A 144179-nucleotide genomic window follows, 5' to 3' on the forward strand; every position below is an offset into this window, starting at 1 on the left:
CTTGAGGAATAAGTTATATTTATATGATGTAGAGCTGTTGGAAAGAGTATCTGTTATTAGTGGGTATCCTTGATAGAACATAGTTTAAGACAATGAGGGTAAAGCCATTGTGTGATGTCCACCCACAAAAATTCATTCTGTTTCAGTCTCTTCTGTTAGCATCATCCCTTTTACCCTTATGATCATCTTTCTGTACAGAAAGTGCTCAAACAGTAAAGGTCTCAATACTAAAGGTGAGATCAAAGACTTCTTCTTTTCTTTGCCTGGCTATGAAATTAAGAGCAGTGAAAAAAATAATTAACCTTTCCTTCATAAAAGTTTATCGAAGTTTTTCACTCTGTTATTGGTAAGAAATGTAGAAAGGCACTAAGAGTCATATGGACACAGCTTAAACCTTTACAGACTTTGAAAGCGTTAGGTCATGTTCAGCCTAACTGATTTTTCTTTAAGCATCCAGCATGGTGAAATTCTTGTGATCATTGTGTTTCAGAGAATTCTTAGATATTTGTTCATTTGGTAATTTGTTTGTTTGTTTGTGTGGGCTTTTGTTTGATTTTGGTAGCTGCTTTATACAAAATATTTTTTTCCATATTTACTGGAGTTTGACTATTTCAATTCATTTGAATTGGAGCCACAAACCCTAAAAAGCACAAACTGGTATTCAAAGTTTCAAGTCAGACTGCATTTGTGATACAGATGATCAGCATGAACATTGCTCCTGTGAGTCACTCCTTGCCCTAGTTTGTTATTTAATGCAAAACTGAAGTTCAAGGGAAGTTAAGATCTGAACTGTGGTGACTTCTTAGTTATGCTCTATGAACTGTGGAATATCTTTGAGGCCATAACAAAGCTGTGGCTGGTGTGGAGAAACTGCTGGAAGAGTGAAAGCTCCACCATTTCCAGTTACAACCGTGCTGCAAAATTCCAAAGGATTTCAAAAGGTTTTGGCAGCACTAGTGTCCTTGGGATGGCTGAGATTGCCCAGCACAGCAGCACCTCCTCTAATCCAGCCTTCAGTCCAGCCCAGAGTGGGTGATCATATGTATCTCAGAGTGGCAAAGGCAGTTGAGTGGCATCTCAGTAGCTGGTTTTAAGCAGCCTTGTGCAGCTGTAAAGAGAAAATAAGAAAATGAGAGGAAGGGCAGCTGAGAAAGACTTTGAAAGACAAAGAGGAAGAGATGTTAAGAAGGCTGGCAGAAGAAAAAAAGGCATGAGGGAGGAAGAAGAGATTATCTTCAGAGAATATGAGGAAAAGAAGATGAAATTAGAGAATAAAATGGGGAAGGGAGAGACTATGGTATAGACACTGCCTCATCCCTTGAAATCATGGAGCAGACATCTTTAGATTATTTGTCCCTAGCCTCTGTTTTTATCTCTTGGTGTTGTGGTCCCTGTCTCTCCCTTCTGTGTGCATCTCAAGATTTTTCTGTACTTTAGTGTGCTAAAATTTATTTAATAGTGAACAATTAAAACCTTATGCTTTTTACATGCAGATGATTTTCTCCTTTCCCGTGCCACATTAAGCTACTAAATATGCATCTGGGACATACATTAACTTTTGTGTCCAATTAAGTGCACTCCAAACAGTCATAAGTAACATATATTAGTTACCCCTTCATTCCTAGGCTAAGCATAGGCCATTTCTTTGACTGTAGAAGATGCTTGGTTTTGTCTGCTGTGGGCTCTCCCTTCTCCAATGCAGCAGCTTGGTGCTTCACTTTTTTTTTTTTTTTTTTAATTAGACCTTAGTTTTATATTTTCTGCCACTTTAACATTACTCTCAGTTGTTTCATCTGCCAAGGCAATTTACATATTGTTTACCTTTTCTTAGAGCTTATTAATGAAGCTATTAAAATAAGAGACAACTTCATACCTTGCTGTAGACCCACTGCCTATTTCCCCACAGCTTAGTGCAATCTGCTGCCATTTCTCATCAGCCAGTGTTTGTGATCCTTCAACCTGTTTTCAATTTACATGACAGTGCTTACATCCAAAGCAATTTGGATTCATTTTGGGAGATTTAGTAAGACACTGTATTAAACCCTATATTAAAATCACGCTGTGTATCTCTCATCCAGGATTTTTGCAGTTCTATCAAAAAAGCAATCACGTTTCCTTGGCACAACATGTTCCTTATGAACCCATGCTGCTTATTGCTCATTGTACCATTATCCTTTGAATGTTTAGAGGAGTGTTTTGGAGTCATGAGTTTTGTTTCTTTTTTCTGTTTATTTTCTCTTTCCCCTCAGCAAATGTTCTGTTCTTTCTCATTACAGAATATGCTTGAAATTAAACTCGTTGTTTAATAAACCACACTTCTTCCTTTTATTGGCATTTGAGGCTATATTTGCTATGCTATATGACTTTTCAGAAATAGTTTTTGAGGGCTTCCTCTTTTCAGTGTGCACTCAGGGATGCCTTTAACCTGGGCTAATTGACTGGATCCAACTGTTTTTCTTACTTTTGTGCTATCCATAGCAATGTTTTGTTTCTTGTCATGATTTTGGCTAGGATAGAGTTAATTTTCTTCCTAGTAGCTGGTGCAGTGCTGTGTTTTGGATTCAGTATGCAAAGAATGTTTTTAACACGTTGATGTTTTAATTGTTTTTTTAATTACTGCTTACCCTAAGTCAAGGACTTTTCAGTGTCCCATGCTCTGCTAGTGAGGAGCTGCACAGGAAGCTGGGAGGGAGCATGGCCAGGACAGGTGACCTGAACTGGCCAAAAGGATGTTCCATACCATAGAACACAGTATATAAGCTGGGAGAAGTTGCCTGGGAGCTGCTCAAGGATGGGCTGGGCATCAGTCAGTGGAGGATGAGCAGCTGTCTTGTGCATCACTTGTTTCTCTTGGGTTTTATTTGTCTCTTGGTTTTATATAATTATTATTACTGTTGTTAGTATTATTATATTTTACTTTATTTTAATTAATAAAATTCTGTTATCTCAACCCACAGGCTGTACCTTTTTGTGATCCTTTTTCCCATCCCGCCAGGGAAGGAGTGTTGGGGAGTGAATGAGGGGCTGTGTGGTACTAAGTTGCCAGCTGTGATTAAACCATGATACTTGTTTTCAGTCAAACCTGTTCAATAGGAACAAATAATAAATACATGTATGTGGGAATTGTGAGTTTTGCCCACCTCTCCTCCACCAAAGTAACCCTTTATTTGAACCATGTTTGCATTTGTTTTTTATCTTTCAGTAATTCCCTTTGATATCATTAACTTGTTCTTGGCTTTATACTGAAGGCCATTGAACACTTTGACGGAGGTCTGTTGAAATGGTAAGAATATATTTCCTTTTCGTTGCTGAAGTCACCATGGAGTGTTTTTGGGAATATTCATCCATTCAGGTTAAGCATAAGATTTTATGCTTTGCTGTTGCTCATACAAGCTTTCTTCTAGAGTTCATCTTTTCCATGAAAAGTAGCCCACTGTATGTAGTGTCTTCATAAGTAAGCACAACACTTTAGGGAGAAGAGTTATTTAAAACTATGATAAATACTATGCACATTCTCCCTTTCAAGACTTCTCAGTTCTGTTTGGTTTGGGTTTTTTGGTTGTTTTTGTGTTTTTTTTTTTTTGGTTGGTTGGTTGTTTTTCCTTTTTTTTTTTTTCTTTTTCCTCTCTCCCACTTCTGTATCCCATGATGAATTGATAGCTTCTGAAGGATGACAGGGAATAAGGAGATCAGCTAACTGCATCTTAGCAGCTGGTGGGTTACAGCATCTATTAATGAGGACATAGTATAAAGTCACTGGCAATGTCAACAGGTCATTGAGGAGAAGAAGCAGTCAGGGATGCCAGCTCTTCTGTCACTGGTCTTATGAATCACAGATGTCCTGGACCACAGAAGGTGTCTGAGGGTGTTGGTAAAAGATGCCTGTTGTGATGTTAAATTAGGCTGTGCTTTTTCTACCTAAATAGCATCAGCACTTATCTCTGTATAGGTGGAAACTTCAGTTTGCTGCATGAGTTAGTATATTCTTCTCTTAAAATCATCAGTGAATACCCTGATTTAAGCAATGACCATTGGTACCAGAACATATCGGTTAAATAAAATATCATCAGGAGGAACTTGTTATCTATGCCCAGTAATAAATTCCAGGATACTTTTTACAAGACTGAAAATATCTTGACACTGAGAGCATGGTTATTTCCCGGAGCAGAAATGTCTTCACTTGAGTGGTAAATAAATAACTTGTACAGTGGGACACATTTTTGGCTGTGGCTGTTCTTTGCTAACCAGGCCAGCAGAGACAGAGTTAAAGTAAATTTCCTTTTAGCTACTTTGACTTTAAAACTTCTAAAAGCTGCCTTGAGGTTCAGGGATGCTCACAGAAACAGTGCTCTGGACTGTTATCTGCAGCCCTCTTTCCTCCTGAGGGATGTCACAGAGCCATGCTAGATGATGTTTGGCAGTCAGAAACTTTCTTAAATCAGGGAAAACTCACTTGCCTTGCTTTAGCTGCTTTTTAATATGTGTAGTTCATAGCACAAGGAGACCAGAAAAAAAAAGGTCAAGGATCCACTTTGATCACTGTAAAGAGCTTTAGAAATGTGTTACTGACCTCCCAAAGAACTTAATTCCATGGAAGCCTGAACACCAGAGAAAGCCATATGTTTTCTGGAAGAAAAATATATTATTGGCTGGAAGAGGTTATTAAAATTGTTCTGAAAAATGGTAATTCAAATTTCCAGATAAAATAATCTTGAATCCACTTTCAAATAACTGTGGTTTGAACAAAAGCTAATGGCAATTATTTTTCTCTCTACCTTTACTTCCAGAATGAAAGTTAAGAGTTATTATAGTCTAATTGTGAAATGAATGTTACCTCTTTTGGTAATGCTTTTTGGTTTTTTTTTTTCTTAGCAGCCAGTGTGAAGCTGTATTTCATTTGGATGCTGGCAAAATGTTAGCTTCCTGTAGAGTGAAACACATATGCATTTCATGTGAAACACATGTATCTTATATGAGCCTGGTTGAATTGTATGTTGCTGTGAGCTAAGGCTTCTGCCACATCCCCTCCCACATTATGGAGGTAAAGAACAGCAGGAGAGATTTATGTGGAGAATTTTCAAAATGTATTTAATTAATATTTTAAATATGAAAGGGCTGTGCTATTATGTTTGTGAAGATCCTTCTGTTTTCAGGCTGAGCCTTTCTGAAAAGCACTCATCGTTCAGCTCAAGTCACTCGCTGGAACATCACTTAAAATGAAGGGCTTCTCTTTCTAACCTCTTGCAAGGAAGGCTTTAGCTAGAGCCAGAAAACAGAGCACAACCCAAGCTGCCAGCTTGTTAGCGTGAGAATCCCGCCTCCATAGAAGTCTTTGGATTAATGACTTCAGACAGACAGATGTGAGACTCACAGGCCATGTGTGGGGGAAGGGGTTTCTTGTCAGAGGGCCCGGCAGTGTTCTTGGTGATGAGAGTAGCTTTATTCCCTGAAAAATACAGGGTGTTGACTGAGCAACTCTGGAGGAAGGCTGGCAAAATGGAAGGAAAAATATAAATATTCCAGGTATCTTTGTGCTGGAAAGTAAAGCACAGTAGCTGCTCTGAGTCCATCCAAGAAAACACCCTCCTTTCTCTGTTTTCGCTGTAAAAATCTTAAGCTGAGTCCTCCACATCTGAATACGGTAATGTTACCAATGCATCGTTGCTAATGGAAGTGATCTGGGTTTCCCGTGAGCCATCACTGCAGGAAAACTGATTTCTGTGGGGTAGAAGATTTTATAAGCACCAGATCTGTCATAGCAAATCCATCACGACTATCCCCTGCACACTGGCCTTCCTGCTATGCTATCAAAAATAAATACAATCAAATGAAATCTAAACATCTTCATCAAGCCCTTATAAATGAGGGAATACCCTGTGGGGCACAAGTTACAGGATGTGCATTGTACAATAAAATATTTTCATGTTCTGTGACATCTGTTGAGTGCAAGAGTCTCTAGTCTTGAACAGCATTTGGAATGCAATTGTGCACACAGAAGAGGCAAATAGAAAAGTTACACAGTATTTCATAGTGTGCTTATAAAATTATTATAGGAATATAAAAATGCAAACCACTGATATCCTGAAATAGATTTCTTTACATATTGTGCATTCCAATTTAATATTAATTACATTTTTGTAACCTGTATACTGTATGTTGTAAGTGCACATATGCACATGCACTGTTTCACACAAACATGTGTTCTGTCATACACTTATTAGAGTGTATGTCACACTTTCTATTCTGTGGTGTATGTTAACGTTAAAACCAAGAAAGTAGAGGCATATTTTCAGTCTAAATTCATAACACTGGGAATGGGTAAATGGGAACAGATGTGATGTAGAAGGAATTTTATTCTGGAGGGCTGTCATAACAGAATTAAGCTATCCAGCTGACTTCATTTTAGTGGTAGAAATTTTCAGCAGTGGGTGGTGTATGAGCAGAAAGTCACACCAGTTTAGAGCTCAGTGAATATCTCTTAAATATAGTCAAAGTACAGCCTGGTGAAAGATTTAGAAATAATAAGCAGCAGCTGATGCAAAAAAAAAAAAAATTGTTGGTGGACATAATGTGTCACAATAGCCCATCACATTGAGATAATGTACAGCTGCAATGACATCAGCTGCCCTGTCGAGAGCCCTGTGATGGGGTCTTGGAATGATGCAACTGAATAAAATAATAACAGAAGCTCTGTCAGTGTGTGCAGTGTGGCAATAGGCTGGAGACTTCTGAGTACCCTCTTGAGGCATGTGACCTCCGCAAGGACACAGATCTGTCTTCTCAGGTCTGGGCACTAATAACTTCTGATGCATTCAGTTAACTGTCTTTCAAAATTTCCCATGGACCTGGCCCTGCAGCTACAAGGCCAGGAAAAGATCTTGCATCATCAGCATAATGGTAATACTCTGTCCTGTGCTCAGTAATGATCTCACCCAGAGAAATCGTATTTACAGCATGGGAAATGAGAAAGGAAAAGAGCCTTGAAGGGTGCCACATTTCAAATTCCTTTACTCTGACATATAATTATTCAGCAGAGCCAGTTACCTCCCATTTTTCAGACAGCTGGAAGGGGAAGGATGCTCTTACATGTAAGATCATGGGAAATACAAGCTCAGTAGCTAGCTCTGAGAGAGCTTGTTTAGTGTACCCTCGAGTAAGTGCTTCAACTGGCCACTACTTTGTCCTTATTTACAAGAGGATCACTATTTCTGGTCTTCTAATTTTCTTGATATTTCTAGGCCCGTGGGTTGACACCAAACACCTACAAAGTATCAAACACACAATGTTCCAATGCTCTTTGGACCTGTATGCACTTCCAAGCACACAGTTTTTGCACTGCATGCAGTTCATTCAGATGAACAGTGAATAAGACTGCTGGGGAAAAGCTTTAGAAACACCAGCCATTTCCTCTGTCTGCTAAAAGGAAATATTATGGATTAGATGATATGTTATTTATTTAAGAATCCCAGGAAAAACTAAACAATACTGAACTTCGTGAGGGACCAAAGAGGTAATGACATCTGTAATTAATGCTTCCCTCAAATTTAATTCCAGAGTTTTTTCCGTTTTCTAGAAATTGGCAAAATTGAGTAGGATTATTTGCTAAATTTTTAGATAATTTTCTTGAAAAGTTTCTGGGTAGAGCATTAAGGAAATTATCTCTTGTTTTGATCACTATGAAATGCTGACACCTGTTTCCTTTGGAAGCTCTCAAGCAGAAGCTTGAAATGTATTGCAAAAGGGCAAAGAAAGAGGAGGTTCCCTTTTATTGTTTCCCTGAACCTTATTCCACTGGAGCTGTTTTTCTCTATGCAGGCGACAAGTTGTGCCCTTCTCTCTTGGTGGTGTAAGGGCAGGACCTTGAGGCACTGTAGGCTCATGACAGGGCTGTATTCGGAATCCTCCCCTCACACACACACACACACACCCCCCCCCCCCACACACATACACAGAGTATCCTGCCCCTGACACACCCTGTCAGGAAATTTCTCTGTGTGTCTGCTGGTAATGATACCAGTTGTTAGTCACCAGAGATAGGGGAGGAGGGAAGGCAGGAGAAGTCAGAGGAGGTGATGCTGGTGAGCACTGCAGCATGGGTGTGTGGGCTGTTCTGCATGCCCTACTGGAACTGCAAAGGCTCCATTAGCAGTAACTCCTCTAACCCTGTACCTGCTTTGTACAGTGAATACACACTGAAATGGCTTGTGAGCTGTCAATATAAGATCTTGCCCCTTCTGAGCAAAATGCCTCTTGATCTCAGCCATATATGCTGCTAAAGGTCTTTTTCTTGGGTCTGTATGATTGATATTCATAAAGTGAAGGAGAGGGGAGTGGTCATGGCTGTCAGCAGGACCCTGGCTGTAGCGAGAGGTGTTTAAAAGACTGAATGCTAACATCTCCTACAGCACTTCCCTGAAACAGCATCCTGGATAAAATAAGGGAAGACTTGCTAGTATTTTATGGACCAGCCTGTTAAATGAGTGACTCCACTTTCAGTCTAACCTGTTATTGCTTCCGATTACCACTTTTTGATGTACTTCTATACACTTGTTCTGGAATGCCTATTATATCAGACTGACATGGACTAATAGCTTGCTAGATTATCAGAGTGAATAGACAACAATTGAGAAAATTATCTATGCCTATTAATACAGGAATGCTATTATGTTAATTGTGTATTCACAGAAGAGCCAGAGGGCAAATATATTGTACCTTCACATAACAAAGTGTTTCAGCTGATGCTATTACTGATTATATCTGAATTCATACTTTTCAGAACACTTGTGCTTTTTTACTTATGTGCTTCACAGCAAATTTCTAAAATTATATTTGGTGATACATCCTGGTACCAACTGTGCAGGGTCTGCAGTAATTTGTTATCCTAGAGAGTCACTGTCAAGTTGAACAACCCAGCTTAGAATGCCAGGACTGTCAGGAATGGTAATGTCATTTCATTAGCATGTTCCCTAGTGCTTTCTTTTTTAAGGAAGCTGCTTACCACACACAAACACACACAAAATTATGAATGCTGCATTGCCTCTCTACAAGTATGTCTATCATATTTCTGCTGTGACATGTTATGTCACTCAGGGGTGCTGGTATATGGCTCTGTATAACTGAGACACCCAAGTTCCTAGTTTTTCTTGCTGGTTTCTCCTGCCACATATAATCATAACAAGTGTAGGAGCAGGTCTTTTTTTGTCTTCTGCTACCAGGATATTGCTATATCTGACATCTTAATATCTAGACAGTGTAAGGGAAGACTAGACAAAGTATTCTTGTCTTAAACTGCCGTGGTGGGATACCACTGTAGTATCCTCTTCTCTAGATCTGGGAACTGGAGAAAGATCTTCAAAAAAACCTCATTCTCCAGCAATTTTCTGAGTTAAGTAATAACTGTCTCCAGCAGATACTTGTGAGGCATGTTTATAGAATTGTCCAGCAAAGATCTCCCAGCCTCTGTGGGAGCAGCCTCAGAAAACAGGTTTTTTCTTTACACTGAGATGTTAAAGGAACCTGTTTTAGTTTACTTAAAGGTAATGACCAAGACAGGAGAGTGTAAGGACTTAAAGACCACAGTTACCTGTCTCAAACACTGTTTAGGCTGCAGAAGGGCTTTGCCATGGGATAAACACAGAATGGAGTGGCAGGATGGTGCTGGGTCTGGGTGAGGTCTGTCCTGCACATCCTGGGTAATGCATCCAGACAAAAGTTCTCACTGTGGCAAACTGTGAAGAAGCAACTGCTGGTACACATATCACTGGTTAAACCAAGATCACCACAAGTTACGGGACAGATGGCACCTGTGAATACCAAGGACCACTGAAGCCCCCCTGAGTATGCCTCCATGCATACCTGAAATTTGGACTGTAAGTTAAGCCACCAGGACAGGAGCTTGAGATGAGATAAAGGTGGTACTGTTGCCCAGGTGTTATCTCAGACCAAGGGGGAGGTTAACAAAGCTGGGGGAGAGGACCGTATCACTGATAATGGCACAATTTATGGAACACAAGGAAACCCAACTCAGCAACTGTGCTGAAATTAGCCCGGACCAGGTAAAAGTTAATTCTGGTTGGGGGCGATTGTGATCACCAGCTCACAACCCACTGACTCAAGAAATGCATCAACTCAAAAGAAGAGAAACACTGAGCATAGGACTGTTTAGCATTAGAAGTGAGGGAATCATTTAGCCAATAGAATAAGAGAACTGCATAGCCAATGAGCATGAATTCCTTTGTTTGCTAAAATTTATAAATAGCAAGAAGTGTTGAATGACCTCAGTATCCCCACCACCATGAAGCCCAGGGTGAAGAAGGACCAATGAGACACTGTTGGATCTACAGGTGCTGACTATCTTTTGCTTGCTATCTCTTTCCCTTCCTACTCAGCCCCACCCCCCAGCCCCTTTCTATTTCTTTCTCTCTCTCTCCATCACATTTTACTGTTAAATAAAATCTGTATGATTGACTTTACCATATGGTCTCATTTGCGCCTTAATTTGGGCAGAGGCATTTCTCAATAGTCAGATCATAACAGAGAACAATCCTGAGAGAACATAATACACCTGCAGAAAAGTCTTTCCATTCTACCTGAGGCTTTTTTTTCCTGAGGCTACAGTAAGTTGAAAACAGATAACCTCTCTTTAACAAGTAATTAAGGATGTTCAAGGGCTACTGGAAGATGCTTCTACTTGCAGTGATTATGCTGTTGAATTTTTTGCCTGAAATGTTTTGTCATGATTGAAAAAAAGAACTAAGGTAAAGAAATCTGACATAAAAATGCTAGTAAAATGTGAAGGAAGGAGCAACATGTTCTTCTCTTTCCCTGGCATCAGACCAGTTAATCCACAAGGCCTTTTTAAATATCACAGCACCTTAGTCGGAATTAGTGAGACGTTTTAACCATTTCTGCTGACATGTGCTTTAACAAGAGAAACGTTTCATGTTCTTTGTCAGTTCTAAAGAAATATACTAACTTCATTGCAAAACTGATGAAGTTTGAGTACCATTAGCAATAACCATCTCTGAAAATCCTCTAAGGATGCTACTGTTACTGCCATTGAAAACTCAGCAATCCTGCTGTAACAGCATAAGAATTAAACTGATGAGCTGCAACTCAAGTGTTTAACAATGAGATATCAAGTGAACTATTCAAATATGCTGCAGCATAGCAATTCATAGCTGTAACTAACAGAATGCAACAACAGGTATTTGAGAGATGAGTGAGAAGCATGCAGTGTGAATGCTGAGGCAGCTATAATGGATGACTGAAGAAATGAAGCAGCAAAGAGAAATAATTATTGAAGGGACAAGAGATTTTAGTAGCTCTGAAGTTGACAGGGAGCAGTGCATTAAATGACTCATCCAAACTGAGGGAAGTTGATGATACTGTAGTAGTAGCAGACAGTTGTTGTATTATATTCTAATGGTTAAGGTTCTTGGCCAGAAGATGACTGTTTCCAGACCAGTGCAGCTCTTTTCTTCCTTTGTGTAGTCAGGAATGTGGGAATTTCAGGAACACAAAGGAAGAAAGAGTGGCTCCAGAAATGAGGGCTTAGACACTCATCTTTTGAATTACAGGTTAGAGACTAGTAGCTTCCATGGGGAAATAACAACCTACCTTCAGTTCCCCGCTTGGAGTCATTCAGACACCTAACTCCTGCCTACTTGGCACCCTAGGGCTAGGACTTTCCTGAGAAGCAAGTGAACACAGCCCCCATCTCTGCTCCCCAGTGTATTTCTGCACATTCAATTCCTACTCACTGAGAAGTGATCCCGAGGAGCAAGGGCAAAATCTGTGCCACAGAAACCTGCTGGTGACTGGGCAGTGGCTGAGTTATCCATCCACTGGGAGGAGGAAGCCCTTTTTGAGCAGTACTGACAATGTAAGTCTTAATGTGGATGGAAAAGAGAAATTATTTGGGATGGAGCGTGGGAGATACTTTGTCAACAGCACTCCAAAGTGGGGAGCTGCAATCCTGGCAGTCCAGAAACCCTGGGAATGATGGAGGTCTGCTGAGCTCCTGGTGTTCTTCTGAGAGTCCATTCAAAGATTCAGGTATTTGTTTCTAGCTTGAACTCGGGGCAGTACCCTATCACTCTAAATAGGCATTTGCCAGAGCCAGAAAAACCATACCAAAAAAAAAAAAAAAAAAAAGGATTTGACTGATTAGACACTTGATCTGACACTTGTTGACACTTGTTTGTTCCACTGCCTTCAGGCTATTTTTCCTGTTTTTACTGAGGCAATCAGTTTTTACTGAGTGAAATCAGAGACAAGATGTTCAAGTTTAGCCAGAATGATGGTGCTTTGCAATGATATTTAGTTATTAATCAATCTTGTGGAACCCTGAACCTGACGTATGCAATGATTATTTATTCTATTGCTGTTACTGCTTCAATTGACAGGAGGGAACAAATAGAGCTTCATACTGATATCAAGCAAAAAGGATTAATGGCCTTGAAGCCCTGAAGCTCTTTTTTCTGAGCCAAGAGAAACTCCAATACAAAGCGAAATGCAGAATTTGTTAAAGTATATTGGTCATGAAACTGAGTGAATTACAACAATACTTACAGAAAAATACTGTACCAAAAATGGTGCATAAGTTTTATAATGAAAAGATTGATTATGAGACTGTCTTACAATAATATAAAACTTTTATTTTTCTCAGTAATGGCCTTAAAATGCAAGATTACATCAAAATTATTTGTATATAGGTAATGAGTATTATTAGGTGGTGAAAAAATTAGATTCCAATACAGAAGCAAGGGATGGCTATTTCTGTACCCTGGGTAATACTGAGCACAATTTTCATGTTTTTCTTCAACAATGTTGTTCTATATAGATAAAAACTGAGCTTTAAAGAGGATTCTGTAGGCAATTTATACCAGTGTTTGTAGCTGTTCTTGCAGGTGGAGAATTTGCACAGAAATAAAAAGCCTTTTAATATCTGTAAGTACAATTGCCCAAGAGAGGAAAACAACAGAGAAGAGGAGGATGCCATTCAAAATTATGACAATTACTGTAGAACTTGTTCTTTCAGTGTGTTCCATAACAATTGTCAGTCAGTATGAAAGTGAATCTATTCTTTATCACAATTCTTTTCCTCCAATTTGTGCCCAAGTTGGCTTGCTGAGATAAACTGGTGGGCTTCTGGCACTCACATTTTCCCTTTGGAACTTAAAGAGAAAATAAAAAAAGATTAGTTTCCAAAAAAAAAAAAACCCAAAAAACAACCAACAAAAAAAACCCCACCCAAACAAAAAAAACAGACAAAAGAACCCACATAAAATTTCTTTAACATTACAGAGCAAAAATGAGAACAGAGGAAGTTATATTTCAGACCTGCTGGTTTCAAAAGTGTTTCCCTAATTTGAAATTGCAGTGGTTTTATGAACTTGAGTCACATATGATTTTTGTCTTGACCTTTAGTAGAAAGAAGCAGGTGTGAGGGAATAGTCAGTTCCCTATGTGCATGTTATACTAATGAACACAATCTTAGGAAGGTAAGGCGAGGTTGGGGCGATACTATAAACACCAAGAAGTTATTCTCCATTCCCCTGCCTTCCATCCAGAGGGTGATCAGGGCTTTTCAGAAAGTGTTTAGCTGATACAATCTATCCTCTTGTGATTGTCAATTTACAGTGCAAGTGATTGACTGATGTTGCTTCTTAACATAGTGAATATGCTTCTGTATGTTTCATCTGTGTGGTTTAGGCTGTGTTGAAATTGCATCAATTTGCAGTGTTAACTGTTATGCAGCATAAATAGAGCCTGCATGGAAATTTGAATTGGGAACTAAATGAGCAGATGCAGAGATAATTCCAGCTGTCACTATTAATATTTCTAATTTTTTTTTTTTTTTAACACATACTTCTCCGATTTTAAATACAAGTTTGGGGCTATGTGTGGATAAAACAGGAATCCATTCTTACTCAGATATGGCTCACCGAGGTACCAGATAAGCTGGTGTACCCACAGAGCACACCAGGGGTGCCACGTTCTAACTTGCACAGAAGGCACCGGCTGCCTGCCCTGCAGGAAACACCTGTCGTGTGCCCAAGGAGTTGTGTGCTACTGACACTGCAGATGAAGACATTACCAATACACAAACAGATTCTCCCTCAGCCCTTTGTGACTTTCCAGCTCATAGTTTAAGGGCCCCTTAGTTCAGTTTCCCTCTGGGGCCATGCCAGCTGAGAGGGCAAAAAGCTCAGATGGAAATATTTTGCCAGATGCCAACAAATAGGCAAGATTTGGTAGAAGAATCCTGTGTGGTTTTAACATTGTATTTTGTTTATATAGACAAAAAAAGAGCTTGGCATTAATGTCATCAAATGTGTGCAGCTATCTTTACCTATAAACAGACCTGAATTCTCAGCTAGATATTCCTTCCTCCCTAGATGAGTTGGGGATATAGGGAAAAGCAAGTGCTTGGAACATATTGTTAAGAAGAAGGTCTGCAGGAAAGAACATTTCCTCTCGTTATCTCATTTATCTGTTTTAATTTTATAGACAAGACAAATATTTCCCAGGCACCCTAACCTACCCAGCATAGCTGCACTTGCTGCATATTTCTCCTTAGCACACTGATTTTACAGATCTACATCCTAAAATTTGTAGGGAATAGCTCCCTCCCCTGCAAAAGATAAGGTATTACTGCAAGTCATAGAGGACCAATCTTGCACCTATTCTGTAAGTGTTAAAGGGAAAATCAGCCCATTTAATTGGATTGCAGTGGTAAATTGCACTTGCTGATACATCTGTACGGTATTTACTATGTTTAAAGTGTCTAATTTGTGAATTGTACTCAAGACATCTAGGTTTTAATTTAATTTACACATATAAGAGTCTTTTAGAAACACAATAGAACAGTTCATTAAGGAAATTTTTCCCTAGAAAAAACAAACAAACTTCTGATAGGCTTATCTTCTCTGTTTGGGGGGCTTATACAGTCTTCCAATAAAAAGAAGATAAAAGAAGCATCTGTTTCATAATCATCATTTAGACAGCATAATAGTGTCAGAATGCGAATACTACAAGAACTGCAGATGCTGGGTCAGTCCTCAAAAAGTATTTGATATCCAAGGCTTTGAGAACAGTGTAAGATTAGCATATACAGAGAGCAATATTTTCATTGAAAAATCACCCCAAAGCCCTCAAAACCCCACTTTCCTGCAGGATAAAGCTTTAGAGTTCGCTTTCATGAATTGTAATGTGTCAGGTGTTTGCAAGAAAACGTATGAAGTACCGTAACAGATTATGCATCCTCTGGAAGAGGTATGGCCTAAGAAGAAAATTAGTGGGTTTACCAAAGATGAAAAGTGATATAGATACTATTTTCTGTTTGCATTTGCTTAACTAGTATTTAGAAATATCCATACTAATTGAGACCCCTGGGTAAAACACCAATACAAATAATAAATATATTGTGAGCACTGATCAAAGTCCCCTTCTTCCCTTGTCCTAGGATTAGAAGTATGAAATGACAAGAAACATTATAATAGATTTTTTTAGAAAATAGAAATCACATTTACAACAATAAATTTCTATGTTGTTATCCAGTGAATTTGTAAAGGTTTTTTAATGGGCATGTCCAGCTGTGGCGGCACGAAGGCCTGCTCATCCCAGAATCAAAATGCTCCCTTCTGGAGCAGAGTGGGCAGAAGGAGTAAGACACTTGCATTTTAAAACTGGATGAAGAAGTTTATGTGTTGACCTTAGTTCAAAATTAATATAAGTTTATAATATCCTATGCAGGATAGGCCCATAGTTGTAAAACAGGCTATTAACCTTGCTCTATAGCATCTGCTGAAGAGTCCAGAATTTTTACTTCCACTAACATGTTTCTCCTGGTTCTGAAAGTATGATTATTAAGAAGCATGTCTTTACCTTTAGCAATACTCAGTCTATCCATTGGTAAAACACATGTAAGAAAAGTAGTCAGAAGGAAACTGACTATTGTAAGAACAATAAAAAATGGTGCTGCACTAAGAGGTGGTGGTGGATTTACCCTGCCTGGACACCAGGTGCCCACTAAGCTGCTCTGTCATTCCCCTCCTCAGCAGGACTGGGGGAGAAAATAAGATGGAAAAAAAAAACCTGTGGCTTGAGAAAAAGGCAATTTACTAAAGAAAAAGTGAAGATTGCACATGTGTAAGCAAAAGGAAATCAAAAGATTTTGTTCTCTACTTCCCATCAGCAAACAATGTCTGGCGTCTTCCTGGGAAGAAAGGTTTCAGCACCCACAGTGGTCACTCCGGAAGGCAAACATTGTAAAATAACAAATGTCCTTCCTTCCTCCTCCTTTCTCTTAGCTTTCATATTTGGTATAAAGTATGAAATATCCTTTTGTTCAGTGTGGGTCAGCTGTCCTGATTTTGTCCCCTCTCAAGATCTTGCCCACCCCCAGCCTACCGCTGGAGTGGTGGAATGTTGGAGCGACAGCATGGATGCTGTGCCATCACTGCTCAGCAGTAGCCAGAACAGAGGGGTGTTATCAACACCTTTCCAGGTCCCAATGTAAAGCACAGCACTGTGGGGGCTCTGGGAGGGAAGTTGCCTCCATCTCAGCCAGAGCCATACACAGGTTACATGTCTATTCCCATTTCCATGAGAACTGGCTACCAGGCAGGGTGCAGGGTACAGAGCACTTCAGGTCTCCACCTGTCACTGCTGACATCTAACATTCTCAGCCTTTCCTTTGCTTCCTGATGAATCTTTACAAAGATGAAATAGGAAATCAGATCACAGTCATTACCAAACTATTCCTGGAATATGAGAAATAACCCTGGCAGAATTAGTAATGTGGGGTTCTGGATGCACTGGCCTTTGTTTCCTTTTCCTTTTTTTATTCATCAAATATTTTAAAACCTGCAAATACATTTTGGTTATTGTTGGCACTGTTTTGTTGGGTTGCACATCATACTCTGGAGTCTAATTTTTCAGCCATGATGAAGGGCATAACCTTACTGAGACTGATTATGCTGCCCCAGATTCTTCCAAATTACATGCTGGCCCACAGCTGAAGACAGTGTGTAAATATATAAATATACACATACATTGCAGTGCTTATCTTTCAAAGATATCCCATTAGATATGCCATTAGCAAAGACAAAATAGTGAGAATAGTTATTGATACAAGAAGCCAGACCCATATTACAATAGGTGGATATCCATTTAGTTTACTAACTGTAGAATAAATACACTATAGTCTGAAAAAAACAGAGTAAAATCTCATTAAGATTATTATCTTCTTTTGCATTATAAGACCCAATATTAAGCTATATTGAGATATGATGAGACTCACAAGGAGCAGCTGAGGTCACTTAGTTGGTTCAGTTTGGAGAAGAGAAGGCTGAGGGTGCCTAATCACAGTCTACAACCTCCTCAAGCGGGGCAGAGCTGTTGATCTCCTGCCTTTGGGGAGCTGCAACAGGACGTGACAAAATAGAATGAAGAAGTTCAGATTGAACATTAGAAAAATGTCTCTCATCTGACAAAAGCTGAGGAAGAGTATAAGGAACAGTGCTCATGAATAATGTCCTTTGATGTGGTTTGGTGGTTTAGGGGTATGTTGTGCCAGAGAGTTCATATTTCTAATTAGTCAGGAATAGCCTGGAAGTAGGAACTGCTAAGCAATTAACTGTGGGTGTAGATCCCATCAGGAATTAAGCACAGGGAAGCTTTTGGTGAAATCCCACTCTTCCTGAAACTGAAAGCAAAACACACCTATTGATTTCAACAGCATCAGCAATGTATTGACTGCATTGTTTACCGGCTCACCAGCCAGTTTGTCCTTGGTCTGTTTGCTTTTCTCATCCTTAATGCATCCAGTGTGACTATCACCTCCCATTTCATGCTAGAAAGGCCATGTAACCAGCAGCTTTTTCAATCCACAAGAGCAAAATGTTGAGATTCAACCAATGGCCTAAAATCATGGCTCTATTGATTTAGTGTCTCCTGCTGTGAGGTGGCATGGTTGCAGTGGGTAACATCAACCTTGTCAGCAAAGCTATCTTCATTGCTTGTGGCCTTTGGGACTGAAAAGAGTTAAAACCAAAAGGAATGAGGTGAACTTTACAATGATGTTACCCCTTGTGCATTGCCAAATAAATAATTCCCTGTGACACTGCAGAGACTGAGGACCCAGTGCTGGGAGTAAAAGGAAACCTGGGCTTGTGTCATGACTGTATTCAACTAAAAGCTGGTGTCTTCTAGTTGCTTTGTTGATGGCAGCATCCCGAAAATTCCTAAATGTTTAAAGGAAAAATGAAATACATTATGGATTTTTCAGTCTTTACACTGGGAAGAGTTATGTGCAACATTAAGCTTAAATTGATTTTCAGTGTTTGAGCACTGGCCTGGACAGTGGATCTAATTAGAATCTACAGTTATTTAAATAACAGAATTGAATGCCTAGGTTGCAACCAATCTCATTGGTTTAGAATTACGTTTTGTTAAGGAAACTCTTCTTGTGGTTCTGAGAGATGAATTTAATTGGGAACTGTAAACACCAAACAAAATCTGCCTTTGCTATTTAAGCTGTGATAGATTTGCCCGAGTACTCCGATTAGAAACAATGAAAATAGAAGCTGAGCAACAGAAAAACCCAGCTGCTGTAAAGTACATCTCGTGGGAACCACAAATCTATATTTATAAAGAGCTTAAATTTGCCATGATCCTTTGTCAATACATTTGGGTTTTGAGGTCTTTTCCACCAGCTTTGTGCAAAGCAGGCAGAAAACTGGCCTGAGTGGTACCTGTGGATCATCAGAAAATTCAAATTCACTACAATCTAAATCAGAACTCCTTTCTTCATCCTGTGTAAAGAAGGTATTTTGGGACTCAACAACTGCTAAAATGGGTCCTGGGAGGGCTCTGGGTCTCTACTTTTATGTTCGCCCAAGAAAACAGTCCCACAGGAGCTAGGGCATGATAAATTTGCCAGCTGACTCAGAGAACAAAGATATCTGTCACAGACTGTGTTGCAATCCTTAGCTACTAGTTACATTTAGACAAAAAATTATGTGTGGCTATTACATGCTCATTTCCTCATTCAGAGTGAGAAAACAAGACCGATTTATAACTAAATGTTTGTGACAGACTTCTCACCTAATCCTTCAGCTTCTGAATACCCTCGGTTCCCAGTGAGGTCATGTGAAATATAGGAGTTATAACTCCTATAGCACCTTGCAAAGACATGAAGGAAAGACTATTCAGGGGGTGCAAGTTCAACAGAATCAGTGACAGAGCTTTGGTACAGGGGTCACATCAGGGATTTCACACATTTTCCTTACCTTGTGATTGCATTCTGAGTGAGTCATATTTAGGGTGTGGGGTTTTCTTCTCTGCACAAACCATTATGGAGTTATAATAGTAGCAAAGTGTAATGTTAGTCCCTATGATTTGAGTGATGTTCCTCTAATTTGCAATCTCTTAATTAAGGTCTGACACGGCTCAGCTATTATTTACACTTATAGTGGTTGGCCATCTGGGCTTCACTAATAAATAAGCACTTTAATGGCTGAACTACTTAATAAACCTTCAGTGAGAGAAGATGAAAATTAAGGAAATTCTTTCATTATGAAAATATGTTGTGCCATCTAATTGTTCAAAAGCAGATGTCACTCAAATTCAATTAAGCTGTTTAATGACCTGCATGCTTATTACTAACTTGATGGAAGGTTTGACACAGTTAAAGTAAATACAAATGGCTGGTGTGATTTTATCTTGTCATGTTTCTGCTTTTTGCTACTTTCCCAAAATATCCGTGTCAATCTGTGTTTTTTTCTTATGATATATGGAAAATTTGCATTGTCTGGTCTGAAATAAGAGCTTATGAAAATTGTTAACAAACATATTTTTCTTATTTTCACTTCCAAATGTGTAGTTTTTGTCTCACAAAGAATGTGTCAAGTTATTCAAATGTGAGGCAGTCATGAATGTTGTTGGTTAGATAGGCAGCAAAGCTCCCCAAGCAAGATCTTAGTTTAGTGATTTAGCTTCTTTTGTTAGTGACAGATTGGGAGAGATATTAAGGCTGCTTTTTCCCTGTAAACAATGTCTTATAACGTGCCAAGCCTTACAGCACGTTAATGAAATCCATATACAAGTGTCTCCTGGTTTATTAAGAAACAGACGTGCAATATTCACTGATTATTAAAATGTTATTCAGCACTTCAGATTTTATAATGTGCTTCCCCCTTCCGTGTTTCCCTCATCCTCATGACTTTTTAAATTAGCTAATTATTACTTACTACTCATTACTTACAAAATTAAGAATGCATTATTTTCATTACAAATGTTGCAGACTTCGTGGCCACACAGCTCTCATTGCATTATGAGGTGACTATTTCAGTCTTTCCCGACAGAAATATGAAGCTGTGTGGATGAGGCGTAGCTCATCCTGGCTCTGCAGTGGTGATAGACTTAAAGAAGTTCTAGAGGTGCTGTGCTTCCCACAGCCACGTGTACATGCCAGCTGCTGCCATGCTGCAAAACTTCTCCTCACAGAAGTCACTGCCCACGTACTTTCCTTGGCCTTGCTGTGGGCAGCAAGGTCAGCTGCACCTGCCCAAAGCAAACATCAGTAGGAAATGCTTAGTGCTGCATGGGAGTGGGGGAAGGACTAGAATGTCTTTTTTAAAATCTGTTTTTTCCACTAGATCTGGTGCAAGTATCTATTTATTATAAGCAAATTGAGTTTTTCAGATGTGTTGGTAATTCTGAAACAATGACAAACCCAAGAAGAAATCCTGAAGTAAATCCTAAAGCAGATGCTCTGGATGGATGGCTTCCTGCAAAAGAGTAGGAAGAGAAGCCTGTCCTTCACACATTGATCTCAGATCCAGGATCTGATTTCCAGACTCCAGGATGGGAAGCAGATGACTTGGGAGCCCTGGAGGCCCAGAACCATCCACATGGTGACACAGCCCTAGAGCAATAGAGCCTGAAAAATAAGGCTCTTCAGCATCTGGTGCTGCCAGGCAGCTTGCAAGCCTCCAGCTGAGCATAGTCTATGTCCCAGCAGAAGGCTTTGAATGGGATGCATTTCTGCAAAATGCTTGCATTTAGATTTGTAATTTTTCCTTTATAAAACAATTTTAAGACTGCTTTTGCCACATCCCAGCCTACATTTTTGCTGTGTCGACAACCTGCAGTAGAACTTATGTCCATTTCTCTCTTCTTGCAGGAATATTGGGCTAGCTACAAAGCACTGTTCCACCCTCTAATTCTTAAATGTGTCCCTGTGTTTCAGAAAACAGCCAAAGGTTCTCTTTGAGTAAAGGTTTTGCCACATGTGTTTTGAGGTCACTGAAACTGTTGGGTCTTTTTAACTGTTAACATTTTGGATTGGATCTCACCCCATTTGTGCTTTCCCATGTACAGAAGTCATCCATATGGGTTAGGAGCTAGGTATGTTTATTTACCTATCAATGTACTAATAGCAAGATTGGAATTGTGAGGACTTTATAGTTCAGACGTGGCTAAAACTTGTGACATGGAAAAAGTTCTAAGTTGCTCTGGAAGAAAATACAGACTTTTTAAATTTTAATTTGGAATCATGAGAACATAGTCAAGCTAAACTTACTTGACAACCAAGTACTAGAGATTTGCTAGAGACCCTTCTGAATAGTTAAAAAAATGCAACAAAATAAAGTGGAACCAAACCAGTGATTTCAAAAATGGGTGTCATTCTCCTTCTCATTTCTGTGCCTATGGTCATCGTCTGCAATTACAAGTTCTTTTGGAAGGTGAATCACAAGCATGTAAAATATGCTATTGTACTAGTCTGAAAGCCAACCAGTGAGAGACTCGAAATCAGAACTAAAATTTAATTGGAAAATACAAAATAAATGCAGTAGCACAAAAACACTGACAGAATCAGGATACAACCTGACACCCTGTTGGTCAGGCTGGTGGTAGCAGTCTGATTCAATGGTGCCTGCAGTCCTCCTGAAGTGATAGATGTGGTTCTGTTGAAGCAGTGATCCTGTAGAAGGGTCTGGTCTTCCTCTGAAGCTCCAGTGGTGGTTATGTAGCTCTTGTCCTCTGGGAACCCAGTAGGTAAGGGCTGCCTGTGGTGCTCCAAACCTCAGATTATATCCAGGTAGGAATGCTTGGTTCCTCCCCCTGGGCAGAGCATCTCACAATGGGATGATGTAATTTTATGAGTCATGCAGTGAGGCTTGATGGCACATCAAGAGAAAAATACCACTCCAGAGGGAGTGATCAGGGATGTGTCAAGGAAGAGATGAAGAACACTGCCCCACCTGGTTTTAACAGATGGTGATAGAATACATACTTTTGGTTACATCTCATATTGTAACCCAAGCTATTCTCTTTTCCTCCAACTCCTATGCTTCCTCTGTTCTGTACAGTTTATACTTCTAAGATGTTTAGCCAGTAAAATTCTACTGAATTATGCTAGGACACACGTCTTCCTTAAGAAAGTTCCCTTTTTTTCCTTGGTTAAGTTCTTCTCATAGGTACTTGTCTGGGTGAAGTCTCACTTATGTGGACTCATCTGGGTGAAAGCTCACTCTTTGCTTCAGAGTTAAATGTAACATGGGCCTTTCCCTAAGGCAAGGCTGGCCACATCTTATAAAAATTATGATCTTTGCACCAAGTGCTGTGATTATTCAACAGAGGACTGAGTCTTTCACTTGGGATATTTCATAGGAAAGTGGAAACATGTCCTGCCAGTGCTCAGAGCTGACTGAAATCCATGCTGGCACATTTAGTACAGTTCTGAGCCAGGTCTGTTCATTCATATTCCTATGGCTCAGAGTAAGGGTGGTGTATAACTTGTGCAGCTCTGTACAACACTCTTTTTTTCAGTCTGAAAAGAAGAGATGATGTTATATAAGGATATGATATTAAGAAGGTAGTCTGAAATTAACAGAGACAATTCTGAAACTCGAACAGATCTCCAGATGTCCTCCAATCCCACAGCTTTTAAAAAATTAAGTACAAATATCTTGTGATTTGCTACCCAAGGATTGCCCTGTCCACTTGGTCTTTTTAGCTGTGGCTACATGTCACTAAATGCTCATCAGCAAATCCTGTTAAAAAAGCTACATCCACCATTTCTGTCACTTATTCCCATTCCTTCTTAGCTCTGATAACCCAGATTTTCATGTGACTCTTCACAGGTGCGTTTGTGGAATAATGCAGACTAAGTGATCACTTTCTAACATTTCTTCTTTAAGGAAATCTTTTATTTTAGGCCAGAACACTTAAAATTTGTTTGGAGAGCTGCCATGCTCAAATCCAGAGATGATAAACTTTTGGAGAGGGGGTATAGAAGAACACAGCTGGGTACAAATGTAAATCTGGAAGTGGATTTGCTGCCAATACAATACAATAGCAGCTTGTGTGAAGAGAGAGCTGCTTCCCTCTAACTCACTATCATTTAAAAATTGAAAATTCTCAGTTAAGCTCTTTTAGCATTTTTCTATGGTGAAATTCTCAAAATTCAGAAAGGATTTGCAGAACAGGACAGTCAGGAACAGCTGCCAGGCTTTTAATGACTTCTGGAAGCAAGAAATAATCCAACAGGTTTTGGTGATGAATGAACCCAAAATTTATTAAAGACAAAACCTCTTTCTCTGTATGTTTTCAAGACAATCCTGCCTAAATAAGAGTAGGTAAGGGGAAAAAAACCCATATATTTCTATTCACATGCCCCCCATTCATCTGTTTTATTTATGAGTTGCATCTCATCATAAGCACACACAACTTGCAACAAAGACTGTCTCCATATGCCTGTCTGTGAGGGACACAGCACACATGATTCCCAAGTCTGGCTGTGGTTCCTGGCTAGACTAGCTTAAAAATTATGTATTAGTCAGATATTTTCTGTCCATGGAGATAAAAAAGGAAATACTTCAGATGTACTTCTAACAAGATAATATGTCTGCTCAGGCTGAGGTCTTACTCTTTTAAGTAAATTGCAATAAAATATAGTTGCTACTGTGATTTTCTAAACATATGTTTTCTGACTAATTATTGTTCCCTTTCAGCTTGTTGTGTCAGAATTAATTTTTTCTTTCCTGATCTGTGTTTGAATCTCACTTGATGGGCTCAGCTAAGTTTGAAGTATTACCACAGTGAATTAAATTGCTCTATTGCTATGCTGATTTAAAAAAAAGAGAAAAAAAAGGCAAGTACAAATCTTACTTCCCAAAGAGTATTAAATCTAGCATGGTTTTCATTCAGGGCTGTCATTGTTTACTTTAGATACTAGCAATTACTTCAGATACTGGGAAATAGTTTAATCTGACCACTTGTTTCATCCATCTGTCCTGAAGGAATACCTAAATTTACTGGTACACCTTGAAGCTGCTTCAGTTTCATAATGCTCTTTGTAACTCAAGTGGCTGGAAAAGGTAATAGCTGAATACATGGACTGACCTATCCAGATGATAGCCACTGCCTCAATAAATACTGCATATGTTTGCACTTTGGATTGTGCCGAAGTGGACACATGGATGGCCAAATGAATGAGCCTATGGCAAAACTTATGCAAAAAATAAATGTCATCCTTTTCTTGGACAGCACTGCAGGACTCACGAAAGACTTACTATGCTTGCATTTATGCTTGTCTCTTGTCTAAAGCAAATTTTTGGTTATCATTCTCAATTTGCGTATTGTAGATTTAAGTGGATTTCCCTTTATAAAGCATCCTGATGCTGCCAGAACAATAAGGTTAAACATGAAAAGCTTAAACATCCTCCAGATATATGCCAAAGAGATTCCCATTACAAAACAGAGGAAGAGTAAAAGGTTCATGCTAGAGGGTCTGTCATGAAGATCTTATTTACAAGGAAAGCACTTATTTTACAGTATCTGCAGATAATAACAATAATATCTAAATTGAGAGAAATCTGTGAAGAATCTCTCAATTCCTTCTTTTACATCTTGATAAATAAAACAACATTTTCTTTCACTTAGTACATACACCTTTGGGGCTGCAGTACTTCCAGTACTATTAAAAGAAGAGATGTGATACTCATTTGCTCAATTTTTTGAAGCCCTTTCCATCCACTTGCATGTCTCTTAGTGCTAGAAGAATTAATAGATATAGTGCTGCTGCCTGAAGCACAGCTGGGTAGAAGTGGTAACAGATTGTCTAATTTCTAAGGGGCTGATTTAACCTTAAAAATTTGGCTGTGTTTCTGCACTATGAGAAACAGATAGGTTGTTTGTACAATTAGGCCTTAAGTGTTAAGTTCTTCTCTTGATTAAAATGCCCAAGACCTCTATTACCAACTATCAGCTAAGGTGTGTGTGTCTAGTACAGGAAAGTATACAACCCTGAGTGTTAAATAATGTTTGTCAGACAGCTGGGGACAGAAGGGTAGCACACTGCACATTTCTGCCCCTTGTTATTCCTGCTCTTCATTTGGCCAATCAAACCATTTATGGATCATAACCAAATTTATTTGTGTTTACCAAAATCCCACATCTCATCAAGGGCCTGACTCTACTCCATCAGTGAACATGCCAGAATTTTTGGATTAACAACTTTCCAAGTTATTATGTTGTCAATTTTCCTGCTTTTCTCTTTAACTAAGACCAGGACATCTCAGGCAGCAGTGGCCAGACATCAGTGTCAGTGCAAGCATCTGCTCCTGAGCCTGCAAAGTTAGAGGCTGTACTGGGCACAGGTGCACAGTCCTCCATATGTGTTTTGAAACTGTTTAGACACAGTTATTGTAAACTGTGATTTAAATCTGCTGCTTCTATTTTGAACTTGTCAGTGCTCCCTTTTAGATCTAGACCAACTGCTGCAATTTTTAATAAACAACCTTAGAAAATGATTTTGAGGATCAACAGGAGAGTACTGATACATTCTTTGAAAATTGATGGTGTTTTACACTGAAGAGGTGCCAGTTCTTTTGGGATCCCAGTAAGAAAGGCATTGACACGCAGAGCTTGTTAGATGATTTAAGTATGGAAATTCTAGAGGAGGTGACAGCAATCTGAGTCCCTTTGGAAGCTGGGAAGTGCAGCTGTTGCAGAGTCAGAGGAGCCCTCCTTGTGACAGCCCACCACACAGCATTCCACTGGGGCTGGGGTTTGCCAGCTTGGTGTTCACTGCCATTCCCAGGTACAGATTCATCTGTCATTGACAGCTGTCAGGTTTGGAATCTGGACTCAGCTTTGAAGAGTCCAGGGATAGTGCACTCCAATACTCTTACCTCGATAAAGATACAGTTCCCAAAGAGGTGTATACATTATGTGAAGTGCACAAGATAAGGCACTACACATGTAATTATGGTTAATACATATTGAATACATGAAAATTGGTTACCTGTGAATTTGTTATGTATACCTTGATCAGTTATACTATGGTATAAAGCAGTTGTATGTAAGAAAAAAACTGCTTTTCAATAGAGTGCCTCTTCTGGGGCCTCTGCTCTGTTTGAGCATGTAGTCTTGTTGTACTTTTCATCAGATTAAGTTTTTATTTGCTATTTGATTTAAGTTCCAGATGAAAATTCTTTACCAAAACTGAACTGCCAAAAGCAGAATATATCACTGTCCCATTTTTCCGTGTGACAGTTTCAATTATAATTGATTTCCAGTTCTGATTTGCTTTGTTGCACGTGCTCTTGACAGTATTTGGTACAGCTCTGTGCTTTCCTGACACTTATTAGCCAATGACCTCGATATTTAAAATGAGGCTTCCATGCCTTTGCCATAGCCCCTAAGAAAAGAGTTCAGGATTCCCTGCTCTGTCACATCACATCAGGTACCTCTTTACCCAGACTGAAAAGTAGGCCAGACATTCACATTTTTCTGGGCCTTACAGCAGAGCTAAATGAGTTTTGAAAACTATTGCTATTTTTACACTGCCTCAATAAGCTTGCTGTGAAAAGGTACACTTTGAAGGTATCACTATGGAATATCGTCCTTGTGGGAAAAAATGATGTGAGTAGGTCCTGCCACTTGGTGAATGACAAATATTGTAATTTTGCCAATTCTTTTTCCATACAGTTTATAAAGGATAAAAGCAATTTCCAGTAATTGGACCCAGAGGAATTAAACTTGTTTAGAAATATAATTGTGAGTTAGTCTAGTTAATCACTTACAACAGATTGGAATAATATTCAAAATGTTAGTTATTATCAAATCATATAGAGTATCGCAGTCAACAGATTTGCATTAGGATTTGCAAGGTAAAACATCTGATTTATAGAAGTGCCATGTTAGACATTTAAGGTTCACTCCTCATTCCTCATTGTTCCTTCATGTGTAACTTCTGACCTTTCCCAACTCTTCAAACAAAGCTTTTGAAGCTTTCTTTTCTGCTTCTATTTCCTGCAAGAAGGACCCAAGCCATGGCACCTTGCTAAACAAATGCATCGACTGATCTCTGGGGAAAAAGCAATTCTTCGCCTTTCTCCTTACTTTTAAGGCTGTTTGGTTTACTCTCAACAAAACAGCAAATAACGGAGCCAGCCATTTCCCTTTAAGTCAAATGCAGTTTTCTGGCAGCAAGACCTTACACATGTCATGGCTTAGGAATGGCAGTCTCCAATTCAGTGCCCCCACCGAGACTCTCCGAACCATGCTCTGCTCTCCCCAGTTTCCCCTCTCCGTCCCCTGTAGCGGAGAAGAGAATTGGAGACACAAAAGGCAAAGGTCAGAGATTGAGATAAGAACAATTTACTGGAAAGAGCAATGAAACAAGAAAACGAACAGTAACAGCAACAATACTACAATAGCAACAATACTAACGACAGACAGTACAAGAACATAAATTATGCACAAGGAAAAAATCCCCAATAGTAGAAAATACCAGAGGGCTCCCTCTGCCATGCTTACTCCACTGCAAGGAACCTCTTTGTGGTGGTCGATTGGCCTGTGGCACAAGGGACAGAGAGAGCTCTTAGTAAGAGTCTCTGGTGCCAGGGTCTTACTAGTAAAGGTTAGGGCGACCAGAAAGCCTTCTCCCAGGATGCTTGTTCTGTTCTGTTAACCTATCCCAGTTTGGATTCCCCGGTTGGCTGTCAGCCTCTACCCCTCGTCACTCCCCCAGAGCTTCCCCATTGGTCCCCGTTCCCTGGTCCCGCCTTTTCCCCCACCCCCAGATAAAACTGTGAGTTGTGGGATCATGTTGGTATTTGCCTCTGCACCCTTTGGCAGTGTAGCAGCAATAAATGCTCCTGCTGGAGCACACGCAAATGCCCTTCTCGGCTCTTTGCTACCGACTGTAACACTGAACCCACCCGTGCGTCTGCCCCACGGAGCTGGGACAGAGACAGTAATACCCCTTCTTAGCAGAAGAGAGTCCCTTCTCCCCACCCCTGGCAATGATCTGAGGTGGTAGAGCATAAGCTCTGCATCCCAGCCATGCCCACTCCTGGCTACTGCAAAAAATTACCCCTGTCCTGACCAGAACCAGGACACCACATCACTACACATACCTGGGTACCTTTGCATGATAGGAGACCACAGGGCAGCATATCTGGATGGCCTCTGACATCGCTATATGCCGGGCTTGTGCCAAACACAATCACTCCAATGTTTCCATTTTTATTAATGGGATTTCATCCCTTTTAGCATAGGCAATATGTTAGGAAAAGTGTATCCTTCAAGATGGAGTAGGAAATGAATTTATGTCAGAGTGACAGCATTAAAGACAGCTGGGTGGTGAAAGCCCCTTTCCCACCCTGTTAAAAACAATAAAGAGCCCCTTCGGTTAATACATACCCTGTGAGTGACTGATCATACTTGTCACTTCAAACACTGCTTCAGAGGGGCTTTGAGTTGCTTAAGGGCTCATTGGTAGACAGAAAAAGAAAGAAAGAAAATTTGTAATTAAATCTGTTCAAGCAGCAGATTTCAGTCTTAGTTTTGCTGCTCTTTTAACCAAAAAATTCAAGCAGCAATTTATAAACTGCCATCATCCAGAGAATTCCTTTCAGTGAAGTAACACCTCCATAATTCAAAGCTATCTGATAGCTGGCCTTTGAAATTACAGCTGAATATGGACTCCATTCTAAAGGTGTCACTTGTACAGAACTGTATTTTTTTAGCAGTGTCAGTCCACAGACTGCACACACACAGTAAGTAGAAGGCACAGAACAAATTTATGTTTAAATCTTCGTGTAATAGTACAGTTGATATTAAAAAAAAAATCCCAACTTCTTCCTTGCTGGCACATATTTCCCCATTCAGCATATTTCCTCCTAGTTTACTTGTAAAAAATTCAAATTAAAATAATCTGCTTGATGTAGTTTTATTCCTAGACTTTCAGTCTACTCTGCTTCTGCAGACAAATGGTACTGAAACAGCAGTTTTACAGAGACACCTCTGTAGGCATGTATGAGTTGCAGCAGAAAACAAGGAAAACCACATTGTAGCACATTGTTCTGGGGTGAAGTCCACCCATAGCTTTACCACAAATATGAATTCATTAATTATAGCATAAATCTGCTCTACATTTTCAAGCACTTTGGATCTGGTATTCCATCTCAGATGAATGTTTTCCCAAACCATAGTAATTCCTGGGAATTTAATGTCTAGGAAATGCTGTGAACAGGAGCTGCAGCAAACTGTCTCATAAAGACTCTCTACTATCACTTCTTGTTTTTATTACTATCCTCTGGAATTGTTCTTTCCTTCTGCCTCCATCGTATGCTGATTTTTTGTTTCCAATTCTTGACATTCACTGTACACTTTGAATAATAGTGGAAATAAATTCTTACTTGGATTTTTTTTTTTCTCCACTGAACAGAAATTTTTTGCAGTGGTCCCATTCCACCTGAAGAACTTGAACATATATATTTGCTTAATTTTTTCACAACTCCATTTAAATATTTGGCCTTGCCCCATAGGGTAGTAGCCTAGTTCCTGCCAGTTTCACATCTCAGTGCAATGGCTTGGCCAAAAAAGTGACCTAATGTGCATACATTCTCGTGATCTAAAACACTGTGTATTGAAAAGCTAAGCACTTATCCCTGTGAAGACAATAAACTCTTCCTTCTGTTGCAAACCGCAGCTTGTACCCTGTGGGCTCTACTGTCCTTCTTACAATCCCACTTCCTGCTGCTCAGTAGCCAAAGGATTAGTATTAAGCTAAGCATTTCAAAGCCTTGTCTGTAAAATCTCTGGATCCCGTAACTACAAAGGCTGATGAGAAAGTTCAATCACTACTGAACAGCAGGTCATAAACAAGGAATGCCTCCTTGTTCCTGCAATATGTTATTTATTTACATTCTGTCTTTCCAACTGGATTTTCAAGAGTATGACACAGCCAAGAGGTTAAATTCATCTGAATTTGGAGAGACTTCCAAAGTCTTTAAGTTTTTAAATTTCCTTAAAACACCAACTGCAAGGAGCAAAATTACACAGGCACCTGTGGCGATCTGTTAACCCACTGCTTTTCCTATTCTCCCACTTTTCCCTTGCCTCTTGCTTTGGCCACTCCCTCAGGCTCTCCCTATTGGTTCCTGTACCCCAACCCCACCCAGGGACCGCCCCTGAGCCCCTGAGAAACGCTCCTCGCACCCGGACCAGGAGGTCTCTCTGCCTCTGGGGATCGCGGGGACGGGATGTGATTAAAGTCCTCTCAAACTCCTATGGGAGACCCTTCTTGCCTTCCTTGCCATCACTGGTTGTAGCTGAGAGCTGCCGGAGCCAGACCGTGGGGCTGTCTGAAATGGACTCTGGGATGTGACCGGGTCGCATTGCCCTAAGCAGCCCCGCTGAGCTCTCAGGAAGCTACAGCCTGCTAAGCTAAATCTAGCAGTTACAACAAATGGCACCCTCAAAAACACTATTCCAAATCTATTTTGTTTTCTTTTTTCCCTGAAAATACCTTTTTCCTTTTTACTTACAATTTTATCACTTTTTCTTCACTTATCCATGTAATTGGAGTGGGGAATGGGTTCATGTTCCTTTTTTGGTCTTTTATAGTTCTATTATTTTCCCTCACAGTTTCTCCTTTCATACTCAGATATTCTTCCCCCTTGATGATGTTGATGTGTGTGATATACTTCACATTCCATGCGTATTTTCCACTTCTAGTTGGGAAGTGATGTTTTGATTCAGTTTTCCTATATGCTGGGATATATATGGAAGAAGAAAAAAGATGTGAAACCAGCAACACATGCCAGGAGTTCTCAGTGGATCTTAGTGTACCAGTATTAACCTGATCTCCTATTGGTTCAAATTTTGAGTGTCTTTAAATATATATTTCAGTAATTTAACAACTATTAGAGTAGACATTTGAACTTTTATTAATGTTTTAGAAACTGAAATCACACACCTGGTCACGAAACTAACCAAAGGAAACAAGACTTTTATTTGTAATTAAGAAAATTGTAAGTAATGGCTAAAAGTCATTGCTGCCTGAGACACTCATCTTTCAGAAACCAGAGTCTGCTGGTGCTGCACATGCAGGACACAACAGTCTCAGGATTTCACCCCTCAGTCAGACACTTGCAGCTCTCAGCACTGACCAGGATAGGTATCCAAGGTCCAAGTCCCACCTCAGTACAAGTTCCACTGCTCTGTACAAAGGCTACCAATAGGACCCATTTTTAAATGTCTGTCCAGTAACTCCTTTCTATACAGTGATCTTTAGTTTGAACAAATATGTAATTATTAATTTATTTCTACACACTATATTTAGAAAGAGAATGAAACGTACATTTCAAGCCAACAAACTACACAATCATTTGGAGCATTCATTTGGAGTTGGATGAAGGCTACTGATGACAAAGTTTTCCCAGTTACGAAATAGAAACTAAAAGACAAATACAAGAAAAACCTAATTATTTGGAGAAATCTTTATTAAACATTTTAATACAATATTCAATAGTAAAAAAACCCATGTGATGCATACGTAGTTTTTAGGCAGGGATCTCAGACACGGTATGCGGTGAAATTGATTTATTTTACACTGGAGTTCAAAACATCTTTTTATTTATTACTTTATAAAGACTCATTTAGAAAAAATGTACAATATCACTATCTTTCAGAGTTGTTAACAAAAAATCTAAAAATAGAAACTCACATTTTCATACACTCTGTACAATAAAAGCAGAAAAGATTGCCTTCAATGTAGCCTTTAACTTCTGAGAACATGTGGGTATGGCCAGTTTCTGAAGTTTTATAATATTCATTTGCTGTAAGTTTTTTTTGTTGATGCACTTATGCAAAGATTCTAGAAAACCTTCTTAAGTCAGTAGACTCTTTGATAAACTGCTGGTTCAATTCAAAATTGTTTTATTTTTCAGAATTTTTAAAGGAAATATGCACTCACCACTCTTAATATTGGTTGTCCCTAGACACTGATCAATAAAGAACAATATCCTTGCTTACAACATATAAAACCAGTATAATTTTTTACAATATAAGAAAATTACCAAGAAATTTGATGAAACTTTAAATGACAAATTGCATAATCTACTAAATGGCCCTGAAAAATGAAAAAAAATAAAATGTCATCTAATATCAAAATAATAATCTACTCAAATATTCCATTTTGCTTCTGAACTTCTTTAAAAACAGCTGCTGTAAATACTAAGTAATTTTGCTCTGATGTAAAGCATTTGATTTGACAGGGATTTCTACATTAATTATCCTTACAGAAACATGTCCTGAATTTGTCCTAGAGACTTCCAAATGCAAAGTAAGACCACCACATAATTTTCTAGTCCAGCAGAATTTTCAATCCATGATAGCACCAGATCAGTTCTATATCTCTAAATTTAGCCCCACAATCTGATTATGTAAGATGGAAAAGGCAGATCGAGGCAGTGCAATCTGACAGTACTTTTAGCCAGATACATGAGAGCCTTTGAAAACAGACCCAGCTAATAAGCATGCTAACAACTTTGGTACCTAACAGGGCCACCCAGAATCATTACCATCTACCAAATGCCAATATTCATTTTACAATTTTACACTAACTTATTTCATGGCTTGCCTGTAATTTTAGTGATAATCATTACATGGTCATGTTCACAACCCCATCAGAATCTACAGTAACTGGTACATGTAGCAATTACCTGAGTATTACTAACAGGAGGAGTTTGTCTAAATGTATGTATCAGTACAAAATCAAAGAAATCTCTAAAAAACAACCTCCCTGTCAAACTGTCTGAGAACAGTAATATTGGCTTGCACAAAGTAGTCTGAGTTTACTGAAGAGCTCCTTTTCTCTACCTCTGTTGACATAATTTAATACAAAAATGAACACACAGCATCATCCTGACTACATTTTTCTGAGTAAAATTCACGAGTTTAGAGTAACCTCATCACTGCCTTTTTGAAGTATAGATGGATAGTAGATTGCTTCCATCAACCTAAGCCAAGCAGCTTCCAGTGAAAAGCTTAGGACCTCCACTTGTCCTCAGATCATGAAGTTGTATGCCAGGAAAACAGCAAATATATCAAAAGTATAATTCCCACTCCCATTCATATATAAACTAAAAATTCATACATATAGGTTGAATTCCTCAGAAAGGAACAAAGATTTTTTTTTTTTAAATACAGTCTCTGATCCCAACCCCCAACCACCCCCCCCCCCCGAAATTGATTCTTACTGGATTACTTCCAATTAGCAACATACAACTATACAACATCTTCAGCAACTGTAGTGTCAAAAATTTGGTAATAAACTTGATTTTTCGTTGCATCTCTGACATTATAGGACCTGATGAAGCATTCCAGCCACGGCAAGTCACCTACCAACAAAATCCAAATTACTGTTCAATATTCATTTCTAATTTTTATAGGAGGCAAGTATAACTTGAGCTGGATCTTAACTAGGATAGCTAAACACATACAATAGTTAGTAAGAAGAAAAATTAATTGTTAACTTTGAAATTCCAATTGGTATCTTTTAAGTTTCCCACAAGATCTGAAATGGTGTTTAGTGACAGTCTTCCAAGACTTGTCCTCCCTGCACCAGCACTCCACAAAACACTCGGACCCAATAGTTGTGCCACAGTATAAAACACATATATGTAAAGACTTTCCAATAATAAAAATTCATCTCCACGTGTCTCAATGAGACAATTTCAATGCTCTCAAAGGGAAAATCCTTTACAATCTTATTATAGGACAACTTTTTCTAAGTATGGCAAAGACTCCAGGGCGATTGCAGTGGTCACTGACAGCCGTGTATGCACTGGAGGTTGGAGCTGCATCACACATCCAGCTACCTTAGACATGTGTAGTTTAGGCAGAGCTACTTTGTGCCACAACACATACATTGAACAAAAATCTATGTAAATGGATTTGGATTAAGGATTTGCTTAATTTCCATGGATATTTCCCCTGGCAAGGGATGCTCTAAATCAGCACATGCAATCAAAAGCAGGGTATCACACAAACCATGTGCCATACTCTGAATTTCCTTTCAGTTTTCCTTAACATGCTGCGACATCCAGTACAAGGGTGTTCTGGTTAACTTCCATATGAATACAGATGGTATGCTAGTGCCTGCACAGGCATGACTGTATTCACACATCACTGCATGCTACATGAGAATTTACTGAACCATTTATTTTCTTTGTCAAAGGGAGAGCTAATATTAAAGACATCTCAGAACAAATTAATTGGAACTCTGCTTTCAGACTCCAGCATTTCTCTGTTTTGAGTTTTGCCTGCGCAGAAGTTGAATTCTAAGACTTTGCATATGCAATAGCAGACTGAAAGACCCTTTCTCTTCCCACCCCCTTATAAAATAACAGCAAGCTGACCTAATTTTCTTCCCGGAGGACAGAGCGTATTCATGGTCATCTGCATCTTCTGCTGAAGAAAACTGTTAGTTAAGATTTCAGAGGCAGGAATTTGGAAAAACTTTTCCTGAAAGAGAACAGAAAAATATGAGGTGTTGAAAGAGGCGTAAGAAATCATTTGCCAGAACCTTGACTGCATGTTCTTTTAGGAACTTAAAATCAGGTAACACAACATAAGAATAATATTATTTCAAAAAAACTGTTCAGATACAGAAAAAACTCCGAACTGTCTGAAAAAATTAAGTCTGTTTTTCAGTACCCCAGAGTATTTAGGGACTACAGCCACCTACAGAAAGCACACCTGTAGGTCTCTGTACATAACTGGCAGATATCCCTCATGAACCTCTGTAACAAGACAATATCAGACAACATTATGGCCAGAGAGGATGGTCAGTCCCCCTCAACAGTCCTTCACATCTTGAGAGGAACAAAATCACTTGAAAACAAGGGGCACCGCAACCTGGCTTTGTATCTGTGGAACTTTCTTAGTGTGAGTTTCATTTTTTGAGTTTTAGAAACTATGGAAAAAGTCTTATACTGTGGGGTACATTTCTGAATGGAGACAGAAAATAATAAATGGAGCATTAAAATGTTAGATAAACATTTTCTATGTATTATTAAACCACATACAGTATGCATGACTAAAAAACTCCAAGTTTATTCTTTCCAAGTTTGTCACCTGATTTTGTATCTCTAAAGGCTCATCGTGTTACAACTTCTCAGAGTGAGCTAAGATTTTTGTTAGTAATTTCTCATTTTTGTTACAAGATACAAATACAGAATAATCTGCCTCTGCATAATTTTTGTATGACATGCTTAATGGCAATGATCAGAAGTTAAAAGATAATCCAGCAGCAAAATTGACACAGATAACCCTCTCTCTTCCAACTCTTCTTCTCAGTATAAAACTTTTTCATTTTTTTGCTTCACTGACTTTTCCTATAAGGAGGGGAGGAAAGAAAAGCACTGTGTTCCTATGGAAGTGCAACTGGAAGCTACTGTAAAGCTGCACTTCAAAGCATCCCAGTTCCTTCTCAGATGGTGCTGAAGGACTGGAATTTAGGCTTGGAAACTATTGGCTTGCCTTTGAAGTACCACCAGCAGGAATGTGAGCAGCTGGCACTTCAGAAGAAATTGTGGGTATTTTACTTCAGCTAAACTGCAGTACTGAGCAGTATCTGATAAGAAAGTGAGCCACCCTGAAGTAAAAATTTTTGGAATTTTACATCAAGAGATGGTTTAAATCCCCCACCTTCCTTTTGCAGTCTAGTTTCTTGATATAAAAAGGAAAAAGGACAGTAGAATGAAAAGATGAGTAGCTGAAATGGGGATTGTAGTCTTTGAAGTCCTTTGCTGTCAAAACACCATGTATTTTAAGAAAAACTAAATTTTTTGTGATATTACTTTTACTTACAGTCTTAAAATTAAACAAGGAAGAGTGTTCTCTTCGAAGTCCCATTCAAAGTAATTTAATATAATGGTGGAAAATGTGCAGATATAGACACATTAAACTGCACTGCTGTGCATAAAAAAGATCCAACTAAATTCCTTCTCCATCCCATTTTGTCACACCCACATTGCAGTGACAGGAAAACCATCCATTCTTCAGTGTCTCAGGTAGCAGTAATGGCCTTAAGTTGCTTCAGAAAACTGAAGATAGGTTAATTCTAAGGTTAGTAAAGTAGTTGAATAAACTGCTTCTGAAATCCACGATAAATATCTGAACAGACATAGCTGAGTTCTGCCTAAGGAAAGAAGGTCTCCTTACCTCATGATCATGTGAAACAAAAACATCAAGCATTACTCAATGGATAGATTCTATTGAGAGTTAAAAAAAGAGGTAATGAGATTTTAAACTAATGCATAAGTTAGCTGCATAAATACTGAAACACTCCTATCATTCACACAGCATTCAGGTGGCATAATTTAACATTGCCAATAAAAGAGAAATTCAGCTATAGAAATACATAAAAGTTTATGGAAATACCAAATAATCTATCTTTAGGCTTCAGTTTTGTCTTTATGCTTTAATATTCTATACTCTGTACAGTATTCACAACCTTACAGCATTGTAATTATTCCTACAAAACACTGCAGGTAACACAGAATGAATATTTGTCTACATACATTTGTTATTTTAAAAAACAAATAAAATCCAAACACACATCATCTGTAGAGTCTATCTTTACCCAGATTTACTTACATAATCAAAAAGGTATGCATTTAGTGCTCCTGTTTCATCAACCAGCGTAAACTTCATAATAAAAACATACTGGAGCAGTTCAATACCTAAAACTGAAGAAAAGAAAAATTGATGTTTCTCTGAGAGAATATGCAAGGCAAACTATAACTCGAGCTGACAATATCCCTCCTTTAATAGTAACTGACTTTGGATACTGTCATTAAAAGTATAAAGTAACAGACCAAAACATAGAGGCTCTGAACAGCAAAACATCATTTATCTTTTAAGACCACATTGCAATTTTTGTAGTAACACTTTAATAGATGAGCCTATAAAAACACATAAAGATTTTTAAATACTTATTCCCATGCTAGTAAACAAAAAGCTAATATTTGCTTAGATCCTAGATCCCACCTTAGTAGGATCCTCCAACTCCTGTGTTCTTTTATCCATGGAACATTAGAGAGGTGCTCTTAATTCAGTGCTAATAAGAATTTCACCTGAAAACTATCTTCTGAGGAAAACAGTTTATTTCCTATGACATAGTAAAAGCTACCAAGCTTGTTCAGAAAAAACTTTGCTGGCAGTTCTGAAAGTATTCCAGCGTAAGTAAATGACTACAGTCACTCCCTCACTGGCAGCAGTAACTGTTACACTGCAAACGTAAAATAACTGAAACAGGCAAAGTTACTACAGCTCTGCATCAGTTTTTTCTGGGTACACCTACTTAAACTGGTAGTTATTTTTTGTTCAACTTATATGATATACTTGCAGGTTTCTAATTTAGTCTGAAAATACAGATGATAGAAGAAAATATACATAAAATAGTGTAACTGTCAGGAAGCATTAATTAATACTGTTTTCATTTTGAGAACTGTCAATCACTGCCAGTTATATATTACTTACAATTATTTAATAGGATACAATTATGACAGTTTATTTAAGAAAATCACTGTATTGCTCAAATAGTTTTCTTCTTTTAGAATGTGTTTACCAAACTTATATACTGCTAGATATTCCAACTTAATATGTTAGAATATTAATTGATAAACATGCAAATATTCTTTTTCCTTAATGCGTTGTAAGGTTTTAAACTAATTTCCAGCATTTTAACATGTTGACTGCATACAGTAACACAAGGAACACACAAAGCATAGAATACACATAATTGTTCTGGTATAATTCCTTTCATTTGAATATTATCTCTTGCAGACTCTCTAGAACATCCTTAACATAAGGTTTACAGAAGATAAAAATCTGACTTGTACAAGTCATTAAATAAGACTCTCTTTAGTTCAGGTCAGAAAAACTGTATCTTCAAAAGGAAAAGCAAGACTAAATTCTAGTACTGCAAGTACATACACAGTTTAAAAGTAACATCTACAACCAAAAATTCATGACATCTGCACTACAGTAAGTGTTACTACTGATACCTGTGGTAGAAGAAACTAGTCAACATATAAAATCCTTTAATTCATACTGCAACAGTTCCAAAAGAAAGTATGTTATTTCAACTGGTAAAAGGTGAATGAATTTTACAGCACCATATTCAACATGACCATAATTACATGCTTTCTGTACAACATTGCAATCCAGAGCTGCAAATCAAACTATTTCATATCAAAACTACAGAATCAAGGCACAAAAGTATTTCAGGACAGGATCATGTCAGCTGACCTTGTGCTACTTCAGTTGGCTCCCATGACGGTTGCTGTTCTGCTGCAATGGAACTTAGATTCTTGACAGGCTTTGGAGTTGAACACTGCTTGCACCTAGCATTTAAAACAAGAGACGAAGACTAACCAAACACTGATGTATTTGTACTAGAAGTGTTCTGCACAGAAAAAAATCAAAATTCTGATTTTCTTACACAGTGAAAGTGCAGAAGTATTTCTGTTGCTGCTTGAAGTAACAATTTTACCAGACACACCAGCTTTAGAGCACAACAAAACCCTTAATGCTGTTTTTGAACTATCCATGAGGAGATATAAATCTGGAAAAGACCACTTCAGTCAACAGACAGGAATAAAACTGTACATCAAGGTTGAGAGAGCGGGGGTTGTTAAGCCTGGAAAACAGAGGGCTCCAGGCAGACCCTACTGTGACCTTTCAATGTATAAAAGGGGCTTATAAGAAAAACAGAGAGAGTTTTAACCAGAGCCTGTAGTGAAGAACAAGGAGAAAGAGCTTTAAACCGAAAGAGGGTAGATGTAAATTGTGAAGAAAGAAGAAATACCTTGCAAAGAAGGAGGCACTGGAACAGGTTGTCCAGAAACATTCTGGATGCCCTATACGTGGAAGTGTTCAAGATGAGACTGGATGGAGCTGAGCAACCTGGTGTAGTGCAAGGTGTCTCTGCCCAGGGCAGGGGATTGGATTAGATGATCATGAAAGGTCCCTTTCAACCCAAACCATTCTATGATTCTAAGATCACTACATTGCTAAACATATGTACATGTGCCACTACTTCTCACTTTGTAAAAAAAGGAATGAATCTGAACTTCTAGCACATTCTAAACCCATTACAGATTTACAAGAGAAATTTGGCTTTGCCTATGCTGAGAATATTAACTAAGAGTGGTTAAAACACTCTATTTTATTTGTGGTGTATTTACACCAATTATTATAAATTTTACACATGACATAGTAAGCTAATGTTGCAAGTGGACGGAAATATTGAAGAACTGTTTTCAAAGTTGCTCCCATTTGCCTTAAGGAATGAAATTACAGAACAAAAGTATTTGTTTCAAATTAAGCTTCTGTATTAGTATATTACAGTTAGAACTTGAAATAAACATTTATTATCTTTTAGGATCATATGCAAAGCATATCATAAAAATCAATAAAACTACTTTCTGCTTAAGTGATACAAAGTCAAGCTCAGCAAAGTCACTTTTTTCCTTTCAAAAACCCACTCAAACTCCAATAAATTAACTTAACTGTGAATTTTGCTTCTTATATGCAGTGTCTGTGTTTATTTTTATATATAGATGAACGTACATGCATATGCACACACATATAATTCATTCTATCATACAAAATCTTCTCTAGACTTTGCTAAGTAGATGGCACTGATAAAAACGTGCATAAAACATAGCTCTGAAATGTCAGCATATTTGTGAGGTTCCTTCCTAAATATCCTATAAACAATCATGGAATATCTTATAAACCATTCACTTTTACAGTCAAACCATTTGAAGAGAGAACAATGTCTGAAGGTGAGTTGTGTGTAGCTGGGGAAATATATGGATTATGAAAGTGCAAGGGGAAATACTTTGTATTGGTCAAGATCCTGTCCCAGTAGGAGTACCCATATACTGCTTTTATTTTTAAAAAGCGGTAGACAGCAGTATCTGGAAAGGTCAAAACTATGTATGACAAAGAGAAACAATTACCTGTATTCATTTTATGGATGGCCCTTATGGGAAACTTTAGAGTTCACATGAAACACAAGAGTATTTCTGCACAGAAGATTTTTTACTGCCTGCAGACGTGGCGTAGTGCACCGCTGCACTGCGCTCTGCCTGAACGGCCATGCTGCTGGGCACTACTGGGAGAACACACAGCTGACAGCTCTCTTTGAGCAGGAACATGGCACTGCATGGCAGAGCAGAGATACCAGATCTAGAGGCGCGTACTGTATTCCACAGCTTTGAAATTGTGGAATTCAGAAACCTCTTGAAGTCACTCTACAGTGAATGACATCCACAAACAGGTAAGGCACTTTGCAGTGCTGTGGATCACAATAAATTACAAATGGTAAGGTAAGGCTGTCCAAAGTCCGTTACTGCTTCCTAACCTCAAGCTTTCCCAACACTAAGAATGAGAGAGAATGAGTTGTAGATTTACAGGCTGAGATTATTTTCTGGATCTCTATTTAAATATTATCTGTTATGCTGTATATATATATATAAAACCCCATAGCATACAGTTTTAAAAACAATGTATGTTTTGACTTTAGTCTAAGTGAGACCAGAAAATGGAAGATCTGGACTAAAAGAAGTATTTAGGTACTCTGCACTGCATGTGTGTTTCCATTTCCATAGCACACTGCCCTACCCATGCACCACAGACAAAACTGAAACTGGAGAGCTGTGTAATTAAGGACTTAAGATTTACAGAGCAAGAGCAGAACTGCAGTCAGTCCTTTGATATAAGGTATCAAATGATATGGCATTTCATCCCTGATGTCAGTACTGTGGATCATGCTTCACATCATGCTATGTATTTTACATCAAAGAATCTTTGGGAAAATTATCCCTTCAGCACTGCAGTCTGAATTACTGAAGAAAATGCTATCTATTACTGCAACTACTGAAGAATCAACAAATACTTTTAACCTACCCATAATATTTTACATTCCCTTGTAGAAGAAAAGGAGCTGAAAGATCTAATAATTCAAGATCATCTTCTGTGGATCTCACAGGAATAACACACTTAAATCTTTTTGTAAGCTTCCAGATTTCTTTTAATGTTCCACCTATTAAAAACCAAAAAAACATGGTTTCTTAAACAGTAGCCAGAAATAAATTGAACAACTTACACTTCTCAGTTGATTCAGGGCCTTCAATAATAATTGATATGCACTACCAAAAACCCAAAAAATAGCCCAATACCTTCTCACTTTTACTCAACAACAGACTGAATTGAGAAACAAGGATTGACATTTATCAAAGAAGATGCCTTAATATCTTCCTCATAGCTGTAACATAACACTATGACCAAGAAGTTGTATTTAGTAAACATCATTTTCATATAATTACTCCTATGATTTTACTAGCCATTTTGCTAGGAAAAAAACCAAAGCAACCAAACTGACCTTTTATATCCACATATCCATATACCAATATACTTAGTTGCTGACACTTCAATATCTGAAAATAGATTTACCGAGTTATATTGCTCAGCTGTTTTAGGAAAACAGAGAAGAAATAGATTCTTTTTTTTTCCTCAGAAAGCAAAGGTTAGATTGAAACCAGTTTGGAACACATCAGAAATAAAGCAGCTATCAGAACTAATCCTTTATAAAAGAAAGCAGAAAACAAAAGGGGTCATTGACCCTCACACAAAGGACCACCTGACTTATACTTGCTTATTCACATCACTACTTGAGCACAATTGAAGACTTTGTTATAAACTCTGAATGATGCTATATGCAATTATTTATTATTTTTATTATATGAAAAATTTCTCAGTAGTACCTAAATTGCTTTGTTTAAAGCTGAGTGGCTATTTCTCTTCCCTGAGGAAATCTGATAAAAACCACACCAACCCAAAAAACCTCAAACTGAGAGAAGCTCTATTAATCTGAAACAACACTGACATCCAGAGGCTGACAAAGTTAATTGGAGGCTTGTACTACCAGAAGCCTTTCAAAGCTTTTCCACATCAACACTAAAAATAGGCTTGTTTAGAAGACTCAGCAAGTTTTTAAATCAGAACTGAAAAACCAGTAAGCACAGCTAGAAGAAAAGAAACCATATTCAGATGTTAATTTTAGCATAATCAACAATAAACAATATTGGCATCATTTTAAAATAGACAGAAGCACCTTACAAGACCTTCACAGACTACCATCGCCTGTTTGGACAACAGTAACTTATAGTTCCAGCTCAGTTTTTCTGTTCTTTGAAGATGCTTTTATGATCATCACTACTTACACTGAATACAACTTCAACACATATCTTTACTTTGTACATACTCAGAGTGGACACTGTGCTGTAAGAATTGGTGTATTTGCAATTTACCTTACCTTCTATCATAAGCAAGGTGTCTTCAGGATGTTGAAGCATTTCATCGTGCTTCACAAAATGGATGGCTATTTCCCTTTGTTTCTGGTCTTGAGTAGTCCACGTTACAGATTCATACCAGGATGTATTGTGTAATTCTGGGTTTGGGGCAGTACTGGCAGAGCCGTGTAAAATGAAATCAAAGTCATCTCCATATGGAACTTCTTGCCTAAAAACCATTTCCAAAATGAGTAAGTAAATTCTAACAGCTTCTCCTCAGGCAATCTACCAACAAGGGTGACAATACTCCAAATAAATATTAGAATATAGTCATGAGAGTTAAAGGACATACAGGAAAAATATTCTCATTGTTTTATCAGTTTAAACATTTAGAGTTGTATAGTATATTATGACTTTCCATGTTAATAAATATGCTAAGCAATATGTTAACTTACCTAGGAGCAGAGGCAGCCTAATGGCTACATCCCACACCAATGAAAATCCACAGAAAACCAAATCTATCAGCTTTATGTGATTTCAGTTGGGCCTTAAAAGGGCCACAAACTGCATACCACTTCATTAGAGTGAAAAGACCGCATAACCTTGTATTATTTTGCGTTTTATGTTTTAGTCTATTTGACTTTGCATATATTGAGGGAGAAAAAAGAAAAAAAAAGGACGCTACTAGAATAGCTTCACATAAAAGGAAAGGGAAATCTGCAACTGCACCACACAGTTTCTATCCAGTCCTGCTGGAGTACACCATTTATACATTTCCACCTGTCATACACAGAGAAGCAATAATGCAGGCCATCCTAATTATACCAATATTACAGAATCAATTAGGTTGGAAAAGATCTCTGAAAGTGCACAAAGCAGGGCAACAAAGACGGTGAAGGGCCTTGAGAGGAAGCCATATGAGGAGCAGCTGAGGGCACTTGGTCTGTTCAGCCTGAAGGAAACTGAGGGGAGACCTCATTGCAGTTAAAACTTCTCATGAGGGGAAGAGGAGGGGCAGGCACTGATTTCTTCTCTCTGGTGACCAGTGACAGGACCCGAGGGAATAACCTGAAGTTGTGTGATTTGCCTGATATTTTTGGATCCAGAAAAGATGCCTTGTCTGGAAGACACACTGTAGTCAAACATATTTTATTAATTCATTAGGAGATTAGTATACCTCTTTGCATGTCCTATTTTAAAACTGCAATAAAGAAACACTTAAGATACTGAAATACAACTATGGTATGGAAAAAACTGCACTGCTGCATTTGAAAATAAAAAAAAAAAAATTGTTTTGGAAGCACTAAAAGGATTCCGTAAATGGAACTCATTGATGATTTCAAAATTTCCTACTTATTATCAGTGAGTTTCAAATCTTTGCTCAAAATGATATACATTTAAATTCAGCTCATCTTACACAAGAAAAGGTTGAAAACACACTGAAAATCTCGGCAAAATATACAGAGCAATTTCTACTTACTTATACTGTGTGAAACACTTACAAAGAGTTGCATTTGGAACAATGAAGTTTAACAGACTGATGGAGTTTTTGGGGTTTGTAAGTTCTCAGCTTTGCTCTAATGCGATACTGTTGAGGAGCTGTGCTGTTCGTTATTGTTTTCAGTTCTGTGTTACTCAAATCCTGATGATCTGTTAATACTGCAAAACAATACACAGACAGAGGAAAAAGCACCAGGTATACTATTAATCACCGTAATATTTGTAATACAGGAAATGGCAATTGCAGGTATGCATTCTTCCCTTATTTCAAACTTTTCCTTCCTTCCCAGCTGCAGCCTCAGTTTTATCAATACAACTTCTTATTACAGTCTGTAAGATAAATCATACCAGGCTGCAGGAGCATGGTGTAGAAAAAACATATGAAAACAGAATATACAAATATGCTCTATTCCTTTAAACAACAAATAAACCCAAGACAACATACGTGTACTTATACTCTTGGAATTTATACTCTTAGAATAGCTCTTCCTACCTTTAAGATAATGTTTCAAAATAGCTTTTGTTCTTTAGCAAAATTAAAATTCACCTTAAGGTCAAAATGTTACCTACCTGTAACAGATAACTGCTGACATCTCTGTAAGTCCAATTCAAGATCTAAAATCAATAAGAATTCCTAATTATTTTCCTTGCTTCCTTTCTTTTTTATCATGTGGACACACACAAAGAAGTAGGTAGACAGACATGTAGATACACACACAAAACCAAAAGCTGAACAAATGAAAATGAAAATCCCAATAATGTATGAAAACAATACAACAACAACAAAAGCAGAGCAAGCAGGAGACAAACACTGCATATCAAGCGTTAGTATATTAGAGGGGAAGTCAGTATATACATTAAATAGTAATGTTATCAAAGTGAACATTTTTCAGAAGTATACTATGAATGATCTGCTGACATAAATTGTATTCATCCCCTGTAATCCTTCTGGACAAGAACATAAATACATTATTCTAAAACCAATACGGACTGTCTGGTCCCTCCTCTGAACAACCTCTACTACACACAGAGAATGCAGTAAATAAGTGCAAATTTTTTTCAAAATTTTCAGTTATGGACTGGACATGAAGCATTTACGTAACTCTGCTTTGTGATCTAATAGCATGATTAAGAACACCACCTGTGTTTAAGAATTTATTCACTAACTCCTATGAAAGTATCTTTCCATGTAATATGAAATGCTTGTGCTGGGAGACAGAAAGAGTAATGTAAATTTCCAGTCGAATAAACCGAAAGAACTCTCTAAAGCTTTGAATGTGAAAGTAACATTACACACATAGGGAAGCAGTAACTGTGACCTTATCTTGACCATATATATCTATTAGAACAAAGGGCAAATCAGCTTTCAGTTGCTCTTACCTGTAACATTGCCAAAAGTGCTGTCTAAGTCCATTGAACACATGTTTTCCATATTCTGACTGTCTGCCAGATCCACAGATTCTAAGAATCTAAAGATAAATTACTAAATATTTTATAACTTAAAGAAATCTTTTATAAATCATCATACACACACACATATATATACAGGACTACACAGACACTTATATGAAACCTATTTATTATCAATACACAGGTATAATGTTCAGACATAAATGTTCCAGCAGAGAAATAAAACTCAACTGAGCCAAAAGTTGCAGGAGATTATATTAATTATGCAGATGAGACACTTTCCAAATCACTTCTGGAACATTAAACATAAAATTGTGCAAGAAGAAATATGTACTACTGGAAACAGAATTCCTGATAATGGAATATGGACTTTGCTTACTTAGCCTTTCCTAAGGAAGAAAAAAGTTTATAGCCTTCGGAAAAAGGAGCAGACCATTCAGGAGGACTACAAGGATGTTATGCAGGCAGAAAATAAGAAGTGCCAAAATCTGACTAGAACTTTACCTGGCTATTGCTGTATGAGACATCAAAAACAGTTTCTTCAAACATACAATCAACAAAAGGAGAACTAAGGAGAATCTCCATCCTTTTTTGGATGTAAGGGGAAACATAGGAAGGACAAAGGATGAGGAAAATGCCAACGTACTTCATGCCTTCTTTACCTCAGTCTTAATAGTAAGACCAATTATTCTCTGAGTACCCAGACCCCTGAGCTGGCAGACAAGGATGGGGAACAGAATGAAGCCTCCATAATCTCAGAGGAAATGGTCACTGACCTGCTATACCACTTAGACACACACAAATTTATGGGGCTGGCTGGGATCCACCCATGGATACTGAGGGAGCTGGCAAAAGCGCTCAACAAGCCACTTTCCATCATTTATCAGCAGTCCTGGATAAGTGAGAAGGTTCCAGCAGACTGAAAATTCCTGTAGATGGTCATCTACGAGAAGGGTCAGAAGGATGATCCAGGGAACTACAGGCCTGTCAGCCTGACCTCAGTGCTGGAGGTCATGGAGCAGATCACCTTGTGTGCCATCATGTAGCACATGAAGGATACCCAGGGGATCAAATGTAGCCAGCATGGGTTTATGAGAGACACGTCCTGCCTGACCAACTTCATCTCCTTTTATGACAAACTGACCTGCTTAGTGGATGCAGAAACAGCTGGGGATGTAGTTTACCTGGACCTTAGTAAAGCCTTTGACACTGTTTCCCACAGCATTCTCCTGGAGAAACTGGCTGTCATGGCTTGGATGGCTGCTTATCTACTGAGTAAAACCTGGCTGGAAGGCTAGGCCCAGAGAGTGGTGGTGAATGGAGTTACCTCCAGCTGGTGGCCACTAACGAATGCTGTTCCCCAGGGCTCAGTACTGGGGCCAATTTGGTTTAGTATCTCTACCAGTGATTAGGACGAGGTGACTGAGGGCACCCTCAGTAAGTTTGTGGATGGCCCCAAGCTGAGCAGGAGTGTTGATCTGTTGGAGAGTAGGAAGGCTCTGCAGGGGACTCTGGACAAGCTGGAGTGATGGCCAAGGCCACGTATATGAGGCTCAACATGGTGAGTGCACTTGGGCCACAACAACCCCATGCAGTGCTACAGGCTGGGGCAGAGTGGTTGGAAAGAGGCCCAGCAGAAAAGGACCTGGTGAAGGGGCTGAAGCACAAGTCCTGTGAGGAGCTGGGATGGTTTAGCTTGGAGGAGAGGAATCTCAGAGGGACTTTATCACTTATCTCTACAACAATGTGACAGGAGGTTGTTGAGGTGGGGTCAGCCTCTACTCGCAGGCAACAAGAGACAGAAGGAGAGGAAATGGCTTCAAGTTGTGCCTGTGGAGGTTTACATTGGATATAAAGAAAAATTTCTTCATGGAAAGGGTTGTCAAGCATTGGAACAAGCAGCTCAGGCAAGTGGTGGAGTCATCATCCCTGGAGGTGTTTTAAAGTCATGTAGATGTGGCGCTTAGAGACACGGTTTAGTGGGGGACTTGGACAAGGCTTACAGTTGGACTTGATGATCTTAAAGGTTTTTTTAAAACTAAATGATTCTGATGCCTTATGAATGCAACACAGTTCAGTAAAGAATGTAAATTAACTGCTTCATTTTGAATATCTTTAAATCTCACCGCTTTCAAGTAACACACACGTTTAAAATGTGCTTAATTTATTTGCTGAAGCAAGGCGATGCCACTATAAAACAGCGTTAAGTATGTCAATATGGCCAGGCTTTACTACTACAGCACTATAAAATAGAAGTCTTGAGCCCTACTGGATTTTAAATTTGAAAAAATTGCCTTTTATTTACCTATCCCTTCAAATACTCTTCATCTTAGTAGTGCTAAAGACATGTTCTGTTCTCGAGTGTTTGATTCTTAGATATATTTAAAATTCTAAACTGTACAGCTGTTACATTAGCCTAGAGTTTTCAAGAATCAGCTAGAAAAAACCAAACATCTAAACATAGTACTTACGCTTTTAGTTCCTTAACATCTGGGTTACTTTCTGGCAAGACTCCTATTCCTCGACCATAACAGGTGCCACCATGAAGATGAAATTCTATATGTGAGACATCTTCATTGTCAGCACTTGCTTGTTTTGTATGAATACTGTAAATTCTCAGAAAACTTCCAATCTGAAAGGAAAAAAAAAACCAACCCACTTTGATAACACAAAGTTAGTTATTTACATGGAAAATTCTTGTACTCATGAAGCTTCTTCCCTGTTTTAACTGAATCACAGAACAGCTGAAGCTGGCAGGGACCTCTGGCGATTACCCTGTTCAACTCCTGTGCCCAAAGCAGAGTCAGCTAGAGCAGACTTCTTAGGGTTGTTTCCACGTGGGTTTTAAGTATTTTCAAGTATGGAAACTACAAAACCTCTCTGTGTGACCTGCTTGTTTTGCTTTATCAGAAAACATTACTGGCAGCAAAGGGTGATTCAGAACCAGAATAAGCCTTCGTAGTAAATCTGATTCTCAAACAGACTGCAGAAGACAGATGAAATGAGTCAATACATTCCTTTCCTGAGGGCACAATTTGCCTTCTATATTCCCAACACAACCCCGCAGAGACTGACGTCCTGTGATTGGTCCATGTATGATCACATTTAGCAACTGACCTCCTGCTCATCATCGTGCACCGTTTACTATCTGTTTACATGTACATACAAACATATCTGCTTACCCAGATTTTTCCATCATATCTTACTCTTACATTACGGATAACATTTTTTTAGCCCCAGTACAAAAGACAACATGTGTTAGAAACTGAAAGATCTTGGCACTTTTCCTATGTCTGTTAGATCTTCTCTTCAGGTACATGGAGAACATGCTTCCTGTTTTGCTTACAATGATTTTGTGTTTTCTGAAACAGTTTTGTCAAGTTATACAAATGGACTTAGGCTAACTTACACAATCACCTATTAAAAAAGAAGTTATGGAGTGCCAAACACTGAACACATCTTCATAACTTTGCATTTATTTCAAAATACCACTCCCATTACCCCCCAAAGAAAACCCACATACCCAACCAACAAAACAAAACCAAGCCCAATGTTCTACAGATAGATAATCTGGAGACTCAATTACACAGTTACCCAAATATATTACATGAGATCCAGCTGATAGCTCGCAAGCTACACACACTCAACAACCTGGATTTATATTCATTCTAAACATCTTTAAAATAGCCTAATATAAATGACAAATTATTTTAAATTGACTTCAATTAAAATTAATATTACAGCAGTCAGTTTATTAAGTCACATTTCACCTTCAGGTCCCATTTTAACCAGCAGAAACTGAAAAAGTATTCCTATTAGATTGGATTGGTCATGCCATAGTACAACACTTTCAAACACATGGGTATATGCATAAAAGCAGATGGAGCAGCAACCTGTGTCTAGAATCCTCCTTTGTATCAAGGAACAAATTATGACTACATAATGTGGATATCAAACTGCTCTTTTAAACAATAATCACACATGAAAAAGGCAGCATATTTTCCAATTGTGGCAGCAGGGACCTAAACAGTGCACTTCAGCCTGCACCTATTTTGCTTCTGGCATGGAGCTCTACCAGACTTTTAATTGATCTGCACTGTTAGGAGGCTGCTCATTTTGTTAATTCAAAGCACCACCAGGACAGCTTGTGCATTTAGATGGCAGTTAAGAGGCTTATCCAAAGACTTTTTTTTTCCCTTTCCAGATGCTGATTTCACCTAATTATGTTGAATATCAAAAAACGCAAATGACACTCATATCGTAAGACTAATCTAATGACTATGACAAATATTTCTGGAGAAAGTTTTTTTTAAAAGTTCTTAGCTAAGTTCTGCTTATGGAATAACCTTATGTAAATAAAACAGTAACAAACTACTTCCCTACTGCCAAGAGTAATTTGCATATAAGCAGGAAAAGGTAATTTTGATTGACAAATTTCTTTTTTTCAAAAATAGTATATAAAAAGTAAGTATTTTCTCTATGTATAAACACAAAAAAATAAATATGGGAGAAAAGAGCTCAGAAGCTAAGAATATAAAATGCTGTGTCTACCTTCTAAACTTGTGTGCTGAAATTCACACAAAAGTCAACTGAACTATGTTTTAGTGCAACATTCACTTTGCAAGACTTATCATCACTATAAAATAATCTTCCAATACAAACACTTTAGTAGATCCTTTTCTGAAAATGTTATTATTTTATATATTTTAATATCACTTCAAACTATAAAAAAGAGATGCATAATAATCAGCATTGCCAAATACTCAAGAAGTCCCTAAGGTTCTGAAAGTCAGCCCAGAGATGCCTGGGTGGACAGGATGCCGTTTCCGTGGATTCCTTTGGGAGGCAGCCTTGCTTACCGTTAAAAGCAGAGAGCAAATGTGGATGTTATGGATAAAAATGTTACTGTATTTCTGTTGTTTACAGAACACCTGCAGACTGAGAACTTTATATACTTGACTAAGAAGAAATTTTAATCTACATTAAATACCACAATTTACAGAGACATCACTAAAATGTAGTACAAAACCAGCCCCTTACTTGACTTTACAGCAGCTCTCTTTATGACCTACCTCATTTAGAGGAAATTCATTTAAAAGTGAAATTAACGGAGTTCTTGCAGTAATATAAAATATACTAATACCCTATTTTCAGTTTAATTCAAATACTACTATTTAAAGAATACATATTAAGGCTAGACAAAATCAAAATGCAGAAGTCATTTATGTAGTTCCCTGTAACTAGCTAACTAAAACAACTTTTTAGCATAGGAAATACTCATGATTATTTCAAAACATATAGGGTCGTGTTCACATTCACACTGGTGAATTCATAACAGCATTTATCATGGCAGGTAAATATTCATGTTTGTCCAAAAAGGCACTCATGACAAGAAACTGTCTTTATCTACAGGAATCACATAACAAATTCACCTGTACTTATTTTTATGCCTATTTTTATGGTTGATTATATTCAATGAGATTTCTTTGTCATCATTTTTATTGCATCAGCAGTCTAATTTTACTGAGTAAATGGTGCACAGCTTTCTGCCAATGAGATAAAGCATACACACAACATTTGGGCACCAACCTTGGCAGTAAGAAATACAAACTTAAATCCATTTAAGAGTTTGAAGGACTTAGGAGTACTGTCTTTTGGAATTTTTTCCCCTTTCAATGAGTAAAAAGACAGAAGTGGGAGAATACAACTGACGTGTCAAAGGAATGCTACCTAGGTCTGAAAAATATGAAGCTACTTATTGCAGCCATGTAGTAACTCATTTAAGTTATATGTTGAGAATGTGACTCTGGCACTAAGAAAGCAAGAATTCTTAGTCTAAACTACTATTAAAAAAGACATGATGTGATATGGTGGGAGAAACAGCTGAAAATATACAAATTCTACATCTGAAGATAGGTAACACAAAGCAAATACTGTGAAACTATGGATTAGGACTCGTATGTATGCTCAAGGTTAATTGTTTTAATTGTATTATCCATAAAATGCATGGCAACACAGAATCGATGGTATCAAGCCAGAAGAGGAATGCAAGGACCACACATTCAGTGAAAGACAGAACATAAGGAAATCTCTGACCAACTGTGGGTAGCTGGACCCCTGCTGTGCACTGACTGACCACTGACACTCACTCATCTTGATGCTTACCACCTAAGTAAAATGACCCAATGGAGAAACTCATGTCACAGACCTATTCCCAAACGGCACAGCAAAGTCAGTGAACCCTGAGAACTTCTGGAAAACTGGCATAAGAAGTGCTTAAGAATGTGGAGCAACTGTATTCCAGACCATTAGTTGTAGGCTGGGGTTCCTACAGTAATGAGAATGAGTGCCTCGTGCACTCCAGGCAGCCAGAGGAAGAGGGAAATTCAAGCAAAAGCAGTGAACACCATTTTCTTTGCTTAGTTGTAGGTCTTGCCATGTCCTTATGACCCAGGTAATAATCTACTTTAGAGATGAGATTTCTGAAAATTCTTTCTGTGTTGTGTTAAGGCACCAAATTCTGAAAAGCCACAATCTTACCCAGCAGGAAAGGGAGGCCAGTAAATATAGGGAAAAAAAGTCTAATTACAGTATCAACTGTAACATACCTTCAATGTTTAACTGAAGTTCTCTCCATTAAAAATTTTAAGTATTATTTGTCTTAGAAAATGAGATAAAGTGCTCATATCTTCAGTGTTCTCTGGACAAACAATCTAAACAAGAAGTTTTTAACAAACTCTTGCAGCAATATCCCTGACACTGTGCTCCAGGATTCGCCAAAAATTCCCTGTAATACACTACCCACTTTCTCTGCGTAGTACTTATTCAGAGCTTCCTTGTCTTCCTACAGATACTATTTTAAAATAAGAACGTGTATTTCAGATTTTTTTAAAATCTGCCCTTCTTGTTATCAAGGTAGTGTAAAACAGATTGCTCCTACATAAAACGTCATTTCCAACCTGCAACTATCACTGCAAATGGCACACAACAACAGGCAAGAGTGTAACCTAAAAATTCTGTAACAATTTACGTTAAAAAAGGCCATCCTAAGCTAGTGTTAAATGTAGAAACGATGATTGAAAAATAGTGCACTTTTTACTGTTTCTGAAACCACAAACTGGCAAAATACCTAATCACACTTAAGAAGGTGCATGTGGATACACTAAGCACTCTCCAGTTCTATATTGTTACATACACGATTTTTTAAAAAACTTTGCATAGCAAGACCCTGAACTCAGTAAAATACCATATATATTTTGATTATACTTTTTTATGATATTACATGATTTCCACTAGTATTTAAAAACCTTTAATAAAACCTTCCATTTTAGGAGAGTTCCCCCCAAATTTTATTTTATACATACATATATATATATATATATATATATATATATGTATGTATATAAAATTCTGTGAAGTACAATTAATTCTATGTGTTGCAATCTGAAATTAATAAATATTTCTGAAATTTAATTGTCAGCATATCAGCCCTTTTTATTTGATAACTCCACTAAGACAAGCAACTAAAAAGTGGTGTACAAAAATTATCTATTTTGAAACTTCTACAGCTTGCGTGACTGAAACTACTGCAAGTTTGGATGTAGCCAGAAGGAGAAAAACACCCACAAGAGGTCAAAGGAGGTTTCTTAACAATTTCCTTTGAAATTATTAGAGCTTCTACTACACAGTGCAGTATCCAGCAAAGGTAAAAATGCTTCAGAAATGAGAAAGAGCAAGTAGATAGGAAGTAAAAAATTGAGAAAGGTGATGAAGACATCCCACACATCACATACTCAATATGCGATTAAATTCCTGAATATAAATGGCAAAGAAAAATAAAGGGATTATTATCAGCTACTCAGGAAAATATGTTTTATTAGTATTAAAATACTTTTTTCCTTCATATTCAAAACATTTCACTGGAACATCAGTTTTTTACACCAGTTAGCAAGAGAAAAATTCTAGAAGAGAACTCGTAAGTAATAAAAGTTTCAAACAATGAAATACTTCTGTCAGTTTTGTTATGAATTCTTACACGAATTCTTACACTTATTTTGCTATCTGTAATTTACTTATGAATGGGTGTTAATTTATGAAATTGATTTCATGTCTGCTAATAGACCCAGCAGAAAAAATGGTTATCACTTATCTTTATTTTCTGGTCAATGTTTTCTTAAAAATGATCTTGAGTATAGAGGGCAAGGCATGAAATGAAAGATGAAGTCTTTGCCAGGTTCCTGTATTCAGAAGCAAGATGGCAGTATTGCTGAAGATCAAATGTTTAACTGTGTTGTTGTTTTTTCCATCTAAGCATAATCAACATTACTGACCTACTAAATGAAGATTGCACTGCAAACTGCAGAAGTTTATAGAACAGAAAATCTTCTATTGACTTTAGAATTAAAGGTCTTTAACAGGACTACAGGTTTAACACTGCATTGTATAATTTAAAAATAATTCTAAAGCATAGAATACATTTTCTCAGTGCATTATTTTCACTGTATTATCTATTATATTACAGTATCTGGAAAGAACTGCTTAATTGGAAGAATTTTTTTCATGGCAATTTTTCGGTAATGAGCCTGTTTAGCACATGTTGAAGGAGTTTTGCATTCAAATAAAAGGTATGGGAAATACAGTGAAAGATAAAGAGGCACATGAAACTAATTACAGCAGAACTGAATTGATGCATTCTCTGAAGTGATTTCTAAGCAGAAAATAGGCCACAAAAAAAGAGTCTGAAACACCAAACTACGCATTACCTTAAGTGATTCTGCCAGTTGTACATGATTATCATAGACTAGAATGTCCACTGCTAGATTTCTCAGCTGATGAAGAAGAACTTTTTCTCCTTCCAGGTCTTTTGCTTCTACAGGCACCTTCCACGTGGGGTAGGGACATTTTGTGCCATCCCAGACCTGCAACAACAAAGGAACTATTTCAATGTGCTCAGAATACTTTAGTTTCAGGCTTTAAACAACTTTTTGTTTAAAATTATTTTGCTTGATTAGAAATTGTTAACCATAAGAAATCTTACTTGCAATATCATTCTAGAAGTCCTTAAAATACTTGAATTAGACCTTATGGGATTTTAAAAATTATTATTTCTTACAGAGCATAAAATAACCTCTACAGAGAACACAATCAAGTACTAAGACCTGGAATTAGTTAATATTTAAATAAAAAACCCAAAAAGAACAGCTGTAACAAAACCTCAGCTCTTTATCCAGCACAGAATAACACAATATTCTGAGCTGGAAGGGACCCACAAAGATCATCAAGTCCAACTCTTAAGTGAATGGTCCACCTGGGGATTGAACCCACAACCCTGGTGCTCTCAGCACCATGCTCTGACCAGCTGAGACAATCTCAGGGTTAGCTATTACAACTCTTAGAATTCATCATATGCACAACTGTCTGTACTTAGTATTTTAATCCTTCTATAGGGGTTTTTTAACCACTCCAGCTACAGAATGTGAAGACTGAGTACACAGCACATATTGACTTAATTACTGATGATCTCCTATATCAGCATACACTGCTCGTTATCCAGAACATATTAGAAAAACATCAGTACTTAACCTATATTTATTAACAAGGATTCTAAAACTTGCTTGCCTAGAGCTAAATCCTTGATACACTCCAAGTACTGAAATATCAGTAGTTATTTTTCAGCTATCAAAGTGTTGTGAAAAGGTAAGTTTACTGACAGGCTTAACACCTTGAAAAGAAAATCTTACCACTTAACCCAAACATCATTCTGTAAACTATGGTTTCCTGAGTTTTTGCAGATATACTCTTCTCAAAGACTCAAAAATAATGGCCTGAAATACTGGCATAGTAAAAAAAAATCTAGAAGCATTTGGACTATACTTCTGAAAGGCTGCTTTTCACAGGATTTCATACATATAGGTTCAACAGAAGAACCTATTTTTCAATTTTCAGACAGCTTGTGATACCAAGGTGCTTTGTCCCATGAGTTAGGCACTGCAGAGCACAAGAAAAAAGGACGCCAAAGCCTAATTTTTAAAGGGTTTCTACCCCTTATGCTTAACTGCTTTGGATCAACAGACCCACAGGAAAAGATCTAAGAATCAGCAAAGCCATGTATAAATGCACTATGAATATCATTTGCAGAATATGCATCCAAAATCAAGAGATAAAACGGAAAACTGTTCACAGTGAAAATGACCCATGACATCAAATTAATGTTGCCAAGTAAGAGTGTATTCTGAAGGACCCAGATAATGAAGCTGTATATGCTGCCACAGATTAAAAAAAGCCTATTATCTTCTGATCCTGTACCATGAAATACTTAAAACCACTTTTGAAAGAGAGGTTGCCTATTGCTTGAATTATCCTATCTTTTCCAGAACTCATCTTGAAAACAAATTTAGAGCACATATATTACAAATTTAGTCACTTTGACAAAATAAAAAACCTTTAAGTTTGTCAAGTTTTCCATTATTTTTCAACTGGCTTTACTTGGGAAACTTTGGTAATTCTGCATTGGAGAGATGATCTGACAAATGGATTAAAATAACCTGTAAACTCCCTGTTCAGAAGAAGGATAACTTAGTTCTAAAATGTCCTTCGCCAGAGGAACTAACAGAGCTGGCACCAGGGCACCTTTTGGAGGAATTTATAAGTTAGTGAAGTTTCTTTACAAGAAAAAAAATCCTTTGAAAAGTAGAGTTGGGTTTGGGTTTTTCCTTGCACAAGTATGAAAACAGATAAAGTGCTCTACCTGAGGAGCTTGGCAGCTCTACTTTACACAAAACATGAAAACATTCTGGTTTCAAACTGTTCTGGTTTCAAAAATGAATACTGGACTAAAACCCAGCACTGGTTAAATTAATTCTGAATAAGAAACAAATTGTTCTATTACTAGTCATGAACAGATTGGAGCTAAAGTTAGTGATAACCTTTGATCACCATGGTTGGAAAACACTGAAATGAGAGAGACAAAACACCTGTTTCTATTTTCAGCAGAATATGCTCATTGTACAACTTACCCTAATGTACACAATTTAACTGATAGACAGAAAGGAAGAAAAGAATAATAATAAAACTCTTATGAAAGGCATAAATGACAGAATAATTACTAGTGTGCATTCTTTAGTCTTCACCAATTTGAATAACAAAATTCTCAGAAAATGGTTAACACTAACAGGTCAGTGATACCCATACCATGTCCAACTCTGCTGCTGTGCAAATAGCAATTAATTCATCAAGTGTAATTTACAAGTTATGCTACAGGTGATGCACAAAATTGCTGAAATTTATTTTAGTTGTTTTTGAAGCAATCTCCACTATGTACATGAGATCAGTGCTTAAAATAATAATGATTTTTCATAGTATAATCAACCATTAATGTAACTGATATATTTGGAATAAAATAAATGAAAATTATTATCATAAAATGCATAACCAAAATAATACAATAAAATAATATTTAATAATCACTGAATTTGAGCTAATATTGAATTGGTTGTTTTGTTTGATTTTTTTTTATTTAGCAAATCAAAAAAAGAATCAGAGATCTGTCACGACCAATATTTGGTAACAGAAATGGATTTTGCCATTGTTGAAAAATGGAGGAAATTAGAAACAGAATGCTAACATAACATTTTAAAGCTTATACAATGTATTGCAATACATATTTAAGTATTTAATATTTTATGCTAAAAAACTGATCTACCATTATTTGACCTCAAACTTTTGCCTTCCTAAATCTATCCTAAGATTTCCCCAAGTCATTACCTTTGCTGTACAAAAGTGACAAAATCGACTTCAGGTCTTACAACACAAAAAAGCATGTAAAGAAGTAATAATTTAAGAAAGCATTTGTCCTTGCAAAGGGCCCTTCAATGCTGAAGATACACTTACTAATGAACAATTTAATTACAGTCCACAAAGTCCTGAAATTTTACTGGGTCTCATTTGACATCTATTTCACAAGGAATAATTAAATGGAAATATTTGTAGCACTTGCAGAATATGTTATAGCATGCACTTAAGGTTTGTTTCTGTGTAGTAATGCATTGTTCTGTATGTGAAGTATCTTTGCTACTTCAATGAAAGAGTAATGCCCAGTGCTACTTCTAAAAATATTGTAACAATACAGTTTAACACAGTAGAACCAATATATAATTTTATGAAGTCATAAAATGGAAAGTAACAGCTTGATTATTACTCATGTTGTAACGATCAAGTTAAAAAATAAGTACAGATGAGTTTTAGAATAACACCAGACTGATATATCTGAGCTAAAATTTGGAATATTATGGAGACCTCCTTTTTATTTACCTAATATTAAGGATCACCTTCAGAAATTGCTCTCCAGTTCTGTGGCTCTTTGAATTTTGTATTTTCATTGAGCACTGATGCCCAAAGTGCTTACGTATAACTAAAAGAAGCTACCTGAAATCCATCATGGTAACATAATCCATTCATTTGTTTTTTACAGTGCTACTTACTGCACTAATCATATCCAGAAAATCCAGAAAAACAAGCAGTAAATGCTGCTAACTAAAAAAGAAGGATAAAGTTTAAAACCAACACGATTCTTCAAGGTTAAAAAATCTTGCGATATTTATCTACAGATCTTTGTGAAATGATGATCTATGTAACACCATCTTCATAAACCTCTCTAAAAAACCGAATCAGGTGATCAACTTCAAAGAGTACTGGGCTTTCCATTTTCTTTCCACAGAAACAAAATGGCCAAGGATCACAGATTTGCTTACACTCAAAATATTTCTCTACATAATATTATTTAAATTAGTTAATATGTCTTTTTTACTGAAAAATGTATCACAGTGTCTTAGTCAATCTAACAAATTATTTTAAACAATAAGTCTACCTTTAGAAGAAAAGAAGATCCATCCACTTTTGCTTTTCCTACCAGCTGACAAGTGAGATCAAAGAACAGCATTGGCTGAACACCAGACAATCTTGCTGCTGGTCCAGAGATGGAAATATTACTGGCTGCCCAAATACGTAATTCTTCTACTGTTTTCTGTTCTTCATCCATGAAAGTGTACACTTTGCTAGAAGTTCGAGGAACTACTGGAGCTCCTACAGTTCCATCAAATGTTAAGGATGCAAATCCTGCACTGGTAATTCCCTGCATCTGTCCATTGTATTCCCTGATCTGTAATAAAATATGAATGAGAAAAAAAAAAAAAGTTTGCACTGCATGGAAAAACAAATATATTTCTGCTTTATCATGTGCATGAAAAATGGACCATTGATCATTTCTGTTCCTGGTTTCTATTGGGAGAACAGAGCCAAAATAAAAACAGAACAAAAAGTTAAAATTAATATTAATAAGAAAGCAAAATGCATGAGCAGAAATACAATCTTACACAAACAATTTCTGAAGAGGCAGACTAATACCTACTGTAAATATACAGCATCTCTGCAGAGTATTTTTTACACACGTCAAAATATTTGTGTGGGGAACACATCAGGATTGCTGTTAGAAATGGGGAAACTAAGGCACAAGAGAAATGAATTTTTAGGGGTTACATAGCAGAGTGATGGCAGAGCAAAGTTATTATGGATTTCTGGTTTTGGCCCCTTACAATAGCCCCATTTCCCAATATTATGGAACTGAAAAAGAAAATATCAGCTCAAGGAGGTATTTTTTTTTCCATAAAGCAAACAGTGATGAGCTTTCATTCCTTGAATTATGAATACAGCTTTCACAATAACTCAATGTCTATTGCCCTGCATGTGGCAGGCCTCTTGAATCCTGCTGATTTAGCTGTGTATCTGCTGCCATATAAAACAGTATTTAAAGTCTGAAGCATTCCTTCAAGGATCTAGTCTAGTCTTATTGCTCCCTCCAATTATAGATTTATCTATATCAAAGCACTGCATGACTCATTATCCAGAAATCTGAAACCGTCTGTTTTGATCCATCCCTTTTTAATTAATGTCGGGTTACCAAATAAGCGATGGCATGCACGAACATTGCATTTGTGAGACAGTCTAGTACGGGATTCCCAGGGCTCAATTTTTAAATGGTTGAGAATCCTACTGACTTTAAAGTATGGAACATGAAATGTGTGTGAGAAGTTCTAAACAGCAAAACATTGCCAATGATTTAGGCCTGTATTTTATAAACAGGGTGAAATTTAAAAAGCGCACAAATCAAGCATTCATTGACCTTGGAAATTCATAAACAAAGCAGTTCAATCTTGGTGACAGGAACTCCTCTCATCCCTGCTACTTTGACATAATGCATAAATGCATTAAGGGTCATCTCTAAGATAAACTTCAATTTAGTTAAGCATTCTTCACACCTCACCAATGGAACACACCAATTAATGATGTTTTTCTTCAGTGAAACACTGCAAAGCTTTAGTTTTTTAACCTTTACATTTAAATATTGAAAATACAAGAAAAGCCTCCGGACAAATAAGGAAAATACATAGTTTTATAATCAATTTGCTCCCCATTATCCATGATCTGGAAAAACACGTTCCCCTGTAAGATGTTATCTAATATAAATGCACATATTTACTTCTGTTGCTGTCACTGGCATTATATTCCACAGGTTCTCTAAACAGGTAACATCCAGAGGGGAGCAAAACTCTCTTTCATCACTTTTAGCTATTCATCCTGTATCAAAATATACTTCAAGAGTATTTTTCATATCTGGTCTGACATGTAAATGTTTCTCAAAGTGTTTTGATTTCTAATTTACCTATCCATTTATTTGTTCACTAATTCTTTTATATGATCATAAAAATATCTTGATTTCTTTCTTAGTAAAAATACTGTCCTAGTCTTCTGTGAAGGCTCTAAACTATTCATGAAACCAGAAAGAAACTACTTTGTCTTCCTGGGCTTCCACCAATATTTCACCGTAAGTTATTTTCCTCTTCTCCCGAATCCTTTATGTCATGCTTTGAGCATTTCAGAGGCTGACCTCAAACATACTGTACTCCTGACATCTCTCAGTACCCTCATTTAGTGAATTTGAAATCAGCCTTAATGTAGGAAAAGGCAATTATAAAATAAAAATAAAGAAATAAAATATGTAAGAAGGTAAGTCTCAACTGTCATGATGAGAAAATTACCAACGATCTTAAGCAAAACCAGATGTCCTTAGGCTCAGGCAGGTGGAGAAGCCACTGAGTGCTCTCACACATAAACAGAATTCAACAGTATTATTTAGTGAACAACAGAAGAAACAGGAGAAGAAAATGCAGAATGGGTTACAGAACAAAACTATTTCACAGCTGGAAAATTATTTATGTCAGACCCACAGAGCAGGTGATGGTCAACAGAAATTCTCTGGGCTTGTCCATTAAAAATAAATCATTGCTAAAGTGATGAGGGATCACTGGAGTGTAAAATGAACAAACTCTATGGGCAAATGTTGTTTTATTATGGCACTCTTAAGTAGATCTCAGCTCAAGTTAAGCATTGATACTGTAAGCATGTTGTATTTTCCAAACGGTTTTGAAATTGAATTAGACTTAGAAAAGAGTCAATCTGGGACTTTTGCATATGACAATTCCCTTCAGTAGATTTGTGCCATTTCTAGAGGACATGGTGATATTTTTTTAAAAAACTGGTGGGGGAGGGTGAATGGGGGGATAACAGGGAAGTGGGGCAGACAGCTGTCTATTTAAAAAGTCCCTGAAAATTTTCAATAATTTCAATAAATAATGGTTGCTAAATAAAAATATCCTCTGGTACAAAAATGGAGCAGAAAAATACATTTGGCTTGTTCTAAGCAAGCAAGTAAATTCCAATACATATTGCAGGAGTCTCTGGCAGAGATTTTGTAAGCTAAAGAACAATAGGAGAAATGTCACCTTAACATACTGCATGGACAATAAATTCTAGTGATTTCTATGGGGTACAACACTATTCTGAATATGGGTATTGAAAAGAAGCTAATCTTGAAATATTTATAAATAGACTTACAGCAAAGTAAAAGCCTTTTTTTTTTTTTTTTTTTTTACTGAAGATGGTGTTATTCATCTCACTAAATGGAGAAGTGTGATAGTAAGTAGTGTATAAAGCTGGAATAATAGCATCTCCAAGGTAGTTTTCCATCAAAACTGATTGTTAAATTATAGAAGCAAAGGACTATTATGAAACCACTGCAGTCACAGATCATCTTAGAATATCAAAAAATGCCTAGGGAAACAACATATACCAAGTTACTGTACATGTTTTTATACCAAGAAGGAAGATTTTATTTTTTTATGATTGCCACTGATGATATTTTTATGAAGAAAAGTATCCTGTCAGAAAAAAACCCACCAGAATGCATCTTGTATATTTCTTTATATTTTGTAAATGTTGTCTCATCTTAAGTAAATAGTCTAAACAAATTTGGATAATACAGTATGATGATTGTATTTTCTTACATTTTAATAATGTAATCCTGGTTTACTTGTACCTCCAGCTGTATGAACAGAGAGATACTAATGAAATAGAGAAGTCATTTGAAGTATAAATTAAACCATTTTGAATGCTTGAATATAGCAAGAAGAAAACTGAACTACCAAAACCATCTGCGGGCACCTTCTAAAAGAAAATTAACAATATTGCAGGTTTAGCCAATTAACAATATCGCAGGCTGCCTCTTCCCTCTCTTTAACAGTGTAACAATTAGGCATTAATTCTAAGATATTAAGAGCATTCACAGTGAACAATAAAAAAGAAGTTCCAAGAAAAATCCATGTAAGAAAACTCCTCCTTTGCCCTGACGATAGAAGGGGACTAGACAAATAGATCACAGGCCTGGCTTTTATGCTGGAAGATGGGGGGGCTTGCCTTCCACAATCTCTGCAGAGCACTGATTGTGGCTGAAAGCCCAGGTACAGTACTGCAATCACTAAATTCTGTAATGCATTAGAACTCATCATAAGATTATGTGCATAAAGACCAATTTCAAGAAATACTAACAGAAATGTAATTACAACTAGATAATTTCCCAATTCTGTTACTAAGACACTTAAAATTTTCCTTCTCTGCAACAAATACAAAGCAAATTAAATTACTGTCTACTCAGAGTAATTCTAACAGAATCATCTTCATTAAATTCTTATTAGCTCTGACCATCAGATCTTGCCAACATCTCTGTTACTATGAGGAGAAGTTATCCATTAGTAGCCAATAGTGTAACTGGGAGCAGTAATTTTTAAAATGTGTTTGCTATCAATGTCACCTTCCTGGAAGTCCCTTGAAAGCACATCTGGGGCAGACAGAACGTAAACACACACTCTAAGGACTATGTATATCTATCTGTCCTCATTGGTAAGCACAGCTCTGACAGACTATGGCCTCTGCTACCTTTGATTGCTTTCCATTCAGCAAGCTAAGACAAGGTGATTAAGGCCTGAAGACAACAGCACAAAGGAGTGAAGGAGGAATGGAAGAAAGTGTAATTAGAAATCTAATTAAGAGATGTTGGGTTTTTTTTAATTGAAAACTGTGTTGCACAATATTCATAGCTACTATGCTGGTTGTGGCTGAACGAGAAAGAGGTCCTCCCCCTCCCAGTTCATTCCCAGAAGTTGGCGCCAGGCTTTTGTGTCAGACTTCTACCTCCTCAGATCAGATATGAAAAGTTCCAAAGTACCTGTTTCTTAGTCTGGGATAGTCAGAACATTCCCATCCAGAAAAAGGCAACTTAGTGACTCTAAATCATTTTAACTTTGAAAGTAATTAAACAAGCTCTCAGCTCATGCATCTGAAGAGACACAAATTGTGAGCAGCTGGTGGTCTGTTAGGACTGGAAACCACTTAGAACAGCTCAACCACGATGAAAAAAAAGTGTTTATGAGAAGTGAATTGATAGATGCTCTCTTTACATACCAGAACATCATCTTGGAGAATGACAGAGTACCAACTGACAAGGATTCTAGAATGATCTCAAAAAAGTGATGCCAAATCAGAACGGTGAAGTCCCTTAACCTGTGCTTTATCAGTAGGTTTCCTTACTAAGTTTCTGATAAAAATAAATAGTGGAAGTTAGACAATACTATGTTCACATAAATTTATATATAAATTTCCTGACAGTGGTCTTGTTTATTTTCTTAATGTGTACTTAGAAATCCAATACTGACCTACCACAGCTGTGCAACTTTTCAATTCTTTTATTTTGACCAGCTCCTTTCTACCTTCTCCTTTTTCACATCTATATTATAAAATGTGCACTGTGTTTTCAGAAGCAATAAATAAGTTTTTATCTCCACTGAATTTCTGAAATGAGTGTATCTGTATAACACTCATCATGATGGATTCAGAGAAAATATTAAAAGTTAGTGTCTTTCCCATCTGAAGTTAAATTCATAAACTTCCAAGACTAATAACACATCTCAAGTACTGATTAGCAACACAAGCTTCAAAATAGAAATACAATTTAATTCCACCTTTATTATATCGACAGATGACCTCAGAGAAACCTTATACTAACCCAGAATAGGTTAGCTAATTTCTCTCTCGATTGTAAATACTTGTAATATACAGGAATAACTGAAGACTCTTGCTGAATCTTAACAAGTTCTTTCTTAACAATCTCAGTGGTACGAAACTCAAATACTGGATAAATCTTAACCACTTTTTATATCTATTATCATGGAGTTTTCTTCTTTGTTCTCCTGCTACAGCATATCATAATGCACATGCTTAGCACTACAGATATTTATCCCTTTTATCATCCTTTTGTACAATCCTAAATTTCCTAGATCTCTCAAGAGTGTTCAAATAAGCAAACTGGGGGTTTTTTGGCTTGTTTTTTTTTTTTCCCCTCTGGTCTCTTTCATGACATTTATTAATTTCTGCTATAATTATTTTACACAAAAAGCAAATATATAATTATGTATGGTTATGTTGCAAATTAATGGTAAAATCACATCTTTGGTCCTATTATGCAGCTCTTTAAGTATGGTCCAGCATTAAAAGACTTCCATTCAGTCCTTGTAGGGTGGTTCTTCTTCCCTATACAGTTGCAGCAGGCATAAAAAAACCATCCAACAGAAGCAGTATCAAAGCTATAAACAGTTTCCGGCATGCCCTTTGATACAGATGAACAGGGAGTAAGGCAGGAAAACACTGAAGCAGCAGCTGGAGCACACTGCACACTAACAAGCCCAGACAGACTCCCTTTACTGGAGTGACTCTCCAGCTGACCTAAACTGCTACACAACAAAAGATATAAAGAAACTCCTCAATTCTAGCACTTCAAAGAGAAATAAATTGCGCAGATTTATCTCGGTTAAACTCTTTTCATCTAGAAGTACCACATGATTTTTTTGTCAAGTAGTTTAATAAATATTGTTGGTGTTGAAAAAAAGTCAGTTTCCTTTCAGCTTTGGTCCATACCATAGCCACAGCTGTTTTAACAATCAGGTGTTTTATCCAATGTCTCCAAGTGTTAATCTCTTTACATGTAGAACTAAATTATTCCTATGGTCCTCTCACTGCAGAAAAGCAAGCACATAAACCCCCCCCCCCCATCCTAGTACATACCTTTATTCTGTGAAATCTAACAATATCACCAACTTTGTAAATTTTTGGTAGAGAATCTAGATTTCCATTAAAAAGAGTGCATGTTAACTTCACATTTGATGGGTCCACAAGTGTTACAACTGAGCAGTAATCTGTAAAATATGAAAGTGTCTGAATGAATAACAGGCATTATGGAATTATTAATACACAGATATTAAATTTGCGAGGAACAGCTCTATGGCCAATTTTTTCTGCTATCACCTGTGTAACTCTTTCAAAGTTAATTTTTTTACACTATCGTAACAACTGAAGTTTGGCCCATCTTGCCAATAATTAACCCAAAAATGAAATGTGTGATTAAGCACAGCTTTGTGAGCAAGAACACACAATCCTTTTTTTTCTGTCTGCAACAGGCATGCTATTCTTTCACTTTTCAATTACTTGTTCTACAAAATGAGGAGCATATGTACAATTTTATAAAATCATTCTCTAAGATTTATTTTGCACAGCCTTCTGAAAAGGTAATGAGTTCTACAAGTTCTAAAAGCAAATTAAAGCATAAATTACATATCCTTCACTTCAACAAAATATGCAAGATATATATATATATATATATCTCACAAGAATAAAGTCACACAGTGGTAGTTATAAAGTAAAAATATGAAATACGCCCTTTTGAAGTTAAACTTCATAGAATTTCACTTCTAATAATGATCTAAAAAGTAAAATTAAAACAAGATACAAAGATGACAATGCAGACCAGCCCAGAACAGAGCAGTATTTGCAGATGACATAAATAAAACCTGTATTTTCCATTTCAGCTTACAGAAGCATGTGTGCTCTGATACCTTATAAAAGTAAAACACAGTAAAAGCACATTTGCTCTTTCTCAACACGGTAGCTGGTAACCTACCTGAGAAACCAAGTGGCAGCAGAAAGAAACACTACATCCTGCCCCCAACCTCCTGTACCACCTACTGCCCCTCCAAGAGACACCTGTAGCCATAGCCAGAGGAACATAGGGTAGGAAGGAGGAAGGGGGGCTGTCTGGAGTGATGCTGAACCTGGGAAAGGTGGAGGAAAGGTGTTCTCCCTAAGTGTTCAAATGTTTTTTTGTTTCTCAATATCTGAGTAAGTTATTCAATTAGAAGTTAACTGGCAATGAATTAAATTCCCCAAATCAAATCTGTTTTGCCCTGACAGTCATCTCTTAAAGAGAAAAACCCAAACAGGAAAGAAAAAAATCTAAGGATTAAAAACCCCAACTTCCCTTAGCTGTAATTCTATGAGGCAACTAGTGATAATGACACTACACCAGAGTTTCTGTATCTGGGAACTGAAAGGTGCCGTAGTTCTAAAACAAAGTCAATGGAATCTCCATCATGCACATTACAAAGATGCAGACAAATAAGTTGTTGCTTCACAGCTGTGAAAGAGAATGCTCTCAGTCTAGTAAAACTAACAGATTTGCCTTATATAAAAAAGCTACAGGAAGGCAGTCATAGAAAGATGATAGTCATAGTCACGTAAACTCTGAACAGATTCCCCAAACATGAAGACAGGTGTGTAAGACTGGATTAAAATATGTGGTTCAAAAGAAATATTCTTCTGTTTCCAGCACATATACCCTTAAATTTTGCTATCATTTAAACTAAAAAGTTTAAATTCCCTCATGATTTGAGTAAATGAAGTGGTGAAAGAAATCCACTGAAGGCTTACCGAGAAATAAAACTTTTCCTACATACATAAAAACCTTCTGTATTTCTATAAAACTAGTACTCTTCTTCTTTCCCAAGATTTTTACATAGACTCAATAATGATAAATTATCTTCTTTTGCATTCGAAAGTTGCTGAGATCACTCTTTTCCACACTCCCATCAAAGGCACAAGGTCCACATAGTCTATTTTGACATTTTATGCCAGGAATGTTATGAATAAACTCCAGTCACTGGCTGACAAAACTGCAAGTATTTACTACTGTAATCCAAAGACTGATGTGTTTCTTTGGATACATGAATTTATGAATTTTATGATTTTTTGAATGTATGAATTCTAGAGGTTAACTTAAAAGAGCTGTTGCAAATATGAGCAAAATGAGCAATTAAGAAGAAAAAACCCATATGGTTCATAGATTTACAATCCTTTGGGGATATAGAATATCATGCCACAGTGCACTGATATAATCCAACATCAGAATCAACAAGAAATAGCAAAAAATTCCACATTAGAATTGTGGTTACTCTTTGATGCTGTGATTATACAGCCTAGTCAGCTTCATACATGTGCAGCTGCCTATTTAATGGTAGAAGTTAACACACTGCCTCAATTTTCTGTGTAATTAGCATAATCATGTAAGACTGATAATCATCTTAGTCAAAGCAGTATAAAGTATTACACTTGCTAAACATAGCCAGGGAACACATTCTACATAATACAGGTTCTCTGTCTCTGTGACTTTAGTCTTCCATTCCTCACTATCACCTCAAAACATCACTTCTACAATAAACCTAATTACAATAGAGGTCTTTGAGAACAACGCATAAAGACTGATTTTTTAAAATCAAATCATCATTCAGCAAAGTCCTTTTTGAAAGTTAAAAATGAAAAGCCACCTGTCTTTTCTTTTCCAGCTGAAATGTGAGAATTGTTTTCTGTTTTCCACAGTAGCATTATAGATCAGTGAATTAATTCATTTTTCTGAAAAACAGTGAGTCAAACTCTAAACAGAATTGCTGAATTTAAATAATGTCCCAGAGTTAAAGAAAACAATATAATGTCATTGGTCACATTTGATTTTTCTCAATATACTTTCCAACAAAGCAAAATCCCTTCATTACCAAGCTAATAAAGAAATAAATAAATAAATAATCAAAGTTTACCTATTGGAGTCAATTTTCCTTTACTAGAGAAATTTACTCCACTGATTAAAAAAATCCACTGATTTTTTTTTAAAAGAGAATTTTTATCACTGGTAGATTTTACTTGCAATAATCTGTCTTAAAAATATGACACAACGGATGCACAGTTCAGCAAATTTATATGCTACAGAAGAAGGCTTTTTACTTTCATACTACATTGTCTCAGTAAAAGCACTGAATTTCAGCTGACACTACACAGAACTTCAAAATGTACCTACCTTTTTAAAAATATATTTAATTATTATGAAGAGGTATTCTCACATAGGCTTAACATCATGTGAGGGACACCACCTGCCATGGATAGCTACCTGGAAGGATGCTTGTAACTGCCCAGAATTAGTGTTTATGAAAACAAGGAGACATAACTGATGTTTACTTTAAATGAAAGTATAGAGTGATGGTCTGCATGCATCTTACATGCTTTTTATATTCCTTCAGATTAGTCCTTATTGTTCTTTAAGAATACAATTTCTGTAACTTGTTAAAGAGTTATTTCATTTCATAAAAAATCCACAACTATGTGGTAATCAGTACAAGGTTACACTATCTGCATGGAGAATGCTGATTGTCAAGCTTCTAGGTCCTGACTTTAAATAGTTTGAAACATGAATCTCTTGCAGCCCTGTAACAGTCATGAAAATCTTGAATTGCCTCCACTATCATGGCAGTCTAGATTCATTCTTCAGGTTACAGCTTTCCTTTCATAATGTCATAGCATTTCCACTCTTTTATGGACTGTTATGACGGTCATTAGCATGAACAGAAAATCAGCATTTCTCCACAGTATGTACAGATAGATAAAATCAAACACTAAAACCCCAAACCCCACAGCTTCACATACAAATGCACTTTTCAGTCATCCTAAGAAAACCAGAATTGCTACAAAAGCTTTCCAGATTAGTAGTTATTGATACTGTAGGACTAACAAGTTGTTTAGGATTTACTGATTAAACATTTATTGTAGTTTTACTGGGACTTCCTGACAAATATGCTTGTATAAATTGCTAAGGTGGAAAGCATCAATCTAATTATACTTCCCCCTTTGGGCAATCACATATTTATTCCTCAATAACATTTACTGGAAAACCCACTACCCTGAACCAGTAACTTCACCCTTCAAAGAGATAAAAAGGTTTTGGGCAATGTTGTTAGCATTCAGGGACTCTAATTAAAGACTGCCTTCTGTTTCTTTTATTTCAATACACCCAAAAAAGAGAGAGATTATTGTAGCAAATTACTCTCTCTTCAAAACAATATGAAACATTAATACTGTTTTCAAGAATTACTGAGCCCATTCAACATACAAGTGTCTGCATTAACACCAAGCAGCTGACCCAGTCAATTTACCATTTATATTTCAACAAGACAGAAGAAAACTAGTACTAATGTACACACACTCCTATGCATGTGTGTATACATATATGTACATACAAACATATATTGCAGAAGCCCGAAACAAAACCTCTAAAGAATCAAACTGTTTTACTAAAGCTTGTTATTTCTAACATGGTGATACACGTCAGAGATACAAACAATTCAGTAACTACCAGAAGCATCTGGCTAAACAGATGTTTCAATGCCATCATTTGTAAACTGCAGATCAAAGTATCTGTCTTGAGATTTCTATTAACTATTTATTCAACTATTTATTATATTTTTCATTTCCTTTAAATATCTTTTTATCTTTTATTTATCTTCTATACTTTAAGATAAGAAACAGTGGTTATTTAAAAAAGAAATGCATATAACCACTCTGAACAGAAGGGAAAAGAACATTATTCTAATCTCTAGGGGTCCATGAAAAAAAAGGGTTGGGGAAGCAGTACTGTCACGTTGTAATGTCCTAAAACTTTCATGGTCAAGCACATAATCTCTGTAATTGGACACAACAAAGACAGAGGCTCTTTTTTTTTCTATTTACATTTTTTTCTTTTAAATCTCAAGGTTAAATATTTGAGATATCCTTAGGATTAAGGGAGGAGAGAGAGGAGAACATCATCTTTGTTAAAAATTTCAAGTATCTTAAGGCTCTTAAATTATTGGGGAAGGAAAGTTAGAATAGTTTCAAACACTTCCAACAGATCTTCTAGCAGACAAAATCCCATGTCTCTTTTACCAAGCAAGACCCAAAGTACTTTCTTGGACAGTTTTCAGAACTCATGAAATTCTCATATATAGACATTTCAAACTTTATGCCCCCAGCGAAAGTGTGCTTAGCTAAAACAACTTTCTCTGTAAAAAATAATTTATAAATACACTGAAAACTCATTTCATTCACTAGTGTTTTAACACTCACCTAAATGCAGTAATGGTAATAGCAATTATGCACTTTTAATTATAGATTATATAAACAGACAAGACTAAATTAGGTACCACTCCAGTGGTACTCACTTTCAGTGGGAACACAGTGCAAAGCCTCAGCCTTAAGCCTTAACATGTGTAAGAAGGAGCAGCATCAGGGCATATCTATACAGTGAATAAAGACCCATGTGGATTAAGTACAGTGGCCCCACTTTCCATGCTTCCAGTGGGCATCAGCTTAAAGCTACATGATTCTACTATTACAGTATCAGACAAAGAATGTATTAGTGTCAGATTGGGCCAGATCTAATGCAACCACAGAATCTTCTGACAAGAGCCACTTCATGCCCTGACAATGCAGAACCATCATCGACCATTTTGCACCCTCTCAAGCAAACATCATTCTGGACTGTGCAAAAATATCAAAAACCAACATTGAAATATTCGACTGATCAGTGAATATTTTTTACTCAAAACCCCAGACTAATTACAACTGTTTTAGAGATTTTCATTATAAAGTAGCTAGTGAATTACAACTATGTTCATAAATATTAACATCAAATTGTGTCCCTGTTCTCCACTGATATTGTTGTGTTATTTTAATAATGCCAACTGAAAATATACAGGGAAAATATATCAGGAAGCTATTAATGACATTTAGGCAAGCACTAGTTGTTAAATAAATAATCATTTTCCCTATTAAATTTCTACTACTTAAGAAACCGAAATGACTAACTTGACAAATAACTCAGCAGAAAAAAATCTCTCCTAGCTGCTTTGGAGACATGCTACTTTGAGAGTTGGTGCATTTAACTTCACTGTTCTTACATATCTGGAATGGATGGCAGCCCTAATGATTTCCAGCAATCAGTGCTTGTCTAATTAAGATGTTCCAAGTCCTCAGTTCCCCAAAGCCCTGTTAAAGTAGCTGGACAAATGACAAATCTTCTTTAAGAATTTTTTTCATTTGTTATCTCCACCAGCCTGCCTAAACTGACTGGTATCTCTTACCTATTTGTTGTTGTATTTCCTTGCTACTAGCTGGTCAAAGCTATGGTCAAAGGATCAGGTGAATTTGTTGTTCTGGTTGATTTTTAAAAAACATAGTAAGAACAGTTCTGGCTGGAGGAGATTTCAAATCTCTTGAATATAGTACATACCAGTTCCTTTGCTAACATATGGAGGCTTGAAGAATTTCACAATGCCATACAAGTTCACTATAGTTCCATCTTTGAGATGATTCAGAGGAGTATACACATATTTTGGAGCAACAGACTGAAAAGGAATGATACAATTGAGGGAATAGAAAAAAAATTATTCAAACATTCATACAGAACTTTGTCTTTTAACATCATTCATCCTCAACATGTTTATTTAATCTTAAAAGAAGAAATAAGGATTACCTATTTCTTCGTATCTTAGTCACTTTAGACTCAGAAAGTACACAAGACTTTTAATTTCTTTTTGTGATTGCATCTTTCTTATGAAAGACAATTTTTTACTTATCCATTTTAACATGTCCATCCAGAGGACTTTTTAAAGCAAATACATTAATAGCTTTGTATTTCTGCTTGGCAGTGTCACTGCACAGAATCATTGTCTTGGGCTGGTGGGGGGGTTACCTCTCACAGACACCGTGCACATCCTCTGATTAAAACACCACAGTTGCTGGAGGATTCAAGAAAGCAAGGACTACTTTCTACAGTTTCAGGACTATTCTCCTCTCATCTTAAGGTTGTAATATATCCTGATTTGGCTCTTTTAAAGGATACAAGTTCTGTCAAACTGACTGATAACTGCAGTTTTCAAGTACTATACTGAAAAAATCAAACTGTAAATAAAAATGATATGAAAACAAGCTCTATCACCATTGGTACTGAATCTTTAAGATCATGATAAAGAACATTAAAATTTCATAAACCAGTTCCCTCTGCCTTTAAAATACTATTTCCTGTAGAATTTTAATTTAGACACATAAAGGCTTGATCCCAGCAGTAATCAAAACAAATGTTAAGATCAGTACATGAAGTCTGATTTTAAATCAAAGGAAGTTTCATATTTCCTTTTTTTTTCTACAGTGCAAGCAAACAATTTTATTTAGACTAACAGTTACCTTTGTAGTTCCAAGTTCCAAAACCGACATGAAGTCTGGAGATCAAGAAGGGAACTATACCACAAGTATTGAAAACATGCTACTTTTTTCATATTTTATTTTGTGTTCCAGGTATATTCTTTGCAAAAGTAAAAGCTAAATGACTGCTGGGGCAAGAGAGTGGAAGTAAATAAAACAGGAACAAAAACGAATTCCACACATTCTTATTTACATGCAGTTAATCTCACGTGATTTAAAAACATCCCAAATGCAAACTCACCACAGATGCAGTTTCTGAAGCAGCAGTTGTTCCTGGTGTAGTGTAAATCTGTGGAGAAAAAGACCCCCAAGTTTTCTGATTACAAAATTGAAGGCACTCCAAATATAACATTTGATAACTTTATAGCAAATACAACACTATAAGGAAATACAAACCAGCCCTACAGACATTTTTGCTATATGAATCACCTCTGAATCTAGTAAAATTTTAGCTACAGAAGAAAGTAATATTTACTGCAATTATACTCAGACAAAAGCTTCTTCAAAAAAATACATTTTCTAAAGTCACTTAGTTGAATATGTTAGGTCACATTAATAGAGTAGCATTTGGAAGTTGGATGCTACAAATTTAAAACTGCACTTGCTTAACACAGACCTTAAACGGGTTTAGGTTTTGTACATAAACACGTATATACATGTCAGTGCTCAGAGGAGATCTATTCTCAGCAACTTATTACTTTCCTTTGGGGGAAAAAATTCACCAGAATGGGATAAATTTTATTTAAAGATAGTTCCTAAGCCTTTTGAGCCTTACTTATAAGCCAAACTTATCTTCAATGTAAGGTCTTTTAAAGAACTAATTGTGGTGATTTGACCAAAAGCCAACACACCCCCACTCTCTCTGTGAGGAACATAGGGCTCAGCTGCCATCCTGAGGCCACAGCCCAGCCTGGCTGCCGGTCACAGGGCGCCGTGTCACAGCGGTGCACTGCCTCAGCACTGCCGACTCCTGCTGGGGATCTGCTTTTGCCCTCCTCCTCAGCCGCATTCCTGAAGCTGATTTTACTTTTAAACAGCCGAGTGAGAAGCTGTGATTGAGAAAGTGAAGCACACACAAAGTCTGCTCACTTGTATTAATGTTAAACATCCAATGTATGTGTCACTAAATGAAGTGCCAGAAGCTCCATTCTGTGGTCAATGATGAGATAAACACCTCAGCACAACCTAGGCATTCAGGGAGCTGCACAGTGTCTTTGGGATTAGACTGTATGTCACGAGGTCTGCCAATACTCAGCTGAAAGCCTCATGTAGCTCCTTTTAGGCACTTTTAGTTTAGATGCACCTATTCAGACTGAGGGCAGTTTTGCTATCCATGATCTTCAATGAAACATACTCTTTCTACCAATATATATCATCATCACCATCAACAGATAATGAATGCCATGAAGCAGTCTCCATTATCATTTTAAATAATTTTGTTTCTCACTGAGGTATGTGCCAAGTTTTAGTTACCTATAGAGGTCAATTCCAAAACAAAAGAGCCTTTCTGGAATTAAACCAAAAAAGTATTTTCACTTAAATTTAGGATTTAATTAGAAAACAACTATACAGACAAAAATAAACAGCACTGATGTGAAAATAGCAAAAAAGAACAAATATTTTACTCAGGACAAAAGGATACAATTGTCTTTATAAAATTTAGATTATAGCAATCCATGTATTTGAAAGGCAGCAGTTCATGACTTGACTTAAAGCCAAACAAACTCATAGACTAGAGAAAGTAAAAATTACAGATTTGAAATCACTCTTGCAGCCTCTACCTTGTCTGCATTATTGAAACGTGTTATGCACAAAAGTAGTTTAAACAGCTCTAGGAATCTATCTAAAGTCAACTAAAGTCAAATTCTTGCACTCTGCAAACAGAAATTTACCTGGAAAATAACTTGGTTAGGCTTATTATAAAATTACAGGTGCACAAACACAGATGTGTCTTGTTTCCTGATGAACAAGGTAAAATAATCTGTAGCATTTCAATTTTTAATAGATTTTAATATTTTTTTTCTATTACAAAACAAAATGTTAATGTAAGTATTTTGGAAATTAAAAAAAAAAAAAGAAAAAGTTGGATAACCACATACATAAATGGCTGATCCAGCTTCTTCAGACACTTCCAGGTGACAACCATGTCTACCATCCTCTCTCACTGTAGGCAATTTTATCACCTTAAATCCTGCAACTATGAAGGTTTCCTATGGGGACAGAGCAATAAACAGAAAATTACACAGACTCTAACACGTTCTACTTTAAGACTATATGATGTGAAATGTCACCCCAAAGTCTCAAGACATTTACGAAACAAAAATCCTGAACAAATTATAAAAACTGCCTTTAAGTTTCCCAAATTAGCTCTTTTACCCATGGAATTTATATTTACAACAAATGCCAGAAAGCTTTTTTTCTTTTAAATTCTGCTAACATTTTCACACTCTTGATGCTACTGTAACAGAGTGCTATTTTTGACAAAGCCTAGGGAGGAAGATTCACACTGAATAAGGCAAAAGAATCATTCCTCTTTGAATACACTAAAGACTGACTCCTTTCTGGTTAGCTTAACTAAGGTAGAAAAGAAATCACACATCAGATCAGCAGCGATAAAACACTTCTCTTGAAGCTTCTTTCTCACTGACTTACAGCTGCACTTTCAAGAAACTCTCCTATAAACTCTGTTTTGGCTGGATAAACATCTTCCTTCAGGATTAAATAGGTAGGTCAATCAACAGGTAGGTTTCTGGTAGCAAAAAAGACATTACAAACTTCTCTAGCATCACTCCTGAGATTCTAGCACAGAAAGTGATTCTAGCACAGAAAGTGATTGTAACTGTATTTTCACTTCGGTACAAAGCTCCTCAGACACCACAAAATGAACAAGAAAAGGAGGATTTAAAGGGTACATGACTCAAGTCCCAGCAGCAGCCCATGTTTTTAGCAGCAAGTTCACCAAATAAAAAAGAGAAAAAAAAAGAAAGAATAAACGAAAAAGGAGAAGATAAAAAGATAAAAAATACATTAAATACCTTTAGGTAATCAGAAGTGATTGAACAAAGCTATCTGATACAATGTAAATCTCCTTTATAGTCAGAGCTCCCTTGCTATCAGAGCTGTATAGCAGGGCCGTGCCAGTGTGCTCCATTCCAATAAACATATTAGACTTGGAATCCTATTTCTATTCAAGCTTCTACCAAAAGCACTTCCATAAACTTTTACTGAGCAACTTTTGTTCATATGTTTATTTGATTACAACAAATAAAAGAGTGTTCTTATTAAAGCTGACAGTTTTAGGCAAATATTGCACTATGGCAGCGTGGTTTTTTGCTACTTCAGCAATCTGACAATGCTACTCTAAATGATTTAAGATCCAAAACCTTAATGTTTTGTGCAAGAAAAAGAAAGGCTGCTAGATTAAGTGACAGTTATATATGTAGTTATTAAAATATTGGGAAAAAAATTTCTGCAGAAAATATAATTTAATCAGCTTAATTCAGAATGAAACTACTTAGGGCATGAGGACTTTCAGGTAGTGTCACAAATGGGAAAACAATGTATACTTTGATTAAAAAGTAATATATAAGTCACCTAGAAGTAAGCCATACTCAAAGGTAAGTTAAAATGTGTCAAAACAATTAGAACACTCAGTATTCCTTGCACCTCTAACACATCGTCCTCGTCCTGCTAACATGAAAGTTGTTTCATTCTTTCCAGGAACACACAAATATAAACTTCAGGAAACTCCATGAATTTTGCAGGAATCAGGAGTTAGTACGTGTCTTTCACTGTTAGCTGACGCTATCCAGAATGTTCCTTCAACAGCAAAATCAACCTTCATCTAAAGAGCTATGCCTTGCTTATACATTATTCCCATTTCAGTATTTTATTAAAATGTAGGTTGCACAAGGTTCTGGGATGTGGTTGCTGAGTCAGGATTGGAGCTCAGTACGGGTGACTTCTCATCTTGCTCTCCTAGTGATTACTCTCCTGTAACACATTTGCCATATCTAGCACTACATTAAATAAAAACAAACTGTGAAAGGACTGTGCAATTCCCATCAGGAAAAGACAGCACTAACCTCAAAATCTAGGTAGAAAGAACAGATATATTCTCAGATTTTTTACAAATTCCCAGTCAACTTTGACAGGCTGTGACTTGAACTTTCTAAACCTAGTATTTGCACAGTGCTTTGAAATTTAATGTTATATCAGTTTTCAAAATAGATTAGTTTCTGTTTCGCCTTTAGCTAAAGTAGATCTCGTAACTGGCTTGGGAATCACAGCTATTTACATAAATTGGTGGATTTCCATGTCAACAGAAGCGCACTGCATATACAAACTCAGATTCGACCAACATTTTTAAGTGGTAAAAAGAAATTCTATTTCCCTCATTCAAAAAGTGTGATACACAGGAAAGACAGTATTTTTCCTGATGATTATTCTGTTACAGAATGAGAAGATTCTCAGGAGACAACATGGCTACTCCCATTTTTGGAAATTGCCAACTCCTCCCCCAGGCTACTTAGCTAAAGTTCTTACACTATGCCAAGAATGACATGGAAACTAAAAAATACTAAAATCTGAAATGGCATGCAGCAAATAAGCAGTATTGGATCTTAATGAAGTAATTCTTTAATGGCTAAAAAATGCTTTTTTTTTTTCAAATGCTGCTAGCTTCAGAAATCATTGTTTCCTCATATTCATATTCTTCCAAACTTAAAATCTCATTTGAGACATGAGGTAAGGACCATGAAGGTTCAGTTCACTGGGGAAGAACAAACTGGGGTTTTAGCACACTCCAGCTGTCTAAGGGTTGTTGCCTGTGGTTTGTAGTTTCCTACTCAGCTCTTTAGTACTGATCTTTTTATCTTTGAATTGCTGCTCAATGCCTTGTTCAATATTTGTATTTTTATGAGGAGAAAATAGATTAGTTCACTGAATTTAAAAAGATTCTGCAGCTTGCATATTTACCAAAATAGTTAAGGAACTTCCAACCCTGACTTCCCTGTCAAAATTCCATGGAACTGAGAAATCTGTATAAAGACCGCAATTCGCCAAGGGAAGTTGTGGCTGTCCCACCATTGGAAGTGTTCAAAGTCAGGTTGACAGGGCTTTGGAGCAATCTAATGTAGTGAAATACGTCCCTGCCCATGGCAGGGGGGTTGTAACTGGCTGATATTTAAAGCTGCCTTCCAGCCCCAACCATTCTATGATTTAGTGTGAATGTGTATCACAAATGAAAAAGCACTAACATGAGCTCATAATGTATCATATACTAATTTTAATTTGATATTTGACTAATATTCACGTCAGTAAACTGACAGGCAATCTTATAAAAAGACTGAGGTAATTGTTTTTATCTTGTTCTCCTTTAGTGGCAACACACTGTCTCACAAACTCACAGGCTGACTTGTCTTTTACCTGGAGCTAATCAAACCAAGCTTCTATCTCTGACAAAACAAGACACCAGCACCAAGCCAATAAAAAAACCCCTGTACACATAGTCTTGAATTTTTTTTTTTAATCTTTTAGTGTAACTGTCTTTGAAATGAATTTAATTCTAAAATTATCTTATCAGATGACAAAACATTCAAAATATGAATATAAATGGGTGACTTCTCTATTATCCATATTCATGATTCTTTGCTTGCTAGGTAAACAGCACTGATAAAAAGAATTGCTTTATTTCAGTATTAGTGTGAGAAAGAATTTACGTAAGCAAATACTTTTTTTTCCTAGTTCATATATATAGATTTGAAGGGACCGAAGAGATTATTTCTAATTCTAGGGATAGGTAGACTAAGACAAGAAGTGAACATTCATCTGTGAAAAACAATTCCTAAAACAAGAATATATACATATATATGTTTTGGTGGTTTTTTTTACCCCACGGCGTATAATTTTTGCACAATCCTCTGCCATTTTTCCATATATTAAGACATTGATGCTGTTGATCTGGGAAAACAAGTTATCCGAATCTAGAGGGGAAAAAAGCAAAAGTGATTCCAATCACTATACCTTCTCCAAAACAAAACAGCAGTGAAAAAGATTTACAAAACAAGTTTATCTACAGAGTTTAACACTTTTCAATTAATAAACAAAGTGTGCTAACTACAGGTATATTGCTCAGAATAGTCTTCCTAAGAGGACCATTTAAAATGTGCACGTTGTATACCAATGTACAATTAAATAGAATTTTAAAAGATTTCCACTAATCCAATGTACAGTGTTAGAGAGGCAATGTTATCCAGTCACATCAACACAGATCCTATTGTAGAATTTATTATAAACTGAAGATATTCCAGGATACAGACATATTAATTAATAGCCTTCCAGGAGGACTGAAGCAGAAATCAAGCTGTTATTTTTTGAGTTTTCTACCTTTTACTGTTCCAGAAACATCATCAATGATTTAGGTGTGCAAACTTATGTTTCCGTGGAGAATGTGCATAAACTCTCTCCTCTCCTGAGCAGTCACTGACATCAGCAAGGCTCAGGGAGGTTAAGCACCCCTCTGAGAACCGTGAAGCCAGCAGGGAGACTAAGACCCCATCAACTCCATCCACCTCTGCTAACACCAGCCACAAGCAGCGCCACTAGGCAGGACCTGCACATTCCAGGCCTGCTGCTCAGGTACTGGAGTCAGGAGGATCAGAGGGAGCTCGTGATGATTCTCTAGCCACTGTAAGGAATAAGCTGAGAATGAAATGGAAGGAAATGGAAAGTTCCTTGAATCCAACAGACACCTGACAAATTACCTCCTCCACCTTCCTGACTGGAGGGGGTGATAAGCTTAAGACTTAAAAGGAACATATTTTTTTGCATTATTTATTACATGATGAACAACTTAGGCCTTTCAAAGTGCTAGTCTAGCTACTGATATTCAAATACTTGAGTAGTCAAGTGAAATTTCCTTTTTTTTAAATGCTTAAATTAAAACAGAATGAAACACAAATATTTTGCTGTGAATCAAAATACTGACCCATATTATATGTCCCCTTACATAGTATATGCTATATATATTATGTGGTAACAATTATGTGTGCAATTTCCTTAGTCCTTCTTATGATAAGCAGTTTGAAAATACACTACTAAAGCTATACATATAACTAATCCATTTCCAGGGCAGTATTTTAGAAAATCATGCAACAAGAAGTCTACTGAAATACAAAGACTATTGTTTCCATTAACTTACCTGGCGTAAGTTTAAGATAAACTTTTTGTAGAAAATGAACAGTTTTACAGAGTATTTTAAATCTCACATTCTACTGAACACTATACAAAAGCAGGTACTACTGATGTAGTACCATAAATTTAGAATCTATATTTAAATGTAGTACCTTGAAGAACAATCTTGAAAAAGTCTGTTCCATCTCTGAGTTTTGTTAATGGGTAGGAAAGAGTAACTACTCCCTAAAAAGCAAAAAATAAAATAAAATGTTGTGAACTAAGACTCTATGCCTCTAAGTTACTGAAATACGGATAACAGCAGAAACATCTGTAAGCTAAAAAAGGCAGAATTTAAGGAATAAGTGCAAATTGCCATCTAAATTCTTAACAAAAGAACCCCACAAGTCCTATAGACAGCACTAAAAAGCAACACTCTTGAGATATAACCAAGGAAGTATTAAATGTCAATACTACTTAGATGCTACTGACTAGATGATAAGCTTATATTAAACAATATAATAGTATCTATGGAACTATACATGTAACTTTCATTAGTTACAAAAATAGCATAAAAGACTAGAGTTTTAGCACAAAACCTGAAAGGCATCTGAAGAGGTAGTGAAGCAATTTCTCCAAAAATACTGGCAAAGGATTACAACATAACTATCAGAACAGAATCACAGTCAAGATATAACAGATACATATTAAGATAAATAATCTTCTGGGGAAAAAAAATACAGCTGTGAGAAGAGTATTACAAAGTTTTGAAACTGTAGTGTCCCAATTATTTGGCAATAATACAAATGCTCTGAAAGACACTATGATTTAACAATTAATTAGAAATACTCTTTTTATTGTGATGCTGAAGTTACAGTGAAGCAAAAATGAGTGCTGGTGATTACCAGTGATGGTAACATCTCTATGGAACAAACACATCTACTTAGAAAGACGTTATCATCAACAGTACCAAAAATGTCAGTCAAGTGTATTCTTTCACAGTATGGCAGGGAAAGCACTGTATCCTTTTCAATGATAAAACCACAAAAATTGGTTCAATAAAGAAAAACAAAATATTGAAAACAGACTCTATATAATGCTTTAAAAAAACTACACAAAGCACAAAAATAAACTAAGAGGTTTCTTGTAAAAAGTTTCTCTTGTAAAAAGAGAACAGGGCAATCTGTCTATAAATGCAACATTAAGAGGACAGTCAGGTAAATCAGTGATTTTACAGTTCACATATTCAGTGGTAAGCTGGACTTAAATGCTAGCAAATGCTTCTTAAACCATATCAGGATAAAATACGCAGCACTGAACTGTTACTCCAGAGGCCTTTCGGAGTAAAATTTGTGCTACAACACACTAACTGAGAAGAAATCCAAATCAAATTCAACAAGATTTTACTACCTTTTATAAACAAATAATATGACTCCACAAAACTTCAACATTATTTGCAGATGCTGATTTCCAAAACAGTTTGATCATTAGGTCTCCTTACAAAACTCATTAGTCTTCTCTGTGAAAAGTAGGAACTTACCTGTTAAAAACAGAAAGGTTTCTCACTTGTTTTCAAAATTACAACTTTGTTTAAAATTTCACTTTATATATATATGTATATACAGACACGTATACATATACATATATATAAAACTGTTCTTGCTGAGATTGTCTTGAACTGTACTCACAGGTAAATAAAAGACTACAGAATTTTTCTTGTAATAAAGTCTTTGTAATGAAAGAGTCACCTCAGGAACACTCAACATTTACATATATATTTTTTTCTTAGTAAGAAATTTCAATCTGCACCAGCACACTATTTAAAAGTGGAATACATTGATGCGACAGTGATTGCCTTTTGACCATCTTAATTTTTTATCTTTCCTTTTACATCCCAGTATCTTCCAAAGAGTTTTCAAATTCTGGGACCACATTCTTCGCTGTAATGGTTTGGCCCTTCCACTTTCCTTTGTATCCCAAACACCTACACTATAGTTCTCTTCCCCAGCTACCCACTTCCTCATTGCTTTCTCTACATGCCTGGAACTCCTGGGCTCCAAACTTCAAAAGAACCTACCTTAGCAAAACTTGCCCAAATTGACTCTTCCCTCACAAATCCTGCACTGCTTATTGAGTTCAGAAGCAAGCTTTTTCCAAACCCCTCCACATTCCATATACCACTAAACTCACTCTCAAACATATGTATATGTCTCCTTCCTTATAAGGCCTCGCTCCTTCAGTTTGGTTCTGTAGCTGATCTGGCAGCTGATTTTCAGGTTTGGTTCAGATTTGCCACAGCAAAATCCAGAGGATGATGAATCAATGGGAGGAAGCATCATGTCTAGTTAACAGACATGCTGACTGAGGAAGTACAAACATTGGTTGTGCTGTTTTTCTACAAATTTGAAATTTGCAGTTTTCACAGAGATGCCAGGAGGATGAAAACATGCAGAAGAATGAAAGGACTGAGGCACACAAGTCAGACAAAAGCATCCCAAATGTTTTTTGTTGCTTTTCCCAGAACATGTTTTATAAAAATACTCCTCTGCCCTTCTCTCCTTGTCAAAGCAGGACCTGATCCCTATTTTGGCAGGTCTAGAGTGACAGTGTGCCACCACCAAGATAACCTAACATCAGTGCATTCTAAGGTTCACTTCAAGCTCAGCCTGCAGAACTGGATTTTCCTACACATTTAATGGTGCATTAGCATCCGCTTTATCAGCTCCCCAGTTGTGCTGTTTTTATGCCAAGCTGTTTTAGTCACCTACTAATCCATGTCAGCACCAGCAGGAAGTTCTCTTAACATAAGGCAGAAGTCTGAGAAGACATTCTATGCACTTTCCCTTTCAGAATCAGCTATAACACTGCATGCTACAAATCTATGTCTGGTAATAATTGCTCTGCTTTCCTAATGGTAACATTTATTTTGGCAGAAACATTTTCTAATTTATAATCCGTTTTTGTCTTCTTCACCACTTCCTTCTGAACAAGAATCCCTGTTCTTCCACGTCAGGACTGCTTGCAGACATAGCCCTTCAAAGCTTGAAAGTCCATATATCCTGCAGGTGAACAGGGACAAGAAACTACACCCCGAGGAATAAACCCCATTTGCTAGCAGCAGTGGTTATTGATGTTTCCATTTGTTCCTTTACAAGACCTAAGGGAGGCTGGATCATTCTCAGTCAAATCACCTCCTGCACGACTCAACTGCTGCCTGCTTCCAAACAGGGCAGTTTTGTCCCTTCACTCTACAGAAGTGCACCACTCCTGGCATCAGTATGACACCACAATGAACCAGTGCAGAGTGAGAGCAGCAGAAAATTATCCTCTCTCCAGCAATATGGATGGCCTTCTGCCAGTCTCCTTCTCATGAAGGGACTCAATCACAGGGTCACATAAGCACTAGAGTTGGAACTGAGAATATACAGCTGTGGAAGCAAAAATGAATTTTTCTGGATACAGAAAAACATTAGATCAGTTCAGCTCATATTTTTGAAATGTTTGTGCCATTTTTTTAAGGATTTGAGACAACTCAGGTTTTCTACAGAACCAGCTTGCCTTTATTTTTTCCCCCTTGTTTTTTTTCATTAACAGACTGAAAGAAAGCCTGGGTTTATGCTGATTTCCTGACACATAAGCATCAGGGATGCCTAAAACAATTCTCAGAGTGCCAGACCAAAAAAGTTGAACAGGATAAAAAAATAACACACTGAAGAATTGACACTGCATTTTACAGAGAACACTTGTTTTAGGCATGAAAAAAGTATTCCTGCATTCTGCTAGTACAGCAGGATTGTACTTCCAATCCAAAATATATTTGGGATTACTGTCAAATATAAGTGCACATTTGGTAATAATAAAAAAACCTAATTGCGTCTTGATGCTGGTAGTTCCTATAAGCAACACTTTTCATAAAATTGGATATTGCATTGTTTCATACAAAAGGAGAACACTTTAGAAGTCATTACTCTGAAATCTGATCTTTAACAGGATTGAGGTGCTTATTACAATTTTCTTAAAACAAAATACCACTCAACCTCCCCCAATCCCTACATTTTCAGCACAACATTTGGCATATTCATGTGTTTTTAAATTGGTCCACAGCTTATAAACTCTGAAAAGAGAAACTCCTATAAACTTTAGTCTGATAACACAAGAGAAATGAGCAGAACTGTGAATCCATGAAGGTAATAGCAACATGCCATGAAGTTCAATAAGGTCATAATTTTCCACTGCTTAAAGATTTGCAACAGATCAACCCAAAGATACACAGTTGCAGAAAGTCACCACCTGAGCTGGGATACAGAAGTGCCTTGCTAATGTAACAGGAGCTATTTCAAAGCAAGACAGTTTACTGGTCAGTTTACCTGAACGTATTTGTTGGTATGATCACAGCCTTCTTTCAAATGTTGCAAATTCTCCTTCTGCAAATGGCTTGGTAGTGGAGTCTCAGACTGCCCTTTAATGATCTTCATCAACTGAACAGGCATAGCTACTTTATCTAAACAAAAATCATAAAAAGAGTCCTGCAGCTCTTTGTTTTGTTCAAATTAAGAGTTACTACAAGTTGCATCTTAACTCAGAATGGGAATATTGACCTATTTCATAACAAGACGGTTTAATTGTGTAAGACTAACAATTTTCAGAGGGATTGGCCTCATCTCTTAGTACCGTAAGTAGCAAGAAGAAAATAACACTTCCTTGGCAGTAGACAACATCCAAATAACTTGATTTTTCAAACATTCCAAAACACCATAAATGGCAATAAAATATCACTTTACATACATATAAATAGAAATACATATAAATGCAAAGGGTAATGTAAACAATGTTAATATCTTATGTACAGAAATGCAGATAAAAACCACGCAAAGACTTTGAATGACTCCTTCCCCAGCACAAGGTCATGGACAGATAGTCCCCATATTCAGTTTTTTTCCCTATAAGAAAATTTGACTGCAATAAATTAAAGCATCTGTCATTTTAACTCAAAATGAACAAAAGATGCTTACATACTGATCAAAAAAATTTCATCAAAGAATTAAGTAATGAAATAATAATAAATAAAATAAGATGGGTATTTTAAAATAAGATGGGTAGCTAAGCATGGAAGGCACTGGGAACAAGCTAAGAAATGTATGACTGTGTCACCTATGGTCTGCCCTCACTGTGCTAAAAGTCAATGAAATGAATTATTAGTGATAGTGTTATAATGCTGAGAATAGGGGAGAGGAAGAGCAGTCTATTGTAGCCAAGTTACATGTAAGAGAAATAGAAAAAAGTGATCTAGCAATAAGTAGTTATTGCTGTATTTTCTCATTACATTGATCTCATTTCTTCTGGGGTTATCTTTGTCTTTGCTGTGTAAATTTAATTCAAGCAGGTACCTACAGAAAAGCCACAACATTATCAATCTGTTTTCAGTAAGTTTTAATAAACTAAACAAAAAATGCTTTCTGTTTTCTGAAAACCCAGATAGCAGTATTATAGCCACAGTCCTAATTTCAAACTGCTTTAGCAAATTTTACATGATAGTAAAGAACAGGAAAGAAAGTATTTCCTATAGTTTTGAATGGACACAAAAACTTGGACTTATACTCAGTAAAAACTACATTTCAGTTACAGTTCAAAAGAGCTTCTTCAGTGCTAAGCAGACTGAATTCCTACAAAATATTCACTTACAATGAAATGGAATTGGGAAACCATTGCAAAATGGAAAGACCACTGGATCCTAAGTTATACACATAGGTCAACACATATAGGTGCAGACAGCAACATTACAGACACTCTTTTAAAAAGTACCTTATTCTTCAGAAAAATCACAGATTCACCTTATTGTTATTCCAGTATCCACAGATATCAGACTTCACTAATAACTCATGACTACTCCTCGTTGTAAGTGACCCTTCTTTCTCCTTCCCCATTTTCCAAGAAACTCCCCAGTGCTGTTACTCTTGTCTATCAGATATAAGCAAGAAGTCACAGCCACTCATAAGGTATCAATGCAATACTTTGGTCTGAGGCCACCTCAGCTGCTACGGTTACACACAGAATGACTGGTTTTGTTTTTTCCTATTTACATGAGGAGGAAGGAGGCAAAAATGAAGCACTATGAACTGACCGCAATCCTCATTCTCTGTCCCTGTACCGCTCAGGGTGAGGAGGTAAAGAAACTGGGAGTGGAGCTGAGCCCAGAAAATGGGAGAGGTGGGGGAAAGATCTTTAGATTTGTTCTTATATGTCATTATCCTACCCTGATTTGATGATTAATAAGTTAAATTCCTTTGTTTGAGTCTCTTTTGTCCATGTAAACTGTGAGTGATCTCTCTGTCTCAACCTGCAAGGTTTTAGTTGTATTTTCTCTGTCCTCCTGAGCGGAATGGTAAGAGCGGCTTTGGTGGGCACCTGGCTTCCAGCCAGGGTCAACTTATGGCAGCACAGAGCTGGGAGGTACAGTACCAGAGAGCTTTCCCTTTCTGCTTGAGATGTAGGAGAAGTAAAAGCCTGCTACAAAGGTGCAGATGCTGTTCCATCTCTGTCAACTGCTTTGACTAGTGAGGTATTAGAATTTCTATAAAATGTTACTAAATGAGGCTAAAAACGATGCCTTTATCTGTATGTTTTCAAACACAAACCAGGACAGAATTGTCATTAGCTTACTAGGATTTCAAGTCTCTAGCGGAAAGTGCAACTAGGAGATTTACACAGCTTTTCAGTTCAAAGTATCTACTTCACACATTATTCTAGCAGACTGAGAAGCTGATCTATTCCACCTAGAAAGAGTCAACTTCAAAGTTAATCAGCAATATTGATCTTCACCCAGCAACAGTATAATGAGCCAGGGAGATATACAACATAAGAGATTAACACCTTTTTTTTTATCCTGTTTCTCTCTGTTACACTATGTGAGCAATTATATAGATTTTTCCAATTTTTTTTTCTTCCCCATGAAGATATGTTAACAACACAGAGCATTTTTTTATAATTCAAATTTATGAAAACAACATTCTTGTACAAAACAAGTGGGTTTTTTTCCCAAATCTTAAACTTCTGCATATATAAAACTAAGGTCATGTGTTCTAACTGCCAATTATCTCTGAAGCTTCCAGATTCGTGTTCTCTGCAATGAAAAACCAAAGATATGAATATCCAGCTCTAAGAATTATGAATTTTCAAAAACAAATAGAGCATGGACTTTCAAAATCTACATGAAGATACTGTTAGTGCTGTCCTTGGTCCTTGTCCCAACTCTCCTGAGGAGCAACTGAGTGAAAAAAAGTAAGTCTGTCAAGTATCTTTGTTGCTCTCAAAAGCCTGACCAACACTGACAGGAATCATTCCAGCTTGAGCCTAAGAAGCCTGTAAATGGTGTAAACAGAGCTGTTCATATGTATGGATACTGAAAAAAAAACCCCAAAACAAAACCAACAGAGACCACAAGAAAGGCAGACAGAAACATGGCACACTCCTTGAAGAGGAGGGAGACACAACACACACACAGAGCAGAAGGAAGAAGCCTGTGAACTCCAAATACCTTTCACCTTCCAGTAATTTAAGTGACAAAAATACGGACAGTGAGCAACCAAAGAGCTTAACAACTTTAACAAAGAACTACATGAAAGGATGCAGACTGTTTAAAGTAGACTATAAATTGTATATAGGATGTAACCCACAATTTAACACCCCCAAAGAGAATGTGATAGGCATCACTCAAGTGAAATATAACACTGAGGATGGCTATGGTCTTAACTCTTATGTGCTGCTCTGCCCTATCCTTGACATTCTGCCTACTAATTTTATAGACCTTAAATTTCTGACAGTGGAACAATCTACTTCAACACTATTCCTCTGTAGTCTCCCCTAGAACACAACTTTTCTTCAAGAACTATTGAGATATTAGCTTTGGAGCAGAAAAGCGAAAAAACTGAGAAGAAGTGAGAGGCAAACTGGAAAACTCAGTCCTTTCTCTACAACCAATAAATACTTCAGTCATACACAAAAATTACATGAAGAGGATAATGTCGTTTTGGGAAAAGGATGCTGTAGCAGTCAAAGCCATGAAGAATCAGATTCCTTATCAATCAAAGCAACTGCTACTTGCAGAGAGAGAAAACTCATTCTCCAAATCAGAGAATAAAACACGTCTGTGTAGACTTCTGGAGGAAACCTCACCAAAGTTTCACGAAGACTGAAGGAATAGTCAAGAGCATCAGCATCTTATTGATGCGGTCAGTCACTGTGGTACATACCTGAAGCCCCTGTAAACACAAATACCAGTCAGTGCAATACTCGGGCTAATTGTGCAAAAATTAAAACAATTATGAAATAGGTAATGCTTCATTATAAAAGAACACACATATGTAGACACAGCCATACACTCCTACAATACTTTATGCAAAATTTTATCATAAAAATGAACATTTTTGGCTTGAGCAGAATAGGCAGTACAGAACTACCACAAACCCAATCTGCCGTGACAAGAGAAAGCTTTTGTCATACAGAAGTCTTAACGAAATCACAATGATCACTAGTGAGCAAAGCGTGTAGTTTGTCTAGTATTTTTGCAAAAGTCTGATTTTGCAATCTGTTATTTCCTTGAGAATTCTCACAAGGTGAAAACATCATGCCCGGTTAACAAAAGGAGAAATCAAGTCAGTAGCATGACACATTCCCTTAGCTGCAAGGCTTCACCATGCTCTTGCTGCAGATCTTTAGGCACTTATCTTTTTTGGGAAGTATGTCCTAGGCTATTCTTACTCTTGATCACATAGGCGGTACTTAAGTTTCATTAGAATACAACTAGGTTTCTTCAAACAAAAAAACAAAATTTCCTTTATTTCAGATTAAAATTTACTCATCATTGTGCAAAAGAGACCACAATCCAACATTACCTGAGGAAAAGGAATTCTTATACAGCCATCACTACCTCAACAGTACTTCAGCGCTAGAAAGCAGCAACCCACTGCAAAGCAAAGGCCTCAGGAGGCCAGAGCTACACTGCAGATCCCACTTCACACGGTATGAACTAACCACTTCAGAAAGTCAGTCCACCAGTTGCAAAAAGCCGAGATCTTTAAAACAAGACCTTAGATGCATCACCGCAGGCGTATTAACAACAAAACTCCCCCTTCGGTTTACTCAGTGCCCGGAAAAAAACTTCCAAACCCGTGGGGCACTGTGCGGGGACTCAGTTCTCAGAGCAGAGCCCGTGTGCAGGGCAGCTGCGGGAAGGAGGGGAAGTCTCACAGCGGGAAACACAGCCAGGCCCGCAGACCCGCCGGTTCCCGTGTCTCGCCGGTCCCTGTTTGTCCCGCTCCCTATCCCCGGCCCGCCGCGCCGGCCGCCTGCGCCACTTCCGCCCGCCCCGCGCGCCGGCCGCGCACTGCGCATGCTCGGGGGCGCGCGCACGCGCACCGGCGGCGTCGGGCACCCCGTCCTGCGCGGCCGGGGCCTGACCTGAACGCACTGATGCTTTTCTCTGTTCTGTTCTGGCTCTTTTTTTTCATGTCTGTAAAAGATCTGTTTAGCAATTAAAATTACGGTGAAGTGAAATCTGGAAGTCTTACACATTATAGGTGAATTAAATTAAAATCATTTGGAAACATCAATTGCACTCCAGAGTAATTTAAATGGATACTTGGTCTTCTCTTACTTCTCTCCTCTTTTGCTGCTTCTGTTTCCAGTTACTTTTTCTAAATTTACTATTAACTTCTTTCTATAAAGTAATCTAAACTAGAAGAATTCGGAGTTTTTTGTGTCCTGTCCTGTATGTAATCAAAAGAGGAAAAAAAGCAGAATTTTGATAAAAGAATACCTTAATTTTATGTGTCAACAGAACAATAATTGCGTGTGCCAGAAGTTTAGCCCGAAGTCTGTTTTTCTTCAATTTTTAATTCTGTGTTGGAATGGTGGTCATACTCCTCTTCAGCAGGATGGCAAGGGGCAGGGACGGGGGCAGGGGCGAGGGCGGGCGAGGGAAAAGCGGCGAAAACAAAGAGCGGCCTGTCCGTGCCCCGGGTGTCCCTGTGCCCCGGCTGTCCCCGTGCCCCGGCTGTCCCCGTGCCCCGGCTGTCCCCGTGCCCCGGCTGTCCCCGGGCCGGTGCAGCCCCTCCTGCAGGAGCCGTGCGGGCCGTGGGGCGGCTGCTCCCGGGCAGGCTGTTCCCCAGCCTCCGCTCCAGCGCCGGCGCGCTGGGGAAGCGCCGCGGCAGCGCCCGCTCCCAGCCTCTCTGGGACGGCGTGTTCAGTGCCGGCAGGGGCCGGACCGAGGCGGGGTAGCCGGTAAAACGTGGATGCCACGGCCGTGCTCAGGCGAACATAAAAGCTGTCACCTGCAGAACTTAAAAAATACGGGGGAAAAGAACACACTGCTGCTTGCTGGCGTCTGTTGTTTAAATGGCTTTGGAAACCAGTATCCATCATTGACAGCGACGCGGGGTCCCTGAGGCTTCCTGATGTTTGGATGCTGCAAGTTGACACATGCCAGGATCCCACTGACACATGCCAAGATCCCAATTACAGTGCTTGCCAATTCAAAATTACAGCATTGCAACAGTGACGCTTCTTCCTTTAGAGACTTCAGCTTTCTGTCTCCAGTACCTCAGAGATATGTCTGCTGCCAGTCTGTGCTCTTTCTCTCTTCCCTTTCCCATCTCTGCAGTCCTGGATATCTGGGACAGCTTTCCTTTTCTTGTTTCTCATCACTTAGTGATTTTTAAAAAGTCCCACTGGAAATAATTTCCTCCTTTCTCTACCTTCAAATAATTTCCTTCACAACCCTCCTCCTATTTTGGAACTGTTTTAGTTATGTCTCTGGAGTGTTTTATAGTTACACTTGGAATTCAAATCCAATTCAAAAAAATGGAACTTGGATCCATCCATGTTCAGGAAGCCTCTGGAGGGACATCTATGCTTTGTACTCATTTTCACTGTTGACAACCTTTTCTGGAACAGGCTTTTTTTCTTTGATCATCACAGTTCTCAATAAATTTTAATCCTGTACCTTCCATTGGGTATTGATGTACCATGCTTGATTATGAGCAAAAATATTATTAAGACCTTGTTATACAGACATGATAAAAGTAGCCCACAGTCAGAGCTAAGACAGAGCTGGGAATTTAAGCACAGTTGCTTACATGGAGGACTAATGATCTGCTGTTTGAAAAGCCAGCTACAGCAGATAGCCTGAGAAGATTGGTGTGACTTGCCCACATCCTTTGTTTCCATCAAAAGACTTTGAGGTGTTAAACATTTTTAGAGCTACTTGTCATTAGGTAAAAAAAAATGGATAATTTGAAAGAATGCAGTGAGGAAATTGTGCTTTAACACACTGATGCATTTCTCTTTTCTGTTCAGTTTCTTTTTTTCATATCTGTAAAAGATCTGTTTAGCAATTAAACTTTGGGTGAAGTGAATTAAATATTGGGTGAAGTGAAATCATGGAAAGCTTATACATTATAGGTGAATTAAATTAAAATAATTTGGAAATATCCAGAGTAATTTAAATGGTTACTTGATCTTTTCCTCTTACTTCTCTCCTCTTTTGCTGCTTCTGTTTCCAGTTACTTTTTCTAAATTTATTATTAAATTATTTCTATAAAGTAATCTTAAACCTAGAAGAATGGGAGGGTTTTTTTTGTTCTGTCCTGCATAGAATCAAAAGAGAAAGACTGAGAAGCTGTATATAAGCAGAATGTTGACTTTGATAAAAGAATACACCTGTTTTATGTATCAACAAAACATTAATTTGGTCTGCCAGAAATTTAGCCTGAAGTCTGTTTTTCTTTAATTATAACCTTGCTTTTTGTGGTAGTTATCTTCCTCTTCAGTTACTCATTTTAATTCAAGAAATCTTATGAAAAGTTAGATGAATTACATCCGAAGGTGATTTTTTAATGTTCCAGTAAGAGTGTGTATTCTCATACTACTTGCAGTAATCTAGAAATGTGCGGCTGCAATTTGTACGTATCATAATAGAAAGCAGTACCTCTGCAGAGGAAAAAAAATTCGCCAAAACCAGAATTCTGATCTTTCCGTTGGTTTGCTTTGTGGCTTTTAAAAAACCATGCATAAAGCTTACGCTACAAAATGAACATCCAGAAAAAAAATAAGATACTAGTGTTATTTCTTGAACCCATGTTTTGGTGTGGGGTCCACATGTAAGTTACAGATGCTCTTAACCAGTTTAGGAACACCTGAAATCCCCAAATGCAACTGCAATTCTGATCTCACTGAAAATAATAAAAACTTTCCGTTCACTTGAGCAAGACAAAAAGGTCATCAAAATTGTATGTACCATAAGACATTGAATCAAAGCTTTCAGAAATGAGAAGCCTTATCATTAAGCGATACCTAGTCGGAGGAGCTTCTGAAGACTATTCTCTTAATGAGGCAGGAAACTAGGTAAGGGTTTTGGAAACTAGCCTCAAGCTCATGGTCTAAAAAAAAAAAAAAAAACCCAAATAAAAAACCAAAACCAACCTCAAAAACCCTAAAACCCAGAAAAACCTCAAAAACCTGGTTTCCAAACACACATTGCAGTGTCAGTCAAGTCCTTAAGCGATATTGAAAATTCTATCTCTTCAATCTTATTTTCCTCTGATACCTTAGTAAACAGTAGAAAAATAATTGTGCTATAGGCTATCTTCATTAGCAGCTACCTTGGTATAATGTTTTCCTGAGACACCAAGCCCAAGGATAGCTCGGAGGGCGGCACAGCATCTCGCTGATCACAGCCCTCCGCAGGTGAGTAGCAGTGATCTTGAGGGCAAGCCCCTCACTCTGAGGAGCAAGCCCCGGGCCAAAGTGGTAGAGGCGTCAGTGGAGGCAAAGAAGCAGGAGGGACTCTGCATAGGGGTTCCACAAGCAGAGTTTATTGCAGGTAAAGGGTCCAGGGACAAAAAGTACAATTCACAAGAGGGTCCAGGGATTTTATACTCAGAGAAGGAAAGGCAGGGATAAGGGTAACAGCCAATCAGGTAAGGCAATAGGGGAGGGGTTAACAAGGAAGCAGCCAATGGGGGTAACTCGTAAGAGGGATCACAGGGAACAACCAATGGGCATCGAGTAACATAGAACTTTCTAGAACTGATACATAGTCAACTAAGGGGATAAATATTTATGGCCTTATACATAAAACTAGGAGGGGACAACTTAACCAATCAACTTGCAACCAACGAATTAAGGAAACAAAGGATTATGGGGACTCGCCATCACCACAGAGGTTATCTTGGATATCAGTGCCTGACCGCAAGGACTCAGATGCTGTTGTTCCCTCTGAGGTCATTGTGGCTGTGGCCACTTGCACCACAACATTTTCTAAGTTCAGCATGAGACATTTCACAGCCTAAATGCAGCTCTTTCTACTCTTTTTGCTTTGCTTTGATGATAGCACTTGATTTTTACTTGAACTTTTATGGATGCAGGCCAAACTCAGGCAGAGATCCTTTGTACTACATCTGAAATTATGCGTTGCTTGCTGGAATTGATAGGCTAAGAGAAGTAAAAAAATCCAGATTTATTAAAATTACAGAAATTATTACAGTATAAATATTTAAGAATTTCTGGATGATTTCCAGGAATTACTTTTGGCTAATTGCATCTTTATAAAAATAGTTAATGTGCAGTCACTCAATAAGAAATCATATATATGACTATAGCATGTTTCTCACTACAAAGTGCTGTGCTTAAAGGATTTTCGTTCTGTAAAGAGCAGTCCGATCCATGAGTTTTTGTTGTAACTGCTGGGAAACCTGAAATGCCAAGACCAGAATTAGAGTATTTTGAAATAAGTACATATGAAGTACTAAAATTAGTTTCTTTGATGTTTGTCTTGTATCAGTGTTCTATGTGATTGAAACTCATTTACATGGATATAGCTTATGTGAATGTAAAAAAAAATAGAGCTTATGTTTATAAGTATTTAATGGGTATGTTATGATAATTTAAGAAGCAAGATTTGCAGAGAAGGATAAATCTTACTAGACCAAATTATATAGGTTATGGTTTGTATAAGTTACATGATAGCATGGAACACTTTCACAGACTATTGCTGATATTTCAGTAGCTGAATCACTGAGTAGATTCATGACTGGCTCCCTGATCAGAAGAAGCCAGCTTTAAATAACTCACTAATGGAATATTGGGTGAAGAAAGACACATTTTGAGCAGGAGACAGTTTTCTACTATATCTAGGAGATAAGGAAAAAGAAATGGGAGAGGATCCAGGATAGAAGAAGACATTGAATGTAGGCAAGGGAATGAAGAAAGTCTCTACTAATGTCATCCTGGAGACACATCTGCTTGTGGCAATTCTATAGCTCAGCAACTCTAAAGTGTACCTGAAAATCTCCAAGTTGGCTCATAAAAGAAGGTGAGGCGTGGTACAGGGAGTCTCTTGCAAAGGATTCTTGTGCCAACTGGCTGCTTCAAAACTTACTGTGGTTTTGAGCATTATTAAGATAAATGCTAAGAGAATATATTATTACAGTTAGTGTAAATTTTGGAAGCTGACACAAAGCTGTTTGAATTTAATGTTAGTCTTTCCATTGGTTCCAAAGGTTTCCTATTTATTGAATCATCACAGATACTGCAGATTAGATTTCTGTTTGCAGGTATTAAGTATCCTTCTTTGTTTAAAATGAGACATTTTTCTTTTCTAAATTTAATACATTCATTAAATATGTTTGTTCTGTGGTTGTGTTCTTAGCTAATTTTCCTAGCAATACGATTTTATTTTCTAATAAGGCATCTACCCAAAAGCCTTCTGTAGAAATCAGTGATGGAAATTTATTATCTCTTTGCATACCAGTTTTTTGTATTTTAGTTGAAATAGTCACTAGCTCTAAGAATGTTGAAATACTGTTCTTTATTCTAAAGCCTCAGAGTTCTGACTAGCTATAGAAGTTTGTGCTTCTTTCATTGATGCTTGTAAGCTTACACTGGCTAAGAAGGCTTCTGCAAAAAATAAATCTGATTTATATAATTTCCCAAAGAGTTGATGTGTTAGTGTGACACATATCCTGGGAGTAAGATAACAAAAAGAAACCCCTACACTTCAGAAGCATTGGATTTTTTCTTTTGTTGGAAACACAGAAATAAAACCAGGGATGTGTTAAGATATTTTTGTGAGAAAAGCAGAACATTCATAACTACAAGGTAATTAAAAACAAAGTGGCATCACTGGAGTGTTCAATCTTTTAATGTTGGAGCATTTTTTTGTACATCCATTCATTGCATATGAATTTTGGTTATGTGTGCTTCGGTTGTAGACAACAGTAGACAGGAGTCCAGGCATATATCTTAAAAAAAGTCATTAAAAGAGCTTATTAAAGGGTGCAACTGTGTGAGTGCAGATAAACAGAACTATTTCTATAAAAGCTATTTATGTATTACTTGTAAAATAGTAAAGTGTTTCTTCTTCTGTTATTTTCAATAATGGAAGCAATTTCTTTTCTATGAAATGTACTAAAACCTGAGATTTTTTTTCTTTAGAAAGTATTCTTTAAATAGAATTCTTTATGAAACAGTTTACCTGGAAAATTCAAGTTCTTCCATTTCAAGAATGAAAGCCTAACTATGGTTATTATCACAGGCATCACTTTCCTCACTGTGAAAATCTACAGATGCCATCATGAACTGAAATAATTGTGTTTAACAATGTAGTGGTGAACAAAAGAGCCTGTCTTCACCCCACTAGGTTTGTAGTCAAAATACACTGGTAAAATTAGAATTGGAGTTAACTTAAAATGTATTGAGCTACTTTGAAACAAAAAAATGTCAAGAAGCTGAAGGAGACTTGGGAAGAGATGTTACTGAGAAGCTTATTCCTATTAAGTTATTTAGCTTTCATTTGTATGATGATGGCACCAGTTTTCCAGACATCAATGAGTTCTCCAGCCTGGAGGAAACTTCTATACATAAAATGAATTATACTTTATTAAAATATGGACCTTTTGGGATATATAAAATACCCCAAAAGCACCCCATTTTTTCCTCTTTCTTGAAAATCCTTTAGCTATTAGGGCTCATGTGTGTGCCCATGGTACATAGGAGAAGTAATATGCTTAAATTCTGTAATGAATTATTTGTATTTGACAATAGGACAGACTGATAATTCTGTCTTCATTGACTACAGCAGGATTTTTCAAAATTTTTTTTTCCCCGTTTTTACACATTTAATTCTCAATTCAGCTTTGCATCAATGTATTTTTTAATGATGCATTTCTTTTGGCTTTCAGTAAAACAAAAGTAAAAAGAAAATGAAATTAAAATTAAAACTAAGTAAATAGAGAAGGGGAAAAAACCTGTGGCTTAAACAGAATGACTTTATCTAGTCACACTAGTCATGTTCACCTCCTATCCTGAGATATTCTGAATGTTTTCTAAGAGGTTCATAATTCAGGTTTTAACTCAAAGGGCCTTAAGTGCTTTTCAGTACCCTGAAGCTAAAGCATTGGGTGTCCAGTGCTCTTAACCTTTTTAGCTTCTGCGTTCTATGAAAAACTGAACAGGAACTTCTCTACAAGGAATAACAGACCACCTTATTTAAAAACACTTATAACTTGGAAGATGTTTGTCTTCAGTCTTCCAAACATTTTTGCCTGTTTATTTTCTCAGGCTAGATGATTACTTTTTAAAGCTTCTTTGTTACAGAAAAACAGAAACAGCATTTTCCAAAACATGGTAAACATAAACATTATTTTACATTTGGAAACAGCCAAAATATTCAAAGTCAGGCAAAGTATGCCATTTGTTTTAATCATGACAGAAATGAAAGCCTGCCTTAGCAACTGAATAAGAGGAAAGCACAGGAAAAACTTCTGACCTCTGTACTAGCAACTAACAATTTAGTGATGATTTTGCACTCATCTTTACTTCTAGAATTTGTTTATGTCATGGCTTAGGAAAGGTGCTCCCCAATTCAGTGCCCCCACCGAGACTTTCCAAACCACACTCCACTCTATCTTGCTTCCCCGTTTTCCCCTTTCTCTCCTCTGCAGTGGGATGGAGAGGAGAATTGGAGATACAAAAGTCAAAGGTCACAAGTTGAGATAAGAACAATTTACTGGAAACAACAATGAAACAAGAAAATGAACAGTAACAGCAACAATACTAATGACAGAAGGTACAAGAAAATAAATTATTCACATGGAAAAAAAACCCCAATAACAGACAACACCAGAGAGCTTTGTCTGCCATGTTTTCTTGACTAGCAGGAACCTCTTTTCCTCGAAAGAGAGTCCCTTTCCCTTGCCCCCACCAATGACATGAGAGGGTATAGAATATATACCACCATATGCCCCACCCATGCCCCCTCCCAGCTACTGCAAAAAATTAACCCTGTCCTGGCCAGAACCAGGACAGCATAACTCAAGAATGCTTGTGATTTCATCCACTAGTGGTCACATTTTTTTGAGCGCAGCTGTGTTGTACTTGATGTTTTACATTCTTGTGGACTTCAATGGGACTTAAAGCCACATGGAATCTTGTGGAAATAAGGATTTTTCAGCTGTATCAAGACCCTATGTAAGAGAGTGCTGAGCTTTTGAGAGGTACTACATGAGCTCAGTTTCCACAGAAATCTCAGGGCAGATGTTCAAGCCCTGCAGAATTATGAGAATATGCTGGTATGTTTTTACAACCTTGGCAATGGTCTTGTTGCCGTGCTCTGTAAAATATAACACACCTAGGAAGTATGATAAATTGAAGACTCTTAAATGATAACAGGTGACGTGGTGAGATGCGGTTGGTGGAATTGATGCTGGGTCACTCCCAAAAGCGTCCCAGCGCAGGATCCGCTCAGGGGTGCCACACACGCACACAAGAACACACCCAGACTCACAGCGCAGATGGCAGCGTGCAGCCACACACACTCACACAAAAGCAGGATAGCTCTTCTAACACAGCCAGAGACAAAGAGGTGGGAGGGATCCCTTGGGTAGAGCTCCAAGAGGTTTATTCCAAGGAGGGATCTAGGGAAAAAGAACACAGAACACTGAGGGGTCCAGGGTTTTATATGGGGGCGGAACAAGGGGTGGGCAGAGCATCGGAACCAATCAGTTGAGGGCCAAGGGGTGGAGAGCACATGGAGTGACATAACAGTAACCAATGGGGAGGGCGAGGCGAGGGTCAAGGGAACCAAGAACCAATGGGGTACCGAATCAAGGGAGAACTTTCCAGAACATGAACTTATAGGGAGTAAAACGGGTGGCAGGCCAACGGGCCAACCAGAGGAGAATAATCTACATAATAAAACAAAGGGCTCTGGGAACTCGCTGTGACCAGAGGTGTTCTTAGACATTGGTGCCGGCCCACCAGCGAACCTCAGCTGTCTTGGGGCTCTGTGGCTTCGTGGTCACTGCTGCGGTGGCCTCAACCACTGCAACAAGCAGATACTGATAATGTTGATTTTTCATTGTTCTACAAAGGTATTTTGTTCAACTGAAGAAAATGATTAAAAAATAAGATGCAGTTAATAGGGACAAGCAGAAGATACTACACTTATGCAAAAATAGTCACAGTGTAAATACACAAGGATAAACAATGGGCTAGGTGGCAGTTCTTTAGAGAAGAAAGGAATGAATCACATGTGAGTCAGACACATCATTCTGTTCTAAAAACTAAACAGAACAAATTACAGAAATAACCTGTAAGGTACATAAAAGAACCTTCCTATTCAGGAGTTCTGATAAGCTGAAGTAATGTGTCACATTTCTGTTATAAAGGTTGAAGAAAAACATGGATCCGTTGGAGGCATTCTGAAGGACATCGGTATGAACAAGGACAGGCTTAGGACACATGGCAACCAAAAAGACTGTGGAAGAAAGACTTGGAGTTATTTAGCCTAAAAGTTTTCTAATGTGGGGTCATGTGTGTATGAAAATAGAACTATTTTTTTAAAGAAAGAATTTTTTTTGTTTGTTTGTGTGTCCGTGGTAGATAGGAGAAGTAATAAGCTTAAATTCTGCAATGAATTATTTATATTTGACAATAGGATGGACTTTCTGACCAAAAAAAATTAATTCTGAGCCATGGAATAATTTTTCTGAGATCTGCATTACTGAATGGATTTTTTTGGGCCAGGTTAATAAAATATTTAGTTTAGCTAGCTGATTTGTCTCACAGTAGATGGATAGATAGGTAAAATACCTTCTGAAGGTCGTTTTAACTCTATTCTTCTATGGTTCTTTAAGATTTTGCTTGAAACCTTTGCTTACTTTAAATTTATTCATTTCTTGAAGCTGTATTATTCTCAAACAGCATTATTCTCAGATGTTTATGTGAACTCAAAGTAATCACTAGACAAGGATGGAAGTCTGTTCATATGCGGGCTGTGAAATAAATATTTACAATTTCTCACTTTTTTTTGGTGACTTAGTATGTATTCATTGTATTTGATTGGATGTGATGAATATGAGCTTAAGAGCTGACATTTAGTTTTATTTTAAATAATCTTGCTTGATTGTTCATTGCTGCATTTTCATGCTGCATTAGTTCTTTGTTCTTTATTGTATATTGACAATGTCATCCAATTTTGTGGTTTGTGTGTTTTAATATTATTAGTTTAATTGTCATTTTTTAGCTAACATAAAAATCTAAGTGCTAAGGAGTTTCAAAAATAGATTTTAGAATTTCTTTTATAATTTGATTAGTAGCAAAAAGGAATAAACATTGTAAACAGCATTTTCTGATGTATCATAATAACAATTGTGTTCAACTGAGTTGACTAAGACTAGGTGCTCAACCAAGCATTTAATTATTTTGAAAAATTGCAGTTGGATGCTGCATTGTGATATTAAATACAGACAAAGGTTCCTGATAATGACTTCTGTATCTTTAAGAAAGCAGTCAAGCATGAAGCAGCACAGTAGCACACCAAATTTGGAGCTTGTAGGTTTCGCAAATAGAAATAGTATTTTCTTAAATGAGGTGGTCAATTTATTTGCATATATTTATTAATATTATTATTTATAACAGTAGAGAGGATGTCCAAGGTAGTGTTTTTTAAGAAAACTGGACACTTTTCCAGGAAGACTCTAGGAAGAGTCATGTAGATCACATTCGTCTTGACCTTGGTGTATATGAGTATTTCTTTGCTATTTTCATGTGAATATTTTGTGTCATTCAGTTTGCAGAACATTGCAATTGATCAAACACTACACATCTGAATATGTCATCTCAAATGTGAAGCTGTCTTTGAAGCTTCTACAGCAGTGAGGATAGCAGTTTTAGCTTCTCTGTGACTTAGGAGGATTACTATAAACAAGGTTCATTTCTGTTTAGGAATGGGGACTACTGAAGAGGTCTGCAACATTATGAAAAAGATAATTACCAAAAAGGTCTGTGGTGCATTGGTCCTGGCTGGTAGCCAAGCACCCACACAGCTACTTCTCACTCTTCTCACCCTCAGCATGCCAGAAGAGCAAACAGAACAGAAGAAGATAGCTCATGTTTTGAGATAAAGACAAGGAGGTCACAATTGCTATGGCAGGCAGAGTAGGCTCAAACTGGGCAAATTATTCATTGCAAATTAATATAAATACTTAATTACTCTTTCAGGTATTGAGAAACAAAAGCAAAAAAAGAAAAAATCATTAAAACATTTAGGGAAAACACACCACTCCTTTTCCCAAGCTTGACTTCACATCAGGCACCTCACCTCCCAGCTTGATATGGCTGCAGGTTGTGCTCAGTGCTTTCAATGAGGCAAGGGATCCAAAGGTGGAGGGGTGGGAGTGTTTGCAAGTCAGGATATATTGGTTCCTTCTGGTGCTCCTTTGCTTTCTTCTCTGCTTTGGCATGGGCCTTCCATAGGCTCTGTGCCTTTGGGAGTATGTGCTCTGCCGTGGAACACCTCCTGCCTCTCTGACCTCGGTATTCTCTTGCTGTTTCCCTTAGGTTCCCTCCACCTATCTCTGTTTCCTCATTTTCTCCATGTTCCCTCCTCCTCTTTCTAGAGTTTCCATTCTTTGATAAAGACATATTTGCAGAGGCAGCACCAAATTCAGTGATGGGTTCATCTTTGGCCTGTGATGGGTGGAGAGCTATCTGGAAATGACTGTGTCCTGTGCAGGACAATCACTGACCTCCTTCTACAGAGGCCACCCCTGCAACTACTCACCCCCAAAACCTTGCCACACCAACATAGAAGGTTTTATCCACATTGCATTTTCAAACAGAAAATCCATATCCCCTCGTCACTCTTTGAGAACTGAATAGATTAATCAGAAATCTGTTCTGCTTGCTCTCATCAGCTTTAATAATTCCTTTCTTCTCAACCTGCCTCACAGCTTTTAATTTTAACAAATAATATATAAACTGTGTATTTTTTAGTTATTAGTCTGACTTATGGGGTATTCGACAGATACTGCTATGCATTGACAAAGATACCTTAATTTGTATTGACATCCAATTCTAAATTTCTTTCAGGATGGCCAAATTTTATTCTTATTTATTAATTTTATTACTCTAGTAATAAAATTACTTTCTAATACTAATTAGTGTCAGAAACTAACACTGCATTGTCCTGAGGAGAACACCGGACGGCCAGCAAGGTAATAAGGTCAGTTTGATGAAAGGTAGCTTTAACATAGCAGAAAATTAAGCTTTGCCAAGGTCAGCAGTCTAATTTCTTAGTGAGTCATCTGTCCATTTTCTTGTTGGTCTGACAGAAGCCAGTGTCCACTTGTGAGAAAAAGTCAAGAGGGAAAAAAAGTCAAAAGGCATGAATTGTGGTGAACAAGGTTTAGAAAAAGGATCATAATAAAGATTGTACATCATTACCTTCATTGGAGAAATAGCCAATTGCAATTTCAGAGAATTCAAATATCTCACTTAGTTTTTTACTAAATGATGGTAGAAATCACAAACAGAAATAAAAAAAGGCAAAAATGGATTGCAGTAGTGATTGAGGATACTTACTTTGTACGTCTCTTAAACTCTTGAAAATGCCATCACTACCTAACCCTGCCTTTTTTCTCATCTGTCATTCTTCATAGCAGTTTCATGAAATTCTTGAGATCAGAAGAAGAAAAGAAGATGAGCGTTTCTGTGTTCTGTGGCCAGGGTCTGTGGCCTCTATGGAGAGGACTTTCTACAGAGTTTTCTTAGGGCAGTGCAGTTTGGGACATCTCACAGGTAAAAAGATTCAGAGATAGCAATCATGAAGTTCATAGGCAAGATAATAGCAAGACATTGATTGATAGGTGGTCTATTTGCTACCATAATCTTACTCTAAACTTAATAACCACTGAAATATAGAGTGGTTTCCCACATGATGTGCTTGCAAAAGAAAGTATCAGACACTACTCAGAATATTAAAAATCTTCCTTTCATATATTCATGTCAGGAATCAGATTGTTCTGGAAATGTTTATCAGGTGGTACTGATAAAATGGAACTCAAATGATAATATATGACAGAGCACAGCTTCCACTGATATGAACAGGTGTTGCATGTAGTGATCTGAGAATTGATGTGGACTCTGTCTATAGAGTGACATTTCAGACATTAATGGATATTTACGGAAAGTCATGAACAATCCTTACATGAATTATTTAACTGTCATAGGCATTTCTACATAGAAAATCAGAGAAAGGTGATATGAGGAACTGAAATGGAAAACAAGGCAACGAAGCAGCAGGACAAGAAAAAAAAAATAAGGCTTTTAAAACAATAAAAGATACAATTAACATTTTACTATCTGACCAGACTCTAGTACTTATTGTAAAGCTATACAATATCCCCTAGGGAATAAACTAAGATGATTAAGAGCTCTGAAAGAAGGTAGCAGCTAACAATTAGCCCTTTAAGTTTATTGATAACTAAAGAGGATTATTCCAACAGTAGATTTTAAAATTTTATAAGGCTCTTGTAAAACCCAAAGGAGGTCATCAGGTGTTGTGAAACATCAGAGCTTATCAGGTGGGGCCACAACTCTCATATCATGCTTTTCCTTTAAATCAGTGCAGTAATAATTATACTTTTTAAAAATACTACTGAAAATTGTTCACAATTTTTCAAAAAGAAGAGCAAATCCTCTGAAAGTAAGAATCAGTAACTGCCATTGTCTTTTCTAACTAACAACAGGAAAATAGTCTGGAAAAACAAAAATTGGTCTGAGAGAATAGAAAACACATTCATCTGTTGGCTGTTCCAACTGTGCTCATCAGGGCAAAGTCCTGCAGGAGGGCAGTTGTTAGTGAAGTAAACCAGGAGCTGATACATTTTTGCCCAAAACATTTTTGTTAATGGCCTGGACAAAGGGACAGAGTGCACCCTCAGCAAGTTTGAATATGATGCAAAACTGGGAGGAACAGCTGATGGCTGTGCTACCTACTCTTCAGAAAGACCTCAACTGGCTAGAGAAGTGGGCTGAGAAGAACCCAGGAGATGAACCATTTTATAGTGAACTTGTGGAAGCAATCTCACCTGTAATCTCTGAAGGAGTCTGTAAAAGATCCTGTCTCTCCTGACTGGCTGGGAAAAGGGGAACCTGCCTATTTTAGCTTTTGTGCCTGAGCTTAGAGAATGTGCACCTTTTAAAGCAGCCAGTTTGTAGAGCCCTAGCACATAAAATCAATCTGACAGAAAGGATATTTTCTATCATATGACAACCAGTTCTCAAGAAGTGGAATACAGAGCCGAAATGACATGTTTCCTCACTGCTGTTGCTGTTCCAGTCCTGAGTAACGCTACCTGGTGCTTGTCCAACCACTGTCCTGACAGCTTGTCAAGAGGCTCCTTGGAAATAGTTTTCACATGATTTACTGCATCAAAGAAGCTGTCTTTATGTTCCAATTCAGGCTTGACAAATTTGTCAGTTTCTCCAATCCATTCACAGTTCATAAAGTCAACATTTCTGTGAAGCAACCTGAGAGACCTGCAAGGAAACCCCTGGAGATTTCTTGAAGTGTGACTAATTTATAAATAGTGTAATATATTTTTAAATCTCAACAAAAGAATGAGGCTTGGAAGGTAGCAGGAGGTCTTCATTAAAAATTATCTAACAACATCTGAGAGTTTCCTGTGCAGCAAAGATTTATGTTTGAAAATTCTCACTGGTTTAGGAAAGCTCAGGGCTCCCCTTGAGAAAGTGTTTGGTTCAAATCCATAAGCTGTTAGAGCATGAGGTATAAAAATGATGAGGACAGAACCTTTAGGCACTTTAGGTGAGCAAAATAACCCCACTTCTTTTGCTGGCTGGATAAACAACTTGAGAATTGCATTCTTTAAATATTGTCATCTCTTTAAAGTTGTGTTAGCAGTGAAGTTTTCCACTTAATATTTTTTGCTAATTTTTCCCCTGTTGCAGAGAAGAGCAGGGTATTAAGCTGTTACAATACGTATGTCAGCTAACCAACAAAAGATGGATATTAACAGTTCTCTCTCCTTCCTTTTCACACAGGATTTGTGTTATTTTAGTGAAATTGATTTCTACCATGTTTTAACAGATGACACAAGTTAAAAGAAGCAAAACTGTGTAAATTACTAGGATGTCCTTGATTCAGCTAGGATAGAGTTAATTTATCCTCAGTAGCTGATGCAGTGCTGTAGATAACACTGGCTGAAGGGATATTCCACACCATAGAATGTCATGCCCAATATATAAACTGGGGGAGTTACCTGCAAGTGGGGCTGATCTAGGTTCAGGAATGGGGTCTGGCATCAGTCAGCAGGTGGAGCAATTGTATTGTGCGTAACTAATTTTTTGTCCTTTTCTTTCCCTTTTTATTATCATTATTATTATTTACTATTATTATTGTATTTTACTTTGCTTTCAGTTATTAAACTGTTTTTATCTCAACCTACATGTTTTACTTTTGATTCTCCTCCCCATTCCACTGCAGTGGGGAGAAGAAAACGCCATTTAAACAGAATTCAGCAGCATTTTCATCTTAAAATGAAATGAGAGAATTGGGATTTGGGACGTGTTCTCATCCTGATCCCTCAGCCCTCATGATGTGGCTGAACTGTGCACTGGGAGTCCAGATGCTCTAAAGGTATGAGCAGCTCTTCAGGGTGCTCTAGGCCACACAGCCTGTTGAATTTAGCTTAGCAAAACTGGAAGAGCCACTGAATTGGCAAAGGTCCCCAAGGCTAAGCCCCATCCCTTGACAAAGCTATTGCTGAGCAGCAAGTCAGGCTGTTCCACAGGGAGGGCAAACCTCAGCTGAGGCTACGCCCAGCACAGGCATCACTGCATCCCCACCAGCAGATCCCAGACCCACAGTATCTGAGCAGGGTGAGCACAGCAGGGATGCCACCACAGAGGGTTCCACCCACCATTCAGACAAAGATGAGGTAATGACTCAGTCTAATATCAGTCCAGGAAATCTAATCAACTGCTCTGCTCGGGACTGATGTGGGCAGTGCTAGAGATAGGCAGATAAGGTGAGACTAGGAGCCCAGGCTTGAGCTGAAATGAGACTTCTGGCCATGGTGACAGTGGGTAGGTAGGGGTCCAATGCGAGGCTTGACAGGGCACTAGAGGTATTTTATAATGGGACTCAGGAGGCCCAGAAGAGGATGCTTTCACTATTAGTAGGAGGAAAATGCTTTCAGCAGGGTTTCTAAACTGTCCTCCAACTTCTGTAGCAAAACATCCCAGTGTCATTAGAGTTAGAATTACCTTGGGTAACCGACTGTGAAGGAAAAGTAAATGACTGTAGACAGACCCATAAAAACAAAGAAATAATTAAATAGGTCCTTGTGGATGAGGAGCTTTCCAGAAAACAGAGCAATGGTTGAGCCTATTTATCATTTGGTAGATGGTGTTCTGACTTTACGGGAAGAATTAAAGCTGCTTATTACCTCTCCCATTTTCAGTATTGATCCTGGTGTTGTAAAAAATAGTGCTTGGATTATGATGCCAACTGGTTCCTGGAAAAGTCAACAGTACACAAACCATAAATTTCACATTTCCTCCCTGATGCAACAGCATTGCCCATCTTGCCTGTTTCACTCACGATTAATGTTAGGTAAATTTAAAATTATTAAAACCCTGGAAGTATAGATTAAAAGACCATCCTGCTCTCTGATTCTAGCCCCTTGGTTTCTGTTTTATAATGTAATTAATAAATTACTTAGTTTAGTGTTTGAAGTAATTGGTGTTTTTGCCATCACTCTTTTTTCAGAGGCTACTTCAAGCTATTTTTTTGCATAGCCTGTAGTCAGGATGTGAAGTTGTCAATACTATTAACTCTTACAATCAAATGTTCCTGACATATTTTTTAAAATGGCTAATTTTATGACTGGTAATATAATGTTACTTATTTTATAAACAATATTGGATCAATTCTGAGTCTGTGACACAGAAAGACCATTAAACAACTGATACCAAGGTCCCATCCTGTCAGGCAGGGATGGATGATCAGATCACCACCCTTTCCTCAGAAGCAGCACTAAGCCTCTTTCAAAGGTGTTTATTAAGCAAGTTGGAAAAATGGTCTGATCAAAATTAACAGCTTTACTTGACATCCACATAGCACTGAAGTGTTGTAAGTAGTTATGGTAGAGGGAATCTCCACCTGACAGAAAGTCAATTGTGAGAGTTTTCTGCTTATAAGTTTTGCATCATTCGCCATCCCCCTCCCCAACTTTTCTCCAGTCTGTTTCAGAAATATGATAATACTTGGCCAATAATGGACAAATGGATTTAAAAGAACCCTGTTTCTACCTGCTCTGCATTTTCCAACTATCTGACTATTGCCAGTCTCTATTTATCTTATATATCATTTATCTTTACGCTATCGTGGCTACAAAGTACTAGCAACAGTGAAAGAAGGTCACTAGGGCAGCCTTAGTACTGGCACTAGGGCTCTTCTGTGACAGACCTGGTTACAAGACCCAGGAATACTCTCAGTAGTCAAGTGCTTGAGTGATGGATTTGCTGTGTAGATTTGGATAACCACAAGATACTCTTATTCATAAGAAAGATAAGAGACTGGCTCTTGGCTTGCCAATATTACAGAAACAGAAATCTGCTTTGGACCACTGTTCACCAGAACTCAAGGGAAGCTGTTTAGTTAGTTGCTCAATGGTCTTGTCCAAGTATTAGTTAATACAACTGTACTACATTTTTGAAAAGTAAAAATCCCATAGAGGAAGGATAGATTCCTGTACTCCAATTGCCAGCTTTAACTTTGGATGTTGTGAGCTGGATCCATATCTCTCTGAACAACTGCAATTACTTTTTTTGTCAGGAAATCTGGTATAATAAAAAAAAAAACTAAGAAGAAAAACTAGACTACTCAGAAGGGCTTGTAATAATTTACCTCTGGCCCTTAATAAATTCCTGTTGTTTCCTCTGAGTGAAATCACAGTTTTACAGCACAAGAATCCATGAATTACATTTTAAAAACCTGAGGTGAAATTCTGAGGAGATAATTTTTCCTTTCTTATATGAACTTTCACTAAAAGAGAGATGTCAAAATCAATACTGTCTTTCAAGATATCTGGCTTTTAGTTAGTTTTTTTTTTTTATTTTGTGGTCATGAAAATTTCTCATTTTTTTACAAATCCGACTTTACTAGTCTGCTCCATCTGACTATGGAATTTGAAAGAAAAACTTTTCCTTTCCCTATATGTGATGCTGTTGCAATTACCAATGGTTGTCATTTGTGTTAGCCATTGTGAGATGTCCTACTGATTTCACAAGGATTACTTATGTCAGTGATATTAAATGCCTACATCTGTGACTATAGAGAATTTAAAATAATGTGGTACATTGATTACTGTATGCTTTCAAGCACTTCTGCAGTTAACTCTATGCACTTCTTGCATTTTATGATATTTTGTTGCATATTTCATTTAAATCAAAGTCTATTGACAATTTTTTTTCAAAGAGTCACTGTATGGATTCTGGTGATTCACGAGGGGCAAAATTATTAAATTTCTAGACCTTGGTAGTTACAGAGAAAAGTTCAAACCTCTGAGATAGAACACTTATGGTAACTTGAAGCAGTAAGAGCAACTTTAATTTATTTCCTTAATTGACCCTTAAGTTTCCTAAGTAAGAAAGACCCAACTCACTTTTCTGAATGCAGTCTCTAGATTGCAAGAGATTAGACAGAATTTTATTGAGATTAAGTTAAAAATTAAAAGAAAAGAAAAATGAGACACCTGACAATTATGCTACTAAATTAAATTTGCTGAGAGTATTCCTTGGTCTTGAAACCAAGTGGTACAGAAAAGCCTATTTCTACACTAGTAACTATTGTTATCCTGGGATATTAGATGGTTGCATGCAAGCTATCTATTGGCAGTCCTCACTGGAACCTTCCAATTCCAGTATCATGCCCAGGAATTCTTTGAGTAAGTTACTCATGGCACATCAAAAAATCATGCCAAAAACACTAGCTGAAAAGATAAAAGGTTTCTTTCACTGGCAGTTGTGTTCCAACACTCAGAAGCATCATTACATACTGCATAAAGAGCTAGAAGTTTTTGTCAAGTATTAGGATTGTATGAAATATGTACATATAAAATTTTAGATGTACATAAAATAAACATATAAAAACTAAATGCTGTAACAGCCATATTATGTGGCAACAGCTCCTGTGGCTTCCTATGTACATTGCAGTCTCAAACACTATGTTTATTTATCCTGATTCAATTTTACATCATGGCCTTACATTGGGTTGATCTAATGCTATGTTTACATATTACTTTTCTGCTCCAAGTTATGGCTGGGGAGTCTCCTGGCAAGGGAACCTGCTGCATTTTCACTGGAGCAAACCTACAGAGCACAACACAGAGGCAAAGCACAACAATGTTCACATGTTCCTTTAGTCACATATACTCTGATGTTGTTTATGGCCACTTTTCAAGAAAATCCTCTAAGTCACCATGTTAGATCACAGACTACTCTGAAGTTAGTTCATCATTCAGTAGAACAGCACTTTACATGGACAAGGCTGGAATATATGGAACTGAAGACCAGTAGCTATTAGCAGGTTCCAAGTAGAATCTGTGATAACACACAACAATGGGGAATTTCTCCTGTCTAGGTAAACTCTGTTGGTGTCATGTTAATAAAAACTTACATGCATGGAGCCCAGCTGGACTAGACAAATAAAACTGTTTCCGTGCAGCTCCAACCAAATGCAAACTTCCTGGCTACTTGCAGCTGACCTGTTCTATTATACCCAGCCTCTGGAAGATATTTTGAGTGCACAGATCATGACTTAGAGCAGAGGAAACTTATTGCAGGAGACTATCAAATACTTCTGGGTAATAGAAAATAGAAAGAACACTATGGGTCTTGTTGGCCAAACCCAGACATGATCATATCCTGTAGCTATTTCCAGTTGATTAACAGACTGAACACCTTCTCAAGGCACAAGAAATTGTTGAAGAGTTTGTGAACAAACTGCTTCACAAGTTACGGGCTGGGATAAATGTCTTGCACCCCAAAGAGTAAAAAACCGTCCTCATATTTTGAAGCATTTTTCATCTCAAGGACAGAACATCAGGGGTTGGGGAATTTATAAACTGCCAGGTGAAACAGACAAATTGATTTCCAGAAAAGTGTTTTGAGCAAGAGTGGTTCGATTCATCAAATTTGGTATTTCTCTCTGCTGACAGAGAAAATGTCAGGTGTACTGGCACAAATCAAAGCACCTCAAGAAATGTTTGCATGCATGTCACAAGAACAAAAGAATTTTGTTATTACCCCAGGCTTTCTGACATATAACTGCACAGCAGGACCAAGTATGCAGGTTAGTGCTGAGAATGTGAGGCAGAAGCAATTGTATAAAAGATTGTAAGTAATTTCTAGTCCTGCTTGTGCCATAAATCGTCCAAGGACTTTTGTGATTTTGTGAATATCATTTACATTCACATCTCTGCCCACATATTCAAGTAATCTCAAGCTCATACTCTGGTCAGTGAGTCCTGCTTTGGCCAGCACTGAAAGATCATTTCTTGTCCTCTGAAGCATCACTATATGTATGTTGTTCTGCTAAGCAACAAATGTGCTTTGTCTTTGTTCAGAGCCTGTGATCATTTTTCAGAAAAACCCAGTGCAGTTTTCAAAAAGCTGATCACTCCACTTCATGCAAGAGTTTAAGTCAGCACAGAAAACAGTAAAAGAATTCCATCCCTCAATATTTTTACATCACATCATGACATGCTACTGTGAATAGGCTGTATCATTCGATAAAGCACAGTGATGTGAACAAATCTTTAATTCCAGTTTAGAATTCCATACAGTCCCAATTGGTTTATATATTTGTATACTTACCCTCTTTTCCCTTATGTCATAGTTATAATCCCAGCTGGAAATGCAGTGATGCCTGTGCTGGGCGTAGCCTCAGCTGAGGTTTGCCCTCCCTGTGGAACAGCCTGACTTGCTGCTCAGCAATAGCTTTGTCAAGGGATGGGGCTTAGCCTTGGGGACCTTTGCCAATTCAGTGGCTCTTCCAGTTTTGCTAAGCTAAATTCAATAGGTTGTGTGGCCTAGAGCACCCTGAAGAGCTGCTCATACCTTTAGAGCATCTGGACTCCCAGCGCACAGTTCAGCCACATCATGAGGGATGAGAACATGTCCCAAATCCCAATTCTCTCGTTTCGTTTTAAGATGAAAATGCTGCTAGATTATGTTTCAATGGCCTATTATTTCTGTGATTTATTACAAAATTGTTCATCTGTGCTTATTTTGAGTGGGGTAGAGTTAATTTTCTTCTCAGTGTGTGGTGGTTTGTATTTGTCCTGAAAACAGTGTTGATAATATAGAGATATTTTTGTTATTGCTGAGCGGTGCTTGCACAGTGTCAAGGGCCTTTCTGCTTCTTGTACCACCCCACCAGCGAGGAGGCTGGGGGTGCACAAGAAGGTGGGATATAGCCAGGACTTCTGACCCCAGCCGACCCAAGGACATTCCAGATCATATGGCATCATGCTCAGCATATACAGAGAGGGGAAGGAAGGGTGGGACTTTTGGAGTGGTGACATTTGTCTTCCCCAGTCACCATTACGTGTGATGGAGCCCTGCTTTCCTGGGTATGGCTGAACACTCCTTGTTTTGCTTTGCTTGTGCCTGTGACATTTATGTTCCCTATTAAACTGTCTTTATTTCAACCCATGAGTTCTCATTTTTCCAATTCTCTTCCCCATCCTACCTGAAGAACCTTAGTTTGTATGAGATGAGTACAAGGGGAAATGTGTATGTGTATCCTTTAACCAGACTATGTGCAACCAGTTCTGTAGCAAGAAAAACAAAACAATTTGGTCAGCATAAAATCTAAGCATAGAATCAGCCTTCAATAGACCTGTTTTTAAAAGATGAAACCAAGCAGACAAATCTAATGGAAAGAGCAAGCAAACTTTAAGACTGGTGTTATATTACATTTTTTTGTTGGAAGGTGAGAACAAATATGTAAATTTTGCACACTCTCCTTTTTGCTTTGATTATATTTTTTGGTTTACCCCTTTTGGTTTAAATTCTTCTACATCATTTCCATCTCAGCATCATTCCTGTTTGCTGTTGGCTTAAATGTCCTCATTTGAGACATTAACTGACAAGTTCTAAAGTGAATCAATGACCCTAGACATGCTGTATGGGAAGAAGATTAGTCATAAATAATAATTATATTTTGGGAAAAGTAGCTCTCCTCAGAAATGTTGCACAGTACTAATGTTGCTCGATTTATTGCTTTGTTTCTTAATTACCTCTGAAAAAATAGGCAAATCTTTCTCACTGTCAGGAAGCTCTCATCATAAACATATCATACATAGGTCCCCACTTCACACAAAGCACGAGAATATGAAATTAGCATTTTAAACTCTGTTCTTTAACCATTTTATTATAATCTCTGCCTATTACACTGTAAAATATTGCAGCTCCTGTTAGGAAATGTAGTACTAATATGTAGGAAGAAAATATGTTAAAGCTTGCATCATCTGGCTTATATGGTCTAGCTGAAGCTTTAAATGACATTTAAACATATATTTTTATGACTTAATTTTATTTTTATTGCTATATTTTAGAGCATTACTAATAATGCTGTCAGTCCTTTTTATGTGAGCAAATCACATAGATTTGGGTTTTTTCCTTTATTTTGTTCCTGATTCTTTTCTGTGAGTTTCAGCAATCAGCCTGAAATTCTAAGTCCAAACTTTCCAAGGCATCATGTTAAAAGAAAGCTTTGTTAAATTATTGGATATTTTTTTCTGAAATAAAAACTCTGAACCCTGTAGTGTTGGCTGAAAGCATCTAAAATGATCAAATCACTGCAGTCCATTTCTTTCTTCTTGGCTATTGGAAAGAATAAGCAAAACAGATGAACAAGAATTTCACAGTCGGAGGAGGCAGAAATGGTATTTGAACAAGAAGGTTTCACTTTTACCCTAATCCAATTAACGAATTTCAGTTTCCTGAAACTGCTGCTTCAGTTGCCGGATTAAATTGTTTCTCAAATATCCCAAACTATGTCATCTGATATGACGATGGCTAGCTAGAAAGATTGAATAATTTTTTAACTCTTGAATGACAGCATAGTTTTCCCTTTAATAATGGCAGAAGTTATTTTCTTTAATTAATGGAATTACTCAGAGAGGTGAAAATTTTGAAGGTGACCATCATTTAAAATCTTTTGTTATTAACCTGTTACAATTGTCCAGTTTGCGTGCTTCAGTAGAAGAGAAACATAAGGAAATTGGAAAGAAGATAGTGGAGGGCCACTAAGGTATTGGGGGCCTGAAGAATATAGTGTAGGAAGAGGGGCTCTGAAGCCAAATTTGTTTAGGCTAAGGAGGTCTTTCCTTCCTGAAACAGAGTAAGAGACAATGGAACTAGATTCTTTTTGGAGGTACATAAATGTCTTCACAGTGAGAGCAGTGAAGTTCAGGAACTGGTAGCACAGACAGGTTGGAGAATCCAAGCCCCACAAATCCTTGAGCAACCTGCTCCAACCTTGGAAGTTAGCGCTGTGCCAGGGAGTAGCATGAGTGGGCTGCTCTGCAAAAGTTGTCTGATCATGCAGGAATGGGGTTAGGAAAGCCAAGGCTGACCCAGAATTTAATATGGCAAAAGGATAAGAAGGATAAAAAGAAAGGATTATGTGAGTACATAAACAGCAAAGGGAACACTAAGGAAAACCTGGCTCCAGTGCTGCATAGAGAAGAGGAACTGCTGACAAAGGGTATGGAAAAAGCAAAGTACTTGGTGCCTTCTTTTCTTCACTCTTAAGTGGCAAAACCAGCCTTTGGGAATCATAAGCCCCTGAGACCAGAGAAAAGTCTGGAGCAAGGAAGAATAACCCTTGATGGAGGAGGACCATGTTAAGGAGAACTCAGCTGAACATACAGAAGTCCATGCAGCCTGAATGGTTGCAGCCACAAGTGCTGAGTCACTAGAAGCACAAGACAATAAAGCATAAGAAAATGGTCAGGAGTAGTCAGTGTGCTTTATGAAAGGAAAATCCTGCTTAACCAACCTGATAGCCTTGTACAGTGAGGTGACCAGGTTAGTAGATGAAGGGAGAAAAGTGGGTGTTCACTTGTGATGGATTCTTCCATAACATCATCATAGATTAGCTGACAGAATCTGGGTTACATAAACAGAGAGTGAGGAAGGATTAAAAGCTAGCTGAGCAGCCAGGACTAGAGTGTTGTGATCAGTGGCACAAAGTCTATTTAGAGGAAAGTCACTAGTGCTGTACCCTCAGGGGCTCCCCTTTCCACCACCCCTCTTCTGACAAGGGGACAATACTGAGAGACTATAAGTTAAAAACAACAATTTACTAAAATCACAAATAACACCACCACAAATAGCAAAAGTACACAAAAAGGAGGTGCCCTACCCACAGAAAGTCACTTACCAGTGGGGCAAAGCCAAGATAGCTGCTGTTCCCACACCACATGGCCCCAAGGAGACAGAAAACACGGTGGGGGGGAGGGGGGCTCCTGCGTTAGACTACACAGGCCAAGAGAACAAAGAAAACAATGTGGTAAACAAGTTTCTGTAGGCCAATGCACTCCCCCGCCAGACATATGACGGGGAGACAGGGGCAAAGCAAAAAGAAACCTCGGGAAATGGCACCCTCCAAAACAGGAGCCTGCGCTGATGCTGTGCCAACCTGGTGAGTCCACAGGGTGCAGGGTCTCTTCTTGGCACCTCCCGGGCTGGGACTGTGACTGCACTGGCTCCTGGGGTTACCCCCATGGCAAGCTCCTGCAGAGAAGCTGCCTTTTCAAGGCCTGGGCTCCACCCAGCTGGAAAAATGATGAACAGCAACCCTGCAGTGATGACCGTGCAGTCTTGGATGACGGCAGCCTCTCCTCAAGCTCCAGTCAAGTGGAGAGCAGCTGCGCTTCTGCTTCCACCTGTGCTTAGAGAGACAGTCCATCAAAGATGATGTAGATGATGTGTAATAGTGCTAAACTCCGCCTCCTACCTCTAAAACTGGGACAATTACTTATTTAATTTTTTTTTATAAGACAAAAAGGTACATTTTGAAATGATAGAGAGATTTTCTGTTCAGATTTCAGTCCCTGTTATTGCAACTCCAACATGAAGAGGTTTTGATTGATAGGGTGCATCCTCTCACCCCTGGCAGAGCTGTTGCTGGTTTGCCAGCGTGTTGCCTCTCTCAGTAGGTTTCCTACCAAGGCTTTTAACTGACTGTAAACAGCACAGTATTAGAGGGTTAATATTGTCTCATATTGGTTAATTAATTGTCTCATATTGGTTAATTAATGTCTCATATTCTGTAATAACATGTACCTAGTACAACTAAAAGGCATGGAAATGGAACTAAAACCTATGGGCTGTCAATAAAGTAGTCACCTTAGAGTTACTGTATATTCGTTGCCACAGCCCAAGTCTCTAAAAAAATCACTGCGTGGAGGTTTTCTTTTTCAACATAATTTCTATCTTTTTAATTAAGTCCTCTTCAGAAACTGCTATATTTCATCATTTAACTCAGAAATTGGATGCCTTAGGGCTTGACTTTATCATGCACTAATAAAATGAAGAGAAACAGTCCTTTAAAAGTAATTGTGAAAATACAGTCTGTCAGCAAGGATTAGATTCAGCTGTGGCACTGGCTTGAAAAAGTTATTTTGCTCTAAAATACATTAAATATTTATTAGCTTCACCTGAGGTAAACATGCAGTTGTTTACATATCTGCAAAGTTGTATATACACACTTGTAAATGAATTTAGAAAGGAGCACCACATTCATAAATATATACCTTTCATATCTATGTTTTGAAAAATAAATCATCAAAGTGTTGCATTAGCAATAGGCCAGGAGTAGAAAGATAAGATATTTGAGGAGCAAGAGCCATTCCCTAACCTCTCTAATAAAATGTGTTATTACTCATTTGATTTGTTTTGTTTCCTTTCTATCTCAAACTCTTCCTCTCCACAAGCCATGTAGATTGTCTTAGGGCAGAAATTATACATGGAAGTGTAATGTATTCTGGCTTTCCTCATACTTACCAGTAAGAGAAGATGACCTAAACACATAAGAAACCCATAAGAAACCTATAAGAAACCCATAAGAAACCCATAAGAAACCCATAAGCCCATAAGAAATGTCTCTGCTGTGATCAAGAGATTTGTGAAACAGGTCTCAACAACACAGTTTTTAAAATCTTGCTGAGTCCAGATAACATTCAGAGTTTTCTTTGGCACCTAGGATAGTCTTTGGTGAAATGGGGACCATGTTGCTGGACCATGCAACACAGTAATTAAGAAAGGTTATTCCTCAGAACTTGTCATTTAATTTGGCATCAACACTTTGAACTTCAGAATTCCTCAGGTCTGTGAACTTCTGTGACTGAACTTCCTTGACTCCTTCTTATGCACAGAAACAGTTCAGCTTCTGAGAAAACTCTGCGTATTTCATAGCCAAAGTCCCTGGATTAACCAATGGCCAGAGATCCTCAGAGCACACCAAATGCACAAAAAAGTTTACAAGAAAGAATTGAATGGTCCAGTGCAGTGCAGGAAATCTGTGTTCCACCCTGTATTCTCAGGACTATTTAAATCTGCATGATGTAAATGAATTGTCATAGGAATTGAGACAACAGCAGAATTTAAAGTTCATTCTAGACCTTAGAACAAATTTCTGTATGTGGTTTTCCAGTGCTTGACATAGTTTCATCTGCTCAATCCCTTTTCCCTGGAATATTATTTACTTAATGTTTTTTCAGCACTTTTATTTCTATCTCTTTAATAATAGATGTCTTTCAGAAGCTATGTTTTATTATTCTTATCTGTCTGCTGCTTGTAAATATTTTTATATATTCTATGGCAGTAATTCAGATTCTTCTGTTTTGTTCCTTGCAAGAGTGCAAAAGTTTTCTTAGCTTTTTATTGCCCTCACCAAATTTTCAAAGTATATTAGATTTCAGTCTATCAAAGATTGTGTTCCCAGCACCTTTTAACCTATAAATCCTATAATTTTTCTCCTCTTGCAGTCCTTCTATTTCCTGTGTCTTTGATTGCCTGATTTTCTTTTGCCGTTGAAGTGAAATAATGCATGGACACCACATGATTTTTTTACAACTTTCTTCATCAATTTAGTAATTGAACATTTGTTCTGTGTATTATTGAACAGTGGTTCTGTGTATTTTCTCATCTACTTACATAGATTTCAACAGTTGAGAGAATTAATCCTTAAATAAATTCTCCCAGTGGTAAGATAATATTGTCCCTGCCCGGCTCCGTGGGGTCCCGCGTGCCCCCACAGACGCACGGGTGGGTTCAGTGTTACAGTCGGTAGCAAAGAGCCGAGAAGGGCATTTGTGTGCATTCCAACAGGAGCATTTGTTGCTGCTACACTGCCACAGGTTGTAGAGGCAAATACCAACACGATCCCACAACTCACAGTTTTACCTGGGGGCGGGGAAAAGGCGGGACCAGGGAACGGGGACCAATGGGGAAGCTCTGGGGGAGTGACAATGGATAGAAGCTGACAGCCAACCGGGGAATCCAAACTGGGATAGATTAACAGAACAGAACAAGCATCCTGGGAGAAGCCTTTCTGGTCACCCTAACATGAAGTGGTTCTTGTGGCATTAGGGACTTGTCTTACTGAAAACTCTCTGTCCTTTGTAATGTATGTTCAGCAGCCACCACAGTAAGACATCCCCAGCTTTTCACATGATTGAACCACCTTTTCATTTGCATTATCCTGTCCTTACTGCTCTAGAAAAAACTTAGGCCTTCACTTCTGTAAGCATCTCCTGAAGGTCTGTGTAAACTTCCATGCTCCCTCTCTGGGGGTTACTGGCAGCCGTTCACTGTGGTGTAAAGGACAGTCAGGACATCTCCTCTTACCTTTCTCTTCAGCCCCTCCAGCTACAATGCATATTCAGTCATGGTGAGCAATAGGTAACTTCAGAAATGTTACAGGGACAGACTGAAAAAATATTGCTAAATATGAAGTTTCACTCATAGATATGCTTTTGCCATGTGTCAGCATTCTCGCTGATCTTCTCTTCAGATTTCCTTCCATCTACAGATCTGGGACACTAAATCCTTTTAGTTCTTTACCTATTGAGTGATTTTTTAACCTTTTTATTCTTGTTTTTTTTTTTCCTCTAGATTATTATAACCCTCATTTAAGATTGGTGAGTTGACCATCAGCTGTGGTGAAATGCAAGAAATTTCGTACATGTTCTCAGCTTTGAAGTCATGGTCTCCACCTGCAATTCCTAAGCTTCAAACTGAAACAAGTCATTGATACTGTCAGCTGTGACGAAAAAATCACCTGGAAATGGAGAAGAAGATTTTATTTTTGGCCTCCGGGAACAAAGCCCAGATTCTTTTTCTCACTGTCAATCATCTCACTTAAATCATTTGATTTAAGATTTAATACCTTTAAGAAATGTCCAAATTAACATAAATAATGAAATAATTAAATATATTAATAATATTTTACGTCCATATCTGCCTTTGTATCTTTTAAAATATTGTAAGATATTCTTCAAATAAAAAAATAATCTGACAGGTAAATAAAGCTTACAGGAATTCATTGAAACCAAATAGAAAAGCTGTTTTTAATATATTTCTATGTTTTAGCATTAAAGGACTCAATGAAAATGTCTCTGTTTCCCAGAGATCATAGTTTTACCTTTCCTTTAGGCTCTGATACAATGATCAGTTTCTCTATTCAGTGCAAAAGACTGGAGCTCACATTACCATACAAATGGTCTTGATCTGACACAGTGGCAAAACCCTTTCACATTCAGATGCTTCTCATGTCTATGGACTAAAACTAATACAGCATGTAAACACTGAAATAGTAATTAAATTCTAATCTGTATTAAACCCAGTGATGCCTGTATCACGTGGCTACAAATAAACAATGAACTTTGTGGAAAATACTAGTGACACAACATTATACTAAGTATGGTCTCCTCTGCTAAAGCAGTTAAAAATGGTGGCGTTTTTCTAATTGCAGTGTGCTTTAGCCATTAAAAAGACTTTGCAAGAGTGCTCAACCTCCTCTGATCACTGAGGGGGTTCTACTGAGGTGTCTTTCTGTTCATATTTGATAACACATAGGTATGGCATATCAATTGAGATCATATTAAGATCTCTTATTGCTCAGCAGGTATAAGTTGATATCACTTTGTTCATGTCAAGTTGTATGCCTTTTAAAACTTGTGAGTATGACCTATGACAGGATTTTGAGTCAAACTCTACAGGATTTTAGTTTGTTAAAGTGATTTACCTGATGCACGTATAATTTGAGCAAATTAATATTTTTGAAAGTATACTTTGAGGAAAACCTATTAATATAAGCATTCACACTGTGCTCATCTGTGTGGTATGTCTGCTGCTTGCATAATGAGCGGGAAATAAAAGAAAAAGGAAATAATTGTTTGAATAAGATTCTTCAAGTTTCAGCAGTGTGCATTCACACTGTTGTCTCTTTTTATGCCATCCAGTTTGCTCTCACTATCTTGAGTCAACAGAAAACATTTACTGTGTGTGATTTTTCTATGAAAAGGCAAGAATATATGAAATACAGTGCATGCCCGTTCTGCTGTATAGAGTATTGTACCCCTTTGACACACCTCAGACAAACTAAATGGAAATTGCACTTCTATAGCTCAGGGCACATATAATTTTAGAAGATAGGATGCACCTCTTGGCAGAAGAAGGCTTGAAATATTCATGAGCATTCTTCTGAGAATCTTTAGTCTTCTGGAATTAACATAGTAAGTATTTTAGTAGGTACATCAGGTTAAAAGAGTAAGAGAAGATATTCAGCCCTTGGTATAATCTCTCACTGCAGGAAGTCTTTTACACGTAGTTTGCAAGTAGGCGCAGAAGGGGACAATAACACTCTAATCAGCTAATCAGGTTTGGGGTTTTTTTGCAGTTCAAAAACATTAAAGAGCACCCTTTCTTTGCCATATTTCATCTCAGGAATCTCAAAGCCTCAGTTCTTGGTCCTCCTCGTTGTTGCCATATCCATGTCTTTCTCATGCACTAGAAACCAAACTGGGTATTTCCAGTCATTTGAACATGAATCATTACAACTTGATCTTGAATGTCTGCTGTAGTGACTCTAAGTACCATTTAGATCAGGCACAGAAAGCATTACCTAACATATATTACCTGGGGGTAACAAGAAAACATAACAGGAAAAGAAATTGTTCATATCTTGTGTTATCATCTTTGCAGAACTGTATTGACTGGTGCATTCATGCCAATAACATGACAAACATTTCACATTTTTTAACTAAAAAGCAGGTTTCTGGTGTGTCTGTCACCCACAAAAAAGGACTGCTGCCTTCCTTTTCAGCATGAAATCTTATAGTGACAGTACAAATGATTTGACAGAGGACCTGGCACAAAAAAAGAATCATGATCTCTCTGGGATGGCTTTGGAAAACACTGTCTGCAAAAATTTCAAAAAATTTTTTGACTTAAAAATCTCATTTTTAATCTTTTGGTAAAAATGTAAATATTTCTCAGATAGTGTTAGTCCCATTTAAGAGGATATTCTATATAAGACTAGATTAGAGAAAATGAAAGAAGCCAGTTTTGTGTTTGGCAATAAGAAAAAAGTACCTTGAACTACCATCACACACTGCTTGCATACAGAATTGCATAACACTTGAAAAAGATATGTCTGGATTTTCTTAACAGCTAGAAATTACTGTATGTTACTTGGAGGATTTAGTGGCAGAATAAATTAATTTTTTTTTAAATAAACAATCAATAGATTTGTATTCTGCTTTGTACTTCTACAGATGTTGAAGTGAACTAAAGGGGAAATTAAGAGTTTAATTTTTCCTGGCTTATATGTCTGGAAGCAAGTGTTATAGACTCTGTCCATAACGACCATAATAAAGGAGGTTCAAGAAGGTAATTAAGGTCCACCTTTAACAACAAAATTATGTTATCTGCCATCCTTCAAGAGTCCAGGTCTTGTTTAGTATGATTCCTCACTTTATATGTTACATTTTAAGAATCCAGAGCAGTAATTTTTATAAATTTGCTTTAGTCACAGAACAATGGCTATTGTGGATGGACAGCTACACACTTCCAAAGTGGAGGAGAGCATGAAAGTAGGTGGCTTGATATTTCCTTGACAACAAGTGAAAACTTTAATTAAAAACAAGTTATTTGTTGATAACACAGAAATCTACATACGAATTTTGTGGATAAGCTTTTTCTATTAGCCGAGAAAATGTTATGAATATAACTTCATTGACACTTTAATAGGATATGTCTCACCTAACTTTAGTTGTGTGAAAATTACATGTTCAGCCTAAGGTGATTATATAGACGGCTCTTTAGTCAGTGAGGATATTTTCAGAGTGTGGGCCATTATAGCCAGAAATAGATTTCTAATACAGAATGGGACTAATTCCCTTTGGGTGTGCTCATTTCTCTCCACAGGTTAGAGCACAATGACAAATCCAAACTAGGCACATAGTTAAGTGAAATAAATCCTACTTCTAAATGAACAAAACAGACATAAAGGAGAGGATGAAATTTTAACTTTATTAACTCACCTTCCAAAATTAGTTTGTATATATTGTCCTGAGACCTTTTTTCACCAGATGTTTGTTCATCACAACCCCTTGCTTAAATTATGTATTGACCACAGAAAATGAAATTTTGTCCTGTGTTAAACAGAAAGTAGGGTCTGCAGCTGCTGTAAACCAAAACTGCTGAATGATGCAGAGATGCAGAGCTTGTGCAGTATCACATGCTGAGTAGCATGTTCGTGCTGCTACAGTCAGGTGAGGAAATACAATCCCATGAACTTCAAAGCAGGTAATGTTTTAGCCATGAAGACCATTTGATTATCCACATTTGCCACCACAGAAGAAAAAAGCCTTTAAAAACATACCCTAAATGATGCCAGATTATACTCAGTCCTTTCCCAGTGAACAGCAGAAGCTGAAAGAGTGGCAGTACTTTGCAACACATGAAAATTAAGAAGAAATCTTGGCTAACGACACACTATTTTGTTTCAGTTCTCTTGATCCTTTCTCTCTATTGTACCCAGAAGGAGATAAAAAAGGAAGACTAAAAGATCCCATGTTCTCTCCCTGATTCCCAAGCCTGCTCTGTACCCGACTTTTCATAACATACTTTAACCTTGGACCTGAAATGATCTGTGCTAATTGATAACAGACCTGAAAAGGTTGTAAACCAGTAAGAATTTGTATCAGCATTGTAGTCTTTCAACAGCGCTCGACGTAAAGCAGGTAACCTGCAGAAAGATTAAGTAAGAAATGGATATATAGCCATATTTCTGCCTGATGCTGAAAAAATGGATGGAATAGAACAGACAATATGGTCTTTTATATTCACATCTGTTTCAATTTCCCTTAAACTGAAACACTTTAAAATGCATTTATTATACAGACTTGCTCCTGTACAGGTTCTTTTATTCAGAATAACAACACAGAGTAGGACTGGCTGATGACACTCATGAAACACTATAGAACATTAGGAATTTTTGCCTCATTCAGATAATAAGGCATATTTTTTTTATCCTATTACAGATTTTATATTCAGTAATCCAGTTTCCTTTTCCCTTAAAAAAATTGACCTTGTCAGGGGAAATAAAGAGTAAAACAAAGAGAGAGCAAAAAGACATTTACCCCCTGTTAGCAGCTCAAGTCCAAAGGAAAAGTGCTCAGTGGCCCCTGGCTCTAATTTTTGTTCTCCCACAGGAAACACTGCAAGCAATTTTTAACTTGTCATTGAAGCATGTATTTTGATGATGAAAATTAAATAACTCAGTATTTAAACATCTCTTTCGTTAAAATTTACTAAGCCTAGATTTGGCAGCCAGTGTTTATTGATTATACTACAGGTCATGAAGCTGAACCACTTAGAGAAACCAATCCCTCTGCATGTGTAGAATAAGCTCTGCAGGATTGCTCTAATTCTGTCTGGGTTTTCTTTTGTTTTGAGGGGTGTTTTGTGTGTGGATTTTTTGGTTTTGCTTTTTTTTTTTCCTCTCAGTAGACCAAACTTAACAGACTCTTCTGCTTCTGCCTGAACTGTCAAAATCCAGACACTATGTGCTAATTGCTGTGATTATGACATTAAAAATCAAATTTCTGACTCTTCTGCGGCAGTGGGGCCAGCTCAGCAATCTCTAGTGTAGGAAGGATACATAAAAGGTTTGAATATAGTGTCATATTAATTCCATAAGTGTCGCAGTCTTCCCTCATAATTAAATCTGTTGGGTATTCATTTGTAAAAAAAGGCTTTACTTATGGTTAATTTTTATGCATTTTTGGAAACAAAAAGTAACATTGGTTGATTTCCTTTGACTGGCAGAAGAGTAGCTTTAAAAGTAAAATGTGGTGCTAATACCTCCCATTTCTTCCCCTTCCTGTTTTTTAAGTGGAATTTCTTGATCCTCATTACAACAGTGCCCCACAGGGATGTTGATGTTTGCACATAATAATTATTGCAAGCAGTACCAAAGATAAATCTTGGCATGGAAAGAAAACAGGCTATAAATGAAAAAGAAAAAACTCTACTAGAAATGCAAAATAATGTAGTGGGCTGGTTTTGTTGCTCTTTGAAACAAATGTATTTAAACAGAGAGTGTTAGGCTGAATAATTAAGAATTATAGGAGAGAAAATGTAGAGAAACAAACATGTACATGGCTGCCCTATAAATGGGATTTTTACTAGAGAGAGGACTTTCACATTTATTTCCTTGTGTTTGAAATGGTGCCAAAAATGAATGAACAGGGGGAAGAACTTCAAGAGAAATCAGAGCTAAGAGCAGTGTTGCTGGGACTGATCTCTCTGGCCTGCAGCTTTCTTCTTTTGACTCACTTTCTTTTATTCAACAACTATACAAGAATTTTGTTCCTACATCAGTTTTCATAGTAAGACTGGTAATTTAAAATCAGATTGAAGTCTGTGAAATAAGGAAAGTAATATTTGAAAGCCTTCAACATCAGAACTGATAACAGGGAGAGTTCCAACTGGCTTCTTTTAGGACTCTTGTGGGCTTCAACAGTCACTGTAGCTGGCCTAACAAGGCTGAAAATGAGAGTGTTTTCTAAAACATTTGGAGAAAACATTAATTTTATATCTAGTGAAGGGAGATTCTCTGCCCAATGATTACATTGTATCTTGATGCATGTTGGAATTTTGTGGCAATGCACGTACTCTTTGCTTTCAAAGTCACTAGAGTTACTTGGAGGGTTCCTCCTGGGTAGCAGAGCAGAATTTGACCCCAAACCATCATTCCTCCTCTGGCTGTCAGCTCTCCCAGCAGCACGCCACGCAGGCTGCAAATGGAATCTGGCAAATAACAGTCCTAGTGACTTTATCAGTGGATGGCAGTGTGGAAATGTGTTTCCTCTGTCTTGTTTCATTTTCCAGCAAAAAAAGAAAAAAAATTTAAAAAAGAGAAAAATCAAAAAAGACACATACTGTTTGTATTTCTGAAATGACAGGGATGGAATGGAATTGTGTAAGTAGCTGTGATTCTGTTCTTCTAGTTATTAGAACTGAAATATTTATCTGTCTGCATATATATATACACACGTATATTACATACTGAGGAGAGTCAGAAAGGACTTAAGAGAAAGTCACAGTAATTCAATTCCAATAAGTTAAATTTAAGAAAAAAATACAGCAGTGAGCAAACATATACATTCCCAGACACTGCTGAATGCCACTCTCTTCTGCATAGCTCTATGGGGTTGCCTATATGACCTCCACATTTCTCCTTTCCCCAGAAAGTCCATCTTTGATAGGGCACACACAGAGAAATATACAGAAAGATGATCAGCTTAATCTTTAGTCTGTTTGCACAAATCCACATGATTTCAGTGTTAGCTGTGTTAACCCCTTATGCTCTGATTATACAAAAAGAAAAAGAAAACAATAAGGAAAGGTGATCAGGAGGTGGGAAACTTTCTATGAATATGCCACTGACACTATATGGATAGATAGATATAGATATAGATATATAGATATATAGATATAGTTATGGATATAGATATGGGATATAGATATAGGATATAGATGATATAGATAGATACAGATATAGATATAGATAGATATAGATATAGATAGATATAGATGGGCACTGATATATGGGCACTGGCCTCCTCATCACAGGACTGAGGCCCAGCACATGACCACTTATCTAAACCTCTTTTTGGAAAAGTAACCATATTTGGTGTCTAATGAGCTGGATAGATTTACTAAAGTGATTTTGTCAAATGAAAGCATTCCCTTGTGCTCAATATCCTGATTTATCTTGTAAAATGAATTCAGTAAAGGACTTCTATCTATCAGTTATAAAATAGCATGTCATATGATGTATACCAGCCAGACCAAAATACCGGGACATGGATTTACTGTCTAGCATGGCAATAGTAAATCAAAGAATTTAACAGGGTTAGGAAGGGGAATAGGATTACTGAGGTAAAAGGGATTGAACTTTTGCAGAATGAAGTGTAACTTGAATCACAATTATGTCTGCAGATAGCATCTATTGTGGTACAAATATAACACAATACTCAGAAACATGCCCAGTTCTTGCTTATTGTCACTGTTCATTTCCCATTTCTGGCTTGCTTCTTTTTATGCATTTTTTATTTCTTCAAATTAGTTTAGATGACTATATCATGCTGTAGTCCTAACAATGATGACATCAGAGATACCTAGTCAATCATAACTGTTTATAGGTTTATTTTCTAGTTTTCCAAACACTTGTGTATCTTTTTTTTCTACCAGTTCAGTGCTCCTTAGCAGAACAAATAAATTTTTCTCAGTAAAGCTCTTTCACCTGGGAAGAAGATAATTTAATAGTGGTGGATCTTTTTTAAAAAGTGATTTTTTAGTATACTTGTATGATGATTACATTTTGATTTATCACTCCTCTTTACAAGATTCATATTAACATTTTTGAAAGCACTTATTTTTATTTGAGAGACAGAAGTTTGTGGCTCAGCACAATTCAGTACTTCATTTCTGTGTCTTGTGTGTCTCCTCCAGTACCCTGTCTTGTTTCCAGCAAAACAGAAGGATTATCTGAAAATCAGTACCAGCTGGGCAAGGAAAATACTGAGACACAAAACCTAATTGCAAAATAACCTAACCTACCAAAAGAATAAAAGTTCTGTGAAACACACTGCAAAACAAAATGATTATAGGATATTAAAGTAATAATCACACATCTTGTCAGGGCACCTGGAGCTGGGGCTGTGGCTTGCTGCACCCCTGGTTTGCCCTGTTCCCGGCTGGAGGAAAACAAGGCAGGAAAACAAATGCACCTCCTGCGAGGTCCTGTCCTTTGACCCTGGGGACAGCAAGTGAGAATACAGCCAAACTTTATAAACTTCTGTAGATTCAATATTGAATCTATTGAATTCAATATTCAATATGAGGTTTGTAACAGAATGAAAAGCTCATATATTGTTCTGATGCTCCAGAACAGTGTGAAGGAACTTGGCGTGTCACTGGGCATGTTTCTTGACAAACTGCAGGCATGAGCAGAGGGAGTTAGAAAATACAATGAGAACCAACAAGAATAATCCAGTCCAAGGATAAACGTAGGGGAAATAACAACATTTTATACTTTAGGAAGGAGATGTCTTAAGAGAAGCAAGTTTATAAACTCCATCAAAGTAGCAATAAAAAGGAATTAAAGGAATTACAATGTCTGAGAAGATGGCATAACAAGAAATGATGATCTAAAGGTAGGAAAGGAAACTCTTAAGTTAGACATTAAGAAAAAGTTTAACACTAGAACCAATAGCCCCGGGGGGGAAATCCCAGGGGTGGCAGTCAAGTCACCAACATCATGGGGTTTACTCAAGAAACAAGGTTTCTTTCAATGTTTCTGATAAAGAAGTGCTACAGAAAGTAGAGTGACAGCCCAGAAAAAGAATTGACTCTTTTATCACTGAATTTGTGAGGTTGTGGTTTTGTTATAGATATAACTCTGTATGTTTAGAAGAAATTGACATGGACATTGATTTTGAAAAAGAAATATCCTCCTTTATTTTATGTTTATCAAAATGAAATATCCTCTTCTATTTTATGTTCCTTTCAATTAAGACAAAAAATATCTCATTTTATTTTTCCAAAATACTTTTTGGGGAAAATAACTTTATATTATGATTTCTAGCTCTAAATTTTTGGAGATAAATAACCAGCTTATTTTAATAAGACATGGACTATGCTCCTAAATAGGAACAAATGATAAATGTGCTAATAAATGCCTGCATTCTGTTTCTGCTGATGTAAGGCATTAAAATACAGATCATAATAATCTAGAGTAAACCGCAGGACTGCAAGTTATGGGGAAAAATTGATTTTTTAATAAAGAAAAGTGACTGTTCATGATTCCAGAGATAAAAATTTAAGCCTCCTGTTGGTGAATTTGGAAAGGCATGAAGTGAAACTGCATGTGTTTCTAAGAAGTAGCAGCTTAGGACTTGATGGATTAAGAAAAAAGAAAGAAGGGCTGGAAACATCTCTTACAGAGCAGCTCGAGGTTCCTCCAACGTGGTGGTGCCTGTAGCTGCTACACAACAATATTGTCAAAATTATACCTTGGTGTCTAGTTTCTTTTCATGAACAGAATTCCTGAGACACACAAGTATTTTATATTGCTGATAAGGCTCCTTGTTCTATTAGAGTCCAGAAAAATACTATTTTTTTTTCTTTTTCCTTCCACGCTTTCCCCAGCAGCCCAGTAGAAATCTTGGACATTAATTCATAACTCTTTCAGTGGCCTATGAGATCTAGAATTAGAGTGCTTCTAAAACTTTACAGCCAAAATCTAGTTTTGGATTTCTTTATACTCCAATTGAAGTACTTTAGGATTTTCTTTTTGGAGCCCAGCTGCAGAGAAGTTTCAGCATGCAAAACAGAAAAAAAGTAATACAAGTGCCTATCTCCAGTTTGTCAAGAGCCAGATTACAGTGACTCTGAGTGCTTCTGTGATCCATATATAGACTTCATACAGAATACATTTTTTCTGTCAGAGACCTGTTTTGGTAACAGACTGTTATTAGGAGGAACTGAGTTTATGTTCTGAGGATGAATGAATGCTCTGTGTGAAAGATAATGGTTCTGGAGTGTTTTAATATGTTTAGATTTAGCCTGATACATTTTACAGTGATGGTGGAATTGGCTGATCTAGATGCTTAAAAAAAACCCCAACAAACAGAAAAAGCAAGCATAATGATAATGTCTTTCTTTTGCAGTTCTTCTCAGAGAAAATGTTGGGCTTTCAAATTGAAGATATTAGGAGCACTGTATTGTGATTTTTTTTTTAAATCAGTGATCTAGGAGAGCTTTCAAAGCAGTAATTGGGTATCACAAATCCATGGAGATATAGGTAAATAGGATTTAGTCACCTGCCACAGAAATACAACCAAATTCAGACTGGCATGCAGCAGCAAAGAACAGACAGTAGAGTGGCATGCAATTTTGCTCTGAATTAATATCAAGTAGCAGTCACCAGGGGGACCACTGTGTAAACTGAAATCAAAATACTCTGAAATGAGTAGTGACATCTGTGTTTGAAACACAGGTAGACAGACTGTAAGCACCAGCAGATTTCAGCTACCTGCAAACTAGAAAAACCTCTTTCTTAATCAGGTTCAAAAACATTGCCCTTTCCTCATCCAGTTCCCTTTTTATCTCATGTTTTTGGTTTTTAATTTTGGGAATAAATAACCTATATTGAATACAAGCAATTTCTCCAATAGTCAGTCCTTCTCGAATTCTGTCATTTAGTGCTGACCCTGATTGACTTGTGACATTTTAAAGAATCACCATATAATCTGGTAAACTTGCAATATACAACAAAAAAACTAGCAGAAGGGTTCAGAGCAGAGGATGCTTAAAAACTACTCCTGAAACCAATAAACATAATTTGTGCCCTGCAAGGGAATTTTAAATGAATGAAAGAAGATCAGTGCAAGGTTTGGTGCACCGATGACTGGAAGCATCTAATATGAATAGAAGTTTGGCAGTGACTGGATGAAAGTGTTAAATATGAGTAGGCTGGGATATTGATGAATCATGGAAAGGTGAGGGAACACCAGAGACACTTGGAAAGGAAGGCTGTGTGCTATCTGTCAGTGCACCTGAAGTTGAGAAATCTATTTATTGAAAATACTTTAGGGGCAGAATTTAGTCCTTTTTCTTTTCCACGTATATTACAATCACAAAAAATCACAAGATTCAGACACTGGGCAGATCGGTGACAGTTGAAGCCTGCCTGTGGGTGCAAGAATGGAAGCTGCTGCAAAGAAGGACACTGCCTATACTAACAGGAAAAAGCTGTCGTAAGGCTTCTGAGGACATTTCATACTGCTTGGGGTGGCAGCATAGGTGAGAATCAAGATGACCTTGTTTAATATGTCTGTCTCTCAAGCAGACTTTGTTTCTCAGGGCTAGATCTGGCCAGAATTGTTGCACAAAGGGCACTGGATCTTCCTTCTCCCAAAATGTAAGTCCTGTATTGTAGTTTGTAAGGTGAGTAGGTTTTTGCAATGTCTTTACTGGGGCAAACAGCCTCATTTTGTTTTTATAGAGAGGCAGTTTGATCTCCCTCTTTAACTGTCTCAAGACCTGCCTGATGCTTGTAGACTCTGGAGGGGAGGCTCTGCTTATTAGAAGGATTTGAAATAAGTATACTAATACTTGCAAAAACTTCAGTGTAAATACAATTTGCATGATTATTTCCAAGAATATAACTTTGCTCAACGTGAAAAACTAATCCACAGGTAATAAAGGGGCCTTAGAGGAAGGTGAGGTCATCAAACTTACTAGATACTACTTTCAATTAGGTAAATGACAAGTGCTTTTGCTACCACTGCTCCTTTTGCTTTATCATCCTTGTACTGAAAGGGTTTTATCTGAGAAACAGTTTCTTGTATTGGGTCCATTTATTAGGAGGATATTAGTGTAAAATAGCCTTCTCAAAAGTGCAGTCATAGTCTAAGGAAGAAAAAAGAAAGAAGTGAACCAAGGTAAAAGTCTATGAAGCTGGCAGATCTAAGCCTCCTCTTAACTCAGAAATTTAATATGAATTTTAAATAAAGTTAGCATAAGCTAACATACAGAAGACAATAATGGCCTTTTCTTTGATTAGTAATAGTCCCAATTAATTTTTGTCATTTTTTTCTCATCAGACACTGCAGAATGTGTGCCAATTTTAATGGATTATTATAGTTGAAAGTTTGGTGTTAAGAAAAAGAGAAATCTTGCATGGTTAAAGATGATGCAACATGAAAGTATATCAGAATTTTGTTCTCAATTTTACAGTGAAATATACAAGCTGCAATGCAGGAGTCACAACTACAGTTATGGGGTTTTTTTCTTTAATGAAATCTTTTCCCAATAAATTCAGTCACTAACCTGGCTTAGCTCAAATATTTGCCATGTAGCATATTATACTTACTGTAAATTTGCTTTTTCTTCTGTCTGAGGGAGATGCAAAATGTGTTAAAAATTTAGGTAAGTTCATTTTAATTTCACCTGCAGAGAAATCATCTCTGTGTTCTCTACTGACACAGACTAGTGATAATTTGGCTTCTGATGTCTCCTCTAGCCTTCCTGTCATGCTCAGCTGTGTTCAGCATATATTATGGTGCACAGAAGCATGTGCATTCTGATAGCAGCCAGTAGACTCCTGAAGTTTGATGTGGCCTTCTCTCTTTTCTGCTGTGGATATCAAGTCATGAAACAGAAATAATGCATGCAGAGGTGTCCAGAGAAAAATAGAAGTAATACACTGTACACACAGTTTTCCCTTTTCTGACCTGCATTGTGATGGAATTTCTGGTGAAAATATAAACTATGAATGAAATCAATGCCTGAGGTTTTGCAAACACAGCAATAATATATAAGATAAAAGAGTAGCATGGAGATCAGTGCTAGTCTCCTTATCTGACTCAAACACCATAGTTCCTTCCTAATCAAAATATAAAGTAGAATTCTGCATGGAGACTGAGTGAGTAGATGCAAATCTGTCCTCTATGCTGCGTAGCTTTGCTAATACAACAGTAGCAAAAGTCAACTCTACATTGCAAGTTAAAACAGCATCTTTGTCTAAATTAACTCATATTCTAGTACTTTTATTACTCATGACACTTAAAAAGGAGAATATTCTTTACTGGTCTTTCAGTAGATTGATCTGTAAAAAAATCTGGAGGCTTCCTTTTGGTGCTTACAGTGTGTGGCAGCAAGGTCAACCCTAACTTCCTCGACTACTAGAGAAAATAGAAGTCGGCATCTCACAGTGTTCCTAAGTCTAGTATTACATGGGAGCTTAGAAAGTAGTACAGGGCTCCACATCACATTTTATTTCCCTTGGAAAGCCACATAATGCTCTCATATAGCTGGGGCTCAGTAGTTTATTGTGGGTGATTGTCATTATTTTCCTCTTTTGATTTTTTTAAATTTTTTAATCTGTTAACCTTCTGCACTTTTGAGTGATAGGTAAGGATATGCATGGCCCAAAACTGATTTTAGTCCCTTAAAGAAAGAGATGAGTATCTATCTATAAGTAAAAATAGATTAGATTACCACAAAGGAGAAAATGCCTGTGTGGTTTTAAGAGGTAACATTGTTGCCAGTAGTAAGAAGGAAGGTGAATTGAAGATATCCATACTTAAATAGAAGTTTGGGATCCCCATAGCTATATTTTACTTTTCCTGCAAAACTGTGGTGTCAACACCAAGAGCTGCTGATGTACTTGTCTCCTGGGCCATGATTCCTCAGTTCTGAGACGAGGGTAACAGCAAATGGTCCTACCGGGTGATGTCTGCCTTTTGAAAGGAGCCCCTTCCATTCCAAAGGGTTTGGAACCTTATAGCACAGCAGAAACCAGCAGGCACCACCCTTTCCTGTGCCTCCTGTGTACAGACATCAATAGGAAGTTGTGTTGTTATAAATAAGTAATATCTTTCTCATTGAAATTGGTGTTCAAAGCACTATGAAGATCTGTAAATGCTGTGTAAGACAGCAGCAGATCTGTCTTCTGCTGAGCACTAAAATGTCTTTTTAACAAAATGCCAGGGCTTAGTTTTCTGACAGTAACTCTAACATTTATTTGTTTATTTGTTTATTGTATTCTGATTTCTTTGAGGGTTGTGCCATTGCCAGAAATAGAACGAATCTGTGGGCTGGCCCTGAGTTCCTGCTATCCAGAGAGCACAAGCTCATGCTATACCTGGCCAGCTTGTTGATGGGGTGCAATTTATCTCCTTCAGTTTAGCTTCATTTTCTGGCATGAAATTCCTCTGTGTGGATGTTTTCTTTGTCTCCTTGCCAAATCTGTGGCTAGTTACAATTACACATTTACTGACAAATTAATATTTTCTCTTGGCATCAACCTTATGTTTATATTGTTCATATACGCAAGACTTTATTTGCAGCATCTGTGTATTACTAATCTGTTTATCTTCAGAATACATCCCCTCTCTCAAAGAGATATGAAAAGAATGGAAAACTAAAATGAACTAAATTATATTATACAAGTATATTTTAATATGCATAAGGAACAGTAGAGTTAATCCTTCATAAGTCTTTTCTATTTAATAGAAATGATAACCCTCTCCCTCTCATCCCCCCCTTTCTGACTGATCTTTATTAGTCTTTTTTTCAAAGAGTTCAAATCTCTTATGAATGTGAAGAAAAGAATATTAGGGCAAGGTGTCTTGGATAGAACTTTATAATTATTTTTCTTCCTAATTTTCTTATTTTTATAATTTTCTAGCTTCCAGCAGTTTCTTCTGCAGGCCCTGGCTGGGAAGTTACATTAAGGATACTATTATTTCATCTCCTTCAATATATAATTGCTTGATATACTATGAAATAAGTCCCTGAAGCTTCTATGTTTAACATGTCTTTATTATGCTGCTTCAGTAATAAAAATGAAATAAATAATATGGAAAAGATATGCTGAATTTCAGTAGACAGATATGTTATATTGTTTCTGAAGGATGCAGGAGAGCACATGTGATTCCAGACATGCATGGAGGTATTGCTCTTTAATGACTATTCAGGACATCTGTTTATGTGTCTTTTTGGCTGGGGTGATATTTTTGTCCTCTTCCATCTTTGCTCCTGAATATTGAGAGCTCTAAACATCCACTTCACAGCACTTCAAAAAAAGAGGTGGGATATGGCGAGACAAAACTTCTCAGTAATGTAACACGTGACCAAATCAGTCTCTCTCTAGGATTTCCTACTGACTTAATCAAAGATGTACAAATTAGAAGTTGTCTGTTACTGAAGAAAGCCATAGTTCTACAGAATATGACACTTAAACGTCCATTGCTTAATCTTTCATGCAATAGCTTTTTCTGTCTAGAGAGGACACTTACATATCTGCTTTTAAGACTCTAAGGAGCCAGAGTGACACCTGAGTGCCACAGAAGAATCTGAGAACGCCTGTTATATACGAAACTTTAAAAGCCAATCCTGTTTGATGGTTTAGCCTGTTTATTCTGTAGGGGAACTCATTGTACATTGGCTACAGCAGGCTTGTGTAAGTACCTGTAAAGTTAAAGAAGGATTGTGTGTCACTCCATGTATAGTATTTTGTTTTATAATTGCTTGTCGATTGTGCCTGAGGGATAAATAAATCCCAGTAGCTTAGTACCTATGTATAATGGGCTGATGGTTCCCAGATTCTGGATGTGGCACAGCATTGGGACAGAGCTTCTCCTTCAGATGATTGCCTTGGAAGAGGTCTCCTCTGTCTAGGCACAGTATCAGTTCTCCCCTGCTGCCTTTACAGCTCCATAAAGAGGAATCAGTATTGGTAGTGGATTAAACAACTGTGTTATGGAAAAATAAGGAGAAATGACATTGCCACAGTCATTTCCAAATTTAGAAGCAATGATTTAGAACTGACATGTGATGTTAAGACACAGCACAATATTTTATGAAGATAATTTGCATGAAAAAGTGATGTATTTATTAAGTTGAGAGCTTGCTGTTCCCTCTACCTCTGAAAATATTTATATATATATCTGAAGACACATCTAATGAAATGTGATTTATGAAAAAATATCAGTATCATTATCTCTTTCTTTTTTATATTGTAGTAACATAATTTTGCCTGAAACTAGGTTTCTCTTTCATTTGGCATTTTTAGGTATGCCATAAAGTGTCCTCTTTCCTGATTTTTAGCCATATGACTACCCAAACTCCCTCACTCTACTGACTGTATTTACAGATAAATCACTGAAATTTCACTGTGATTTGTTTATTTTGGTCCATTATTTGAAATACAATTAATATAAAGCATATCTCTCTGGTCCCAGGTGGCTCCACAGCAACAGACACCGTTCATGCCGTATTGCAAGAGACAGTGCCTCTGTCCAGGACAGTGTAAACAGGCTGGAGAGCAGCAGAGAGAAGCCCTACAGCAGGGCAGCTTCAAGTAAGGAATGATGGCCAGATGTCATAGTTCTGCCAGATATTCTGCTTACTGAGTCAGGCTGATCTCTCTGGTATGTTTTTTTAACAAGAATTCTTTTTAGAGGGGCAAATGATGTTATCACATTTTTCAAGGGGAAGAAACTGAAACAGGGAAAATTAAATGCATGCCTGTGTTTACCCATCAGGGAAAAGACTGGAATCTGGTTTTCATGACCATGATCTTTCTTACATGTTGCATGTACCCTGGGCCTTAGTTTTTATTAGAACAATATATCTTTCCTCCATTACACCACTATTTTCCAGATGATTATATACTTCACTGATATTCAGTTTTCAGACTTTCATAGCCTCCTGAAACCAAAACAAATTTCTTTTGAAGGAGAAAATGACCAATATCTGACAGAAATGCCCCTACATAATATCCCTTTTCTTTAAACACCCTTGTTTCAACTGAAAGATTTTAAGTACATAAAAGAATGTGTATATTTTTCTCTCCATCTTTGATGTACACAGGAATAAACAAGTCAGTTTTACTCAGATTCATTTTCATGAAGCTTACTGGTGGGTGAAAACTGAATGAAAGGCTTTACTCCTTGGATTTTTAAAAACCTTCGTCTGAATTTGTTTTCCTTATCGCCAGTTTATGTGAAATAAATTAATAGGTCTAAATATGATTTTAGAGGTGTCACTGGTAAGGAGCTGATTTTCTAAAGTAAATCTATACTACACACAGCTTCAAAGATGAATTAATTTAAAGGTAAGAAAAATATAGGGAGGAAAATCTGATGAATTATATATGTCAAATTTTTTCCTGTCTGTTTTGCTAATATTGTTTCAGAGCGAATATTCAGTAATTACTTCACTGAAACACAATTTTCATTAAATTTGTCAGAATATACAGTTAATTACTAATGATGAAATGGCTATAAAATATAAGAGTATTCCTATTTCGTTGCTTGTTTTTGCATTTCCTGCAAGAGGAAATATCCCAGATATCCCATTTCAGACTTTAAAATATTTAACCTTTCTTTTGGAAGTTATTATGCAGAATCATTATTTCAGAGATATTTAAACAACTGATTCCACAGTCTCTCCATTTACATGTGATTTCTTTTTACAGAGAGATGATTAAAAATATGGAAGTTGGTTCTTTAGTCACCATTTCAGTTATTCTTTATGTAAAGACTTTTTACTACAGAAAACCTTCAACCTGTTAATGCAACTATTCTATTCATAAATACTCTAAAGAGGGGTAATTAATCTCCTAAATTACTTTTTCCTCAGATCTGTGATGCTGTAACACCAAGCAGATGTGCCATTGTTGGCAGAACATGGGAGAAGAGCCTTGGGATTCAGCTTACATTTCCTCCAACACACCCTCTTAAAAAAAAAGCAAAACAAGTGAGGCTAAGCCCCCTAGTAATAAAATCAATGATGAGATGAGTGCTAAAAATGATAAAGTGCAGAATGCCATCTTCCTCTTTTGGCATTGACTACCTTCTCTAAATATTGAGTTACTGGTAAGGCAGGCAGACAAAATGTGAGAGAATATGCTTCTCATGTTTATTCAGCTCTTTCTGAAAAGCCAAAATAAATTTTCAGTAATTTTTTGCTTATACATTTACTTCCCTTCTTCAGGATTTTTTCTAATATGTCACCCTTTTACTTTAATTTGATAATGAGTAAGTTTCCTGACAAAAGGTTAGAAATCAAGGTTAACAAGTAACAAATTACTATAAAATAAAAATGTCACAAAGTCTCTGTGGAATGCAGCTGCTGACATTGGTTATTCAGGATCAATTTTTCATTAAATTCTGCAAATGATTTTAAGCCTTTCTTCATGTATGATGAATTTTTATCAGCTGCCAGAAGATGGAGCTCTTTTAGTAAACCATGACGTTGATATTTGAAAAAAATGCAGAAAAAATCGCATAGAAAAACTTTACAAAAGCTTTAAGAATATTTCCATTTGTTACCAACTAGGGCTTAGTTAAATACATTTTAAAGCAGGTAAAATTGTATTCTGCTGCAAATCTGAAAACCAGCTTGATATATTAATTATATTTTCAGATATTGTTAGTTTTAACCTTATATTTTAAACTCTCTTTTTCTTCCATCTTCTGAATTTTCCAAACACTCCCGAATAGGTTGCTCTTTAGTTAAGACATATGGACTTGCAAGGATGTAAAATAAGTAAAAAATTGACTCCAAATCCTTTTTTCTGTGTCCCTGGTTTCAGTGGAGTAAGGCTGGAGTGGAAGGCAGTGTAGCTGGGCTCCGCAGAGCTTCATGGCTGTCAGACCAAACATCTTTCACTGACATCTCTGACAGTGGCTAAGCAGGTGGGCTTCACTTCTGCTGCCAATAAGCCACCTCAGAAGGTGACAGTGGAAAGCCATAGAAATGTGCCTGTGAGGGTATCTGCTCATCTCGCCTGCTGTATTGACCATGGAGGAAAGACAGATAATGAGGTTAGACTAGACCACTAACTTTAGGACAGGTAAAGTTAGCCAGAATGAATCCAGAAATCTTATTAACAGAATTTGTGAAGAAAAGATTGAATCTCTATTCACAGCATTGATTCCGACTTGTTTAATATAAGCTGTGATTCACACTTCTTTAGTGTAAGCTGCAACCACAACAGAGTACAAGCATAAAGTTCAAATTAAAGGGAGGCAGCTATGTAGCTTAGAAAGAATAGTGAAAAAAAAAGTTGTTGTTATTTTTTTCATTGCCGTGTCTTAGCATTCCACTTAAAAGTGAAATAACTTTTCCACAAGTGTCAAGCCTGGATGGAGGAATAATAAAATACAGATTATGTTACTTTAGGTAATTCTTCCTACTGTTTTTGAGAGTTAATGAATAATATAATGAAGAATTCTCACATTGACACAGCACTTGAAATGTAGACCTCCAAATGTTGCTTGGTATGACAGGATGGTCTTTTTCATCTATTTTAAGAAAACTTCTTTTGTCTGAAAAAAAATTAATCAGTTGGTGTTATCTGTCTGTCAGTAGCTCTCACTGACTTTGTCAATCAGCCTGGATTACATTGAAAGTCACTTTAGGTCTGAATTGCGAAGCTGATAATTATGTGTTTGTATGAGTGTGTGTATTTTCACCACTCTTCTGATGCAAAGAAATGTTTGGTTCCAATGGAGATTAATGGTATAATAAATGTTTATTCATCCTAGCCTGATGTCAGTCACAATACAGCAGGTCCACTTTGTGGGCTATTCACTTTGCAAAGCTTTTGCAGTGGTAGACAATAGCAGTTTTGTCCTATAACATCTCTTTGTATTACACTTCTCTGGATGTTCCTAAAAGCTTGTAGAGCTGTACTGTACATTGGGGTAAAGGTTGGAGGTTCACTTGGCACCTTTGCTGTCTCTCAGGCCATTGAACAGAGAAAAGTATCTGCTGACATTAAGAACTGGAATATTCAGAGAAGAAGTTACAGCACTGAATGCAGAGCTTAACTACTGTAGCTCCGTATTGATTTTTTAGGAGTTTATACACTACAATTCTAGCCAAAAGTTCTGATAACACTCCTGAAATCCACTTTTCAAGTGCACTCCCTCTCATACACCCTGAACCTATACGGTGGGTATGGGTTTCAGCTTTGCTCTGATTAATAGTTTCCTGATATTGTGAAAATAAAGTCCACACTTGCATTCCAAATTTTGAAATTAATTTAGAAAAATGTCCAAAGGAGCATAATTTTTATTTTCTTTCTTTTTAGGAAATTTTTTTTACAGTCGGCTTCCAAGATATCCATTATCTTTGGATCTTTCTGTAGGTTTCTCTGACAAGCAATGAAAGGATCACCTGTACCATGAAGGAGAATGCTTACTTGACAGTAAATGGCCCTAATGGACACCTGCCAGAAGATTCAGCAAGAATGCATGGTGACATTCATGAATGATGGTGCATAATGATGGCAGAGAGAGTGCATATATATTATTTGAGGCTTTTATTACTTATGGCTTTCATATTTGTGCTGACACATCCTCTTGCAGTGTCTTGAACGATGTTATATCAAACTTGCACAGTGTAGCACCTTACTTCCTTTTGCCCAAACTAGAAATATCTTGCAGAATGATTAACAGGTGGAGGGACTTTTTGGCAGGGGTTGCAGTATCGAGCTTTGCTGTAACACTCTTCTCACGCATCTCTCCCACTTCATGAACATTGTAATTACCTCTCACAAAAATAAAATCCATCCTTGCATTCAATGTAAGTACTAGATTTCACTACTCTTTTCTTAATTTCCTTTGCTCATTTGAAGAAGTGATAATGCAATTGAAGGCTACTCAAATCCAGAGGGAAATTAAAACAGCTTTTGGTACTGAACTTATAAATGGTACTTTTGGATTGAAACTGATGCTTTTCCATCAATTAAATCTGATTTTAGAACTAGCTTTTCTTTCTTATTGATTATGGGAAAGACCATATGTAAGATAAATAAGCAAATTAAGCAGCAAGGCTAGGAGGAGAATAGAGAAACAACATATTGCATTTCTAAGGTCTTTACATATGCCAGTCGTACAATTGTGACCATAGTGGTAAAAGTGTGCCATCAGTTAAGTGTTCACCAAACTCACTGAAAAGGAGTAATTTTTTTACAGGAATGCTTTCTTCTGATATAGATGTTCACAAAGCAGAAATTTTGTCACTTTTGGTCATGTAATTATTTCCATTTTTAAGCAAAGTTCTATCCTGAACTAAAGTAGTTTAAACAGTAACAAATCTGCAGGTTAAATAGGATTGCTATTTTTCTGTTACAGTGTTTTCCAGTGTGACTTTAAATTTTCAGTGAAATTTTTCAGGAGGAAAGTATTTCAGTTGATGGTGATCTGTAAGACTTTGTTGAAACTATAACCAAAATCAAAATGGATGTATTTTTTCAGAGTATGGGGGATCCCATGACAGATGTAGTTTCAGAAAAAGTATTTATTTTCATATTCAGCAAGGATATTGGTTAGAATGTGGAATATTGATTTCTCTCAAATATTTAACTTGGACACTCTGGAAGGTAATTCTGTTTTGGCAGACCTCCTTATACTCTTTTGAAAGAAGGCATCAAACTAAGGAAACTCGTGGAATAGTTATTTCCACAAAACCTAGTGGCAAAGGAAGTCCCTAAATAGATAGGTTTATAGGTGATATACAAGATAACTAATATTTCCATTTAGTACATCTTGGACGACAATAGAATGAAGGTAGGAAGGTAGCAACCCTTTGGGGAAGACATTGTATGTCAAGTCATTAATTGTAGATCCTTTTACTGTATTTCAAGGCATTTATATGTATGTATCTTCTTCTGACTTGTAGAAGAGATATGCACTGTGTTGCTTTGAAATTTGTAGTAGCCTATAAAAGGCAAGAACTAGGCTGCCATAAGCCTAGAAGAGTAACATAAAAAAGGCTCTAAAGGCCTGGGAGTTAGCTTACATTTTTATTGCAAGGTGGTAACACCATTACAGGTGCATTCCAGGCTGTTTGACATTTCACTTAATTATACTCACAATTTTACAGTCTCTAATTTTGTACCCAAAACATGCAATACATTTAGTTAATATTAAAAAAAAAAAAAATCCCAAAAGATATGAGGAGTCAGATCTGGATTGATTTTTGAGGCTTATTTGTTGCTATGAGCAGAGATAAGAGCTCAAAGAAGAGTGACTCATGATGTCTGTGCTCATTGCAGCATGACTGACAGTTTGCAAGTAAAGACAGACATACCGCTATTTGTGTGGGAAGTTATCAGGAAAAGGCCATTTTATTCAGTCAGACTAGGGCTGTATTTTGGAAAAGGTTCCATCCATTTTTCCGGTATTGGTGGGCACTAACACAGTCTGTACACTCAAACCAGCACCTTCCCCGATATAAGAGCACTTTGCATTGACGTCTGTCCTGACTGCACCCTTTTCCTTAATTTTGGCCTTGAAATAGAGCCTACTTAAGGCAATGTAAAAACCTTTGACTTTGGTGGAATTTGGATCTGATAAAAAGGTGCATTGCTAGGTTTTTTGCAACAAAATGGCTTTTTGTCTCCTTACTAGCAGATCTATAGATGGATATTGACACTCCTCATTTAATCTTCTATTTTCAAGGAACTTCTTGAATTGCCCAATTTCCAGTAAACCACCTCTAAAAGACTTCAGATTCCTCTTGTATTGTGAAGTGCCTTTAGATGAAGTTGCTTAACTTTGAAGTGGAAAACTGCAGCAATCTAGAATACAATTGCTAAAAAATGTTCTGGCTGATTTCAGTACAAGTCCATTATCTTCCTGCAGAAGATGAGAATATGTTTCCTTTATCTTGTTTTTCACCCTTTTGGTACATGATTATAGACAAACAGATATTGTATTTATTTGATTGTGTTATGTTGTGAACTACTACAGAAAGAACAGACCAAAATAGAAAAAAAACAAACCAAGACAACACTTTTCTATTTCTAAGACTGCAGGTCTGCCTCATTTAGTCAAAGTTACACTAGATTTACTATGGACTTTAGCTGGTTACCTTGAGATCATATTTAGGCACAAGTAACATGACTCTTCCTTTCCAGTTCAGCACAATTTTATTTTTTGCTTTTTCTTTTTTTCAGTGTTTCATATTATTGAGACCTCAGCTAATGAAGATATTTACTTATATTTGCCAAAGAGAAACGGAATATTCCAGCAGATTTAAGCATTTTGGGAGACAGTCCTAATTTTACAGTGTAATTGTACCTTGATTAATTGGTTTGGTTTTCCTAAATTTGATTCTGAACCATGGAAAATCTTTCTATTGTGGAAGACATGCTGGGGGCTAACACTGCGGAACTGGAACAAGCCTACTTTGTTCCAACACTCTGAGTGGAGGATATTCCTCCTTTTTGGAGTATACATTGTAAAAAGGTGATGCATTAAAGGAGGGAGAATTACCTGAAAACTCATGAAAACCCGAGTTTCGTACAGCTGTAAGCTACAGAAGAAAATGGTGCTTGACTACTGTACCTGATGCAGAGTTTTTTAGAACACGAGGGCATATATAATTTAGCAGTGACAGCAGTAATGGCAGGAGAAAGAAATTTACTTCAAAGGAAGAAGGAAGAGAGGGAGGGAGATGTTTTAACAAACCTGGGAGCTCTCTCTGGCAACAGTGCCTTACAGGATTCAAATGCAGAAGGCCAGACTCTTCTATTGATTGCTGACTGATCTGTATTTTTTCTTCAGTCAAAGTTAGTGTATACTCAGCTTTTAAATTTAAGATCTACCTTTAACTTTAAAGGAAGAAAATCCTGGGTGAATTTTCTCAAACAATTGCTTTTCAAGGAAAAAAAAAAGTAACACACACAGAGAACAAAACCTTAATGCATTAATACCTTTTCTTGTCTGCAGAGGTGTAGAACAGACAATTTAACTACCTAGATTGTCCTTTTATCCACATGACAGTCATCTCTGTAAACATCTGTCTCCTTCATAAGGAGAGGTCTGAACATGGTCTAGGATGGCTTTCCCTTATCTGCTTTGATCTGCAAGTCAGGTGATGCAGAAGAATAGAGCAAAGAATCACCACCATGGGAGTTTTAATGATCAGTCATTGGTCATAAATTAACAAGTCTATGTGTCGAACAAAAGCAGAAAGCATTACTATTCTGTCTTTCTAAGGTGAGGTCCCAAGAGAATCACAGCATTTGCCAGGAATCCGACAGTCATCCTTTCTTACTTGGTTAAAACTCCACTGGTCCTTTTGTGTCCCACATCCAGAAAGAGAAGCTGCCTGAATGTTTATTATATCTGAGAGATTATTAATGAGAGAAGAAAGAAAGAAAGAAAGAAAGAAAGAAAGAAAGAAAGAAAGAAAGAAAGAAAGAAAGAAAGAAAGAAAGAAAGAAAGAAAGAAAGAAAGAAAGAAAGAGAGAAAGAAAGAGAGAAAGAAAGAAAGAAAGAAAGAAAGAAAGAAAGAAAGAAAGAAAGAAAGAAAGAAAGAAAGAAAGAAAAAGAAAGAAATGTTGTTCTAGTTCTCTTGTAGGATTTAATTGCTCTCTTTGCTGAAATGGGAATAAAACATTTAAATCACTGTAGGATATGCTGAATATGTTGCATATTCATCTTGAACTCATCCATGAGGTAGCAATAAAAGCTGAGATTCTAGCCTGTATTCTCTAATTGCTAGATTTAGCTTAGCAGGCTGTAGCTTCCTGAGAGCTCAGCGCGGCTGCTTAGGGCAATGCGACCCGGTCACATCCCAGAGTCCATTTCAGACAGCCCCACGGTCTGGCTCCGGCAGCTCTCAGCTACAACCAGTGATGGCAAGGAAGGCAAGAAGGGTCTCCCATAGGAGTTTGAGAGGACTTTAATCACATCTCGTCCCCGCGATCCCCAGAGGCAGAGAGACCTCCTGGTCTGGGCGTGGGGGGTTTTTCTCAGGGGCTCAGGGGCGGTAGCTGGGTAGGGTTGGGGTACAGGAGCCCGAGGGAGTGACCAGGACTAGGGGCGAGGATAAGAGGGGGAGCAATGCAAAACAGGAAAAGCAATGGGTGAACAGATTGCCACAATTCTCTTTCTTCATAAGGATCAGTTTGCTGGATGAGAATCAGCAGGTTTCTGGATTATTTACTGTGTACACTTTGAACAGTCCTAGTTATTTGAAGATTGTGCTTCCAGAAATAAAGTAATGACCCTATAGATATGATTTCCAAAACAACAGTTAGCCTCAATAGAATTTCCCATCCATTTTAGCATATCCCTTTTATGAGACACCGAGAATCTGGATAACGATAATACCTTTTATGAAAGGTATCAAAATGAGGGGAGGTAATGTTAGGAAACAACATTTCAGCTAAGTGTCCAAATTTATATTTTTTTCCAGCTATTAATTAAATGAAAGCACTTCCTTTGAAAGACCCCTGCCAGCCTTACTGAATGTAGTAATAATGAAGTAATTTTTGTCCTGAGAAGGCTTTTGTTTTCAACAGCTGTGTATTCTTGTTATCATTGGCAATCTCTGTTACAAAACAAACCCAAATGCAGCTGTATTTCTGACACTATATGTGGTTAATATACACTATTTTGTGGTAAGCAGTTATAATGTGAAATACTGTTATTAAATAGTAACTATTAAAGTCAGTTGGCACTGGGCTATAAGTTATAAAAATATGCGAGAACAATTATATTGAATTTCTAAGTACAAGGAATTATTGCCATACCTTGGATGTCTATTATTAAAACTTATACTATAAAACTTATATTATACTTGTATAAATATTTTGAAAACTTTTATTGGTGATGGGAAGGACAGTTCCAGAAGCAAAATCTTTAGTTCTTTTGGGTTATTCTATGCCATTTTGAAATGATTATACCAGTTGTGTGAGTTGACACAGGCAGGCATCCAGAACCACCACAAAACCATGGCTGAAATGCAAAGAGTAAATTTATTTCATGACTTCCCCAGTTGGAGGATCCCAAAGCAACGCCCAGGTGGAGCACAAAAGTGGGAATGCTGGCACCATCATGCTGACCCTGTCCTAGCAGTCAGCGAGGCTGCTGTTTGCCTGCATTTATTAAGGGCCAGTGTAGCCCATGCTGTGATCTCCCCTGTGCTCTTTTATGATCTCTGAGTTTCATATTCTCTTTCCCAAGACTGGGAGCTCAAGCAGGTCTGTGAGAGTGCCTCCAAGTCTCTGCAAACACCTGTGTTATCTCTACACAGAAATTCTACTTCTCAAAAAGACAGAGGATCAACAGCAGAAGGCACAATATATGTGATTTTCCACACTGTCATTGTCCAGGCCTTGGCATTCCCAGCTGCAAGGGTACTTGAGCCAATCTACCATTCTCCTCACCATTCTTCTGTTTCTAACCCTTTCCTCTCAACACAGTTTATTGCAAAGGAACTTATCATAGAATGCTGAGGGGTTAGAATCCAAGTCTCTCTGATTTGGAGACAAGGATGTCATGTGGGATAGTGTCAAATGCTTTGCAGAAATCCAAGTAGATGATGTTAGTTGCTCTGTTGGATCTGCCAGTGCTGAAGTCCCATCATAGAATGCCACAAAATTTGTCAGGCATGATTTGCCATGTTGGCTGTTACCAATCAACTTGATCACTTAAATATGATCTTTTATAAAAAGCAACATAAAAAAATTTTTTTTCCAGATTTTAAAAAACCTTTTCTGTAATATTTAGAGCAGGAAGTAACCAAAGTAAACATAAGTTTTATTGGGTTTGGGATTGGTTGGTTGTCGTTTATTCCCTTTTGGCTATAAGACTGTACTCATCCTAAAAGTTATATTAAGTGACTTTTTTTAAAAAGGACACTATAAAAATGCATCAACTAGGTGTTACGATCTGGTTTAAACCCAGAAAAGCAAAGAAAGCTAAGTCTGTGCTGGAAAGAACTTAGAAGGTTCAAAATATTCCCAGAAATGAGATTAAAACCAAATGAGGTTAGATGTTGATGCCAAAAAATGGATGTATTTTATTTAATAATAGAGAGGCATAGAGAAGGAAAAAGAAGATAAAGAAAGAAATAGAAAAAAAGAAGTGGGGGTGGGGGAACAGGGAGAGGTGACAGGGGTTAGGTGGAAGCATATCACCCATCCGAGGGTCCTAATGACATCTCATTGCTCCCCTCCATCTGCTCTGCTGGTGGTGAGGGTCCCCCGTCGCTGCCATGACCACAACGCCACACACCAAAGAGTGCAGA

General features: G+C 37.3%; 1 protein-coding gene across 7 annotated transcripts; it reads right to left on the reverse strand.

Moving 5' to 3' along the window:
* Positions 1 to 28759: 28759 nt before the first annotated feature.
* Positions 28760 to 88929, reverse strand: POT1 (protection of telomeres 1). Of its 7 annotated transcripts, XR_014226321.1 has the most exons (23): positions 88490 to 88929; positions 87771 to 87856; positions 83966 to 84099; positions 79772 to 79844; positions 78318 to 78409; positions 74525 to 74635; positions 72667 to 72714; positions 71455 to 71569; positions 65097 to 65227; positions 58456 to 58746; positions 54353 to 54508; positions 48062 to 48222; positions 45561 to 45649; positions 44751 to 44795; positions 44183 to 44339; positions 42704 to 42909; positions 41296 to 41431; positions 38629 to 38723; positions 36973 to 37064; positions 34731 to 34836; positions 31670 to 31765; positions 30855 to 31080; positions 28760 to 28793 (listed from the first exon to the last, which is right to left on the reverse strand). XR_014226321.1 is itself a non-coding variant. In XM_082279610.1 (21 exons), exons 3-21 carry the CDS (start codon positions 84086 to 84088, stop codon positions 33598 to 33600), a joined length of 2340 nt encoding a protein of 779 aa, XP_082135736.1. In that variant the 5' UTR covers positions 84089 to 84099; positions 87771 to 87856; positions 88490 to 88929; the 3' UTR covers positions 33522 to 33597. The 7 variants fall into 7 exon arrangements, 5 of the variants coding, with proteins under 5 accessions (XP_082135736.1, XP_082135737.1, XP_082135740.1 ...); XR_014226322.1 differs by lacking the exon at positions 28760 to 28793 and having other exon boundaries at positions 30702 to 31080; XM_082279610.1 differs by lacking the exons at positions 28760 to 28793; positions 30855 to 31080; positions 31670 to 31765 and adding an exon at positions 33522 to 33710.
* Positions 88930 to 144179: the final 55250 nt, after the last annotated feature.

Source organism: Coloeus monedula (assembly GCF_965178545.1).
Source record: "Coloeus monedula genome assembly, chromosome: 4".
Classification (NCBI taxonomy): Eukaryota; Metazoa; Chordata; class Aves; order Passeriformes; family Corvidae; genus Coloeus; species Coloeus monedula.

Excerpts from the sequence above, each read along its gene's own strand:
- POT1 (XM_082279610.1), bottom strand. The coding sequence starts at position 84,088 with ATGCCTGTTCAGTTGATGAAGATCATTAAAGGGCAGTCTGAGACTCCA. Across the intron at positions 74,636-78,317 it reads CAAAAATTATACGCCGTGGG|GAAACCTTCATAGTTGCAGG; the intron begins GTAAAAAAAACC and ends CTGTCCCCATAG. Across the intron at positions 58,747-65,096 it reads TTAGATTTCACAGAATAAAG|ATCAGGGAATACAATGGACA; the intron begins GTATGTACTAGG and ends ATTTTATTACAG.